Below are 144,179 nucleotides of genomic sequence, written 5' to 3' on the forward strand. Positions count from 1 at the left end.
GTGGGGCGGGGGGCGCAGACCGGACCTCTGAGACCCACTCAGGTCCGGGCGAGGGGGAACGGGATTTCGTTTCAGCCGTTTTCTCCCAGCGTGTCCTGCTGGGTAGCTTCCTGCGCAGCAGAGGCACGGAGACCCAGCTTTCCCAGGCCCCGCGCCTACCCTAGTCCAATCTGTACCCTCCCCTGGCGTTTGCGCTGGCCTTCCTTTTCCCCCCTTGGAGTGAATGGGGGTCCTACCTGATGAGGAAAAAAGAAAAAAAAGGAGAAAAGAACGGTTTTTCTTTCCTCAGGGATGGAACACCACATTATTTTGACGAGATCAGATTGTGCACCTGAACGGCGTGTCTGGACATCCCGTCACATCGTTACAAGTCGTGTAAAATTGAATTTCTTTTTATTCAGATGGAAACTTTATTTATTTTAACTCTAATCTTATTTGCATCTATTATCTGTATTCACCAAGGCTCTCTCCCACAACAAAAATGCAGATGAAGTAAATCTTACATAAATCCCGCCCATTTGTGTAATTGGTATACTAAGTGTTTATTTTAAGTGAGAATAATTTAGCTACAAATTTTCTTAAGGAATAACATTCTTAACACATTAAAAAAACTGAAAACTCTGATTTGCTTTTTATGTTTGACAGTCGCTCTTGATTCCCTTAAGGAGCTTGGCGAGTGCGGCTCGCTGGCGCCATCTAGAGCTCCCGGCCGGGAAGGCCGCGCTGTCCTCCTCGCTCGCGGCTATTTGAGCGGGCAGACCGGCGTTTGCCGCCAGCTGCAACCACCCAGCGGAGCAAGAAAAGAAAAGCGAGTTTTTGTGTTGGAGGATGGGGTGAGGGTGCGGGTGGGGGAAGAGGAGAGCCCCGCAACTGGGGGAGGGGGGGGCACTGCTTAGCAATGGCCGGTTCACTGCTCCTAGAGAAGGAGGTCATTTCTGAAACATGTTAACTGAAAATCCAAACAAAGTAAACAAAATAACGAACGTCCTGCTTGGCCCTAGTCTTTGAATTGTTGCATTTAATATCCCTTTCAAGGCAACATCAGGGTCTTCCGACTCGGAGCTGAGCACGCTGGGTGCAGTCAGTGGCGACTTGGAGCCCGGGATGGGGACCGGGCGTGGGCACAGGCCCCCGTGCTCTCTGCCCAATGACCCCAGATCCGAGGGCTCTCGGTCCACGAGGCCCGCGCGCTCTATGCGGGCCTACCGGAACCAAGCTGATTAAACCAGGCAACCAGACCGTCCCACGTCCCCAGATCCCCCTTTGCAGGGAGGGAAGCGAGGGACTTACAAGCTTTCACCAGTCTGGGGCCGCGATGGCCCACTGAGCCTCCTGCCTCCTGGCGTCCTCCAGGCAGCGGTCCCGACTGAGCCGAGCGCGGGGGGCCTGCTGGGCAGACCCGGGCCCTAGGGGCGCGCAGGTCCAGCAGCCCCGAAACCCCTCGTCCCAGCCCCTCCCGAAGGGTCCTCGCTTCCTGCGGGCGCAAACTGACCCCCTTTGTTCCCACCTTTTCCCTTTGAAACTAAAATCTAAAATCTGATAACAGCCGGGGGCGTTGACCAATTTTCTCTCCTCTCTGAGCATCGCCCTCCCCCCGCCGCCCCTTCCCCTCCTCTTCCTAGTCCACTACCCCACCCCCCGTCTTCAGACGTTGTGCGTGGCTGCTGCTTCTTTCCTGCTCCCCCTCCCCACCACCCCGCGCGCTTATTGTATTTTAATCGCGAAAAGCTACACCTCCAAGTCTCGCGCCCGAGGCGGCCGAGGCTCCGTGGACTGCAGCAGCCCCGGGCTCCCCTATCTCACGCCCAGGAAACGCCAGCGTTTCCGAGAACTCACAGCCACCTTAGCAGCGGATAACTCGGCTGCATTTGTATTTGCTGTTTTAATACAAACCCCGCCGCACTGCCTATTTCAACGATGTGCTAATTACTACTTGGATAGCAGGGCGCAAAGTCCTTGTCCATTTCTCAGTACAAAGTAGGTTGCTAGAAAATTTGAAATTGCCTTTCAGCCTAAAGCTGCCTTACCTGAATGTCATAATTACAGTAATTATGTACATCCAAATTACATGCTAATTAAATTAGAATCAAATCGTTCTAAATCGAAATCAAATGAGGTAGTGAAGAATTAATCAATGACAACATAAATAGAGAGCTTCCTTCAGAGATATTTATTGTAACGATCCAAGGAGGAATTTGATCTGAAAAAGTCACCTGTTTATTTACTTTCAAATTGGTAATCAGTTATTATCCCTTCTCCATAATTTTTTACCGTTCAGTGTTATTTACCCCCCACCCTTTCTAGACTCAAGAGTTTATAGAAAATATGTACGAGGTAAATACTTACAGACATGCCTTCCCTATAGGTTACTGATATAAATATATACAGTGTGTTTGCAACTCCAGTTAAAGGGAAGGTTTCAGAATGTCCGTGGGTCCTGTTCCAGGGCCTGTTCTCAGGGATCCAGGAAAGAGAAGAACCCAAGTTTTTAGGTTTTCCAACACCCTTGCACTTTTTCTTTGGAAATTCATAACAGAGATTTTGCATTGTTTTGCAAACATCTATTTCGGGATAATTCATATGTAAAAGAAATGCAAAGTGATAGGTAGGGCGTCTCCCCCAGTCCGTCTTCTGCTTGCAGATTGCTGGCGAGAGGTGACGCCTTCCCTCTTGCTCCAGGAGCGAGATTAGCAGAGGCGTCCTAACGCGCCCTCTTCACCTGTGGAGCCCGAGCGACGCGAGAAATTCGCTCGATTCCCTGACTACCAAAGGCGCGTCCGCCCTGCGACCTGCGTGGAAGAAACGCGCCGGAGGCCAAGCGAGCTTAGGCGGGGGCTGGCAGGCCAGAGCGCGCGGCGGGCCGGGTGCGGTCCCCTGGGCGCAGCGCCTGTGGCCCGCGGCCCGGGTGGCCCGGGAATTTCTTCTGGGTCAGGCCACCGGCGTGGGGCGTGAGGGAACCGTTGCTGCGAGCTAAACCCTTACACGTTGCGGGTGGGGAATCCAGCGGCTGCCTTGCGCGTGGGGCGCATCTTTTAGAAGAATGCGCCCCTGGTTCTCAACCTTTCCATTTGGATTTGAGGTGTGTTCAGGTTTCCAACCTCGGTCTAGAAGGAAAGCAACGTCGTTCGAAGGGGTGGCACTGCCTCGGGGGATGGGATCACGCTAGCACCCACTGCAGCCCCTTTCTGGCTTCCTTTGGGTTCAGGGCGAGGCCCTTAGGAGCTCCGCTTTGGCCAGCGACCGAGCCCCTAGACCTCCACTTCTGCCCACCCCCTTGGGCCAAAGAGACTGGCTCACGGGCCGTTTGGGCCAGAATGTGTGTGTGTCTTTCCTTTACAGTAATGGCAGCTCCTGCGTTTCATCGGGCAGCTGGCTTCATTACTGCTGATACATTCTGAGGGTGGTGGTAAGTGTGGCATGGAGGGAGGAGGAAGAGAGAAGGCGATGAGTACCTGTTTCCTTTCTGTCAGCAGGACCAGGTCTTAGGGATCTCATCCGGAGAGCTCTCAGCTGTCATCGGATTTCCCAAATCTTAGAGTTGCAGATTGCTGGCGAGAGGTGACATTTACCTTTTTTTTTGGTCATCTTATTTGTTCCTCACAACTCTTTAAAAGGATTTCTCCTTTTTGACCCAATAAACAGTCTCAAGGCCTACAGTTAGTGCATACCTTTATCTCTTTTCAAGAAGTGGTAACTACCAAAGTTTCCTTTTCAGAAAACCTGAGATTTCTAAATATCCTTCAGCTACCGAAGTTGAAATGCAGCTTTCTTCCTGATCTTAGGCACAGGGTGCGGAGGATGCACCCTCCAACAGCTTCTGGGCCTAGTGGTCATTTGGTAAGGAGGTGAGTGAAATGGCTCAGGTGGATTTTGGAAATATTTGAGCGTCAATGCTAAAGCATGTTAAATGTCCGGTGATTAAAACCGGAAAACGCTGTGCTCCCAGCAGCGTGGACTGATCTGATTCACTATCAGCTAGCGGTCTCACGGAAGCACAGCAAGATACGTCTCTCCAAGCCTGTCAGATAAAAAAGCTTTTTTCAGATTAAAACTGTATGATTCAAAACAAGATCTCCATTTCCCATTGCAAGGTAAGCCGACCTGCCACTTTGCTGCAGCAAACTCTGCTTATTTTGGCACATTTATTAAACGAAATTATGACTAACCACATAACATTCAGATAAGTAAACAAGTCCTAACCTAGTAACCTGATCCATCCTGGCCATTTGTAAATCAACAGCACCTCCTACAGGAATTAATTTGCTAGTATTAAATTATGTTAAGTGTAAGGCCAGGGAAAAGGGGAGTGCCCCCCAAAATGTCTCCTGAGTCTGTCGGTGTGTTTCCAGGCCCCTGGACAAATGAGTGTTACCAGGCACCCCCATATTTCTTAAAAGAATTTTTCTGTTGAAAAGTAAGAATGATAAACATCATCAGACTTTTCCTGTGGTTCTTCTTTAAAAATGTCACTGTTGAGGACTCTTGTTCTTGAATATTCATTATATTTGAAGGATTCCTTTTTGGTTTATAGTATTAGGCGGCGCTCTACACATACAAGTAGACATCCTTTTTTAAAAAAAATGTATATTTTTATTGATTTCAGAGAGGGAGATAGAAACATCAATAATGAGAATCATTGATCGGCTGCCTCCTGCACACCCCCTACTGGAGATTGAGCCCGCAACCTGGGCACATGCCCCCGACAGGAATCGAACCTGGGACCCTTCAGTCTGCAGGCCGACGCTCTATCCATTGAGCCAAACCGGCCAGGGCAAGTAGACGTCCTTTTAATTATGAGTTTTATCTCTGGTTTGACCTTATATTTCAAAAGCAAAAGTAGAATTAGATGTCTAACATTTTTCTAGAAATCACTTTCAAATCCTTTTATCCATATCAAGAGTATGCAGAAAAGGCAAGCCTCTTCCAAGCTCTTACCTTATATGTGTAATGCCTTCCTCCTTCAGTTTTTAAGTTTGCAAGGTTGATATGCTAGCCCCTTGGGGCTGTCTAGCACCTTTGGGTGACCAAGGCTAAAAGCCAAACAGTAAATCAGTATCTTCCATAAGTACATGGCAGTTTTTCTCACCATTGGATGGATAAGTTGGTAAATCAGTTTATATTCTTCAGTCTAACAATGAAGGATAATTAAACCAGAGATTAAAAAAAATCCCTACAGCCACATCAAATTAAAAGAGGACTACACTTTCGTGAAAGTCAAATGAAAAAAGTGTAAAAAAATAATGTATTTCTTTAATTTCCTTTAAATTACAGCATGCGTTTCAACATTTCTCTTCATGAACACTGTATTTCCCTTCAGAAATCCTTTAAGGCAGTAGATATTGACATTATAAAGATTAATGTCATAGATTTTGCATAGATTTTGACATTATAAAGTATAAAAAGGCATAAGATAGAAAATAATTAGTGCAACACTAATGAATTCAAGATGCAAATTAGCAGTCTTTATCCATTACAAATGCATGCTTTCTTTTTTTAAATGAAGGAAAAGTATCTTTTAGGTGCATTGTAAATTATTAAAGGACAACTTTAAAAGGAATTCAAGTTCTTCCCCACCAATTCTCTGAAAAATCTAAATAATCAGACTGTTTCTTATACCTTTAGTTAGTTGCTTCTAAATCAGAGGACATTTGTGTGTGATATACAAGACAGACATATATAACAGACTACAAGGAGTGGTTTCATTTACCTCTTCTTCCAAACTTATTTACTTCTTATAGAATTACAAAATTATGGCTGCCAACCCTCAAAACCATCTAATCAATATCTGTATTATATTACATAACATGTTTAAAAAATGTGGAACCCTGATAAAAATACTTGTGTCCAGGATGTATAGTATATCTTTTTTAGAATTGCATGTTACATCATTTTTATTACTTTTTTCCTATAGTTTCTCATTACCAGGTCATTTGAAACACAAGGGAAAAGTTTAAATAAACCTTTTATACCTATAGTCATAAAATATAGCTGAAGAATTTACATTGGTCCATTTGTGACATTACATAAATACTTAACCTTTAGAAGTGAATTCTAATAGCTAAAAGCCAGTAGTAGAAAGACCACTCGTGGTAGGTAGAATAATGGTCCCTTAAAGATATATACATCCTAATCCCTGGAACTTGAGAAGATGTTAGGTTAAGTGGCAAAGGGGAATTAAGGTTGCAAATTGATTTTTAAAATAGGACAATTCTCCTGGTAGACTCATTATAATCACAAGGGTCCATAAAAGAGAAGAGGGATGAAGAATGTCAAAGTGTCAGAGTGATTAGATGTGACGCTCGACTTGCCTTTGTTAGCTTTGAAGATGGAAGAAGGGACCAGGAGCCAAGGAATGCCTCTGGAATAGGCAGCAAACAGGTTTTCTTTCCAGTAGGGCCTCCAGAAAGAACCAACCCTGCTTTTATGTTACTCCAGTGAAACCCATTTTAGACTTCTCATCTCCAGAACTGTAGAATATTTTTGTATTGTTTTAAGTTTGAGGTAATTTGTTAGGGCAGCATAGAAAATTAATATATTATCCAAATGTAAATAGTGTACTCTGGAGAACAAAACACATGAGGGAGTTTAAAAGTTTTAAAGAAATATTGATCAACCCAATATTTAATTCATACTAGTGAATTTCAATAATGTTTACAACTTGCTTCTAGTACATTTAAATTAAAAAAATTAAATTATACCCATTCAATTGTACTGTCATTCTTTTAATGATATTTCAGAACAAAGACAATGTCACAGAGTTGTGTTTTTAATCTGGTATAGAGGGCACAAGAAATACTTATCAACAGAAAATATTTTTTCAGCTCCAAAATAGATTACTTACAAATATTTGCAAAGTTCATTCTTATGAGATTTATGTAGCTTTGTTCTTGATATGACAGTTTACAGAGATTGAAAACTAAAATAGAGCTTTTTTATTAGAAAGACAATAGTACATATTAGCCCTTGCTAAAAGTATTTGATAAGTAGAGATATTTTTATTCCCAGTTGTCACATGCAGTCTCTATTCTCTCTACTTCTTCATTCTGTGTCACTCTAGTATGCTTATCTCCCGAGTTTTCTCTGTGCATTTTTCCTCCTCTGTATATATCTGTGCCGTGGCTTCTGGTATGATTTCTTCTATTCCGCTCTTTACTGGGACTTTGCTAAGACCGTTTTCTTATTTTCCTTTGCTTTTCACTACTATGACTTCTGCTCTGGCTTCTCCTGCTCCTCTCATCTCTGCTCCGGCTTCTCCTGCTCCTCTCATCTCTGCTCCGGCTTCTCCTGCTCCTCTCATCTCTGCTCCGGCTTCTCCTGCTCCTCTCATCTCTGCTCCGGCTTCTCCTGCTCCTCTCATCTCTGCTCCGGCTTCTCCTGCTCCTCTCATCTCTGCTCCGGCTTCTCCTGCTCCTCTCATCTCTGCTCCGGCTTCTCCTGCTCCTCTCATCTCTGCTCCGGCTTCTCCTGCTCCTCTCATTTCTTTCAGAGCCTCTCTTCTCTGGGCTGTGATTATGGCTTCTGGACTTTTTGTCAAAATTAGAATGATTCCATTTGCTCGTTTCCCTAGAACTCTCCTGTTTTAAAGATCTAGGCTCTTCCTTAGCTTTCTCCTTACTACAATGATTGCTAGAAAGTTCTCCATAAAGTTTTCTCTTCTTAGACTTGTCCTTTTCTCCTATGTCATTGTTTTTATTTCTTGAACATTTGTTTTTCTTTCTTTTCTTCTTTTGTATTTTTTTTTCTTTGTTGTCACTCTCACTGCTGCTTTCTGAAGTCTCACTAGAGGAGGAGGAGGAAGAAGAGGAAGAAGAAGAAGAAGAAGAGGAAGAGGAAGAGGATGAAGAGGAGGAGGAGGAGGAAGATTTGTGTTTATGTTTTTTGTGTTTATTTCTACTCTTCTGAAGCTTTTTCTTTTTTCTATCTTTTTTCTTTTTCTTTTTTTTCTTCTCAAGTCGATCCAATTTCCTGTTATTGGAAAAAAAAGTAAGAGACTAAAAATAGTCCTTTTATTGACAAACAAAATTTTGCATAGATAATATACTTTCTTAGAAGCTACTAAGAGAGGTATTCAAATATAAACACATACTTTATTAAATGACAAATTATTTTCTCCCTCTTAAATTATTCAAGTCAGATACATATTAAATATAAATAAAAAATTAAATGCATTAAGATAATTCTCTATTAAAAAAATCCCTATTGAATCAGAATTTGAAATGATATAGCACTCTAAATAAATGGTTATCCTGACCTAAAGGTTTGTAACATTCATTAATTGGACCTACTACAAACTCAAATATATAAATATAATCAAGAAAAGTAATTTTATGTATATACTATTTTAAATTATGGGAATATTAATCAACATTACATTATCAAGACTCAAGGGTATATTCTCCATCTCCAGAAATTCTGAATAATAATAATACACTTTACATTTTTTATACTGTGTTTTGGTTATATAAAACAAAATAATCACATACTGGTTTTCAACAATGTTTAGATTTATAAGTAACTAGAATAATTCTATTAAGGCATTCTGAATTTCTAAAGAGTACTTCACATTCTCAGAAGGGTAACTTGTTTATATATGTTTAAGTTACTCTGGAATAAAAACGTCTTTCACTGGGTTTTGTCTAGCCATTCTCAAAACCTCACATCATGAGCTCCCTCTATTGGACTCAACAGACATTTCTTGGATTTCTGAATCCAAAGGTAGTATGTTTAACAAGATTCATATTTACCTTAAATTTAAGCATTTGTCAGCATTCTTCATAAAATCTTACAAAATATAACAGAGCAATACATGGCTCAGAATATTTTCTAAGAATGAACTGCAAAGATATATACAAATCTACTATACCAAGTAAATCCTACAAATAAATCTATTTTCAAATTAAATATTCTGAAAAGTGCTGTTTTTTTGTGTGTGGTGTAATCTGGGTATATAATCTTAGATTCATTTTCATATTACTGAAAGACAAAACTGTATTACTACAGCTGAAGAATAAACCATTAAATAAATGTGATACATTGGTTTAAGTACCTTCATGAGCTCTTAGGATCAGAGTTGAATATGACACTAAGATGGAACACACAAAAAATGTTATAGAATTCATTAAACGTATATTTTTTCATTACCTGAGAAGTTTCTGTTTTTGTTTGGTTGTTAGTGACTTTAAAAATTCGACTTCTGGATCTTCTTCACCCTCACTTGCAACATATTCCTGAGGCAACAAAGATCATTACATTGCTAGATTATAAGACAAGTTAGTTATCAGACAGGAAAGAAAATATTTATAAATAAGAAATTTTGTATTAGAGACATACTGTAGATGAATGTGACATTCTGAAATGTAAAGTGTGTGTGTGTGTGTGTGTGTGTGTGTGTGTGTGTGTGTGTGGAGGGAATGTCAATTAAGGAGTATCATTACACACTAAGAGGGGAAGATGACAGCTTTGCCAGCACTAACAAACTTTAATCAGGAAGAGTATGACAGAGAAACAGAGAAAATGTTTCTGTCTCTTGAGTTTGAATTTAAATACTTGAGGGTTTAAATGTTTTATTTTAAATTTAATGAAATATTAAAACCAAGAAGATCATTAACTTTTGGGGAAGAGGAAAACGTCCACAATTTTAGCCTTTATAATTTCAACAGTACATTATCAAATATATGATTAGCAAATTCATATAAAATGTATCAAATAGTACAAATATATGACTATATAGGTTATATGAATAATCCCTAGTAATGTTTGAAAAGTAATGTGCCTCTTTGCAGAGCAGCACAAGTTTACGCCAGTGGGAGTGTGGGTTTTAGTCTTAGCTCTGTCTCAGAACAGCCACATGACCTCAGGGAAATCACTTAACTTCCCTGGGCTCCAGTTTCCTCATTAAATAAAATAAATGGTTTGCATTAGGGTATCTACAATGCTTTACACTCCACCATTTCCTGGATCTATGTACTGTTTATAAAATATTTCCTATACTTTTTAGGATTTTCTTTTATACATTTCTTCCCACTGGTTCTGTTTATGTCACTTCAGTGGTAAGTCAGTAAGAAGGAAAAGTAGCCACCTCCTCACCAGTTCAGTTCGATATTCCATCCACATGAACCCAGGGGAGCAGTTTCATTTATTAAAACATAGGTTTAAAAACAATTTCTCATTTAAGTTAAAATAATAAAGAAGCAAAATCAAAATACATTTAGGCACTTTCTTTGCTCTATCTTGCTTTCCTATGGGTATATGCATATTGGAAAACATTAAGTAGCAATTCACAAGCAATCACATTTAGATTTTTAGGCATTTTCAGCTTACTGATAAAAAGATCATTACCTGTGATGGATCATTTGCGGTCAAGTTTCTCCCCAGTACATTTCGTTTCAGTGCAAACCCACTGTTTCTCATCTCCGCTATTAGCTCCGAGGGGTGCATCGATGGTCCTGTTCACAAAAATCACAGTTTGAATGTATCATTTATATTTCTCTACCTTTTTCGGACTCCACAGTAGGAATGCAGTTGAAGCTTTGTTAAGTAAAATCACAGCTAAATCAACTCAATAATCTTCTGCTGAGCAAATAATCAGATATGATTTTCTAAAACAGCAGTCTGGAGATTCAGAATAGAAAATAATTGCATTTTTCTTTACGTGCTAGGGGATTCTCTTCTTGTGTAACTTTGTCATATTGAAAAAGATACATTTAGATGTTATCTGCTTGGCAGTTTCCAGTATGAAATAAAAGCAAAATGATAAAAGATGGCTATTGAACTTATAATAGTTATTATTTTAGTAAGAACTCAATTTAAAAAAGACACTTAAAGGCACACGAGCAATTTATTATTCTAGTTTCCAATTCCTAATTCCTCACCCTTATTTATCAGCTATCAATACTGAGTACAATGTCATGTGGTTGCTAATTATCAACAAAACACACACGCACACGCTATCGATATGGTTTCTATAAGTACTTCAGTTAATCTTGTGTGTGTGTGTGTGTGTGTATACATACCTCCAGAGTTTGAAATTTCTAGTTATTAGTGTCATGTTGATGAAAAGCAATTTCAGGCTGGCTATAGGTTTGTGTTATATTTTTCACAAGCTGCTATTTCCACATTTGCAAAATCCCAAACTGAAAAGTGAGCTGTTTTTTTGGTCACATAATATATACTAAAAATAAGTAACGTAGAATCCTATATAATAAAACCCTAATATGCAAATCGACTGAATGGCAGACCGACCAGTCGCTATGATGCGCACTGACTACCAGGGGGCAGACGCTCAACGCATGAGCTGCCCCCTGGTGGTCAGTGCGCTCCCACAGGGGGAGTGCTGCTCAGCCAGAAGCCAGGCTCATGGCTGGTGAGTGCAGCGGCGGTGGTGGGAGCTTCTCCTGCCTCTGCAGCAGCGCTAAGGACCCCTCGGGGGATGTCCGACTAATGCAGGGAGCCTAAGCTGGCAGGTGGACATCCCCTGAGGGGTCCCGGACTGCAAGAGGGTGCAGGCTGGGCTGAGGAACCCCCCCCCCCTCAAGTGCATGAATGTCGTGAACTGGGCCTCTAGTGAAGATATAATTAAAAATTGTGAGCCCTTCCCTCAAACATTATTAGGTAGAACAGACTCTTTCCTCTTTCTTTTGTATATTCCACTTTCATTTTGTTTTCCCTGCAGGTAGCAAATAATGACGACAGTTTATGGAAGCTATTAACATTTCTGAATAAATCATCTAGACTGGCTTAAATGAACTACACTGGGTGATGTGTCTGGAATATAAGGAAGAGTAAGACAATTCCTGCCAATAAGAAATTCATAAGGGAGGTGAGGGATAAACATTCAGAAACTTATTCTCCAGTTCGATTAAGAACTTCATTTTTTTCTTTATTGTTAACTGTTCACCTATATGTTACCATAGAAAAACAAAAGGCAACACAATTCAAATCTGTTCACTTCTCAGTAGCATCTTTGGTAAAAGTTTGGTCAGAGAGTTCAGGTGTAGGTTAATATCTTTTACTTGGACTTTATGGGCTTTTATTACTTTAGTCATGTTACCAAAAACAACGGAAAGTTGGCTTTAGATACTCGGCAGAAAATAGGAAAAAAAAATGCCTATTATTGGAGAATGGGAAGTTAATAATATGATGCTTTAACTTATTGGGAAAAAAATCCTTACTTAGTTGAAAACAAAACAAACCAAAACATCATAAAGCAGCATCTTATTTCATTAATATTAATATTTTAAAACAATGTAGGATTTTATCTTTTTTCTTTTATACAAGATATTTAATTTCTATGGATTACTTTAATAACCCTTTAATTAATTATTCAATTTGGTTGATAATACTGATAATAAAACCTTAAGTAAAAGTTGAATTTTTTTAAAAAATATATATTTTATTGATTTTTTACAGAGAGGAAGGAAGAGGGATAGAGAGCTAGAAACATCGATGCGAGAGAAACATCGACCAGCTGCCTCCTGCACACCCGCTACCGGGGATGTGCCCGCAACCAATGTACATGCCCTTGACCGGAATCGAACCTGGGACCTTTCAGTCCACAGACTGATGCTCTATCCACTGAGCCAAACCGATTTTGGCTAAAAGTTGAATTTTCATATTAATACTGGTTGCTGCCAAATGGCATAAAAGTGCTAATATAATTAATAGCTTTAAATTAATGTTCACTTTGGTGGCTTTTCCAATTTTACATGAAGAAACAATTTTATAACGTAGAAAATGTCTTTTCTGAAGTGTCAAAACTACACTTCATTGTCAACTGTTTCAGATACCAAATGAATTCAGGAAACAAACATGCTAAGAATTAGGATAGAAATCACTCCAGTAAAGGGCTAAAGAACATGGCCATTATGAGAGGTTACTCATTTCACCAAAAGATGGGTGACTTTAATAAAATGTTTTAGAAAACATGCTGTTTTTACATTTTCAATGACTTCAAGAAAATGATCTCTTTCTGCAGTCTGACAGAGTATACACATTATGAGAAACATTCCTCTTCCAGCATTTATATTTCTCAACTGAACTTTGTGTAGACATATGCTTAGCATACATTTCCACATTGTAAGATTCTAATACACTGCTTAGTGAAATACCTGATAAATACTTCTCAATAAATAGGAACAATTATTAAAATTACTAGTGCCCTAGTGCATGGATTCATGCACATTGAAAGGAAATTAGAAGGTGGCTGGCGGGGTGGGACTGGGCGAGATGGGCCGGACATGCCCTGGAGCCAACCTCCCATGGTTCCTCTGCGGCTGGCTGCACCTGGGGTGGCGCCGCAGCTTGAAAGGCGTGTGCAGAGTGGGGTCCCTCTGGCAGGTGGAGTCCCTTGGCCTGGCCTGTGGGGATCAGGCCGAAACCGGCTCTCCGATATTCCCTGAGGAGTCCCGGATTGCGAGAGGGCGTTTCTTGGGTGATGCACCCTAGAATTGGGCTCCCTCCTCTCTGGTTCCAGGGTGCGTCACCTGAGAACCGCCGCTGCTCGGCAGCTCCTGCATTGAGCATTTGCCTCCTGGTGGTCAGTGTGTGTCATAGTTACCAGTCGGAGCGTCTGCCCCCTGGTGGTCCTTGTGCATCATGCTATTGGTCGGATGGTCGCTTAGCCTTTTATATGGATAGAATATTGAAAAAAAGATTTTATAAATATGTTCAAATGCAAAATCACTACTTTTAAAAAGATTTCTAATTGATTTTTAGAGAGACAAAGGGAGAGGGAGAAAGAGAAACATCCAATGTAAGAGCAAAACACTGACTGGCTGCCTCCTGCATAACCCCTTAACCCCAATCAGGGATAGAGCCTGCAACCCAGGCATGTACCCTGACTAGGAATCAAATCGACAACCTTTCAGTGCACAGGATGACACCCAACCAACTGACCTACACCAAGCAGAGCCAAAAATCACTACTTCAGAATAATTCTAGGTAATCCAGAAAAAGGGCACTTATTTTTAAATGTGGACTTGTGAGAGCTCCTCTCTAGATTTTCTAAGCCAAGATGAGTTAAGCCTCCATAGCATGAAAACCAATGTTTCAACTTACAAAACCAGGTCCACTGGAAAAACTATTTTCAACATTAATTAATTTTGCAAACTGTCTTTGTTGTGATATGGGTAAGCATTAAAGTACTGATTGTGACTATGGTTTTTAGTTCTAATTAGACCCAGACTATTTCCACTAAAAGTATAGCATGAAGTCAGTGTCTCAGGGGAAAAAAATTCCCAGAAGGTGAATTTTGTTGTACAAAATTATGTTTGTAAAGGGTTTAATCTATTAATTGAAAGCGTTAATTTTTTTTATAGAATGAAGCAAAAGCAATGGAAGGTTAAGAATGTTCTGTAGTAAAATGAGTATATTATCAGAGAATAATATGGGAAGTTCTGGTCATTAGGCCATACCACTGACTTCACAATTAGAGGACAGCAATCCCAGGTTATTCCCACAAATGGCACAGGCGGAAGGAACACTAATGCTAAAGGCAAAGACACTCTGTTTCACTGCTAGCACTAAGACAGGTGTGTCTTCCATTTAAAGTTCATCATTCCTTTCAAATACAGAATTACTTCCTACAATTTTATGGTATTCAGTAGGAGAAGAGAGGATACCGAGTTGTGCATTAGGTAAGGCTGTATTAGAAATGCTTTTTCCTCCTTCACCCAAATTTAAAACATTAATTTAATTTACAGGATGGCACTCTTTGCTGAAACTAAATCTATATATATAAAACCCTAATATGCAAATAGAATGAATGGCAGAACAACTGAACAACCAGTCGCTATGACATGTGCTGACCACCAGGGGGCGCACACATGGAACATGGTGGGTGTCAGCAGCAGGCAGCAGAGCGCGTAACATGGCAGGCATTGGCCGTGTGGGATGGTAGAGCAGGTGTATGGGGGCACCAGACCAAGGTGGGGTGCCGATCCCTGTCATTGGGGTGAGCCTCTGGTGGTTACTGAAAATTCTTTGCTCCCACGCTGTGGTCCTGCTGGGAGCTCACACCTGCTGCCAGTGCTGACCCCACTCATACCACTGCCAGTGCTGAAGCCACCGCTCGCAACTGCTGCCGGCACCATCAGCGGGTGCAAGTGGAGGTTGCCGGCCCCGATTGCCCTTCAGGGCTTCTCCACCTCCCCCTGCTCCTGAGTGGCGACTGGGGCCGGCAGCCGCCTCTCGCACCTGCTGCCGGTGGCCAGCGCCAGTCCCGATTGCTCGGTGCCATCAGCAGGTGCAAGCGGTGGCTGCCGGCCCCAATCTCCCTCTGCTCCTGAGGAGTGATAGGGGCAGCAGCTGCACTCACACCCGCTGCTGGTGTTGGGCCCAATCACTCTGCGCCATCAGCGGGTGTGAGCAGGGCCGGCACTGTCAGTGCGTGGGAGCGGCAGCGGTGGGAGCAGGGCTGCCGGCAGACAGGGGACTGGGAGCTGTGGTGGGAGGGGCCGGGCAGGGGCCCAGAGGATGGGCTAAGACCTGCCCCTGTGCCCATCGCAGCCTCACAGCCCACAGTTCCATTCAAGGTGCACGAATTTGTGCACTGGGCCCCTAGTTCTCAAAATAAATATAGGGTGTCCTAAAAATGTATACACACTTTGAATGATTATTAATTCCAATAGTTTAAATCTGAAAAGAAAGAAACATCAGTTGAGTTATCAGAAAAAAGTGTGTATACATTTTTTGGGAACACCCTGTATAGTTTTATTTACTGCTACAGCGGTAAACAACTTTTTCCCTTCTCATTGTGTGAGTGTGTATTATGGAAAATTTCCAATCTAGAGAGAATAATGTAACAAACCTTATGTATTCATCAAACAGCTTCAACAATTATCAATATTATGCCACTCTTGTTTTATCTATTAACTCCAAGTTTCTTTGTTTCTTTTTTGATAGAGTATTTTAAATAAATCTCAGATATATAAATCACTAACAAATAATAACTTTCTTAAAAATAAAACCCCAATACTTTTATTACACCTATTGATACAGTTTTAAGACACCATCTAATATCCAGTCAATATTCAGATTTCCCTGGTAGTCTCAAAAGTATGTTTATAATTGTTTGTCCAGATTAGAATCCAAACAAGGTCCACACATTGCATTTGTTTTATATATCTCTTAAGTCTCCCTCTTTTTTTTACTGATGTATAACTGATACATACCTTAAGTCTCTTTTAATCTAAAACAAATTTAGCAACCTATCTTCCATTACCACTATTCACTTGTTGCAGAAACTCAGTCATCTGTCCTGTAGAATTTCACACATTCTGAACAATGACATAATTTAATATGTTCTTCTAGCCCTTGTATTTCCTATACATTTTTAGTTAGATCTAGAGACTTATTATTAAACTAGAGGCCGGTTGCACGACGATTTGTGCAATAGGCCTTCCTTCCCCTGGCTGCGGGCACCGGTTTTCCCCTGGCACCCGGGACCCAGGCCTTCACTCTGGCCGCAGCAGAGAAGCCAAGCCTCTTTAGTCTTCAGTCGTCTTCAGTCTTCAGTCTTTGCTCAGGCCGGAGCCTTCAGTCTTCGCTCCACACCTGCGTATGCAAATTAACCCGACATCTTTGTTGGGTCAATTTGCATACTCACTCCTGATTGGCTGGTGAGTGTCACGGAGATATGGTCAATTTGCATATTTCTCCTTTATTAGTGTAGACCAGAGGCCCAGTGCACGAAATTCGTGCATTGGAGGGGGGTGTCCCTCAGCCCAGCCTGCACCCTCTCCAATCTGAGACCCCTCGGGGGATGTCCGACTGCCGATTTAGGCCCGATCCGCGCAGGATCAGGCCTAAACCGGCAGTCGAACATCCCTCTCACAATCCGGGACTGCTGGCTCCCAACTGCTCGTCTGCCTGCCTGCCTGACTGCCCCTAACCACTTCTGCTTGCCAGCCTGATCGTCCCATAACCGCTCCCCTGCCGGCCTGATCGACGCCTAACTGCTCCCCTGCCAGCCTGATCGCCCCCAACTGCCCTCCCCTGCTGGCTTGATCGCCCCCAACTGCCCTCCCTTGCTGGCACAATCACCCACAACTGCCCTCTCCTGCCAGCCCAATCGCCCACAACTGCCTTCCCCTGCCACGACCTGCCTCCTTCGCTGGGCCCCACCTCTGCTGTGCACGCGGCCATCTTGTGACGACATCACACATGAGGGCACGAGGACCACCTAGGCTTTTATTAGTATAGATTATTTTGGTACATTATAACACATATTTTGGGGTAGTACATGAAGTCTTACGAAGTATGAATTCAAGAAATGATACCTGAAAACACACACATTTCTGGCTCTTGAACTAGACCAGTGGTCGGCAAACTGCGGCTCGCGAGCCACATGCGGCTCTTTGGCCCCTTGTGTGTGGCTCTTCCACAAAATATCTGTGATTGAAATGTACAGTGCGATGGAAACTTTGTGGCCCATGCGCAGAAGTCGGTTTTCGGCTCTCAAAAGAAATTTCAATCGTTGTACTGTTGATATTTGGCTAATGAGTTTGCCGACCACTGAATTAGACTAAGGAAAACAGGTTGAGACTTCAACCTGGTGTGTTCCTGCTCTCACCATGTACCTACTATAGTCATAGCCATAGCGGTATATTCCTAAAAATATGTGTGTTTTAAAAGAACCCCCTCAACATTATAACAAATAAAATATATTATGATTCTCATTTCCATGAAAGTACCACCTTCTTTTCTAAAGTTAAACTGACTGTATCTAGTGAAAAAGCCACTCCTTGTAACTAAATGTAAAAAGGCCATGTTAGAGGCACTAGTTCTAGTACGTGATCAAGCAAGAGATCTGTGTCTAGTGGGAATTAGCAAGAATTATCTTACACTTATATTTAATTCCTAATATTACCTAACCTTTCTGCTTTTAAGAAAGCTTATAGAAAGTTTTCTTTAAAAAGAATAAAAGGGGGGCACAGTAGGAACATGTAGCACAAGTCCCAGGGGAAAAGTGAACAAAGCTATTAATAAAGTGTGTGGGTGATTTTTATTTATATAGATGAGAATGTTTTATGTATGATTTTCTAAAGGTTATGCAAGAACCAATTGTACTGAATTGTAATAACACTATTCCATACTGGGAATTTTCCTGACACACTGCCAGTTCATCTTAGTGGAGGCTGGAAACAATAGGATTTCTTATTGCCCTTATCCCAAGTTCATACTGAAGACAGCTAATTTGATCTCTATTAAAACATACAATATAGCCGAAACCGGTTTGGCTCAGTGGATAGAGCGTCGGCCTGCGGACTCAAGGGTCCCAGGTTCGATTCCGGTCGAGGGCATGTACCTTGGTTGCGGGCACATCCCCAGTAGGGGGTGTGCAAGAGGCAGCTGATCGATGTTTCTCCCTCATCAATGTTTCTAACTCTCTATCCCTCTCTCTTCCTCTCTGTAAAAAATAAATACAATATATTTAAAAAAAAACACATACAATATAAAGGGAAAATGAAACATTTCATTTAATCTATGCATCTGAAAAATATACAAAACTAAGGAAAGATAAAACTGCCCTTATTGTATGCTGACAGAAAACACTGTTTACTAGTATTAAGAATAATCTTGCTTTACAGAATCAATATAGTTAAAGACACATGACATATTTGGTTATGTCTTCAAACTTACATTTTCAACTTAATGAAATGTGAACATTTTAGTGATGATACATCCAGCTATAATAAAGTAAATTCCTAATCCTAAAGGACCAAGAAAAATCATTTGTCATATGGTGACAGAGGGACACTAGACTTTGGGTGGTGAGCCCACAATGTAATATACTAGTACAGATGATGTATTATAGAATTTACACCTAAAACTAATATAATGTTATCAACCAATGTCACCCCAATAAACTTAATAAAAAGTGATTTATGTTGTGATGACTATGAAGTATTAGAAGTTAGCACTATGTTTTAAGAATTTTTTAAAAATGTTTTTATTGATTTTTAGAGAGAGAGAGAAACATCAATGAGAGAGCAATATCAACATCAATCGGCTACTTCCTGCATACCCCCTACTGGGAATCAAGCCCGAAACCTGGGTATGTGCCCTGACCAGGAATCTAACCAGCTACCTTGGTCCATGGGACAATACTCAACCAACTGAGCCACTTTGGCTGTGATAAGCTTATAATCTTTTGGGGGAAAATTAGCTTATATGAAAGAACAGGAAAAATATAAATTGTAGTCCTAGCTGGTTTGGATCAGTGGATAGAGTGTTGGCCCACGGACAGAAGGGTTGGGGGTTCAATTCCAGTTAAGAGTATGTACCTCGGTTGCAGGCTTGATCCCTGGCCTGGTCGGGGTGCATGCAGGAGACAACCAATCGATGTGTCTCTCTCACATTGAGGTTTCTCTCTGTCTCTCTTCCTCCCTCCCACTCTCTCTAAAAATCAAAGGAAAAATATCCTCAAGTAAGGATTAACACACACACACACACACACACACACACACACACACACACTATATATATTATAAATTTTTGTTATAAGATTCTAGGGGAGGCCAGGTGCACGAATTTGTGCATCCGTGGGGTCCCTTGGCCTGGCCTGCGGTATTGGGCTGAAACCGGCTCTCCGACATCCCCCGAGGGGTTCTGGATTGTGAGAGGGCGCATGCCAGGCCGAGAGACCCCACCGATGCAAGATTGGGGCCGGGGAGGGACACGGGAAGTTGGCCAGCCAGGGAGGGCTTGTGGGAAGGCTCCAGGGCGTGTCTGGCCAATGTCACTCAGCCTCGATCAGTCGGACCCCAGCAGCAAGCTAACCTACCAGTCAGAGCGTCTCCTCCCTGGTGGTCAGTGCACATCATAATGAGCGGTTGAGTGGTCTTAGCATATCATTAGCATATTACACTTTGATTGGTTGAACCGACGACCAGACACTTAGCATATTAGGCTTTTATTATATAGGATATTCAGAAAGGATGATAGTGATATTTAGAATAGCTAGCAAAGCTTTTTTATTCAGTCACTCACTAAACTATTACTTACTAAGCATGTAGACTGTGCAAGGCACTGGGAATACAAAGATACAGTCTCTCTTTCAAAAAAGCTTATAGGAAAGAACTAGAAACTGAATTTGATTTTCAAACTCTCATAGGTTTTAGGAAAAGGTAAAAAGTAGTGCATTCTTCAACATGAACATGATGAAGGTTTATGTTAACTTCATTAGTTTGATTAGAATAGAATTAATATTTACTAGGTAGACTACATTTCATTCATTCTTCTTTTCCTAGGTAATCACTAGCTAATTTTCTTTACTTGAAGCTGGCAGACTTTGAGTAGATGGAATGATGCTAATAAGAAGTCACTTAAGAGAGTTATGACTGTGATCTGAGAATCAGAATACTTCCTTTGAGATTGAGGGAGGTATAGCCTCTACTAGTCTCACATATGCCTTTAATACAGAGCAGTCATTTACTGATAGAACAGCACTGTAATTAATTTGTTAATGTCAATAGAATTTCAAGGCATAGCCACTCTAACAACAAATTTAATCACTGAATTATAATAGTGCTTATAAATAGTTCGAAATGACTAAACCATTGGTAATCAGTTAAAATAAAATAGGCAAAATATAATGTACTAATAAAGAGCATAATTTTGACCTTTAAAGCCCTATGACTTAATAAGGTTTCTGAATAATCTCTTTAATAGGTCAAAATTTCTTTTCAGTTAATTAGCTTCTTCATACATTAAAGAAAATTTGGATCCTGACTGATCAACTACATGTTATAAAAGACAGAAATGGTGCTTAACTTGGCTTTGTTACTGTGAAGTCAATCCTTTATTAATTTTCATATCTGCTTATTTTAGGAATTTAGCTTTAATAAGATTCTGATAACACAAATACTTTTTCTACAGTAAAATGACATTGGAGGATTTTTTAAAAATTCTATCATCAGATACAGGCCTTTCTAGTAGCTCTGCTGGTAGGATTCAACTTCTTCAAGAAGTTGCCTAAGGTAAATCCATTAACAGATTCAGGGGGACTTGCCAGAGGGCAACTGAGTTTACCATCTTTCTTTCTACAGAAAACCCCTCCAGCGTGCTCCTTTGTGTCTTGCTAGCAAAGCTTATGATCAGACAATTATTTTGTTAAATTTCCCAAACATGTTCTCAAGTAACAAAAATGCCTTCAACATGAAAGGTTGATGAAAAGATAGAGGAGCAGCATGTGGGAGCTCTATTGCAGAATATTTCTATCAATTCTATAGCTTAGTGTAAAATTCTAGAAAAATTAAATCAAGGGTTAGGGAAAATTATAAAAGGAAAAGAACACTGACATGCAAGCAAATCTTTGCAACAAGTGTAAAATAATACTTTGCTCAATTTAAGCTATTTATTCATTTTCATACTGTTTAAACATACTAAAAGTTATGATGTAAACAAGACCGGATAGAGACACTTGAAACATTAAGCACCTATGATCACTTTGGCCATTTGTGGAGTTACTGAATCTCACACTGAGGCATTATAAAGAAAAAGAAAAATTGCCGTGGCCAGGCGGCTCAGTTGGTTAGAGTGTTGTCCTGTGCACTAAAAGGTGGTGGGTTCAATTCCCAGTCAGGACATATACTCAGGCTACAGGTTCTATCCCTGGTCGAGGTACACATGGGAAATGGGAAGCAACTGATGGATGTTTCTCTCTCACATTGATGTTCTTTCTCTCTCTCTCCCCCTTTCCTTTCTCTCTCTCTAAAAAAAAAAAAAGAATCCTCAGGTGAAGATTTAAAAAAAAAAGGAATGCTGTCAAGAATATCTGGTGACATCATTTGGAATTTCAAATTTACTTTAAAAAAATACGAAGTTCTCCATATTACCATATTGAGACAGTTCCAAATATTTTTATAATTATAGCTAAATTAAAAAAAACAAACACCAAAACACAGCAAAGTAACTTTACATATAAAGTAACTTAAGCGTGAAAAACCACAAGTCAAATAATTAGTACAAAGTGAAACTAATGTTAACAAATTTGGACTTAATGTTTATTCACTTTTATGCTGCTTTTATAACTTTTGGTTTTCAGTCAATATATAGAAAGTTTGAAAAGTTCTCCCATCCTCACAATAAGAAAAAAGCTGAAAATACTGAAAATCAACAAATCTTCTTAAGTCTATCACAGAATTAAGGTCACAGGGCAAATTACTATCCCCAAAATAGGAGAGACAGGTGACAGAGAATCAGTTTACTAGAACCAGAAATCACCAATGGAGCCAGCAAATGGTAGGGTTACTTAAAGGCCTTTGTGAGTTTTATTTCCATGAGTCCATCAGGTTCTCATTATGAACATCAAAGAACAATCCCCTGACACTTCTCTTCCAATAGTGCGAAGGGAAAAGGAACCATTTTGAGTATGCCCAGAGCATTGTGTTGTCCAGAACAAATGCTTACCCTTAAAGAAAGCTATTTCATTACAGCCTAACCTACACAGGGGGAAAAAAAGCGGAGAAATGAGGGGGGGAAACTGAGGAGCACTTGTGAAGTTTACAACCCAGGGGCACAGGCTCACAAAAGAGTGAGACCCAGGCCTGGCTGGTGTGGTTCAGTTGGTTGGAGCGGCATCTCGTACACTGAAAGGTGGAGGGTTGTATTCCTAGTCAGGGCATATACTCAAGTTGCTGGTTCGATCCCTGATCGGGGCATGTACAGGAGGCAGCAGATTGATGTTTCTCTTGCTCTCTTTCAAAATCAGTAAGTTTATTTTTCTTATTGCCTGGGTTGTGAGGTCAATACCCAGTAGAGAGCGTGTAGGAGGCAGCCAATCACTGATTCTCTCTCATCATTGATGTTTCTATCTCTCTCTCCCTCTCCTTCCTCAGTCTGAAATCAATAAATAACAATAATAAAAAAAAACCATTAAAATTTATTACACATGCTCCTCTCCCCTCAAAACCCCACTTGCTTTGTTGAAAATCCCATTGCAGATTAAAAAATGTTTAATTTCAATATACGTTATAAACATGAGAGACAAATGGTAACAACCTATGATAAGAATAAGGGCCATAGAGTATAAATAAAAGCCAGTGGGCAGGCCATTTAATTATATTGTAATATAAAAATATTTCATAAAAATTCAGCCTCCACTGAAGCCTGCAAGTTTTACATATAATTTGGAGGTACTATCTAGAAAGGATGAAAACTTATAAAGTTAAGATGATCTTATCAGTAGAAAAGATATTGTAAACCAGCTTAGCCAAAAGAAGCATTTTGATTGCCTAATTTAACTTTGTAAAGGAGAAGTAAATCTTATAGCTGGTCTCCGTAAACCTCACAGCTGGAACAGTCTAACAGCACCTTGCAGTTTCCAGTGATCAAAGTAAGTTACTTTATATACTAAACTAAGAATTTCATAATAGAAATAATGCAACACTGGGGGGTACAGCTATCATGAAATAATTACACTCCTGGGAGATTACAGGCACAAGGCTACATACCCCAGGGGTGTGATTATCCCAGGATAACCACATCCACTGAAATTGCCTTATTGCAAAAATAATCTCTATTCACTGGTGAGACATTATTCAATAGGTGATTTTTTTAAATGAAAAGGTTTTTTAGCTTGAATCAGCAAGTGGATTAGGAAATTGGGCAGTTTGTTTTTCATTGCATTCAAATTCAGAATACAATATCATTATTCTTTGCTTTCCTATTTGATACAGTTTCGATTTTGTTTTTGAGAAACCTTTAAGAGTTTCTATTAGTAGCCGAAACCGGTTTGGCTCAGTGGATAGAGCATCGGCCTGCGGACTCAAGGGTCCCAGGTTCGATTCCGGTCAAGGGCATGTATCTTGATTGCGGGCACATCCCCAGTGGGGGGTGTGCAAGAGGCAGCTGATCGATGTTTCTCATTGATGTTTCTAACTCTCTATCCCTCTCTCTTCCTCTCTGTAAAAAAATCAATAAAATATATTTAAAAAAAAAAAAAATAAGAGTTTCTATTAGTGTTAGTTAAGTGGTCCTGCTAAATTCAGGTCAAATTTTAAAGGTATTAACTGAACAATACAATTTTAAATAATTTACTTCTATGTATAATTTTTAATTCTTCTAAAACAATAGTCACTTAAAAATTATAAACGTAAAATCACTGTTAACATTTTGGGCAATCTCCTTCCAGGCATTTTTCTAAAAGTATCTGTGCATTTTTCTAAAAGTATCTGTTTATATGCTTACCTAAAGATTTAAAAAGAAACATGAATGGAATCCATATAACTACTTAGTTGTTTTTTGTTTTTTGGTTTTTTTTTTGCTAATCCTCACCCAAGGATATATTTCCATTGATTTTTTTTTTTTAGGGAGAATGGAAGAGAGAGGGAAAGACAGAAACATTCATGTGAGAGAAACACATCAATTGGTTGCCTCCAGCACGTGCCCCAAGCTGGGGAGGAGCCCGCAACCAAGGTACATGCCCTTGACTGGAATCGAACCTGGGACCCTTCGGTCCACAGGCCAACACTCTATCCACTGAACCAAATTGGCTAAGGCAGTGGTCGGCAAACTGAGCCACATGTGGCTTGTGAGCCGCGGTTTGCCGCTCTGTTGACTAATGAGTTTGCCGACCACTGGGCTAGGGCACTACAGGTTACGTCGGAGATCTGTTCCTACGGTGCGACAAAAGGCGATTTTTGCCGTAAGTCGGAACCCACCTACATAAGCACCTACGTCACTCACATGGAGCACATACACAGCAGTAATGAAGTGAAACAGTAAAAAAATCTAAAAGAAAGGTAACAATTCCTGATCTTTACTTGTGGCAAATAAATAATAAAAAACATAAAGCACATTATGTACATACGTCGAAATGACGGAACTTTTTTTTTATAAATACTGTAAATGGGAGATGGCAACGTAACCACGAAACGACGTATGTCGAGTCTGACGTAACCCGAGGACAGCCTGTACTTTGTTTTATGACCTGCTTTTTTCTTTGACCAAATGTTATAAACAATATCCATTATCATTAAGCAGTCTTCATAACATTTTTAATGGCTGCATAGTATACTATTCCATTAATAGCCCACAATTATTCACTTAATATCCCTTTATTAGGTATTTAGGTTCTCTCTCTTACTATTGGACATAATACTTTATAACAAAATCTTTGGACATATCCACAATTATTCTTTTAGGATAACTTTATGACTGTGTAATATTAGTAAACATAATTTAAAAAAATAAACAAACAAAGGCACTATTTATCAAATCTTCAATTGTTCTTACATACAACTGAAGCTGATGGCTCTCAACCTTGATGGTACATCAGAAATATATGATATATCATCTTATGTGGTCTCATAGATGGTAAAAATTACTGATTTATTTTTATCATAATTTTATCATAGAGTTTAGTGCTTTGAGATATTCTTAGATATTTACCAACATTTGTTCTCACACTTACACCCCACAGAGTGGTTAAGCAGTTTGTTTAAAGTTACATGGCTACTAAGCAGCAGAGCAGAGGATCCAAATCAGGCATTTACTAGCCCCATCGCTCCATAGCCTGTGCTCTTCACCAATTAGTACACTGCCTCTCTGAACGTATGGGTCCCTCTGTGTGGAGGGCTGTTCCTTCTGCCTAAGATGCCAAATGCTCTTCTGTCAGATCTTGCATAGCTGCATCTTTCCTGTCACTTAGAGATCGCAGTTTAACATCACTTCCTCAGCGGAGCCCTTCCTCACCACTTAATCCAAAGTTACTCCCCATTCAGTTCTTATCACAGTATCCAATTTAATTTTACCATAGAACTTATAAATACTTAATATCCAGAAAGGCTGCTCCAATTTATCAATAGTGGATTGAAATGTTAATTTTACCACACTTGCTCCAACACTGGGTGTAAAGTTCTTTTAAGTTTTTACCAAATTTGATGGGCAAAAAGATAATATTACTTTATTTTCATTTCTTTGGTTATTATTATTTTTTGTTAATCCTCACCCGAGGATATTTTTTTCCCCATTGATTTTTAGAGAGTGCAAGGGAGGGGGAGAGACAGAGAAAGAAACATCGATGTGAAAGAGACACATTGATTGGTTGCCTCCCGCACACACACACCATCAGGGCTGGAGATGGAGCCTGCAACTGAGGTACGCATCCTTGACCAGAATCAAATCCAGGATCCTGCAGTCTGTGGGCCGACGCTCTAGCCACTGAGCAAAACCAGCTAGGGCCATTTATTTGGTTATTAATACTGTTGAAAATGTTGTCATAGCTTTAATGGCTATTTGAACCCCTCCTTTTGTAAACCATCAATATTTATGTCCTTTGAGTTTGTTCATCTTTTGACTTGAAGGAACATTTTATATATTAGGGATATTAATACTAGTACATTAATATTAGTATTTCAATAAAGGTAATACTTTTCACTCAAGGGTGGTTACATGTGTTAAAACTTGACAGGAGCAAAATACTTGAGCATTTTCTACTTCATTCACTTTATTCTGAGAAAGTTCATTTGACTGAAGAATAGTTCTACAGTAAAACCCCACAAGTGGGGTCCAAAAACTTTGATTGCATAAAATGAATGATTGAGTTATTGTAAAGTTAATAAGCATAAATTCATGGCTGAAGAAGAGCCAATCTAGCTTCATTATATCTGAATTCACTGTTTTCAATACTCTTAAAAATAGGATAATTAAATACCACAAGTTCTTTTGCTTGTGGTTAACAGACTTTCTAATATAGACTCAAGAGAAAGCAGGTCTAATCGATTACTAAACAAAGGGCTAAGTCTGGAGTGTATCCTACTCATTCTCTCAGAAGCAGGATCAAAGATGAGGCCAAGGAACAAAGACAGCTACTATCACTGACCTCCCCTATCCGACACAGGAAACATGCAATTGTAAGGGCACCACAAGGTTGGAGTGAAGGAAAAGATGAGAAAGATGCAACCCCTTCCAGAAAACAGAATATACCTTTTATATATAACAGCAGGTCCCTTTGACTGAAATTAGTGGTCAGAAATATGTGAGCCAATGGTTCTTCATATATGACCTACTCCACCCCATATTTCTTTGGGGCTTTATTTCTTTTTCTTTTTTTGTTAATCCTCAACAGAGAATATCTTTTCAATTGATTTCATTTTTTTTTTTTTTTAAGAGAGTGGAAGGGAGGGGGAGAGATAGGGAGAGAGAAACATCAATGTGAGAGAGACAGAATGATTGGTTGTCCTCCACATGCTCCCTGATTGAGCCTGCAACTGAGGTGCGTGACCTTGACTGGAACTGACCCCTCAACCCTTCAAACCAGCTATGGCAGGGCTTTATTTCTTTTGAGATCTCTCACCCTTCTTTCACCAATTGGGTGTGTGGAGGCAGGGGAGCAAGGAGCATCAGTATGTGGGCTTTAAGATACCTGCATTGTGGCATCCGTGGGGTTTTCTTTTTGTCAGAGGTTCTCAGATCAAGGTCTGTATCAGCATTCTCTCACCACTGAGCAAATAGTTTTCCTTTACTTAAAATGTGGCTTCTATCTTTTGTAGAATAATAAGGATTTTAAAAATCCCTCAATTATAATATTGTATCTGTGTACTTCCTTTACCCATCTTACATCCATAACACCATTAAAGAAATAGCATCAAACTTCATACTGGGTCACATTTCTAAACTCCCAATACGAGAACTGGCATCTTGAATCCTAAAGCCTGCATTTGGCTTGCTGGAAGGAAGCAGGATCTCTAGCTATAGAACAGAGGCTGAAGGTCATATGCTGATTGAGGGTGAACCCTGGGCTCTGAGGTGACAGTGGAAGCCACAGGGAGTATAAACAGGTGCATCAGAGGCCTAGATGAGCTGAGGACGGGGCTTCATGCCCAGAGCATTTGCTTCAATAGAACCACTCTGCCTTTATCTGTTCTATATACTGGGTTTCATATAAGGTATCTTTTTAAAAAAAATGCTGAATACTTCTTGAGTAAGGATACTATCAAATCCTTACTTTAAAATGAAGAGTTGAAGCTCATAAAAGTGAAATGACTTATGTAATGTTATAGGGTTAAGCAAGTTAATTTCTATTATAATTTATTATGAGTTATGGTTGGATTAGTGTGGCTTTCTCAATAATATCCTAACAAGGCACTGATAAATTTAAGTTAAAACTCCTGTTTTAATATCCTTTTATAAAAGAAATCCAAATAACACAAAACAACTTAGACTAATCTTTCTTAAGTAGACAACAATATACAGAAAGGCAAATAAAATTTTTAAGTAAAAACTAATTTTAACATAATTAACAGTTTTTTTGTTTGTTTTTAAATATATTTTTATTGATTTCAAGAGAGGGAGAGGGAGAAAGATAGAAACATCAATGATGAGAGAGAATCATTGATCGACTGCTTCCTGCATGCCCCACATTGGGTATTGAGTCTGCAACCTGGGCATGTGCCCTTGACCAGAATTGAACCTGGGACCCTTCAGCCTGCAGGCTGATGCTCTATCCACTGAGCCAAACTGGCTAGAGCTAAACTCAGTTTTGATTTTATCTCTGAACTAAGAGGTAACTGCTGAGGCTTCTAGACCAATCTACTTTTATAATTCAGGAGGACATAAATATAGAAATAACCATTTCTTCCTGCTATATTTAAGTTACTAACCTGGTAAACTATGTTTAATGTCTTTCACAGGGGCCCTTGGCTAGGAACATTAAATTTAATTCTAATATACTGCCTTTCAAATTCAGAACACATGATCAGAGTTTCCCATCATATTTTGGGATTGTGCCTTAGTCCAAAAAGCCCAACCCAACCCAACCCAACCCAAAGATAAAATGTTATTTTATCTTTTCTTATTTGTCCTTGGTATACATTCTAAAACAAACAAATAAATCATGCCTAGTGCTTACCTGAGCCATCAGTGGGAACTGAACTTGCATTGATTCCAGAAAGACCAAACAAAGGACATTCTCGATCTGTGTTGACATGACCCCATTTGTGACATTTAATGCACCTCACATTTCGAACCTGAGAAATAGTGAACATTATTTTGGTTATTAAAATATTAAGAACCTAACCAACATTTGGCTCCCTACTCCTTGGTAGGCCTCTAGTTTAATATAAATACTAAAATCTTTTACTATAAATTCTGCCTAAAAACTAAGCTAAATTCTTTTTCTTTTTGACTCTTATTTCATGGCAATAAAACAATGTCATCCTAAAAGAATGGTAAAATTCCAAAAAATAATTATGTCATGGCTTAATTTTAAATTCTCAAATTTTGAGCTAATTCTCCAAATTTTAACAGATTTTAAATTAAATTGTTCTAATTTTTAAAAGATTTTCAGAGAAAGAGATTTCATAACTATATTTTATAATCCTATCTAATAAATAAAAGAGTAATATGCAAATTGACCATCACTCCAACACACAAGATGGCTGCCCCCATGTGGACACAAGATGGCCACCACAAGATGGCCAGCAGGGGAGGGCAGTTGGAAGGGACCAGGCCTGCAAGGGAGGGCAGTTGTGGGCGATCAGGCCAGCAGGGGAGGGCAGTTGGGAGGGACTTGGCCTGCAAGGGAGGGCAGTTGGAGGTGATCAAGCCTGCAGAGGAGGGCAGTTAGGGGTGACCAGGCCTGCAGGGGAGGGCAGTTAGGGGCAAACAGGCTGGCAGGGAAGTAATTAGGCATCAATCAGGCTGGCAGGTGAGTGGTTAGGGGGTGATCAGGCTGGCAGGCAGGCAGAGCGGTTAGGGGCAATCAGGAAGGCAGGCAGGCGAGCAGTTGGGAGCCAGCAGTCCTGGATTGTGAGAGGGATGTCCGACTGCCCGTTTAGGCCCAATCCCGGTAGGGGCAGCGCCAAGGATGTCTGACTGCTAGCTTAGGCTGGCTCCCTGCAGGGAGTGGGCTTAAGCCGTCAGTCAAACATCCCCCAAGGGCTCCTGGACTGCAAGAGGGCACAGGCCGGGCTGAAGTAGGATCGGGCCTAAACGGGCAGTCAGACATCCCTTGAGGGGTCCCAGATTGGAGAGGGTGCAGGCTGGGCTGAGGGACACACACCCCCGTGCACGAATTTTGTGCACCGGGCCTCTAGTCCTATATAAAAGGCTAATATGCAAATCGACCAAATGGCAGAACGATTGGTTGCTATGATGCGCACTGACCACCAGGGGGCAGATGATCAACGCAGGAGTTGCCCCCTGGTGGTCAGTGTGTCCCCACAGGGGGAGTGCTGCTCAGTCAGAAGCCGCTCATGGCTGGCGAGCACAGCGGCGGTGGCTGGAGCCTCTTCCGCCTCCAGGGCAGCACTAAGGATGTCTGACTGCTAGCTTAGGCCGGCTCCCTGCAGGGAGTGGGCTTAAGCCGTCAGTCAAACATCCCCCAAGGGCTCCTGGACTGTGCGAGGGCACAGGCCAGGCTGAGGGACCCCCCCGAGTGCACAAATTTTGTGCACCAGGCCTCTAGTTTAATATAAATACTAAAATCTTTTACTATAAATTCTGCCTAAAAACTAAGCTAAATTCTTTTTCTTTTTGACTCTTATTTCATGGCAATAAAACAATGTCATCCTAAAAGAATGGTAAAATTCCAAAAAATAATTATGTCATGGCTTAATTTTAAATTCTCAAATTTTGAGCTAATTCTCCAAATTCCTTGAAAACTGCAGAGACCACTGTCATTATAAGCCTCACTATAAAACTTTGATTTCTATCTTTCATCAATCTATTACATTTAATGCTTTCTCCTCTAGACCTTCTATTTTCTGATACAAATGGAAACCATAGAGCTCCTTTTCAGTTTAAATACCTTTTGGACCACAACATGAAGTATTTATTAAATAAAAATTATTCTTACAGAGTAAAATGTATGTCACTTGCCTGAATACCAAAGGGCTGATCTCGGATGTTCATGTCATCTTTGGCATATCTATTAAGTAGAGAAAAATGTGCAAAAACAACATTAAGAATAATTTAATAAACAGCAGTTATTCTGAAAAAATTTTATAGTTCTAAATATATTACAAAATGTAATATATTTTATATAGAACTATAAAATCTATTTAGTATTTCCAAACGCCACTTAAAGTGTCCAGTCTAATTTAAAAAGAAAAAGTAAAACAAAATAAAACTAAAGTCTATAATCAGGCAAATTAATTGTATAAGACAAATCACTGAAAATACTTTTTCATATTAGATGCCTTTAGTGAATGAAAAAAAGCACCCAAGATGGGATATCAGATAAATTTAATGATATGTATTTTATCTTAAAAGAAAACTAGTTCTTACTTTTCTCGTGGCGCTCCTTTCTGCCATTCAAATTTGTATTCAGTCTCTCCTTCTGTTTCTTCTTTCTAAAAACATTCATTAAAAAGTCTTTCAATTTTTCATAAAATTATAATCTACTGCAAGTAAATTCAAGCATAGTAAATAGTACTTTACCTCTTTATTTTCTTGATTGCATATCAAAAATATGGGGGGAAAAGGTAGATCAAGTTAAAAACTTCATAAAAGTCTATCATATACTATACTATGATATGATATTTAATTGTAACATGTAAGAATTTATTGGTTTGACATTTTTCTTCTTTCACAAGATAAAATTCAAATCACTAAAGGATAAAAAACAATATTAAGTAAGAGATCATATTTAATAGGCATGTAATCTCAATATTTAAACTTTAATGTTTTTCATTGACAGTGAATATTATGCTTTCTATTTACAAGTACATTAGTAAGAAGGGCTAAAGATATATACATAAATTATAAAAGAATAAACAAACTTCTGCTGATGTTAAGATTTTTTTCCTCCCCAAAGGACCAGTCATGAAATATAACTAGATTATAGACAAATATTTTTAGTATTTATTCTATTGATTACAGCATTTATATAGTAGCCATTTTAAAAGATAAAGAGCAACTTTCATAACAGTTCTCAAACTTTTAGTTGCAAACATATCAAAGACTTAAAAAAAAAGAAATGAGGTGAGTACCTTTTTTAGCTCCTGGTGGGGCCTCGTACATGAAATTAAGGCCATTCTTTACACGTTCATCTCCCATAAGCAATCTGAATAAAAATAAGACATAAGGGTTAACAATTTTATGTAGGAGGAAAAAATTACAGAATAACTGTCCCTCAACCTCTAAAATTCTAAGGGAATTAAGGTATTGCTGTTATAGTTTCAAAACTTTACTCCATTCATTAGATGAAATCTGAAATATCTATGAGTCTATACTGATAAAAATAAATGAATAAATAAATGAGAGAAAGGGAAAAGGAATTCAAATTAAAAAATATAGCAGGCTCTAACTGGTTTGGCTCAGTAGATAGAGCATTGGCCTGTGGACTGAAGGGTCTCAGGTTGGAATCCAGTCAAGGGCACATGCCCGGGTTGCGGCCTCGATCCTCAGTAAGGGGCATGCAGGAGGCAGCTGATCAATGATTCTCATCTTTGATATTTCTCTCTCTCCCTCCCTCTCCCTTTCCCTCTGAAATAAATTAAAAATATATTAAAAATATATAGAGAGGGAATAAAAGAAATAGAAAATCACCGTTAGAAAACCACAGTAATAATTGATGTGGGTGAGATCCACCAATGAATGCTAAAACTAGTGGGCAAAAGTTCTAAGAAAAACAGGATATTTGCATAGCTTCAAATATTTATTAAGTACCAAGGAAAAAAAGTAATTGTTTTTTAAAGATAAAGAATAACCACACTATGATCTGCTGTAAACCTACTTTTCCACCCATACTCTTTTTATTGGTCTAACTCAATTATTGACTGTTTCCTGAACATCCTTTCTGCTTTCTCATTAATAAGCTTTTAATGAAATATTTCTGTGAGAGGTGTCAGTAGTTTGAGTGTTAAACTTTTATTGTTCTTCTAAGCTTTGCCTAAGTTGGAACTTGATCATAGGCTATATATACTAGTACTCACATCAGTATATTTTATGTGAATTATGGGTAAGTGGCCATCTACAAATATAAGAGTAAAATAGTTCAGAGGAAATAGAATCCTATCATTAAGACATGCAATTCGGGGGGTGGGATGGAAATGGGGGGACGAGGACAAATATGTGATACCTTAATCAATATAGAAATTAAAAAAAAAAAAAGACATGCAATTCAAAAAGGCTAACTTAATATATGATTCAGTAAGGGGTCATTTTCATGCAATTGATTATTCAAAAATCACCAGCATAGCCCTGGCTGGGTGGTTCAGCAGGTTGGAGCATCATCCTATACACCAAAAGGTTGCAGGTTCGATCCCTGGTTGGAGCACATATGGGAGGCAACCGAACCATGTTTCTGTCACATCGATGTGTCTCTCTCTCTCCCCTCTACTTTCTCTCTCTCTAAAAATCAATAAAAATATATCCTTGGGTAAGGATTTTAAAAAATAATAATAAAATTTAAAAAATAAATAAAATCACCAGTATAATGGAATTTCTTACCTATTATCATACGATTCTTGTTCTTTAAGATATTGTTGCATTAATTCTTCTTGTTTCTTCTTATCATATGATATTTTTTGTTCTGCCATCCATACCTAAATTAATAAAGTAAAAAATTTAAAATAGGACATTTGCTTTTCTTTTATAATAAAATATCAAATGCTATTGTGTATAGTTTACAACATAATCTACTTTGGTCATAAAGACACCATTACAAAATAACAGCTGAAAAGTCTGATTTGTGTCTTTGAGCAAATCCTTAAATACAACCATCTAAAAGAACTAAAATTTCAAGCAAAAATGTCACACTTGAGAACTACTCTGAGCACCTGAAACAACAGCTTTTTTGCACTCAGTCCCTGTGTTATTTCAGAGAGAATATCCATCTCTCTACATGTAATATGTCTAGACTAGGAAACACACAGGTACAACCACGCGGGTCAAACAATGCCCAAGGGGTGCCACTGACACCTCAAGAGAGGAAAAATGGAGGACAAAGAAGAGGAAAAAAAGAAAATTAAATGAAATGAAAGATAGTTGTAGAATAAAGGGAAGAAGCAAGAAGAGGAAACAAAGAGATCAGAGAGGTGTGCCAGATGTCTCAAAGGCACCAACAGCACAGGCTGACTCTGTCCCTATGGGAAATCCTCAAAACCATAAGTGGTGAAGGTAAAAAGCGCACACAGCTTATGCAAGGATATTTAATCATGTTACTTCCTGAGCCTAAAAGGTACCAATGCCTTCCTCTCATCTTTAGAATAAAGGACAAAGTATTTGACAACCATTCAATAAAAACAAGTCAAACTTTTTCTCCAACATGCTAATTTTAAGAAGGTAAATTTGAGGACAAATACTTACTTAGATAAAATTATAATTAACTGTGGGTGAGGGCAGATGAGTATGGGGAGGAGGATGTAGGACAAGACTGCCATTATTCAATTTCAAAAGCAAAAAAAAAAGGCAGTTATTAGTATTTTAGTAGTGCTGAGATAGGAAAGTACTATGAGGACACAGCTTGAGATGTGAACAAGAAAGGTTAATCCTATCCTATATAAGGCTAACATGCAAATAGACCCAATGGCGGAACAACTGATCAACTGGTCACTGTAACATGCGCTGACCACTAGGGGGCGTGCGCAGAACATGGTGATGGGATGGTGGAGCAGGTGAGTGGGGGCGCTAGACCAAGGAGGGGCGCTGTCCGCTGTCATTGGGGTGAGCCTCTGGTGGTTACTGAAAATTCTTTGCTCTAGTGTGCCGCAGTCCTACCTGGTGCTCGCACCTGCTGCCAGTGCCAGAGCTGCGGCTTGCACCGGCTGCTGGTGCCCCGCACCAGTCCCGATTGTTCGGTGCCATCAGCGGGTGCGAGCAGCAACTGCCAGCCCTGATTGCCCCTGAGGGCTTTTCTAGCTCCCACCCCCTCCCTACTCCTGAGGGGTGATTGGGGCAGCAGCCGCTGCTTGCACCCACTGCTGGCGCAGGCCCCAATCTCTCTGCATCGGCAGCAGGTGTGAGCGGGGCTGGTGCCGTCAGCGCATGGGAGTGGCTGCAGCGGGAGCGGGGCTGCCAGCAGAGAGGGGACTGGGGCCGCGGCAGGAGGGGCTGGGCGGGGGTATGGAGGATGGGCCGAGATCCACCCCTGTGCCCACTGCAGCCTCGCAGCCCACAGTTTCTTTCAAGGTGCACGAATTCGTGCACTGGGCCCCTAGCATGGAGATAAAAGCAAAAAACCAAAATGAAAGTTATAGTAGAAGAAAAACCTACAGTTAGGATAGGCAGTGAAAGGTACATGTTTGTGCCCTAGCTGGTTTGGTTCAGTCAGCCTGTGGACTGAAAGGTCCCAGGCTCGATTCCAGTCAAGGGCACATGCCCGGGTTGCGGTCTCGCGGGCTCGATCCCCAGTAGGGGGTGTGCAGGAGGCAGCGGATCAATGACTCTCTCTCATCATTGATGTTTCTATCTCTCCCTCTTCCTTCCTCTCTGAAATCAATAAAAATATATATATTTTTAAAAAGGTACATGTTTGGAATTTTCACTGTAGCTCAAAATACAAACAGTTGCAACAGAGAAATGCCCGACAGAATAACATATTAATAACAGTCTAATGAAAAACATATCACTTCTGACAGAATAACTACCATTTATTTGCTTTAGATTTCATAAAGTTATTTTACTTGTCTCAATTGCTCAAGAGCTTAAATACATATTGAGTATTCATTATGGACTGGAATAAAAAGTAATAAAGCACATTCTTATCTTCAAAATGCTCAGAATCTAATAGAAAATCATACTAACTTTTCTGTAATTTTAAGCTCTGTATAATAAAAAAGAAAATACATGAATTATATAAATAAATAATAACAATAAAGTTTGATATTTGGACAACAGATATATGTACAAGATAACAAAACAGAACAATACAGTGATTAACATTAGGGACCAGGAAAGAAGGCTGGTATAATGGAATACTTTACAGCTACTTTTGGTTTTAAAAAGTTATTTTTTTAAATTAAATCACGGGTAGCCATTTCTTGTATATCTATATTCTTCCAAAGATGTTCTAATGCACATATACACAAAAGGATATATAGGGTAGTGCAAAAGTGGGTTTACAGTTGTGAGTACACAAAACAGAGTTTATTCTTATTATTTAATTATTGTATTACTAGAGGCCCAGTGCACGAAATTCATGCACAGGTAGGGTCCCTAGCGGCTGCTGGCTGCTGGCCAGGGCTTCCCTTCCCCAGCTGCTGGCTGCCAGCCAGGGCCTTCCTTCATTTCACGCCACCCCCTGGTGGTTAGTTCATGTCATAGCAAGTGATTGAACTCCAGGTCGGTCGAATTTCCGAGGGGACACTTTGCATGTTAGGCTTATATATATACTAGTAGCCCGTTTGCACGAAGATTCGTGCAATAGACCTTCATTCACCTGGCTGCCTGCACCAGTTTTCTGCCGGCACCGGGGACCCAGGCCTTGGCTGTGGCCACCGCCTTCTACCTTCTTTCAGGGTCCCGGTGCCGGCAGAAAACTGGTGCAGGTGAAAACTGCACCCTAGCGTCCCTGCGATCGGAGCACGTACCCGGCTGGCGCCCAAGGCCCGGAAAGCCCCGGGTGGCTTCCCGGGCCTTGGGCCCCGCCGCACCCCAGCGTCCCTGCGACCCGATCGCAGGAGCAAGCCGACCCCCCAGGTCGGCTTGCTCCTGCAATCGGAGCACGCACCCGGCTGGCACCCAAGGCCCGAAAAGCCCCGGGCGGCTTCCTGGGCCTTGGGCTCCGCCCGCACCCCAGTGTCCCTGCGACCCGATCGCAGGAGCGGGTTCGGCTGGCTCCTGTGATCCGAGCAGGTGCTTCCCTGCAATGGTTTCCTGGTGGGCGTGGCTGGTGGGCGTGGCTTGGCTGATGGGCGTGGCTTGGGCATAGCGAAGGTGCGGTCAATTTGCATATTTGTCTATTATAAGGTAAGATATAGATTTTCCATACGAACAACTATAAATCTACTTTTGCCCCCGCTCTGTGTATATAAAACAAACATACATACATACTCCTTTTTTAAAAAATCCTCACCCAAGGATGTTTATTGATTTTAGAAAAAGGGGAAGGGAGGGAGAAAGGCGGAGAAACATTGAAGTGAGAGAAACATTAATCCGTTGCCTCTGAATGTACCCCTACCGGGAGCTGAACCTGCAACCTAGGCATGTGCCCTACTAGGGAATCAAAACCACAACCTTTCAGTGTACGGGACGCCACTCCAACCAACTGAGCCAACCAGCTAGGGCCACACATTTTTTTCTCCCTCTTTTCATAAATGGTAACATATATTGCATACACACATTCATATACACAAAGAGAATATGTATAAAATAAAATTCTATACCATGGAGATCATTCAACATTAGTTAATAAAAAGCCTTTTTGTATTTGGGGGAGGGAGGCAGAGAGCCGAACATCATTCTATTATGGGGCTATAGCATCATTTATTGAACCAATCTCCTGCTGTACTAATGAGCATTTTAAAAATTTCCAATCTTTTGCTATTAAAAACTCTGTTGCAATAAATAACCCTGTACACAAGCCACTTCATACATGTTAAACAGGTTTTTAAAGAGGATCAGAATTTTGCCAAGGAAAAAACAGGGTAAGATCTTACTGGCAGAGGAAATAACTCACAGACCCAAAGGTATAAAACTGGAATTAAGTATTTTGATGTTACTGGAATATAAAATCTGAAGTGGGAGAATGGCAATTGGGGACAAAGAAGGAAAAATAAACTGGACCCAGAATACTTGGTCTTAATTCTGTAGTATTTTAATAAGGAGTGGGACAAGATCAGATTTTTGCTTTAAAAAGACTTTTCTATGGAAACAACCCAAGTATTCATAAACTGATGAATGGACAAATAAAATGTGCCATATCCACACAATCGAATATTCAGGAATAAAAAGAAATGCAGTATTGATACATTCTAGAACATGGATAAACTTTGAAAACATTATGCTAAGCGAAAAAGGCAGTATTTCACAAAAGACTACATATTTCATGACTTATATGAAATGCCCAGAATAGGCAAATCCATAGAAATAGAAAGCAGATTTGTGGTTGCCTATGGCTGGAGAAGAGGGAGGGTTAAGGAGAAATGGGGATGAACTGCTAACAGATATGGGTTTTGAGGGGATGGGTGATAGAAATATTTTAAAATTGTTTGTGGTAATGATTCATAAATTTATAAATATACTAAAAACCACTGAACTGGGTACTTTAAATGGGTGATTTTATGGCATGTTAATTATATCTCAGTAAAGCTGTGAAGTAAAATAGTTATTCTGATGACTATGTAGAGAACAGATTTGAAAGGAGTCAAGACTGGAGGCAGAAAAATCAGTTAGGGCCGAGACCGGTTTGGCTCAGTGGATAGAGCGTCGGCCTGTGGACTCAAGGGTCCCAGGTTCGATTCCGGTCAAGGGCATGTACCTTGGTTGTGGGCACATCCCCAGCAGGGGGTGTGCAAGAGGCAGCTGATCGATGTTTCTCTGTCATCGATGTTTCTAACTCTCTATCCCTCTCTCTTCCTCTCTGTAAAAACTCAATAAAAATATATTTAAAAAAAAAAATCAGTTAGGAAACATAACAGTCCAGGTGAAAGATAATGAGAGTCTAAGCTAAGATACAGGCAGTAGTGACAAAGAGGGGAGAAGGATTGAAGAGATATTTGGGAGGTAAGACCAATAGAATTTATTTGCTGACTAGGTAAAGGGAAAGGGATGAATCTTGAATTCCTGGCTTGGATGACTGGCTGAAGGATTGTTACTACCTATATTTCCTATTCATTTGAGATAGGAAGTATAAAAAAGAAGAGTAGATTTTGGATGAAAGGTAAGTTCCATTTCAGATATGTTGAGTTTGAGATGCCTGTAAAATATCTAGGTGAAATTGTTAAGTATATAGTTGTTTTGAGGTGCCTCGAGCTAGGGGAGAGCCCCGGGGCTGTAGATTTGAGAGTCATGAGTGAAGAGGGGGTAGTTACTAGTAAAATACGAATTTCGATGTGACTGCTTGGGAGAGCATATAGAGTAAGCAAGGCATAGGCCAAGAATGCAACTCTGTATTTGGGAGCAGCCTAAGAATATGTGTAGGGAAAATTAATATTTTATTGAGCACTCCTTCTAGATGATGGGCACACACAGTGTACATTGTTTCAAAGCCTTTCTCTAAACCATCTTATTTAATCCTCATACCAATTTTACAAGTCAAAGCAATTGATAATGATCATTCCTAATTTATAGATTAGGAGAATGGAATGAGGGAACTACTAGTATTTTGTGCAAGGTATCAGAGCTAAAGTGACTGTGCTGGAATAACTAGAATCTAGGTCTGATTCCAATGCCCACCAGGCGTCCTCAAACTTTGGCCCCCGGGCCACATGCGGGTGTTTTTGCCGTTTTTTTTTTTTTTTTTACTTCAAAATAAGATATGTGCAGTGTGCTTAGGAATTTGTTCATAGTTTTTTTTTTTTTAAACTATAGTCCGGCCCTCCAACGGTCTGAGGGACAGTGAACTGGCCCCCCTGTTTAAAAAGTTTGAGGACCCCTGGCCCAGACTCTCTTTACTGCTCGTAGACATGTAATTGATTACTAAAAAGCCAAACTTCAACGAGGTCATCAGAGTGATAACACATTATCGGGTAGGATAAAGAGAGGAAGCCAGGGTCTGACTTTACTTCCATGTTAAGATCTACCTTATCTTAAATAGTAAGTTTTCTTTGTACAGTTTAGCAGCGCTCCGAAACCGCGATCCTGGGATTCGAAAAGGCAAATCCAGAATCTCCCGACGGAAGGAATGAGGAACTCTATTATCAGCCTTCAGATCTCATGAATTTACATTCTTGCTGACAGAGCAGACCAGGACGCCTAAACTCGGGGGCCAGCTTTGTCAACAAGTTTCTCAGCGGGGGTGAAGGGGCAAGAACACGAGAGCTTCAGGCCTGGAGAAGAGGCGACTGTCCCAGGGATCCAAGAGACACCACCACTCCCACTTCCAATACCCCCTGGGAACCCAGTCCAAGGGCTAGCACCCTCCCGGGCTCCCCTTACTCACTTTCTTGATATTGGATTTGGAGGCGGGATGAAAGTCCTTCTTGCACATGAAATTGGCGAAGGATTTCCCCATCTTGGAGGCTGAGCTGGAGAAAGCAGCCGCTCGGTCTGAGAGCAACGTAAACAAACTCTGCCGCCTAACCGGAACTGCGCTTCCCTTCGCACGGGGCACTTCCGGGGTCAAAGGTGACGGCTTCCGGCAACTAATGCCTCTCCCCGACACTGAACGCTCCCTCCCCTTTTCACATTGCCCGGAGGCCAGGTGAGGGGCGTGCAGGGTGGAGGAGCCTACGTAGAATAGAAGTGGGAAACGGGGCGGCGGGAAGGATGGCTGGGTGGGATCCTGGGCCGCTGGGGGCCCCGGGCACAGCTGCGCCGCCTCAGTTTCTACGCCCGCGAAGGGGCGCGGAGTGCGCCCTGTGCGGCGGTTCCGCTGCGAGACGTGTTTGACGTTCGAGCTCTTGACCCTGGGAACTCTGACGCGTGTTAAACTTTTTTTGCACCGATTTTCTCATCTGTGTTATGGGAATAGTAATTCTCACAACATGCAGCCCGTTTGTGAGGAGGTTTCTGAAAGCAGTTGGTGAACGAAAGCCTATGACATAGGGTGTCACCGCTACCCGAGCGAGGACTGTTCCGTTGCCGGGGTGCCGAAAGAGGTTCAATAAACATTTGTTGAATGGTAATTACACACGAGGTGTTAGTAAGCCTCGACGGCTGCCCCTCGCAATGGGCTGGGTGCCTTCCTAACGAGGCTGTCTGTTTCCTTAGCTTCCCGTACCCCCCCGTCAGCTCAGATCGCCTAGCGCGGCTTCCTGGCCTGGAAACTACAGGGTTTTGAGTGGGCGTTTTCTTTGTACAGTTCAGCAGCGCTCCGAAACCGCGATCCTGGGATTCGAAAAGGCAAATCCAGAATCTCCCGACGGAAGGAATGAGGAACTCTATTATCAGCCTTCAGATCTCATGAATTTACATTCTTGCTGACAGAGCAGACCAGGACGCCTAAACTTATTAGATTTTAAATCTAAAATTATTAGATTTAAATGTGTTTTTTTTTAAGATGCCTGCATAAAGCTATTTTATGATTTGGACATTACACAGTAAAGGAAAGAAGGAAACTAGAAAACAATGTGTTCATTTTGGAAGCAAAGTAAAAAGTATGAGACAAGTATTCTGCTATAGGGGAGCCCCCAACCAACTTCTCTTGAGGGGGGGCGGGATGTGTGTGTGTGTGTGTGTGATGCCTTCTGTGAGAAATGTACAAGTGAAAACAACAGCGTTCATTTGAGTGTCTTCTACGTTGTATGCACTGTGCAAAACACTTGACACGTAGTCTTACTCATTTCTCACGATAGCCCTATGATGTATTTACCAATAAGGCAGGAGGCCTGAGAGAAATAAACTGCTTTGGAACATGAAGGCCACCAAGGAATAAAGGTAGAAATACACACAAAAAAGAACAGAAGCAATTGTGACCTCTCTCTTCCCATCACTGAGGAAAAGAGAAAAACTCAGGAGTTTCAGGCTGAAGTTTTTTCTTATTTGAATCGTTTTATCTTCTTTTTAATGAAACATTTATTAGATTTAAATTTTTTTTTAAGATGCCTGCATAAAGCTATTTTATGATTTGGACATTACACAGTAAAGGAAAGAAGGAAACTAGAAAACAATGTGTTCATTTTGGAAGCAAAGTAAAAAGTATGAGACAAGTATTCTGCTAAAATTTAGGATTTTAAGATTTTTCCGAATTGCAAATGAAGAAATAATCTTGATATTAAATTCTACAACGAGGGTCTACAAGTTATGGACGTGAACTTCCTCCTGGAAATATCAACAATTTGAAAATTTTTTGTGTGTTTGTCTGATTCAGCGAGTCTGTTTCAAAATGTCAGTCTTATCAGTATTTTAATCTGTGTATATTCTTCAACTCAAAGGAGACCCTTCCTCCTTCCTTTGAGGAAATAGTGGGTACACAATACTGAGACTTTTCTATAATTTCTGATGATGAGAATACAAAAATTAATAAGACATGCTCTATCGATGTTTCTCTCTCATCGATGTTTCTCTCTATCCCTCTCTCTTCCTCTCTGTGAAAAATCAATAAAATATATTAAAAAAAAATAAGACATGCTCTCAGCCCCCCAGGATCTCATAGTCCAATAAAGAAACTCATATATGTACTATAGTAAAATAAGGTCTTTACAACAGTAGAACTAGGGATTCCCAAATATGGAAATAGTCAAAGATGACTCAGGGAAGACTTCAGGAGTAAAAGATTTTAGAGGGTAAATCTGACTGATAGATTAGAAGAAGGTACTTGTCATTGCCATTTTCTTATTGATTCTTGTACTACAAGATTCATTCCCAAGTCATTTTCTTAACTGATTTTTGAACTACAGTACATGAAGTTTAAAACTTCAATGAACAGCTTTTATTAGATATGGCAATAGTATCCCTTGGTCATTAAGTAAAACTTTCTGTTTTGCATATACTTAAAAACGCTTTTCTCTCTTTATTTTGAATCTTCTATATGATTTTCAGTTTAAAAAAATGGAACCTTGTTCCTGTGACACTTTTGTGGCATTGCCTCCAGCAACAGTTGAAAATAGGATTATTTTTGGAAAAAATTCAGATAGACTCTGTGATGAAGTACAAGAGGTAGTTTATTTTCCTGCTGCAGTTCACGATAACCTGAGAGGACATCTTAAGGTAGGTGAAATACATATTTTGTTAGCAATATGTTTCTGTAAAAATATCATAAACAGTATTTTTCTATCATAAGCTAGCTATTTGGCAGATACTGTAGAAGTTAAAAATTCAAGAATTGAAATTTGAAAAATAATTTGAATCAAAAGTAGACTGCTGGTCTTTTATTTTGTGATTTGGAGGAAGCTGAAAAAACAATAATAATAATTATTAATTTTATTTGAATGCTTACTATATGTAAACCTGTTAAATAGGGCAGGGATTTAAAACCTGTTGGCTGGTGTGGCTCAGTTGGTTGACCTTTCATCCTGTATACTGAAAAGTCACCAGATTGATTCTCTGTCAGGGCACATACCTAGGTTGTGGGTTCAATCCCCTGGCCAGGGTGCATGCAGGAGGCAACCAATCAATGTTTCTCTTTCACATCTCTCTCTGTCTCCCTCTCCCTTCATCTCTCTCTAAAATCAAAATTTTAAAAAAATGCTTAAAATCCTGCTGTCAAGCTTAGGATTTAGTAGAGGAATCGGATGTGTATGCTGTAGCTAACCCCATTATAAGGTATGATGGTCTAGATATAAAATATAAGAGCAGCAATCTGTGACAGCAGTGGAGAAAGAACAATTAATTCAGTCTAGGGATGAAGGAAGGCTTCACTAGGAGTTGGGGTTTCAGCTGGAGTTTGATGGCCAACAAGGATTCTGACTGGTGAAGAATAGGAAAAGTCATTCAGATTCTGGAATAACAGTTTTATTACCTGGAAATAAAATTTTTATTGGCCCAGTGATAACACTAGCAACATGAATTTTGTGTAGTCATTTGGTAGAATACACATTAATTAAAGGGTTCTTTAAAAATTTTAATTAAAAAATCTATTCAGCATGGAACTTTAAAAGTTTTACATTGTGCTTTAATTGTTATCATTTTTTAGAGTTCATTGATATTCTAATACTAAAATATATGAAATGGTAGATGTATTCTGTATACTAGGCCAGTTTTTCTTTTGCTATGACTATTTATTAATTTTGGGTTCGTTTCCACTTTTGTCTCTTCATATTTAAGCCTAGCCTATCCTGTAAACTAGTGGTTCTCATTCTTTTCACTGCTGTGGACATAGTAGATGGGTGGACTTCTATGGCAATACCCTGTGTATAAGGGCTACCATACGGGACTTACATCACTAACCAAGAAAGACTGTACATTAAGATTGAAAACTGCTTCCTTAAGCTTCAAATCACATACATCCTCCTAAACAAAATATTTAAAGTTTTCACAATTAGAAACTATCTCTCTCCTGAGCTCCTGTAGCTCCTCATCTTCATTTTTCTTTATGGCCCCCTATATTTTGTTATACCTTAGTTAATGTACACGTCTTAGTTTCTTGAAAGCAAAATCTGTAACTGATGCATTTCTTAGCAGAGTGCATTATAATAGAAGATGCTCAGCAAGTATTTGTGTGTTGTTTTTTTTTAAATACATTTTTATTGATTTCAGAGAAGAAGGGAGAGGGAGAGAGATAGAAACATCAATGATGAGAGAGAATCATTGATCGGCTGCCTAGGCATTGACCCTGCACCCAGGATGTGCCCTTGACCAGAATTAAACCTGGGACCCTTTGGTCCACAGGCCGATGCTGTATTCACTGAGCCAAACTGGCTAGGGCTCAGCAAGTATTTGAATGAATAAGTGCTTCAGGGTCAATTCTGAATATGTTTTATGGGTAATGCCATATTAGTTCCAATTTAGTTTTCCAATTTAGTTATACTTCATTTATCTCATGGTTGTATTTTCTGGTTGATTTTTAAGATCCTGGACTTGGACAACTTATATTTTTTTGGTTTAATGGTTGTTGCTATGACTTTCTTTACAGTGTACTTACATAGAAATTGATCAGGTCCCTGAAACATATGCTGTTGTTCTCAGTCGCCCAGCTTGGTTGTGGGGTGCAGAAATGGGAGCCAATGAACATGGAGTTTGCATTGGGAATGAAGCTGTTTGGGGAAGAGAAGAAGTTTGTGATGAAGAGGCGCTACTGGGCATGGACCTTGTCAGGTTATTTTTCTGTTGTATTTTTTGAACTATAGAACTTGTCTAAAATTTAAATTTTGGTGTAACTCTTACATATTTTGTTTTCCTATTTTTTTCTTTTGTTTGGACTTTGATACTTTTAGTGTGTGCCAAAATGCTTTAAAGTACTAGCATGTAGTGTAAAGACCCTCAAATACCATTAATTGGGAGAGGCTAAGAATTGATAATCATGATTCATTGGAAGTACCTAACATATTTTACCAGACCATAACTAATTCTCACAGTAACTTCAGATAAGATACCTGAAGATCAGAGATCAAGTAACTTGCCAATAAATTACCAACTTGGAATTTGAACATTGATCTGTTTGACTCCAAAATCATTGTTTTCAATTCCAAACTGACTTCAGGAGGAATAGTTTTGAAGTTAGATTTCAGTTTATCTGTTAACTTGAAGTAATTTTTATTTGAATACAACCACAAAATCTCATGTGCATAAAATTATTTAAGCAAAACAATGGAAATTTATTTTAACCTGAGAACTTTAATATTTTTATTTTAGACTTGGCCTTGAAAGAGCTGATACAGCTGAAAAAGCTCTCAATGTCATTGTTGATTTATTAGAAAAATACGGCCAGGGTGGAAATTGTTCAGAGGATGGTATGGCATTTAGCTATCACAACAGTTTCCTGATAGCTGATAGGAAGGAAGCCTGGATTCTGGAGACTGCAGGGAAGTACTGGGCAGCAGAAAAAGTACAAGGTATGGATAACTTTTCCTCATTTGTTTTACAATTAATAAATACTCCCTTAATTGCAGAAGTTGCATGTAATTGTCTTTCAAGATTTATAATTCAGTGCAATGAAGGGTTGAACTACAGGAGAAATGAAACAATTTTAAAGAACACACAATGAAAGAGCACTACAAAGAGCTTTCTTGAAGGGAAGAAAACAGTGATGTTATTCTTTTCATAGATATACTATAAATTTTAAATAACCTCTATATATTTTCTGTACAGTAGCTCTTGGCTGTTTTATAATGTTTTCTACTTTTTAATAATCTCTTACCATTTCTTTCTCTTTTAACATTGGGCTGAATTCCAAAATTTCATAATGTGTGGGTATGAAGGTGAAAAAGGGGAGTGGTAGTAGGGTGGGCATGGATGTCTGTGGGCTAGTGGTTAGAAAGAATATGTTGATACAATAGTAAAGCATTATCATAGTAAAAGAACACAATTTAATTGTCTTAGAATGCTTTTCTTTGTTTTCCATGGTTTCTTTATGAACATATATTTCTCTCATTATTCAAGTGAGAAAATCCAGATAGATGAATTACTCAAGGCAGTGAATGAAAAACTTAGAATTTAAATCTTTCCATCCTGACTCTCCGTTCAGTGTTCTTTCATTAGAGTACAGTCTGTGCTCAAGTGTGATCACATACTTCTTGTGCACTTATGTCCTGGATCTCATGGTTTTACAAGGGAGATAAGATACACATGTGAAAATATTAAATGGTATATGAATGATACAAACACATAGATATTGTAAACATTTAGAGTAAGTAAAAGTCACTGTGAGCCAGAGGAGTTCAGAAAGGCTTTATGAAGGTAGCCTCAAGCTTTGGAGGATATGGATGTTATTTTTCACAAAAGATCATTGCCGGTTCTTTTATATTTTACACATATGTTTACTAATACAAAAGTAAAAAAACAGTACTTATAATTGAATTTAGACTATTTTTTTATTGTAATAACTAGTGGCCTGATTGTACCATTAAGCACTTTTTATTTTATTAAATGTGCCACTTGCAAGAGAGAAATGAATAAATATTCTTTTGAAAAATATAGGTCCAGCAAGCCATCCAATGTGAACATTATCATTGGGTTTGATTATCCAGCTCTAAAATAACTTTGCCCACTGGTTTCTCTTCCTTACTAAATGATCCCAAGAACTAAAGAGTTAAATTAGGGAATTAGATATTAGATGGAAAACTCTTCTGTATTTGTTCTGTCGTGACTTAAGTCTAGTTTTTGTGGAGAGAATATCTCAAGTATGACTGCATTAGAGTTATTTAATTGATTTCTACTTGGCAGACTGTAATTATAAATCTGTCTAAAACACTATCAATTTTCATTTATCATGATACATTTCATTCATTATGATCTCTTTAGCACAGGCTTTTATTATTTCTTCTATTTTGTGTTTTAGTTGAACATTTTGTTTAACTTAGTGCCATGATATTTTTGGAAGACTTATATATTTCTGTGCTAAACTTATTTATGACTATTTTTAAAAAACTAATTAATACTAAAGTATATAAAAAAGTCTCAAAAGCCAACAGTAAAAAAAACAAAAAACAATCCAGTTAGAAAAATGGGCAAAAGACATGAAGAGACATTTCATCTAAAGGGATATACAGATGTCAAAAAAGAACATGGGGGAAAAAAAGCACATGAAATGATGTTCAATAACATTATCCATTAGGAAAGGGAAACTAAAATCACAATGATATATCACTATACCCCTGTCAGAATGACTAAAATAAAAAATGACACCACCAAATGCTGGTAAGAATGTGGAGACTGGATCACTGATACATTGCTAGTAAGAATGTACAGCTACTCTGGATAACAGTTTGGAAGTTTAAAAAAATCTAAACATGAAACTATCATAAAACCTAGCAATTGAAATATTGTGCATTTGTCACAGAGAAATAATAACTTACATTCACACAAGAACCTGTATATGAATATTTATAGCAGCTTTTTCTATGATAGCCCCAAACAGATGTCCTTTAACTTGTGAATGGCTAAATAAACTGTAATATGTACATACTATAGAATACTACTCAGCAATAAAAAGGAACGAACTGTTGATACATGTAATAACCTGTATGAATCTTTAGAGAATTATCCTATATAATGAAAGGATAATATGCAAATTGACCCTAACGGCCTCTCCCACCTTCTCGGCAGCGCTAAGGATGTCTGACTGTGGCTTAGACCCGATCCCCCTGGGGAGCGGGCCTAAGCCGGCAGGTAGACATCACCCAAAGGGTCCCAGACTGCGAAAGGGCGCAGGCTGGGCTGAGGGACCCCCCCAAGTGCACGAATTTTCATGCACCGAGCCTCTAGTACTGAATAAAACCAAAAGGTTATATACTATAGGATTCTATTTATATAACACTAGAGGCCTGATGCACAAAATTCATGCAAGGGGTTTGGCCCTGGCAGCTGCGGCTTCGGTCTGGAAGGTCATCCGGAAGGTCATTCAGCTGTCCGGTCTAATTAGCATATTATGCTTTTATTATTATAGATTATTATAGATTCTTACATGACAGTTGTAGAAATGGACAACAAACTAGTGGTTGCCTGGGGTTAATGAGATGCTGGGGATGGTAGACAAGTGAGTGTGGCTATAAAAGGGCAACTTGAGTGATCCTTTTGGTGATGAAAATATTCTACATCTTGACTTGATCAGTACCAGTATTTTGGTTGTAATATTATACAAAAAGTTACATTGTGGGGAACTGGGCAAAGTATACACAGGATCTGTCTGTTGTGACTATTGCATGTGAATCTGTATCTCAAAATAAAAAGTTTAATTTAAAAAGCAATTTATTTTTTTGAATATGTAAAAGATGCATATGGTATAAATTTTGAAGACTATATTTACATTTAAATCGTGATTGTGATTCATAATGTACAGAAAGCTACATTACATTAAATATCGCTTTTTTTTCTCCCTTCACCTCTTCTTCTTTGAAAAAAGAGGGAGTTCGTAATATTTCTAATCAGCTTTCTATAACGACCAAGATTGATCGGGAACACCCAGACATGAGAAACTATGCTAAGCAGAAAGGTTGGTGGGATGGTAAAAAGGAGTTTGATTTTGCAGCAACATATTCTTATATTGACACAACCAAGATGACAATTTCACCAGGCAGATACTGTGAAGGCTACAAACTTCTGAATAAACACAAAGGTAATTTTATCATTTAAATAATATGAAAATGAAAAATTATATTTTTGTGTAGGTATAGTATGGGTATAATAAAATATTTTTTGAGGAATTATTCTTAGTAAAGATGTAATTTTATTAAACTAAAAACATTGTGATGTTATAAGCTATTTTTTAAGATGAGTGAAGCATTGTTTATAGTAGGTCCTCGGGTTACGTCAGAGATCCGCTCTTATGGCGCAATGTAACGGCGATTTTCACGTAAGTTGGAACCCACCCACATAAGCACCTACGTCACTCACATGGAGCACATAGAAAGCAGTTATGAAGTGAAACAGTAAAAAAAATTTGAAAGATAACAATTCCTGACCTTTACTTGTGGTAAATAAATAATTAAAAACATAAAGCACATATGTACATATGTCGAAATGACAGAACTTTTTTTTTTTTTTATAAATAAATGGGAAATGGCCATGTAACCAAAAAACAATGTGTCGAGTCCGATGTAACCCGAGGACTTCCTGTATAGCTAAGTTCAAACATAAGAAGAGGAAATCACTAGGTACCAAAAATGAGGGGAGAACCCATTATGTTAGCAAGATTTGACATGTCTTATTCCCATACAGCACTCTTCCTCTCTGTGTCAAAGGTGGGGATTCTGGACCAGGTATAAGCCTTAGAGGCTAGTTTTAGCATCTATGAAAATGTAGGTGTGTAAGTGAAAGACCCATTTGGAGAGCAGGAACTGGACTCCCTACCAAAATTATAGTATGAAAAATGCTACTCTGCTCCCTACCCAGAGTTCTAGCCTGGAATTGTGCTGTCTGCTGTCTCAGAGTTTGGGTCAACAAGTCTCTTGTGAGAGATTGAACGCTGAGCTACATACATTTTTGTAGGCACAGCAGGGGCTACCTGTGCTATCCTGAGAAACAAACACTGGTTTGGAAGCAGTAAACCACACAGGATTCCAGCATACCTATATCTCTATACTCTATGAGAATATTTGATATGACAAATATTTAGTTTTTTACTCAGATTTTCCATCCAAATAGTAAACCTGCTATAATGAATCTGTATGTAGCTGCCATTGAAAACATTTAAGCTTCATGGGCATTTAGATGAATGGTTGTAATTTCTATATTTACTATGGATAATTTCTGTTGATGTGTCCTGAAGTTAACTGATATATTCATCTGCATTATCTAACCTGCTGTTAATCTCATGTGGTGACATTTTCATTTCAGATATTGTAGTTTTCATCTCTACATGTTTTATTTGGTTCTTTTTATATATCTCCCATTACTTTATTCATTATCTTCGTTTTTTTTTGAAATCTTTGAACATATTCAGCATATTTATAGTAGCTGTTTTAGCATCTTGGTCTGCAAACTCCATTATCTCTGTAATTTATGGGTCTGTTTCTGTTTTTGTTTTTCTGGTTTTGGGTCACATTTTCCTGCTTATTTATATATTGAATTTTTTAAAAATACTCTTTATTGATTTTTATCTTTATTGATTTTTAGAGAGAGAAGAAGGGAGAGGGAGAGAGAGAAACATTGATGCAAGAGCAAAATCTTGATCTGTTACTTCCTGCATGCCCCCTACCGGGGATTGAACCTGCAACCTGGGCATGTGCCCTGACTGGGAATCGAACCCCAAACCTTTCCATGCCTGGGATGAAACCCAACCTATTGAGTGATATCAACCAGGACAGAAATAAGTCTTGATTTAGCAGACAGTTTGTTTGTTCTCAACCTGCTAACTTTATCCCCTAGTCGGCAGCTCAAATTTCAGTTCAGTTCTTTTATTTTTAGCTGATCTGCCCTACACAGATCAGATGAGATGTGGGCAGAGTTTTTTACACAGAATTCTGTGGTTCCTCTCTTTAACTTTCACCTTTATGGTATTCCCCCTTCACTTCCTAGGGCCTGTGGCTGACTTCTGGTTCTTCAGGCCAGAAAGACTGTTTTCTATGGCTACCTGCCCAGTATTGCACAGCATTGACTGTGGGCTAAAGCTGTAACAGAAAAGGGAAACACCCTGTGCATTACCTCATGTTCCAAATGTCACCTCCCCTCCAGAATATTTCTGCTTTTGTTTGCTCTGAAGAGCCTTTGGGTAGTTGTTTTTCTGCATTTTATTCTGAGTGTATAGTTATTTGAGGGAGGGCTGGTCTGGTGGGAGCTTACTCAGCCAAATTAGAGCAGAACTCTTTCCCATGCCATTTAATATTCTATGGCATTCTTTTACTTGTAAAAATAAATATATGCACATGATTAAAAATTCAGAGGTACATAAGAGTATGCAGTGAAGTCTCTGCCTCCTACCCTGTCCCTAGATATCAGTTCTTTTCCCAGAGGCAATTCCGTATTATTCTTCCAGAGATGATGTATGCTTAATGAAACAAATATGTTTATGCATTCTTTTCCCTCTCAGTTTTTTTACAGACACAGTAGCATGCCACACACTTTTATGCACATCACTTTTCTTTAGCAACATATAATGTAGCTTTTTCTATTTTAATACATACAGAACTTTGGTTTTTAGACAGATGTACAGTATTCTATTATTTTGATATGTTGTTTATTTCCATATGGTTGCATTTTAACCATTATATAGTAAAGATTGATTTATAAATCATACTTTAGTTAAACAAAAGTTCCTGTTATTTAGGTTGTTTTCACTTTTCAATCCTGGAAATTTATAGCTTACACTAGTGGCACGGTGCACGAAATTTGTGTACATTAAAAGGGAATTAATTAGAGGAAATATTTTAGTATTGCTATTTGCCCTTTCTCTATAATAGAAGTCAGAGATGAAAGAAAATTAGTAAAATGTATATGAAAATCTTCCTCCTGTCAGAGTCTGGGCGCACCATGGGAACCAGAGTCAAGTATCCGCCCACCCATGTGCGCCTTGAAATTGCGCGAGACCCAGACCCAGACCCAGACCTGGCTGGTCCCACCCCCATTGGGCTAGATCCACACCCATCCGGCCCCACCCCTGTCAAGCCCCGCGGGGTGGGGGACACGGCCTCAGGTTGCCTGGCCTGACACCAGGCCAAGGGGCATGGCCTCAGGTCCCCTGACAAGCCCTGCCAGGTGGGGGGCGCAGCCTCAGGACCCCCGGCCCGGCACCGGGGTGGGGTGCGCGGCCTGTGGTCCCCCAGCCCAGGGCAGGGGGCACGCCTTGAGGTCCCCATCAAGCCCCGCCGGACGAGGGGGGGCGCGGCCTCATGTCCCCCGGCCTGGCACCAGGGTGCGGTGCACGGCCTCAGGTCCCCTGTCAAGCCCTGCCGGGCAGGGGGTGTGGCCTCAGGTCCCCCATCAAGCCCTGCTGGGCAAGGGGTGTGCCCTGAGGTCCCCTGTCAAGCCCTGCTGGGCGGAGGGCGCGGCCTCAGGTCCCATGGCTTGGCGCTGGGCGTGGGGTGCGGTCTCAGGTTCCCTGGCCCGGTGCTGGGGCGGGGGGCATGGCCTGAGGTCCCCGTCAAGCTCCGCTGGGCAGGAGGTGCGGCCTGAGGTCCCCTGCAAGCCCCACCAGGTGGGGGGCACAGCCTCAGGTCCCTGCTGATTGCTCGTTAAGGCTTGTTATGGGAACTCAGCCTCAGCTGTGGGCGCAGCCATCTTGTGTTATGGGATCTCTGCCTCTGCTGTGGGCGCAGTCATCTTGTTATGGCATGACGGTCAATTTGCATATTCCCTCTTTATTAGATAGGATATAATGCCTCACATCCATAATAATTATTATTTTTTTAAATATATTTTACTGATTTTTTACAGAGAGGAAGGGAGAGGGATAGAGAGCTAGAAACATCGATGAGAGAGAAACATCGATCAGACGCCTCCTGCACACCCTCCACAGGGGATGTGCCCGCAACCAAGGTACATGCCCTTGACCGGCATCGAACCTGGGACCCTTCAGTCCACAGGCCGACGCTCTATCCACTGAGCCAAACCGGTTTCGGCCATAATTATTTTTGTAGAATAACTTTCTAGAAGTAGAATGTAGGGTCAGAGCATTTGCATGTTTTAAGGCTTTCAAAACACATTGACCACTAGAAAAGTTCAATCAATTTAAATTTTCACTAGCAATATTTAAATGTCCATTTTCTAATATACTTAATAATATAAAATATTATTTTGCTCAACCTTGATAATTTTGTAGGAAGAAATGGCATGCTATTGTTTAAATATATATTTCTCTTTTTTAAAAAACACATTTTATTGATACTAGAGAAGAAAGAAGAGGGAGAGAGAGATAGAAACATCAATGATGAGAGAGAACCATTGATTGGCTGTCTCCTGCACGACCCCTACTGGGGATTAAGCCCGTAACCCAGGCATGTGCCCTTGACGGGAATTGAATCTGGGACCTTTCAGTCCGCAGGCCAATGCTCTATCGAGCCAAATCAGCTAGGGCTATATTTCTCTTTTTAGCATGATTCGACGTATGCTTATTGAAACTTAGTAATTTTTAAATAAATTGCCTGTTTATCCTATGTAATAAAAGGCTAATATGCAAAACAACTGGTCACTATGATGCGCACTGGCCACCAGGGGACAGACACTCAACGTAGGAGCTGCCCTCTGGTGGGAGCGCCACTCAGCCAGAAGCCGGGCTCATGGCTGGCGAGCGCAGCGGTGGTGGCGGGAGCCTCGCCTGCCTCTGTGGCAGTCGGACATCCCCCAAGGGCTCCCAGACTGCAAGAGGGTGCAGGCCGGGCTGAGGAACCCCCAAGTGCATGAATTTAATGCACTGGGCCTCTAGTCTCTATATATATAAAAGCCTAAGCGACTGTTAGGACCAGACACCCAGACTACTGGCCAGTAGCTGTGATGCACACTGACCACCAGGGGGCAGACGCTCAACGCAGGAGCTGCCCCCTGGTGGTCAGTGCACTCTCACAGCCAACCTCCCTCGGTTCCTCCCCTTGGCAAGTTGCCCTGATCGGCCCTGATTGTCAGCCAGGCTGAGGGACCCACCCATGCATGAATTCGTGCACTGGGCCTCTAGTTAATACACATTTTCCAATTTTTATATTCTGTTACTACTGACTCTTAAAAAATAATTTCAATAATTCCTTTGTCCCTTTCTTACCTAATAATTCCAGAAAAATAACTTTTATTTAAGAAGATTACTGGGTGGCAGATAACAGCTAAAAGAGTTATTTCACTAATGAGAAAATGTGATATATCCTCCTTCACTTGAAGGATAAACCAGTTCTATAAATCAATCAGAAAGCAACTACTCAGAGATAGACCAGTTAATGATTGATAGTTGCTTTCCAGAAATTCATTAAACAAATTAATGATATGTTAGTTATTTGGTGTGACAGAAAAAAAATTTGTGACAGAATATTTTCAGAATGCTTTAACATAACTATTTTTAAAGTATTTAATATCTTACTTATATTTTAATTTCCAGAAGAATGTCTTATCATTTGAAAAGTTTTCTATAAAGTTTCTAAATGTTAGCTTATCATTTTATAAGTAAGTTATATTAACTATCTTTTTCTCATGTGGATAGCTGTGTAGAAAATGCTAAAATATGTTATTCTAATTCTAATTTTAAATTTATTATTGTAAAAGTAGAGACAGGCATAGCAGTTGCAGCAACACCTACTTACATTTGTTAAAAACATACCAAGGGCTAGACATTGTGCTAAGCAAATATATTATCATCTTTAAGCAACTGTGTGAAGTAGGTATTATTGCCATTTTACAAATTATGAAACTGTGATCTTCATTTATCTCCCTATGAAACTTTAAAAAAATGGACTCTTTCTTGTTCTTATATTCCTCTTAGCACCTAGTCTTGCACTAGTATGTTGTGTGTACTTGATGTCTTGATTAAATTTTCAAAGGATTTAATTAAATTATAATTTGTAGATTGTTTAACAAAGATTACTGTTGTGTACTTTTTTGGCAATAAACTGAAATCCTTAGGACATAAAATTAGCAGGACTTTTTTAAAAAATGAAGAACCACACATTTTTAAAGTGGAGAGGAAAATGTCAAGCATCCTAAGGTTTATGGTAATTAAACAAAAGGAAGAAAAAATAGAAACAATTACAAATTAATTAGTTACTGCATCATAATAATTGATTCTGTTTTACTTAACTATAAAATAACTGAATAATATATTTGAAATGCATATATGATGATAGTAATAGATGCATCAGACACGAAACTTATTTTTTCCTCCCAAGTTTGAATTTCAGTTCAGCTTTTTGTGCTTTGCCAAAAGAATAAATGTCTCTCCAGTACTTTTATAGAAAATTGTCTACTTGTACATTATGGTTAATTTTTTCCTATGATTTTTCTAGATGGAAGAGCTTACCTCTCTTCTTTCCAACTGTCCCTGACTGATAGCTATTAACTGTGCTGCATGTATATCCAAATTGTATCTATATTCACTCATGTATTTTAAATAACTAGTTTAAATTGCAGTGAAATTGTACCCTGTGTTTTGCATTCATTTGAGTGAACCCTGCCACTGAAGCCTCAATACTTATTCAATGCTTGCTAGTGAATTACTTATAGCTATCCTACTCAAGTGAGATCATGTAAATCCTCCTTTCATTTTGAGAATTGTAGGTTTTGAATACAGAAAACATTTTCATAATACCTATATTATGACAGTGTTATGGTTCTGACACTGTTTTCATTAAAACTTGCCACTTAAGGAATTTAGATTTGAATCATTTTAAAATCTCCCTAGGTGCAGCAGCTATGTGTCTGCTAGGTGTGGATGATAGGCTTTTGCTTTATTGTTTAGTTTTAATATTAAGGCTTGTTTTTATATCCACCTTTTTTCCTCCTGCATTTTTTTCAAATTTAACAGAAATATATTGCTCCTATAACAAGTTATTTGTAAATTACTTTTCTTGAATTTGAAATCATTTCTGTACTCTGGAGAAACTGAAAATTTTCTATTATAAAATAGTTGGCCCTGGCTTATGTGGCTCAATTGGTTGGAGCATCATTCCCTACACTAGAAGGTAGTGGGTTAGATTCCTGGTAAGGGCACATACCCAGGTAGAGGGTTCAATCCCAGTAAGGGTGTGTGTGGGAGGCAATGGATGTTTCTCACATCCATGTTTCTCTCTCTCTCCCTTTCTCTGAGATCAATAAAAAACAAATAAACATCATACATTAGGTTTATCAGACACAGACTTTCAAATTGGTATGTTTTATATGTTTAAGAAAATTAGATAAAAAGGAGGAGAATTACATCAGAGTACTGGAATCTATAAAAGAGAACAAAATGGAAATAATCTTATATAATAAAAGCCTAATATGCAAATCAACTGAACGGCGGAATGACTGGTCGTTATGACATGCACTGACCACCAGGGGGCAGACACTCAACACAGGAGCTGCCCCCAGCCCACAGACCCCAGGCCAGCCAAGGCGGGGGCCCGCCAATCACCCCACCAGTCGCCCCACAGAGGGAGGCAACCAGTGGCAGCAGCAGGGGGTGGGGCCAGCGAACAGGTGGCACCAGGCTGGCCAAGGCAGGTTCCAGAGGGGGGCCCCCAATCACCCTGCCAGTCACCCCACAGATCAGCCCTGATCTCCGGCCAGGCCTAGGGACCATACCCATGCACGAATTTCATGCACCTAGCCTCTAGTAGAATTATAAAGTAATAACTGAAATGAAGAACTAAATAGATTGGCTTAACAACAAATTAGACATAATAGAAGAAAAAAAAATAGTGAACTGGAAGATTAGTAGAAAATAACTTAATGAAAACAGAGATATAAAAGTTTAGAAAATATAGACAAAGGTGTGAGAGGCATATGGGACTCTGTGAATAGGTTTCCCATATGTGTAGTTGAAGTCACAGAAGGAAAAGTGAGAGGGAATATGGAGGGGCAAAAGCAATATTTTAAAAGATACTGGCTAAGAGTTTCCTCAAACTATTTGTTTATCTAGAGCAGTGGTTCTCAACCTTTTTAATGCCGCGACCCTTTAATACAGTTCCTCATGTTGTGGTGACCCCCAACCATAAAATTATTTTCGTTGCTACTTCATAACTGTAATTTTGTTACTGTTATGAATCGTAATGTAAATATCTGTGTTTTCCGATGGTCTTAGGCGACCCTGCTAGCGAATTTCGTGCACTGGGCCTCGTGTGTGTGTGTGTGTGTGTGTGTGTGTGTGTGTATAGTAGTCTGAATAGGAATGTATGTGTGTGTGTGTATGTGTGTATGTGTATATATATATATATATATATATATATATATATATATATATATATACTGTTGTGTACTTTTTTGGCAATAAATATATATACATACACACACACACACACACACACACACACACACATACATTCCTATTCAGACTAAAATTCACACTTTCCTATAACAGTACTAATTCCCACAGGTTGAGAACCGCTAGCAGGGTCACCTAAGACCATCGGAAAACACAGATATTTACATTAGGATTCATAACAGTAGCAAAATTACAGTTATGAAGTAGCAACAAAAATAATTTTATGGTTGGGGGTCACCACAACATGAGGAACTGTATTAAAGGGTCACGGCATTAAAAAGGTTGAGAACCACTGATCTAGAGGATTGTCAATTTTATTGATCTCTTCAAAGAACCAGATTTCTGTTTTATTGATTTTTCTCTATTTCTGCTTTTAATTTCATTGATTTGTGCTTTTATTTTTATTATTTCCTTCCTTATGCTTGCTTTGGGCTTATTTTGCTCTTTTTCTAGTTTATTAAGGTGAAGCTTAGATTACTGATTTCCACATTGGCTTTTAAGTTTCTCTCTGGATATCTATACTAATAAAAGGGTAATATGCAAATTGGTCACGACGCCCTCACAGTAACAACCGAACAGCAGCCTGGGTGGGGCGACAAGGCCAGCAGAGGAGTTAGTGAGGAACGACCAAATGACTGACCAGCAGGTTGCATGGGGCGACCAGGTGGGCAGGGCGGGTTAGCGAGGGATGACCGAACGACTCACCAGCAGGCTGTGTGGGGCGACCAGGCCAGCAGGGGGGCAGTGAGGGGTGACCAGACCAGCAGAGGGGGGTAGTGAGGGGCAACTAGACCAGCAGGGGGGGCAGTTGGGGGTGACCAGGCCGGCAGGGGGGCAGTTAGGGGTGATCAGGCTGGCAGGCAGAGGCAGTTAGGGGTGATCAGGCTGACCAGGGGGGGCAGTTAGGGGCAATCAGGCAGGCAGACAGCTGAGTAGTTAGGAGCCAGCAGTCCTGGATTGTGAGAGGGATGTCTCACTGCCGGTTTCGGCCCGATCCCTGGGATCGGGCCAAAACCGGCAGTCGGACATCCCCCGAGGGGTCCCGGATTAGAGAGGGTACAGGCTGGGCTGAGGGGACCCCCTCCCCCTGTGCACAAATTTTGTGCACCGGGTCTCTAGTGTGTGTGTGTGTGTGTGTGTGTGTGTGTGTGTATCCATTCCTATTCAGACTATAATTCACACTTTCCTATAACAGTATTAATTTCAGGCACAAGAAATTATTACAGAAAAAATAATTTATTTTGTAAAGAACATCTTGAATACTAGTATTGGAAACTAAGCACACTATTTTCTTAATAGTTGGTTTTCTGAATAGATTGACTCAGATAATATTGATAGCGTCAGTTCATTGCTAACTAAATACACCTTAAAATATTTTTTAAGGTCAATGAGATTGAATTTAATTTTGCATTCATTTTTTCTTCTTAGGCAGTTACATAGATTTTTTACCTGCTATAATGGTTTGAGACTATATTTTAGATTTAAAAAATATCTTTCTTGCAACAGTGGAATGAGTCTAATCTAACAGTTATGATACAAGGTTTGTTTTATAGTCAATCTCTTAATTTATACCTAGACCAATATCTCCTTGTGTATATATTATCAGTATAGAAAGCATTTTATATTTGCAGGATACCAACCTACAAATTTATGCATATTTGATGATTTTCAAAATTATTTTCTTAGGAAACATAACTTTTGAAACAATGATGGAAATTCTCCGAGATAAACCAAGTGGCATTAATATGGAAGGAGAATTCCTGACCACTGCAAGCATGGTTTCTATTTTACCTCAAGATTCCAACTTTCCTTGCATTCACTTCTTCACTGGGACTCCTGATCCTGAGAGGTAAAGTCACAAAATACTAAAACCAGCAAGGGGTCATGGGGTAGGGTAGAATCTTTAGTCTGTTGATGATTTTGTCAGGCTTTTTTTTTTTTTTACACAAATACAAAAATAATTTTTGGGTGCATTTCAGTTCAAGTTTTCGTCTGCCATTTCCATATGTGCATGAATGCCATAACTGTCCTCATTTTTGTTGGAAAAAATGTTAATAGTTTCTTGTATGCAGTCATCCCTACATCCTCTTTCCCCAAGTATATTTAACATTGTCAAGAAAAGAAAGTAGAAAGGTTTTCTTATGCAGATTTCAGTATTATAATATTAGATGATTAAGAGTTAATAAAAAAAGTAAATGATGTAGTGTGCTGGATTTAGATGGTTCCTTATGAACTCGTATCTAGAAAATATATTCATGTAAAACTTAAAATATCAACAGTTCAAGTTGAGTAGGATTTGTATAGACTCTTGATTTAAGTCATTAGTATCTCTCACAAAACTTAATACAAATTACATTTAGAAATGATCTTATATTCACGATCTTTCAGTGTTATAGTCTTTCATATTATTAAAGACTAGAGGCGAGGAGGCACCCCGCGGGGGGCCGGGACTCGCGCCTGACCCGTGTAGCACCAGCCGCTGCATTGTGTCTGCTGGGGTGGGGGCAGACGCTCCTGTGTGTTGTGTCTCCGCTCTGGCCCGCCCCCAGCCCCAGCTTCCCAGTGGTTGCTGAGGCTGGGGGTGGCACGCAGTCCCCTCCCGCCCATCTTGCGCGCGCAGCTCCTCCTGAACAGTCGTGATGCAGCCTCCTCCTGAGCGGTTGTGATGCCCGGCTAATTAGCATATTTCCTGTTTATATATATATAGATATTTTCAAGAAAAATCTGTGAATCCCTTATTAATACTGCTGCTAATTTTCATCCAAAATCTTAATCCTCAATCTGTAACTTTGAGAATTGTTCTTACCCTCTGATGAACTATAATTTTACTTGACACTGCTTACATGCTAGGCATTTTGTTAAATTCATGGGAATACAAGGCTAAATAAACCTCGGTCCCCTGCCCTAAAGGAGATCCCAGTATACCAGGGAAGACAGCATGGCTGCAACTCGTATGACGGGAACTCATTAGTATGTAACAAGTTAATAGAAACATCTAACTAGAGGGAACCTTACAAGATTTAGAATAATGATGAATATTTAAAAATTCCCCATGTGACAATTTAATAAAATACTTTTTCTTCTAGATCTGTTTTTAAGCCTTTCATATTTGTGCCAAATATTTCACAACTACTGGACACCAGTTCACCAACATTTGAAGTTGAAGACCCAGTTAAAAAGAAGCCACATTTTAAGACTAAACCTGACAGAAGACACCCACTCTACCAAGAGCATCAACAGGCATTGAAAATAATAGATAACAAGGAGGTATGATTAGATTATGTTCTATGTTTATCATTACAAGTAGTTTAAAATATGAATCAACCCATATTTTGTCTTTAAAAAAATATTTTTATTGATTTCAGAGAGGAAGGGAGAGGGAGAGAGAGAAAACACCAATGATGAGAATTGTTGATTGGCTGCCTCCTGCATGCCCCCCACTGGGGATTGAGCCCGCAACCCGGGCATGTGCCCTGACCAGCTATTCAAACCATGACCTCCTGGTCCATGGGTCGACGCTCAGCCACGGAGCCACATCAGCTGGGCAATCAATTCATATTTTGAATTTTAGTTTTCTTTCCCTCCTTCATATACAAACATGTTTAAAAATAGTTTATATGCTTTGACTGTGATAGAGCTCTATTATTTTGTATCTTTGGTTAAAAATAATGATTAAGAATATGTTGTGAATCTTTTAGAGAGATGTAGGATATTAAGCATAATATCAATAGCTACTTGTTATTGAGCACTATTATACACCAAGCACCATAGTACTATTACATGGAATATTTCATTTAACCTTTACAGCCTCTTTGTGAGGTAGGTACTATTATTATCTCCATTTTACTGATAAGGAATCTAAGACTTCAAGAGAGTTTAAGTAGCTTGCTTATTATATACTTCACACCCAAAATTACAAAGCTACTGGAGGGCAGTTAACCTAGACTCTTATATAATGTTCTTAAGCATACAGATTCAGATTAATTTTAATTGAAAGTGCTTTAAGAACTCATTGACTTAAAATAATAATAATTAATTGGAGCTTTTATAAAATAATAAATGCTTATTATTTTAAAATGTAAGCATTATAGAAGACTATAGAAGATTAAAATATCACTAGAATCTTCAGAAATAAGCATATGTATTTTTTGGGGGTAGATAGACAGATGGATAGATTAATAATTTTATATCCATACCTCTTCTGCCCTCTTCTCTCTCTTCCTCAGAGATTAAAAAAAAAAAAAAAAAAAGATTAGAAGGAAATGGAAGGGCTACGGAAAGGCTTTTAACAGATTCCCTGCTATGAAGGAAAAGATTGGCCATTTTATACATTTTTCTCACCTGTTTCCACCAACTCCTCATTTTTATTGCCTATAATTCCTATAATTGCCTATAATTTATCAAGGTATATGTATTTATATTCTATCTACATTAAATGAATTAAATGCTTTTTCCTTTTATTTTGTCTGTAGCATATTTGCAGAGTTGCCATGCCTCTCCCTGCCATCCCCACCTTGCTTATGCTTAAAGCAGAGACCTCCTATTTGCTTTATCTGGGCCCAGTTTGTTTTCACTTCTGACCTACAGTGTAAACACTTTTTGGTAGCCTGGTGGCAAGGAGTGAAAGGCAAGCATTTTGTTCTAGGAGTCCACTGTGTGCTAACTAGGGCCTAGTCCACTGGGCCAGAGGTGTCATCCACTCCCTGGGCCTCGTTTACGGTCTAGACTCAACACAACAGTGTGAAATATGATGAGTCCTCTGGTTTTTCTTGCCTCTGCTCCAGTTCCTCAGTGATATGTTTCAAGAGTGTCTGCTCTGGAGGGATTTCCCCTCACTCATCCTCCCCAGCAGCCTCCTCATTGCCCAAATCGCTTTTGCTAGTTTTCTAGAGTTGTCAGCTTCCTTTCCCCTCAATACTGCTCTGGGAGGTGAGTTTTGTAGACTTACTAAATGGTTGTTAAACTAAATTAAATTGCTGATTGATATTTTCCCAAGTAATACCGAAATAAAATTTTAAAAGCTGTTGCTATTTTAGGCTTTATTTAATGGGCATGAAATAGTGATTGACAAAAAAAGTAATGGAAAGACAATAGAATTTGAGGCTAGAAGTGACAAAGAGTTGGGTTCTAGTCCTGGCTTTACAAATAACTACTTCTGTGTCTTAGGGAAAGTCAATCCTACTTGCAGTTTTAATTTACATTTGTTGACTACTAATGAGGTTGACATTTTCCTCATATGTTTATTGGCCATTAATATTTCCTCTTAAAAGACTTGCCTATCCTTTTCCTTGGTTTATTTTTCAATTGATTCTTGGTTGTTTTGTCTTCTGCCTCAAAGAGGCAAACTATGTGAATAGTAAGTCTTCGTTACATTTCAAATTTTTAATCTCAACTTGTTTATTTGACTTCTTTACAGACAAAATTTTTAAATTTAGTCAATTATACTTGTTAGTCTTTTCCTTTAAAGCATCTTGATTTCATGCTTCAAAAGGCCTGCATTACCTCAAGATAACTGTAACTTCTGTATTTTCTTCCAGTAGGTATATATGTTTGAAAAAATATTTAGTTTTTTAATTCATCTGGAATTTAATTTTGCATATGCTATAAAATAGATTCTAACTTTGTTTTCCAAAGAGGTAACCAATTATTCCAAAACAATTTATAGGCAAAATGTATTTTTTCTTCACTGATATGAAATGAAATTTCTTCAGAAGACAATTGTATACAATGTTAAGGTTAAGTATCTTTATTTTGTGCTGTTTTGCCCCATAATGGTTCAAATTTTAAAAATTATGCTCACTTTATAGTAATTTTCTTATATTTTAGTTGCTCCTTCCCTTGAACATTACTATGCTATTTCCTTTGTTTATTCTGATAATATTATTTTTAAATATAGAAGATCCAAGTTCATAAAAATATCTCAGCCTCAATTTTCAGCAGCATTCCCATACATAATTAATACCAGATTTTCAACAGTTCCGTTATTTGTCTTTTAGGTTTCTTGCTTATAGACTAATCCTACATAATTATTCTTGTTTTTTCCACTAAAAATAACTAACAATTTGGGGTTAATAAAATAACTCGACCTTTAGAACAATGATTTTCTCTGAAATAATTTTATTTCTTCTATATCTAAAAAATAGGAGGAAGGGAACCAAACAAGAAGTAGAAACCAGAATGAACAAACCTTGCCTATAGGGTTGGTTAGAATTTGGTGAGACTTGTGTGTGTTCATTTATTGTTATTCTTAATTGTTCAGGAAAAAGCCAAAACAATGTTGGAGAACATGAGAAAACTGGAGAAAGAACTATTCAAAGAGATGGAATCAATCCTTCAAAACAAGCATCTTGATGTGGATAAAATTGTTAATCTTTTTCCTCAGTGTGCAAAAGATGAAATTCAAATTTATAAGTTAAATATTAATTCTTAATGATCATCTAAATGGTCAACAATCTTCCTCAAAGTCAGAATCAATCACCGTGGTAAATGACATGAACCTAGTGTGAGCAGATATGATTATTCTTTAATATCATTCAAGTGATAGCTTGGCTATTAAAACTGCATATAATTGCTGAAATATCAAGAAAGAAAATAACATTGAAATTAGACACATATATTATGGGATAGCCAGTTGTTACATCAGGTACTGACCCATGTTGTTTTTTTTGTAGCTGCAATAACTTTTTACAAATAACATATTCAATTCTGCATAAGGCATGAAACATTAAAATAATTCATGGATTTAAGTTTATTATAATTATGTATTGTCCTCAATTACAAGAAAGAATTTTTTTCTTCAATAATGAAAAATATTGTGAAGTTTTGTGTGCTTTAGGCAAATGTTAACCAGCTCTAACAAAGTGTTCCAGATTTACACATTAAGTCTTATTATAGTGTACTAGAGGCCCAGTGCACTGGGGAGGAGGGTGGTCCCTCAGCCCAGCCTGCGCCCTCTTGCAGTCCGGGACCCCTAGGGGGATGTCTGCCCACCGGCTTAGGCCCACTCCCTGCGAGTGGGCCTAAACCAGCAGTCGGACATCCCTCTCACAGTCCGGGAGCCCTCGCTCCTTACTGCCCGCCTGCTCACTGCTCCTTACTGCTCTTCTCGCTGCTCCTTAGCGCTGCTGCAGAGTCAGGAGAGGCTCCCGCCACCGCCGCTGCACTCACTAGCTGTGAGCCTGGCTTCTAGCTGAGTGGCGCTCCCCCTGTGGGAGCGCACTGACCACCAGGGGGCAGCTCCTGCGTTGAGCATCTGCCCCCCAGTGGTCAGTGTGCATCATAGTGACCGATCTTCCTGCCGTAATGGTCGCTTAGGTTTTTATTATATAGATTCATTCTGAAAATGTACTTTTATTAAACTCAAATATGCTCTTTGTCAAGACTTGGATGACCAGTGAGCCTTTAGCTATAATTTTGTAGCATTTTTTTGACCCTACCCCTTTGTAGGATTTCATGTTAATATTTTAGAAGAGTTTGTGTGGGAGATTAGGAAATGGGATAGGAAATACCATTTCTGTGTCTCAAATTTCCCTCATCCTTTACATCTTTTACTCTGTGAAAACAAAAATAGGAAGGAGATAGTAAGAATGAAATAGAATTATTAGTGTATTATGAACATTTTAATGTATGATATATTGTGGACATTATAAATGAGTAATAATCTCTGCCCAAAGTTTATAAAACCTTGTTAAAATTACATTGATGACAATTCTTGGGGGGAAGAGGGTGTGGAGGGTGTGGGAAGAGATTGGACAAAAATCTTACACGTATGGACGAGGACAGTAGGGGGGCTAAGGGCATGGAGTGGGGTGGGAACTGGGTGGAGGGGAGCTATGGGGAGAAAAAGAGGAACATCTATAATAATCTGAACAATAAAGATTTATTTTTAAAAATTACATTGAGATTACCAAGGGTCAAAGTTGTAAATATCTATAATAATAAAAGCATAATATGCTAATTAGACCAGATGTCCTTCCGACAACTTTCTGGACGAAGCCGGGGTTGCGAGGGAAGCCCGGGTCCTGGGTGCCTGCTGGTGGCCTGAGGGAAGCCCGGGTCCTGGAGGGAAGCCCGGGTGTCAGAGGGAAGCCAGTGCTGGCAGCCGGGGGAAGGAAGGCCTACTCTTGCATGAATTTCGTGCATCGGGCCTCTAGTAAACAATAGAAAAACCCAACTCAAAATAACATTATATATTTATTGGTTTCTAGAAATGTCCATTTTAGGATTTTGATTATATCATCATATTTATTAGTCACTATCATTGCAACGAGGATTGTTACTAAAGTAGTGGACCATTATATATAAAGAGTACCCAGGAAATTATTTTTTAAAAGTTCTCTCATAAAAACCACAATCTGCCTGATATTGCTCTTGTTTAATACAAGGCTGCCATTAAAAAAAGAAATGATAGCTATCTCAGGCTCTCAGTTAATTCTGTTTGCCTTAAGTGTGATTCAGTGATAGATTCTCCCTAAATCATGAAGACCATTGGCCAAACCTCATGTATTTCCTCCCTTTCTCTATTTTAAAAAAAATATATTTTATTGATTTTTTACAGAGAGGAAGGGAGAGGGAGAGAGAGTTAGAAACATCGATGTGAGAGAAACATCAATCAGCTGCCTCCTGCACACCCCCTACTGGAGATGTGCCCGCAACCAAGGTTCATGCCTTTGACCGGAATCGAACCTGGGACCCTTGAGTCCGCAGGCTGACGCTCCATCCACTGAGCCAAACCGGTCAGGGCCCTTTCTCTTTTTTAGTATATGAGGAACTAAGGGTAAGCAGTACATTGATTTATTCAGGGACACATACTTTAATCTTATTTCTCTAAGGCTAGCACATTTTCACTTTATCTTTTGACACCACCTGCGACTAAACTAGCACCATCTCTAACCTGGACAACTGCAGTTAACTTAATTCTTTATCTCCATCCACAAGAATCACTGCAGCCAAAGGGATCTGTTAAAATGATAAATTTAATCATGAATTTCCCTCCTAAAACTAAAGAAAACACAAACCCCACGATCTTATTTTTTAGAGCAGTTTTAGGTTTAGAGCAAAAGTACAGAGTTCCTATATCCTCCTGTCCCATTATGACCAACCACCCCACTGTCCCACAACAGAATAGTAGGATTGTTATAATTGATGAACTTACATTAACACATCATTATCACCCAAATCCATAGTTTACATTAGGGTTCAGTTATTGTACTTTCTATGGGCTTGGACAAATGTGTAATGACATGTATCCACAATTATAGTATCATACAGAGCAGTTTCACTGCTCTAAATATCCTCTGTGCTACACCTATTCATGCCTCCCTCCCCTTAACCCCTGGCAACCACAGGTCTTCCTGTCTCCAGTTTTGCTTTTTCCAGACTATCATATAGTTAGAATCATACAGCATCTTTGCCACGCCTACCACTCTTTTTTTTTTTTTTAATCTTTACCTGAGGACATGCTTAGAAAGAGGAAGAGAGAGAGAAAAAAAGAAATATTGAGTGAGAGAGAAACATTGATTGGTTTCCTTCCATACATGCCCCAACTAGGGAATGAACCCAAAACTCAGACATGTGCCCTGACTGGGAATTGAACTGGCAACCTTTCAGTGCATAGGACGATGATGCTCAAACAACAACCAACTAAGCAACTCTGGCCAGCTGCCTACCAGTCTTGATGTGGCTTCTTTTTGAAATCCTTAGTTGAAGGACTTCAGCTAGATTTCAGGTGGTTTTGAATGATGGTTGTTTTGTAGTTTAGTTGCAGTTCTGATGTGGTTGTGGGAGGATTCTAGTATTGCATTTACCTAAGCCACCACCCTGACTGGAAGCCACTGTTGTTTTTTTAAAATTTCTGCTATGCTGCTTTTTCAATTACTTGAATATGCCCAGTTTCTATATCATGTCTGTACTCTCTGCTTCCACATTCATTTCATTTGCTCCTTTTTATGTAAGTAGTTCTTTTTATCCTTTAGAGTTTCACTGAAACATGGTTTTCTCAGGGAAGTTTTCCCCACTCCACACCAGGTCAGGTTTCTTGTTATATGTACTCAGAGCCACATTGATCCTGATCATAAATGTTATGTATTTAACATCTGTCTCCCACAGTAAAATAGAAGCTTTATGAGGATAGGAACCCTATTTTTTCCCATAGTTGTATGTTCAGTGTTCAATATTCTGTCTGCACAAGCTCAATAAATATTTTGTTAAATGAACATTCAAGTATTGATGGAAATTTATACAGTCCTCTTCTCTATCTGTAAAGTTAAGAAAATTAGGTGGACAATCAATCTGTACAACTTGGTAGTCTTTGATAAGTCTCAGGTCAACCTGTTGCCTTTTTCCATATTCAAAATGGGAATAAGAACTCCCCAGATAAAGACACGGATTATTATAAAGTTATGTAAATTAATTTATAAAACAATTTAGGACACTTTCACTCAATAAATCCAGTGTGGTACTTATATGGGTAATTAATGCTTTGTAGTATATTTTAGAAAACTTAAGATTTTCTTAAATTTCATGTGTTTCTTAAAAATAAAATATGTAGTAGCTAAAATTTAGCTTTTTGTTTGGGGTCAACCCTTAAATGATGTTTATTATTTATAATTATGTGATAAATCAAGGAAATAATCTAATAAACCAAGTATTTTAGAGAAAGCTCATTTGATCTTTGATGAAAACCTTAATTTATATATTAATCTTCAATAAAATTTTTTCCCCTAGAAATAATTATGCAGTCTAGAATTTTGTAAAATTATTGCCTACTTATAAAACTTGCCAAAAACAGGTACTACAGAGTGAATGTTTTCTCTTTTTAATTACTTCCGGCTTTTATCATACCACATGTAGAAATTTGTCATCCTATCTTTTCCTGAAGAATGGTGATAACATTTCTGATCCTGAACTGTGTTTCTAACCATCATTCATCACTTGACTATCTATGTTCAGTGGTCTAAAGTAATATAGTATTTTCCATAATATGAGATATGAAGAGACAAAACCTAAGAGCTATATTCTGCTGCATAGGAAACATGTTAAATAATAATTTTACATTTTTCTTTGGAAACTTACTGACCATTAATCGCTATTCTGAAAATGCCAAGTACACTTGACCTTATTCTAAAAATATTGAAATTTAAGTACAAGCTAGTCATGGAATTACTCACTGAGAACAAAGAAAAGAACAATTGATCATGTTGAAGATTAGCATACAAGTGGTAGATTTTAGTCAAAATTGTATCATAATTTTTCCAGCTGTGACCCTGCATGTTAAAAATTATGAAATATGTGAGTCAATAAAAAGAGTTTACTGAGTGCATAATTGAGCAAGGCCTGTGCACAGATCCCACAGGGTCACGAAGAATGGAACAATCTCAGGAGACCCATTTAAGAAAACATCAAAAACATAGAAAATACCTCTATGATGGCTTCTGCATTATTCAGATTACTCAAAGAAAAGATGTTGGTAGTACAAGTTGAAATAGGTATTTTTATTGAGAAACTTGCTTTGTCAGTGAGAGAGTAAAAGTTACAAACATTTTAATTTAATAAAATTAACATATTCTTAATCCTAAAAACATATCTTAAAAGCCTTCTTTTTCTGAACCTGCAAATCATTTTGACCCAGGGTTTTTTGTTTTTGTTTTTTTGTTTTCTTTTAATGTCTCTCATGGAAAAAGATGCTGCTGATTCTGCTCGTGCAAATAACAGAACATGTGTAGTATGACTTGTTCACAAACACAACTAATTTTCCACTTGAGTTTGAGTTGCCTGCATGCATGTGAGTTAGTATCTCTTGCTGTAGCTATAAAAGTCTCCTGGCACAACAGTGAGGTTTTATGCTATCTCCTGAGCAGTCTGAGAGTTACACTGTGGTCATATTTTTTTATAAAAGTTCTGCAGCAAGACAATTCTGCTGAAAAATATCCTCATTCCCTAATCATAACTTAAAATTGCTATAGGTTAATATTACACACTAATGTATTTACAGGCATATCTTGTTTTACTGAGTTTTGCTTTATTGTACTTCACAGATACTGCATTTTTTACAAATTGAAGGTAAGAGTCTCCACCAGCAAAAAGGTTACAACTCGCTGAAGGCTCAGATGATGATTAGCATTTTATAGCAATAAAGTATATTTAATTAAGGTGTCTGCATTGTTTCTCAGACATAATGCTATTGCACACTTAACAGACTACAGTATAGGGTAAACATAACTTTTATATGCATTGGGAAACAAGACATTTGTGTGACTCACTTTACTTCAATATTTTCTTTATTGTGGTGGTCTGAAACCAAATCTACACTATCTCCAAGGTATGCCTGTACTTGCTAAATACATTAGGCTTCCATGCAGGTTTAAAAAAAGTACTTATTAAATGACTTAACCCTATAAATTATTTTCTAAATGATTTTTACATATGAGACACTGAAAGTATGAGATAAATAAATATTTAAAACGTTTTAAATAAGTTAAACCAAAACTGACACCTAGTAAGTGGAGGTTCAAAGGTCATGTGCATAGATTTCTTTTTAATTTACTGAAGGAACATAAAGCTTATCTGAGGGCAACACTTAGTAATCTTCAAATTTATTGATTTTTATACATGGACACAAGAAAGACTAAATTCTAAATGTAAAAGTAGGATGTTAGGCTTAGAATTTCAAAATCTTGGCTTGAAGTACATAGTTTTATTCTTCTTTTTAATTACAAGGAATAAGGTAACAGGGTTATCCTTCCACACTGTGATGCTTTGTGCAAATGGTATAAATGATACATCACATAGCAATAATTTTTTGATAAAATTTAAACAAATCTCAAATTATTATTTTTAGCATAAAAGTTAAAGATGAAACTATACTTCTGTTGATGGATTTTGTAGATGATAAGATTTATGGAAGTTCTTATTGCTCTTCTAATGGCACAGTTAGTATTATGGATAGAAAAACAAGAAAAGATGAACCTTAAAAAATAGTGTTTCCAGTTTTAATGAGTACTATTTGTCAAGGAAATGGAGAAAATATAATAAGAAGGCCTCTTATTAGAAGCAGTAAATCCTTTTTTAGGAGGTACTATCAATACGTGCAAAGTTGTCATAATTTAAGGTCCATTTTCTACTAGCAATATACCTGCCAAATTTGGCAATTGAAAGGAATAGTAAATTGGATATTGATTTTGAAATTAGAGCAAACAGCTGTAGGAAGCAATGTTTTAAAATGTTGGCGTAATTAGTTTTAAATAATTATTTAACAATTAGTTATTATATTCATTCAGAATTTTAAATTTTTCCTAAAGTCAGTTTCCTGTGTGCTTTACATACACATAAAATCACAGAATGGTAGCATGGGGTGGGAACACACCATATTTTACAGAAGAGGCACCTGAGGGTCAGAGAACAGACCTGGGGCTAGATACAACTTCATGTGGGCTTCTCTCCTTCATAACTTAGGTCTTAGGGGATAGGGATGAAGGCTCAATTTCTTTATATCTTTCCTGCTGGGTTGTGGTTGCATTAATAGCAGGAGGACTCTGTTCAGGGCTCTTTTGAAGAAATCTGTAAAACAAGTACTCATCCCGAAATTCATAGTCATTGGTGATATGTTGGATGACTCCTCCTTGCACCAGTCTGTCTCCATATAGAACAGCTTCACCACGGTCAGAGGCGAGGCCAACTTCAATCAGCCAGTTCACCAGGTCACAGCCACAGAAGGTCCCAGCCGAAGTCTTTGCACCACACCTGTATGTCAAAGGAATGATTCACCCATATGGTCTGTAAACTTGGTATCAGCACTGCGTGATAGAAGACAAGCAAGGAAAAATGGGAGGAGACAGGGAAAGACAGCATGATAGTTAAAACTGTGGCAGGAATGACCTCTTCTGAGTATAAAGGGTTTAACTCACCTAACCCTAGAAAGACCCACTGGAGAAAAAATGCCAATAATGCCTGTGAAAATGGAAATGCTTAAACCAAAAAGTCCACTCAGATAACATAAATTCATCTACAAATAAATATTCTTTTTATAGTAGATAGCCTTTTATGATCAGATACATTCTGCAGACAGCTGAATATTATATATTTAGTAAGTTATACTCATAAGTAATTTACCTCAGAAACATTAAATAATATTTTACAAGCTCCTTAAGAAGGACAATTTAAACTACTCAAATCAAACTTTGTATTTTCTGCTTATCACACTGCCCATGAATAGCCTTTCTTCTTGCCCTCAGCAGCCAAGACAGATTTACTGATATGTCAGCAACTTGCTGCATTAGGAAGCAAGGGAAGGATAAGTGAGATTGGTCTTGTTACAAATCTAAGATTTTTAAAATGTCCTTCCTAATGCAAATGTGGGGTGCCTCAAGTAAAAAATAAACAAGGGAAAAAAATGTAAAAAAACCAACCAAATGAATTCTGTACATTTTCATACAATGTGCAATAGATAATATGAATCTGTTCAGAAGAATCAGTCAAGCTGTAAAACCCAAAGTGCTTGGGAAACAGTGGATGAAAATCAAGATGAAATGACTGGGGCACTTATATGCATACTAGAGGCCCAGTGCATGAATTCATGCACAGGTGGCATACCTTCACCTGGCCGGCGATCGGGGCCCATCGGGGCTGATTGGGGCCAGCCGGGGGGAGGGACCACGGGAGGCTGTCCACTGATCAGGGCTGGCCGGCCGGGGGTAGGGACCACAGGAGGTTGGCCAGCTGTGGGAGGTTGGCTGTGGGAGCACACTGACCACCAGGGGCCAGCTCCTGCATTGAGCATCTGCCCCCTGGTGGTCAGTGCGCCATCATAGCGACCAGTAGTTCGGTTGTTCAGTCGACTTGTTGAAACGGTCGCTTAGGCTTTTATATATATAGATATGCATAGCCCATGGACACAGACAATAGCATGGTGAAGGCCTGGGAGGGGTGGGTGCAGGGTGGAGGGGGTCAATGGGAAAAAAAGGGGACATCTGTAATACTTTCACCAATAAACAAATTTTAAAAAAGAAAATCAAGATGAAATAAGGAATAGGTGACAAAAATCTTAAAACATTTAACCACAAATGAATATACATTAGATTTTAATATAAAAATTAGAAAAGAGGCTAATATACATGAAAAATTTTCTCAAGTACATAAAATCACGATATGTTGACATCAGTATTTTACTTATTAATATCTTAATTTATGCTTTGCAACCAAAACATCACTTTCAACAGAAGCCTCAATATTAGAACCTTAGTCTGAGCCTTCATCTTGCATGCTGACTTTTAATTTATAGCCCAACACCTTCTATCCAACACCAAGGGAATAATTTTTGCTTCCTGATGACTGATCAGGCAGCTAAAGCACAGCTCACGGAATTGCAGAGACAGAGAATGTGCCTCTGTGCGGCTGTAGGGCAGTGCACTGCCAGCGAAGCCCCATTCTGCGGCCCGGGACCAAGGCAGCTGGCAGTCCTGCAAATGGCAAGAGCTATGCTTCCTGATTGTGGGCAATCACAGGGGCCTGGTGGAGCTAACGGGGAGTTCCCTTTTAAAAATTTAAATAGTAGTTTTAAAAAATAATTGTGTTTGGCTCGTAAGGGTGAGAAGCTAACTTTTCTTCATAGTTTACCATTTCCATAGATTTTGTCACCTAACTTGGAACAATCCAGAGACCCAGCCTCTATTTTACAAATGAGGAACACTAAGGTTTGGAGAATTGAACTTGCCCAGTGTCACACAGCTAAAAAGTGGCATACCCAGGAATTGAGTTCTAGTATTAGTCCCCTATTTTGTGCCCACCCAGTGAGTCCCCATTCCACTAGCTATATCAGGTTGCCTTCTGGTTATTATGAAATATAGTGGCATAATAATATGTAAATAAATCATCCTAAATGGTAACTTTCAAATTTTCAGTTATAGACATAAAAGTATTTGGTTTTCTGGTTTATTTTTATCTCTTTTTACAATAACTAAAAATATTGGTAACATTTGTTTTTTTATTTCCTACTGCATACTCCATATCTTGAGAATCAGAAGAATAAATATGATACCTTAGACTAAAGGTTAGGACTTGAGGTGAAAAATAAGCAGCAGAATTAAAATTTTTCAGTGAATTTTCAGTTTAAGTTTATTAAAAGCAAGCACTAAAAGGAAATATTCATGTTCTCCATCACACCAGCCACATTTAAATAGCCACAGTAGCTTAGTGGCTATACGACTGGAAAGATTAGATGACGGTTAAGAGTGTTTTTCTGTCCTCCACACACTAATTTAAACTGTGATGCAAATGCTAAAAAATATTTTACATGCTGTGAAAGAAAATTCTGAAATAAGATGAGAATGAAAATTTTTTAGTCTAGTTCTTTTTGGAGGGATATATTTGTACTTCTAATTTTTCTGTGAAACTAAAACTGCTTTTTAAAGAGTAAAGCATTTTTATTTTTCAATTAAAGTTTACCTCAATATTATTTTATATTAATTTCAGGTGTACAGTATAGTGGTTAGACAGGCGTACACTTTACAAAGTGATTGCCCTGATATTTCAATACCCACCTGGCACCATACATAGTTATTAAAATACTAGAGGCCCAGTGCAGAGATTAGTGCACCAGTGGAATCCCTTGGCCTGGCCTGTGGGGATCTGGCCAAAACCAGCTCTCAGACATCCTCCCTGGGGCCCTGGATTGCAAGAGGGCACAGGCTAAGCCAAGGGACCCCATCGGTGCATGATCAGGGCCAGGGAGGGACTGTGGGAGGGCTCCAGGGCATGTCCAGCCCATCTCGCCCAGTCCCCAGCAGCTGGACCCCAGCAGCAAGCTAACCTACTGATCAGAGAATCTGCCCCCTGTGTCAGTGTGTGTCATAGTGACTGGTTGAACAGTCGCAGGAACAGTCGGACACTTAGCATATTAGGCTTTTTATATATATAGACTAGAGGCCTGGTGCACGAAATTTGTGCACAGGAGGGTGTCCCTCAGCTCGGCCTGCACCCTCTCCAATCTGGGACCACTCAGGGGATGTCCACCTGCCATTTTAGGCCTGGGCCTAAACAGGCAGTCGGACATCCCTCTCACAATCTGGGACTGCTGGCTCCTAACCGCTTCTGCCTGCCAGCCCGATTGCCCCCTAACTACTCCCCTGCCGGTCCGATTGATGCTTAACTGCTCCCCTGCCAGCCCAGTCGCCCCCAACTGCCGTCCCCTGCTGACCCGATCGCCCCCAACTGCCCTCCCCTGCCACTCCGATCGCCCCCAACTGCCCTCCCCTGCTGGCCTGATCTCGCCCCCAACTGCCCTCCCCTGCAGGCCTGGTTGCTCCCAACTGCCTTTCCCTGCCGTCCAGATCGCCCACAACTGCCCTCCCCTGCCAGCCATCTTGTGGCGGCCATCTTGTGATGACGTGAGTGCATCACGTGAGGGCGGGAGGATCATCTAGGCTTTTATTAGTATAGATTACTGAATATATTCCCTAGGCCAGCAGTTGCCAACCGGTGGTCCACGGACCACTGGTGGCCCGTGAGGTCTGAAAGGTTGGCGACCGCTGCCCTAGGCTGTACTTTACATCCCTGTGACTATTTTGTAACCACCAATTGTACTTCATACTCCCTTCACCCTTTTTACCCAGTCCCCCAATTCCCCTTCCCTCTGGCAACCATCAGTCTTTTCTCTATATCTATGAGACTATTTATATTTTGTTTGCTTATTTATTTTGCTCTTTAGGTCCCACATATAATTGAAATCATACGGTATTTATCTTTCTCTGTTTGACATATTTCACCCTCTATGTCTAACCATGCTGTTGTAAATGTTACATTTTCATTTTTTTATGGTGAGTAATATTCCATTGTACATATGTACCACCACTTTTTTACCCACTCATTTATTGATGGGCACTTGAGTTGCTTCCATATCTTGGCTACTGTAAATAACAAGCAGCAGAATTGATTAAGAGAAGAAATTTCACTTCATTTTCTTCACAATATCATTAGTAATATGAAATAACTAGAGCTGGGGAATACAAAATCACTTCTAAATCCAATGTATCTCAAAGTTTTGTGAAAGACACTAATAGTCAATATGAAGTGAATGTTAATATTCAAGTACATTTTGGTTCCTTCTTAAGTTTTCCCATTTTATATGGAAATTGGAAGTTATCTGACATTTAAAATTATAAAAATCAAAGTGATAATGGCTCTTATAGTATGCTGTTTCTTAAACTATAAAATGACCCATACTATTTTAACTTTTGCATGTATATATGATATTAAAAAGAACAATCATGTAGTCACAACTGCATTACAAACCAAAATTATCACCTAAAATATAATTATCAGGAACTTATACTAACCTTCTTTCTTTGACTATGTTCTGGATACAGAGGTCACGGTGGTAATGGATAAATTGTTGACAGGTCATTTTTATTTCCTCAGGAACAGGAGAATCCCTGTTTCCTGCTGTTTCTTTATTGTTCCATAGAAATTCAAGTCTGAAAACCAAAATCGAAGGAGACTGTTTTTAAGGAAAGAAAAGCACTGAGAGAGAACCCGTCCTGCTTATTACCCCATCAACATGGCTGTTTCAAAGCTGTCATTTACTAAAGCTGTCATCTGCAACACCAAGGCGTCATTAGTGTCTGAAGCAGAAACATACTTAGCTTGCATTCAGTTTCCTATTCAAAGTAGGCTGGGGTGGGAGTAAGGTGGGGTGCAGTGGGGTAGTTTATTAAATTGTTCTGGACATTTTATAAAATAACCTCCAGACATGTTTGACCCATTTCAGTTTCTACCATAAATGAAGTTTCTTATTCTACATCCTACTGTTTGAAATGCAAAAATAAATTACAGAGATCAATTATTTTATTTAATCATTTTCCAATTTCAGTACCCAAAAGGCACATAATAAAATCTGGAGTTCAGAATAATTCTGTTTCTGCCAGCGCAGACAATTTTTTTGCCCCAGACCATTTTTTAAAAATGTTACTTCACTTTTTAAAAAATATATATATTTTTATTGATTCCAGAGAAGAAGGGAGAGGGATAGAAACATCAATTATGAGAGAGAATCATTGATCTGCCGCCTCCTGCATGCCCCCTACTGGAGATTGAGCCTGAAACCCGGGTATGTGCCATGACCTCCTGGTTCATAGGTGGATGCTCAACCACTGACCCACACGGGCTTGGCTCTGTTGACTGATTTAGTTAACATTATGAAGCTGCTAACTAAGTTCAGTGACTTTTCTATTATGCTTTTCCTCTCCCATGACAGGATTATGACAGACCCTGGCAACTATATCTTAATGATGATATTAATGATGATGAAAAAGAAGGAGAAGTAAGAAATAACAGTTAACATTTACTGGGCACTTTTTATATCATTATTAGTAGAAACTCCATTAACACTTACAGTTTCTACTAATTTTGACTTTGAAAACAAATGAAGTACAAGACTTTAAAACCCCCTCCCCCACCATTTCTCCCACCCACAAGTTGGAGTATTCTCACTTCATTTTTTTCTTCTTCTTCTTCTTCTTCTTTTTTTTAATCCTCGCCTGAGGATATTTTTCCATTGATTTTTAGGGAGAGTGGAAGAGAGGGAAAGACAGAGAGAAACATCCATGTGAGAGAAACACATCGATTGGTTGCCTCTGGCATGCAACCTGACCAGGGCCTAGGCTGGGGAGCGCCTGCAACTATGATATGCGCCCTTAATTGGAATCGAGCCTGGGACCCTTCGGTCCGTAGGCTGATGCTCTATCCACTAAGCCAAACTGGCTAGGGCTCCCTTCATTATTTTTCATAAAGAAATTTCCAGTCTGAATTCAAAGCAACTCTTCACCAAGCTATGAAAACTCAAACATTTAGAATGAAAACTTGAGTTTTCTACAAATTGTCAATCTGATAGAGAAATTCTGTGGTCAAAGGAGAAAGACAATCCAATATAGACCTTTGGGGGCACATCACCTATTATTCCATTTCTAAATAAATTTTCAAATTTGATTTTACTTTATGTAGTTAATGGCACAGATAGAAACCAGCATCCATTATTTCTGATTAAAATGCAAATTGCAATGTTGGATTGGGGAGGGCAGTTGGATTGATAATAGTTTTCTTCTAATATCTTCTGTGCAATTATTCACAACAAATATGTGAATCAACAGATAACCTTTCTGTGGTGGTTGTTGACGCTTTCTGTGGTCTCCCAGCAGTTCGTTACTAAAGACTTAAAAATATCAGTATCTTAATAGGCGGCTTTGTCATCACCTTCATGTCAGGGTAGGTAGGTAGATATTAATAAAGGAAGGGAGCAAAGGGAATCAGACATTAAGAAGCCTAACCACCCGGGGAGCTGAATCGGACACTGACCCTGCTTCACCGGGAAGCTGCAGCATTCATAGGCTTCCCGGGCACCGCTGCATCAGGACCCAATCCCTGAAGGGGCAGTGTGGGTCATTATAGGTCACTTCCAGAGATCATTATAGGTCACTTCCAGAGAAGGAATAGAAACAGCAGGAGAAATTCCTCTGCTGGGCGCATGCCCAGTCAAAGCCAAGATGGTGCAGGGGAAGATGCTTCTACTAGGAGGCATGGGCAGTAAGAGCCAAGCCTGGGGAAAGGATTGGATTGGATAAGGGACACAGAACCCTGGAAGGTCTAGGACATGGATTTCTTAGGGGGAGGAACCAGCAGAAGCCCATGAAAGATTAGGAAGTTGATTGATTAGTTTGAAAAAGCACCTAGTCCTTACCAAGCCCAAGGTAATAGAATCAGCTTAACAAAGTTCTCCCTCTGTAACACGGGCTCCCCCCCTTTGTTCCCGCCACTTCTTTCCATAGCAGCCATGTGGCCCTAGAAGCCACCTGGGGTCCGGCACACCCCATGGGCTCCAAGTGTGAGCCTGTGTATGGCAATGCAGCGCCAGCTGGAGGACAGCCAGGAACAGAAGCTAAGCTAGCCGGATGATGACGGAGGCTGAACTGGACTAAGCTTTCATATGGACTGAACCAAATTACAGGATTTCTGGGCACTGTCTTTGTTCTGTGCTTGTTGAAGACAAGGCTGGACTTGGTTCACAGCAGGACGGAACTGCCCCGGGACAGTCCTTTGATTTTCTTTCTACAATAAACCTCACCACTAAACCTTATCCTCCCATACGTGGGTCCCTGGAATGCTTTCCTTGCGACTCCATGAAAGGGCCTCATTTCCTCCAGCAACATCTACAGATATACATTTTTTTTCCCAAATAAATTTACCTTCTTTTGAAAGGTCGAATGATTAAATGTTTGTCCAATCCAAAGATGCCAAAGGAAATAAATCCCTATGGAAGAAAAAAAATTAGATTTTATGAATAGAACAATAACATTTCAAGACAGAGAAATTATGGAAGCCACCAAATTTAGTGCTTGGGGAAAGCAAATGTGTATGATTAAAGCAACATTTTTAATAGAATGCACAGGAAGACCTTCTAAAATTTAGTGCCTGGAGTCAAGTATGATATTTGGCTGCCTCTGCCCATCATCTGTCCTACTAATCATGATGGGTGATATAAACCAGTGCGGAGCAACCATACGTGTGTGCTGGCTTACTGAAGAAAATGAAAACATTTAGGGCTTTATATCTTTGTTTTTCCCTTTTAAAAAAGAAAAAATATTTCACATTGTACTTAAGTATTTCCTTATTAATTTTCTATTAAGACTTCAGAAATTACAGAATTTAAAAATGCTGTAGTATCTGAATATAATGCAGCAACTGAATAAAACTTATGTGAAATGAAACTGGCTAGCTGGTACTTAGTGAAAGGGCTTGAAAGGAGGTGAGGCAAACTGGCAACAGATATGAGCCACGATCAGGATGATGAGGGAGACAGGAAGTTGGGAGCTGCTATTTGTCAGGCACAATGGGGTAAGGATTTAAGTGCGGGTGGGTGGGAGTTGGGATGGAGAATGCAATATATTACATGAGGACCTACCTTTCTTCACCCAGAACTATAAATAACCACAAGGGAATGATCTGACTACAACACTCAATACATCCCCAAGAGAAAAATGGGATGTGGGAGTGCAGGGTGTGTGTGGGGGAAGGTTGTGGTATCTCTCTTACTCCTTTGAAGCACTTGAGCCATAGCTGTGGGGGCAGGATTTCAAACGCAACATTCTGGCATTTGTGTCTGTTTGTGAAGCTTTCCCAGTCCCAGTCCTGGGATGGCTCAGCTTGGAGTGGGCTTTAAAAAGGCAAAATGCTGAGTGAGGCTATGATTTTTCCACCTCGTATTTTATAGTTCTTGAGTACAAAATCTGATCTTAGTATCCCAAAGAAAGGGGGGCATCAAGTAGCCCTTGAGATGCTCATGTCTGTCTGTAATAAATTGCTTGAGGTCACTTGTCTACCTAGACATGGCCATTTATGCTGCCACAATAATGGCAAAACAAACTCGAAATATTTCAAAAAAATTAATGTTATGGAAAAACTTGCAGGGATATCTACCGATAAATGTTAATTAATTCACATGGCCAATTCTTTTAGATTTCATAGGAAAACCCAATAATTTTAAATAGCACTTTTTATCACCTGATACTCAATCGGGGGACTAATATTCTCTAATTAAAAAGTAAGTGATTGACTACAGAATCAAATTTTGAAATTTGCACATAAAAGACATTTTTCCAATATGCAAAATGTCATTTATCCTTAAATATTCATTTCAATAGTGACATAAGGACAATAGCACCATTGTATTAGTTCTTCATAGAATTTTAGTTTCTAATTTTTAAACTAGGATGATAATGTCTACCTTGCAAGTATTGTGAATATTTAAATGGGATAGTTAATATAAAATGCTTACCAATGGTAGTATATTATATCCTGACAAGGAATGGTAACTACTATCTATACCTGGCCAATTATACACCAATTTATAATTTTTAGAAAAGATTTAAGTACCTATTCAATAAATATCAAAATGTAAGTGAAATAATGTAAACCAATTTAAGTGGCTAAACTAAAGGCTCAGAGAAGGTAAGTCATTTTCCCAAAGTGACTTATTAAGACCACAACGAAGTTTAAAAAGTGCTTGGAACATCTTGTTGTTGCTTACATTATCATTCTTTATCTCAAAACCAAAGCAAAAAAAACAACGATTTGGTATTTCTGACTATAACACTCAGTGTGCATTGTGATGACTTTAACCAATATAATAATCCATCTCTACTAGAGACAGGCAGCAGCTGTCAGCTGTCATGTATACCAGCAGCTGGCAAACAAACGAAACCCTTTTGATTTAAAAGAAAAGCACATCCGTCCTGCCACCCCCAATCACCCCATCCAGACAAACAAAAACCTCTCAAAGTTCTCAGTAAATAAATACCTGGCCAAAGTTAAACACAGCACAGAAAAACTGTAACTCAACATACAGTCTTCCAGGCTCTTGGTTGAATAGCCACCATAAACAACTAGAAAGATTCTGTAAAGGAAGGAGAAAATAGTATTTTTAAATGAAATAAGCTAATCATTTCTCTCTATCCAAAACACAGAACAATAACTTACCTACTACTTAATAATTAGGGAGAAAAAGACTAAAGGGAAAAACATGTAGAGAATATAGAGGCTTTGTCTTTCAAACAAGAAGTTTCAACCTCTCCTCTTGACAGATGTCACTCAAACAGCATCTATTCTGATCAGATTTGAAGCAAAAAGACACGAGCCACAATACAGAGCTTACATAATATATCAGGACTGCCGACTAGGCTAAGACAGGACTGATTGATCAAATTTGAAGCAAAAAGACATGAGCCACAATACAGAGCTTACATAATATATCAGGACTGCCAACTAGCCTAAGACAGAACTGATTTTAAAATTAGTTCTACACAATGAAAACAATCACATCACTAAGCAACAATTCTTGGCAGCATTTCTTTTTGATTTTTGTTCTTAAACAGCAATTAAAATGGTGCTGGCTGGTATCATTCTGTGTAACGAGCATCCCAGTTTGAAAAGGGTAGGAGGGTCCCTCATAAGTTATATGGTCCATTTTCTACTTTTAGGCAAGTTACATTTGAACCATCTAAAATAATTATATAAAAACAACAGACAATTCACAAAAGAGGACATAAAGGCAATTATAAAAACCATTTAGTAGTAAAAAAATGCATTAAAAAACAAAGTGCTATATTTTACCTATAAAATTATCTAGTTAAAATGTTTATAATAATCAATGTTGGTGAGGATACTTTACAAACCTATACTATTCCTTTGGAAAACAACTTAGTAAAATGCACCCAAAGGCAAAGAAATATTTATACTATTTTATCCAAGTTTCCCAACTTGGAGAATCTATCATAAGGAAATAAACTGCATGGAAATGTTTATTAGAGCATTTTTAAAAACTAGGAAGGCTCTGTAAGGAATTGGTTAATTATAATGTACCTCCTCTGTGGTTTACTAAGGAGCCATTAAAAGTAATGGTTATGAACAACTATGCAGCAACGTGCAAATGCTTGACATAGTGACAAAGCAGAATATAAATCTGTATATATGATTAGAAAAATGTATTAAAAAATAGAAGACAGTAGTATGATGGATATTTTTCTTCTTTTCTCTATTTTGTAAGTATCTATTATGTGAAGTGGTTATGTTATTTTCATAACTTAAAAATTATTTTTTAAAGTTTATTTATCTGAGGAATATCTTCTGAGAGACCACCCGGGCGTTTATCCACTGAGGTCAGTTAAGGAGTACACTAGGAAAAAGCGGCCCTGCACACATCATGAAGATACCTCGTCTTACCAAATTCTAGGTTCAGAGTATAGAATGAGTAAGTGGTTCTAAGCAAAATAAGCTATGGGACATTTAGGCAACGCAGTAATGTGAATTATTCATTCCTCTTTCCCCCAAAAAACATTTAGCTCAAGGTTTTGGATTCAGATGGCCTAGCTGCCACTCCCCTGGGAAGTAGTAACTGTTTTTCCCAGACGCCTTAATAAAACCTTTGCCAAACATGTAAAGAAATGGCCCCAAAACAAAATCAGAAGAAACATTTACAGCAAATAGGCCAATAATGAGAAGTAAACACAGCAACACATGTCGAGTCAGTTGCTGGTCTCCACTCTGTAGATACTGCTCTTCTTCCTGGACTAATATGCAGCTCTGGGAGTTACAGCGACTCTCACAATGATCATCTATAAAACAGTAAGTACAACAATTTGTAATCAGAGCTTTTTATTTGAATGCATTTTAAATTCATAATGACTTCCTAAGCAAAACACCACATATGCACATTCAGCTCTGAACCAGTATATTATTTTAGATGAAATCTGAGGAAGGCTCCTTCATGTTGTTTCAAGAGTTCTACTTGTAGGGTGTTTTTATTTGAAAAAATACCCAGACATAAACATGAGTAGTATGCAATGGTTCCCTTCTACACTATTCAACAATGTAATATATATATATTTAAGTCTAAATTAATAATTCAAGTTTCACCTGTAATAAACGTACATATTGGTCACAAATACCCTATTTTGATAACTGTAAAACAAGTTTACTACTACCACTTAGCTTTCATTAAAGAGTTTAAAACTTATCAAATAAAATAAAGGAACCAAATAAAAAATATCATATATTTTATTCACATATAGAACCAAATCAAGTCACAGGCATGACTCTAAAATAGAGGTGAGGGGCCTTTCCCAAGAACCTTTTTTTCCCCTTCCTCAGTTTCACTATACTAGTATATGGCATCAAAATCAGGGGAGAACATTTTTACAAAACATATGTCTAACATACAGTCTTGTTTCAGAAAGTTAGTGACTAAAACACACAGTTTTATGGCTCTTACCCTCAAGCTAATAATAAAAACTTTACTTCCTAAAGACAATGTATAGAAAAAGCCATATGTTCCCAGAGATTTAAACATGATCTAGCATAATAGCTAATGGCATGGGGAAAGTTTACAATGTTGCTAAGTAAAAAGAAAGTAGGCTGCCAAACTATCTCTTTGGTATTACCCTATTTTAATAAAAATTACTGGTGTCTATCTTCATGTAGGAAAATTCTACAGTATATATAATAACCTGGACTTAAAATATTATGTACAAATATTATAAAAATGGATTTTAAAAAGTTCAATAATTTCATCTGCCTTTCTTATACATTGCAATATTTATTTTGCCTTTGTGCTATGCCAGTGTTTGTGGTTGAGAAATTAATTATATTATAAAACTCTAAAATTTCTCATTCGTCCATGGTCCATGGTTTTATTTCTTTTAGACTTTATTTTAGGCTTAGAAATGATACTAAATTGTGTGAGCAGACAAAGCCAATTTATGATGGCTCCATTCTATGTAATTTTCACAAAATATCAGAGAATTGAAGAAGTCCCTTTTGTTTTTAAAAAAAATCAGCATTATTAATGAAGAAAATGACAAATAAGCAAAGCATAAGATTTTTGGAGAAAAAAGGCTGTTAAATAAAAGTACATGTTGAATTTGTCAATGGGCTTTACTATTAGGTATATTGTATAAGAAGAAAAAAATGAGGAAACCTTGGGAATTCTCAGGTCAAGAAACATTAGCTTTAGAAAAGAAGTACAAAAAAAACCCCCAAAACTGAAAGTTTAATAAAATGTCAAAAGGGACTTCCTAAGAGAAAGTCAGTGAAGGTCCAACATCCGACATATTTTTACTTCTTTCTATGAAAATGCAAATTCCACTATTTAAGATTCATTTATAGTCAACAAATGACAGCCAAATATAAACCCTGCCTGAATAATAACTACTTTTGCTACTATTATGTTTAATGAGCATTTACTTTATATACACTCACTGTGCTAAGTTATTTGCATACATTATCTATATAATAAAAGCCTAAGCGACTGTTACGGTGGAACGACCAGAATGACCGGTCTCTCTGATGCACACTGACCACCAGGGGGCAGACACTCAACACAGGAGCTGCCCCCTGGTGGCCAGTGCGCTCCCACAGGGGGAGCGCTGCTCAGCCAGAAGCTGGGCTCATGGCTGGCGAGTGCAGTGGTGGTGGCGGGAGCCTCTCCCACCTCCGTGGCAGCGCTAAGGAGCAGTGAGCCGAGCATTAAGGAGCAGCGAGCAGGCAGGCGGTAAGGAGCGAGGGGTCCTAAACTAGCAGGCGGACATCCCCTGAGGGGTCCTGGTCTGTGAGAAAGTGCAGGCCAGGCTGAGGGACCACCTCCTCCAGTGCACAAATTTCATGCACCAGGCCTCTAGTCTATATATATAAAAGCCTAAGCGACGGTTACGATGGAACAACCGGTTGCTATGGCACATACTGACCACCAGGGGGCAGACGCTCAATGCAGGAGCTGCCCTCAGCCCACAGGCCCCTATCACTGATGGGGCCTGCAGGCCAACCTCCTGGTTCTTCCCCCCTGCCGGCAGGGCCTGCTGGGGCTGGGCCCCTGAGCTGGGTTGGGGAACCGGGGGTGAATGGCGGCAGATGCGGGTGGTGAGGAAAGGAGGAGGGGGTAAGCGGGGAGTCATGGAACCACATGGTGGCAGCATGCAGGTGGTGAGGGAAGGAGGAGGTGGGGAGGTGAGGAGATGGGGAGGCAGGGAACCTAATCAGCCTTGATTGCCAGCCAGGCCTAGGGACCCCACCCTTGCACGAATTTCATGCACTGGGCCTCTAGTTTCTTATACTCCTCACATTTGTGATATAAAAACATAATGCCTGCTGGGCTGGTGTTGCTCAGTGGTTGAGTGTCGACTCATGAACCAGAAAGTCATCGTTCAATTCCCAGTCAAAGCACATGCCTGGGTTGTGGCTCGATCCCCAGTAGGGGTGTGCAAGAGGCAGCTGATCAATGATTCTCTCTCATCATTGATGTTTCTAATTCCCTCTTCCATCCTCTCTCTGAAATCAATAAAAATATATAAAAAATTTTTAAAAAACCCAACATAATGCAATATGGTTGACTTATGCTTCATTATAAAGAAGACTTTTTACTGTTTCCCTTTAAACTTTGATTATAAATTAATATTAGAGGCCCAGTGCACGAAATTTGTGCATGGGGGGAGGGGTCCCTCAGTCCAGCCTGCACCCTCTCCAACCTGGGACCCCTTGGGGGATGTCTGACATCCCTCTCGCAATCCGGGACCGCTGGCTCCTAACCACTTGCCTGCCTACTGGCTTGATTGACACCCAACCGCTCCCCTGTAGGCCTGATGGCCCCCAACTGTCCTCCCTTGCTGGCCTAATGGCCCCTAACTGCCCTTCTCTGCCGGCCTCATGGCTCCCAAATGCCCTCCCCAGCCAGCCTCATGGCCCCCAACTGCTCTCCCCTGCTGGCCTGATTGCCCCTAACCTCCTCTGCCTTGGCCCTCACCACCGTGGCTTTGTCCGGAAGGAAGTCGGATGGTAGGAAGATGTCTGGTCTCCTGGTCTAATTAGCATATTACCCTTTTATTAGTATAGATAACCAACTAAAAGTGTACTGTAACTTCACATAAGTGTGTTATAAACAATTGTTTTAAATAATTTGAAATCCAGACCACAAATGTGATTCAGTCTCTTAGTCTATATGCCAAAGGTTATTATTTTTAAAGATTTCTCTTTTTATGAGAAAGGGTATATTTTAAGTATATGAATTCAAAATGTAATTAAGCACTAATTAATTAGTTCTGGCCCTGGGGAAAGGGAGAGGAGGAAGTCTCAGCTTCTAAGACAAGAAAAGAAGGCCAAAAAAATAATGGTGTTTAGGTTACACTTCTTGGATTAAATTTATTGGAAAAATTGATGTGTGTGTGTGTGTGTGTGTGTGTGTGTGTGTGTATGTGTCTAATACTACCTATTACTACATCATAAAAACTTTATTTTAAACTGAGTATTCTATCTATGCATGATGATCCTATTAGCACTTTCCTCCATCTTATTTGAGAACACATTCTTTTTTTAATTTTTATTGATTGATTGATTGATTGAGAAAGAGAGAGAAAAAGAGAGACATCAATTTGTTGTTCCACTTATTTATGCATTCATTGGTTGATTCTTGTATGTGCCCTGACCAGGGATCAACCTGCAATTTTGGTGTATTAACACGACACTAAACAACTGAGCTACCCGGCCAGGGCTGAGAACACATATTCTTAAACAGTGTAGCTTTTATAGGCCCATCCTCATAACCCAGGGATACTCACTTTTCTCAGAGGAAGGCGTCGTAGGTCCACTAGAGCTTATGTTTGTTACTGGCTCTGTGGATGAGCAGCATAATTCACCATTTCCCATGGAGCAGGAGCAGCACCCTATATAGATCAAATAACATGTGAGGACAGAGTCCAATCACAACAGAAATGGACAACTTCAAGAGATGCCAAAGAAAACCGAAAATCAATCAAACAAAAAACCCAAACAAACAAATCCATTTATACACACACACACATTTCTCATGCAGTCTCATTGGAAACGTTGTCACAAGGTATCTATAAAAAAGAATTCAAATGTACTTATTCAGAAAAGTTAACACGTAGAGAGGCAGACAGAGGATCAGCTCCCTTAAACATTGTCTTCTCACTGTGTGACACAAGGAAAAATGTTTTTATCCATGCTGTTCCATTAGTTTCCACTGTGCTTTGGGAACTCAGAGAATTTGAACACTTTCCTAAAACACAGCTTTTATTTCATCACTCAACTCATCAAAAACAGGTCCTAATGCTCTATTGCTTATGGTAGTTCATTCAAATTCCTCTGTCTGAATTTGTTTTTGTTGTTGTTGTTTGTTTTTTTAAAATATATTTTACTGATTTTTTACAGAGAGGAAGGGAGAGGGATAGAGAGTTAGAAACATCAATGAGAGAGAAACATCGATCAGCTGCCTCCTGCACAACCCTTACTGGGGATGTGCCCACAACCAAGGTACATGCCTTTGACCGGAATTGAACCAGGGACCCTTCAGTCCGCAGGCCGACGCTCTATTCACTGAGCCAAACAGGTTAGGGCCTCTGTCTGAATTTGGAAGCTCTCTTTGGCTTGACCCTTCTCTGTCTGTCTAACCCCTCCCACCATTCAGCAAAGGCCCTTCTCTTCTTTCAGAACAAGTCTTCAGTGGCATCCACAAACCCCATGCTTATTTGGGGTCTCCAGGCCTAGTATGACAGGGACTTACCACTTTTGTTAATTCATCTAAACACTCTCCTCCTTTAGGTTTAGTTCAAAACTCACTGCTTTCAAGAACATGTCTCCTACTAATTTAGAAGATGTAGTAAAAACAATTATAATTTTTTCAATAAAATACTGCTAAAAATCTCTTGCTGGTTTACAGGTAGATTGGTTTACAGAAATCACACAGAGCCATCTTCTACAGAAATGTAAGTTTTCCTCTATTTAGTCACAGAAGTCACACACACACACACACACATACACACACACACACACACGCACACACACACACACACAGATTATGGCCACCAAGAAAATTACTATGACAGTTTTTGCCTTCAAACATAACTTGGATATATACTAGTAAGTAGACCACTAGCCTTCTCTTTTATTAACTGAACCTTTGATTTCATATTGCCAACTCCGGACATGCTATTAACCCTGTGTTAGTCAGGTCTCCTTTAGCCTTTTATTGATAGTGCTTGCCTGATACAAGTTGTTACATTAACAAATATAGATGCTTAGTTTCCTAAAAAGGGTCTTCCTTAAGTTGTTACTTTTCTCTAAAACTTTCAGGTCCAAGGAAGTTTTAGGATTTAACAAAAAGATTGCCCTCACAAAAGATTTATAAACAAGAATCTAATGAACTTGCAAGCTCTTTCTATTATCAACTATCATTCAAGTTCCTTATCTGACAAATACCTGTGATATTGAAGGTAGCTCAAGGAAGTGCCCTTAAACAAAACATGTAGGACACATGCTACCCAGGCATGTAAGAGTTTCTTTATACTTAAGGATCATACTTGTTTCTGGGATAGAACTTGTAAAAGGCTCGGGTTCGTTTATTGGCACTGGACTCTCCTCAAAAGCAGTGTTCCCAGGCTCTGCTGCTGTGTGGTTCTGAGACTGGTTGAAATCTTCGTAGCTGCCTTGGGTGGTGCGGTTCATACACATGAGTGATATGCTGGCTATCACAATGCTGCAGAACAGGGTGACCGATGTGGTGATCATCTGCCAAAGAGACATTAAGCCACTTTTCACAATTCTCCCTTCAGAATCTTAGTCAAATAGGTTAAGGGTACTTTTTTGGTGGAAAATGCAATAGCTCCATAGCCACAAATGCTCTATAACAATGGTTCTTAAAAAAGAAGAGTGTGGAAGAGATGTAAGTTACTTGTAGAAAAATTAGAGTTTGCTTGTAATCATATAAGATTTCTAGATACTTCTTTCACTGTACATCAATGCCATTGGTTTCTTCCACAAGTAAATTAAATAATTGTTTGCAGCCCTTCAAAGTTTTTGCTCGCTTTATTACATAGTTTAAGCATACTTCAAATAGAGACTCTGTTATAGTAATAATACCAAAAATAAATAATTATAGCTAATATTTACTGAGTATTAGCTATATGGCAATACTAGTCTAAGTCCTTTATGTGTATAATCTTATTTATTCTCACAATAACCCAATAAAATTAAAAATTACAAAACAAAATGTAAGAAATCCAAATTATTTGAGGAGGTTTCTAAAACACATATCTATGGGCCCTACCCCCTGGAGAATTTCTGATTCAGCAGGTTCCACAAGTCTCCTTCTCTAGCTTTTCAAGCACATTTTCTCTCAGATAGTTTTTGTTCTGAAATTTATATTTACTACAGGATTGAAAATCAAGAATTTGGCTTTTATTATTATTGCTAACTCATTAAATGGCTTTAAATTAATCACTCTTTCCTCCAGTAGAGGAAACATAATTAAACTTAATTCGTGCCGAAACCGGTTTGGCTCGGTGGATAGAGCGTCAGCCTGCAGACTGAAAGGTCCCAGGTTCGATTCCGGTCAAGGGCATGTACCTTGGTTGTGGGCACATTCCCAGTAGGGGGTGTGCAGGAGGCAGCTGATCGATGTTTCTCTCTCATCGATGTTTCTAACTCTCTATCCCTCTCCCTTCCTCTCTGTGGAAAATCAATAAAATATATTAAAAAAAATAAAAATAAAAAATAAACTTAATTCGTAAGTGTGTTTAAGAAGACTCAGTAAGTTTCAAACATCTGAAATCCTCAGCTAAAAACAAACTTAGACCCGTAAAACCTTTACCACAGTTTGAGACATGCCTTTAAAAAGTGATGTAGGGTCACCAGTGTGATATGTGGTAAGTTGGAATAGAGTTTCAGAATTAATTTTAATGTACTAGTAAGTATAGAAAAACACATTAACAAGCTCAAGAGAGATGTTCTCAAGAACAGAACTTTCAATACATTCTTCTCACCTGTTCTTTTCCATAAAAGAAGGCTGAGTCAATGCTATCTCCATTATGTTTTCCAGTGATCAAAAGAACACCAACAATGATAGCAGGAATTCTGGAATAACAAGGGTTTAGAGAGAAAAGATAATGAATAGTAACTACTGACAAGAAGAAAATTCTGACATGTTCTAAATTAAGTTACAGCAGACAGAGAGATACAGAACTGTTAGTCAATGAATGGCTGGGGGCCAACTAACAAAAGACAGCGCACATTCTGTGTATCTGTTGGAACTTCGGATTGATTCCTAGGGGGCTACTTCCACAGGTTAGTTTTTAGCCAAGCACCATCAAACTCCAGGAGTCTGCTGTTTTGTTCACACGTGGCCTTTCTGGACTGCTGCCCGCAGCCAATCCACAGGAGCGGACGTTTCTATTTGTGGACTCTGTGCCTATCCCAGAGCTGGCCCACTTCCTTTTCTCCCACCCCTTTGCTAACATAAATTCTTTCAACACCTTACATCTTTCTTCTCCCTTTCCCTTACCTAATATATAAAAACACTTGCAAACAACGGACATGTTGTCTTTCCTACCTAGCCATGCAGCTGCTAGTTTAGAATCCATGCCCCAAGACCGGTCTTCTCTTTTGCTAGCAATGGCCTACTAAACCCTTTCTTTCAGCCCTGGAAGTCAAATTTTATTGTTTAACACTGTATATATAGGAACACGTAAACAAACAGAAAACTACCAACTTACCCCCAGCCACATATTATGATGATTCCAACAGGAAATGGTACCATCTCTTTCTTTTTCAAAAGAAACAAAGAAATTGCTAGGAGGCCTAAGAACAAGAAATAAAGGTTGAAAGATACATAACTACTCTTGATGTTGTTCAGACTTCATGGAATTTTATTTAACTAAGCTCATTTCAGGAGCAGTCTGTAGGTTTTGCCCTCGAATTTACTTCTAAGTAAGTGCTATCCCCAATATTTTGAAGCAGGTTTTTTTAATTCAAAATCATTTGAGTTTTCCCTCCTACATAGTGTTTTTACTCAAACCTCCTTGTTTTATACATGAGGATTTTTTTTAAAAAGTCCCAAATCATCTTATTCTTTTGACTGATGTGTTTGGAGTCTAAGTATATTTAGAAAATGGAGGTTATTTTTAAGTGGCTATGGAACAATTCTAATAATAAAAACATCCCCATTCTATTGGTGCTAAGAAAGAGCCAGTAATTCTTACAGTTTGTTTGTTTTTTTTTAAATGCTCCAAATCTATATGATGGACCTTAAAACAAATAGAATATGAACTTAATACAAAAACAAATGTTTTAAAGTTCTTCAACTCTCCTTATACCACATACCCAATTATTTATACATGTAATGTCTTTTTAAACAAATTCTACATGTTCTAGAATCTTAGAACTATAAGGTTGGGACCACTGTTTTAAATTAACACCTTCATTTTACAGATATAGAAACAAGGTTTTGCCCAAGCCATACAGCCAGCAGAGGGCAGAGCAGGACTGGGAACCCAGCCACCCGATGTGAGGCAAGTCCAACTCTATCAGTGTTTCTAAAACTCAGATCAATTGGCCCTGATGGTTCCTAAGACACATTTGTCAGGATCTAGAAATATCTGGGAAATTGTAAGTCCTTTTGGTATCTCTTAAATGACAATCACCCAAATGCCCATCTTATAACTAAAGTTCAGTCTTATGATTTCAGAGATTACTTTTGGTTTTATATTGTTTGAGCCAAATGAAGGCTAAATGATATCACAACACATGGTACAAACGAAGGTTCTGTGGCCGTTTGAAGAGAGAAAAGCAATGAGAAAACAAGATCATAAACCCACACATGGAAATAAAGGCAGGTCAAACTAAAAAAATAAACAAAACAAAAAAAAACCCTAACCAGAGAAGTGAGTTCCATTTTACATTTCTTTTTCTTTTCTTCCCCTCCCCCCACCCATTTTACATTTCAAACTTTGATTCAGATTAGGAAAACAAGACCCTTTGTCATGTTGATAAATGTTGCTAATTAGAATTACCGAGTTTATAGTTTTGTTTGAATCTCATCTGTGAATTCGCTTTGGTTTTAAAGTTGTATATTAGCTGTATAGAAGGAATTCATACCTAGATTTAAGGTTGTACAGATTAAGTAACCCTGTGCTAGAAATAATGTAAATAAACACCAAGGTCCTTGAGAATTGTTTTTTCTTTAAAAGGGACCACACATTACCCAAGTTCAAGAGATACTGTAATATCACTGCTCTTCCCTAAATACATTTGTAAACTCTTAGTTTCAGGTTTTCAAAGGGGCAAGTAACCAATCACAAAAGTGTGCCAACTGTGTTATAATACTGATGTTCATTAAAGTTCTGATGTTCATTATTTCTTCCTTGTGAAAAGACTGATACAGGAACAGGTGCAATCTAGTCCTGGCTACATCACTGACAAAGCTGAATCAGCTAAACTCTTTGGGTCTTATTTCCCCAATTTGCAAAAGGAAAAATTCAAAGCAGACCATTGTTTCCAAAAGTGTAGAGACAAGAGGTGGCACAGGGTGAAATTTTTTTTGACTAGTTATGTGTTTATTTTAACACGTGCTTCAAAAAATTTTAGCTATTACATGAAACCTGGGTTTTACTAATATAAGGCTCAATTTATTAAAGTAAAAAAAGTGAATCAACTTTAAGGAAAAAATAAGGACATGTGATATGCAGATATGGCAAAAATCATGAGGAGGTATGCAAATGAGAGAAATTAAAGATGGCTGAATGGGATGATTTAAAATGATACATTAGGTCTAAAATCTGTTATGTCAAAATATTCTCAAGGTTAAAGGGCCCCTTCATCAGGGTCATGGAATCCAGAACAACATATTGGGATAGATTTTGGTATGCATGTTTGCAGTGTTTCAGGGAGACTTGTGGCTTTTTGATACATTGATTTATTTGCTGCTTTCCTATTGTTATTATAAATTTAGCCTCAATAAATTCAAGTATTAGAGATCAAGTTGGTTTATCTGTATTTGGAAATAAAATCCTTAAGCTGTTTTAACTTGACATCTCATGAAGTCTCTTATGCTAAACAAGGTGCACTTGCTTTTAAAAAGCTCGAACCCTGTCTTTGCACTGAATTTTTACATTGTTGCTTCACTTAAAAAGGCTGTTGACTTAGATTAGGCCCCACTTTTGATCTTGAAGGCATGAAATCAAAGGCCAGTTTCTCACAGCCACTTCCTGACACCTGCCTCCTAACAGTGGCTATCACCAGCCCTACCATTCTACAATTTCCTTTTATGTGCCATTTCACAGGTTCACATTTGTGGTATGAATACAAAGCAGCCAGATATAATGTTTCACAAACATACCAGAATGCATCCAAATAAATATTATACTTCAAAAGAGCAATGTGTTGAACCTTTTGAATATCCTTTTTGGAGCCCATTGAAATGAGAAATAGTCTTTCTTACTGGGTACTCTTCTATTTCCATACCCTTTTACTCCTTACTTTTCTTGTTCTCATATTACTATTTTCCTCTCTATCCTATGTAATAAAGAGGGAATATGCAAATTGACCATCACAAAGATGGTGGCGCCCATAGCCACAAGATGGCGGCGCCCAGTCCCCTCAGCCCCACCGGAGTCCCCCATTCCTTTCAGCCCCACCAGGGGGGTGGGCTGGCAGGTGCATGGTGCAGCCAGACCCGCCCTCAGCCCCCCAGCTGCCCAGGGCCAGCCTGAGGCACAGGCAAGCCTCGGATGTCGGCTGCCCAGTCAACGCCCAAGGTGCAGGCAAGTCTTGGATGGCGGCTACCCAGCCGCCCAGGACTGTCCAAAGCTAAGGTAACCAGGGCCAGCCGAGGCTTGCGCTGCCGGCAGTGGCAGCAGCAGAGGTGTGATGGGGGTGTCGCCTTCCCCTGATCGCCGGGTCGCCTCCCGCCCCTGAGGGCTCCTAGACTGTGAGAGGAGGCAGGCCGGGTTGAGGGACCCCCCTCCAGTGCATGAATTTTCAAGCACCAGGCCTCTAGTTCAATAATATAGTTCTATTTGTTGAGTGTCTACCATGTACCAGGCATAAATACCCATATTTTATTTAATTCTCAAAATAACTCTGTAAGGTGTGATGACCCAATCTTACAGATGAGGAAATGGAGACTGCAAAAGTGAAGCCATTTGCTTAAGGTAGAGCCAGAATTTTTCATTCAGTTCAGCTGGACCTAATAGTGAACTCTGGGACACACCTTTCATGCCTCAGACCTCTCTGCCCCATTCCCTACTTTCTCCAGTGCCTGCCCTTTTGGTGTCTCCAAAGGAGAGCTGTGATGACTGTGGCCTAGAGCCAAAGACCCTGAGGAAAAGGACCACGTGAGAGGAAACTACCCAAACCCAGGCAGAAATTGAGTACATCGGGAAACAGGACTCAGCTTTGTAGACTGCCTCCCTCAGTAACTGCCTGAGAGAATGCCTTAATCTTGTCCTAGGAGACTTCAAATAGATCACTAGTTGAGGGCTTCTAGTGATGGAGAGGGGGTCAGACCTAAATTTCCATTCATGATCCAACTTACCTGTCCATAGGTAGGTGCTATAGAGGGAGCTGTACAATAGAACAAACACCAGAATTTGTCCAACAAAATTTTTTTCTTTAACAAAATTCCATATTATCATTCCAGCACAGACAATAGACTGAAGAACAAAATATGTAAAGAAACAGTCAGTCATATTCATGAGTCACAGCAAATATAATTATTCAGTTTAAATTATTGCTGAATAATTATCAACTATTGCATACTATTATACTAAACTTCAAGTTTTATGGTAAAAAAACCCTTCTTATACAGAGTCTTTAACAATGTACATATTCAATTAAAACAGATGACAACATTCTAAATACTAACCTTATATTTAGTAATCATTTACATAAAAAATGCTAAACTTCTTTCCATTATAACTTGAGACATGCAAAGACTTAACTAGAAAAATAAGACTGTGTGTGAGAGTTCAATTTTTAATGATTCAATTGCTTCTATTAAAAATGCAAAATTATAATCAAATGCTATTATTAACCTTAACTTTATATAGTTCAAGACCTATTGCAATATTTAATAAATTAGGCATAAATTAATTGTAATCAAATTATAATTTATTGCACTTGGTAAAAAACATTTTTTACTTTATAAGTGAAAAAATACAGAGAAGTAATTTTCAATGAGAAAACCATAGTTCTAAATATCTATAGGTTTACTAACCTGAGCGATGAGTAAATTAGTTGTAAGCATATGAGGAAGCTGTTTATATTTCTTACTCAAAAGAAGAATAGCTAGAGACCAGATCTTAAAGACAAAAGGTTCAAAAGTTATTCAGGTTTCTTAATCTTGATAATTACTTATAGAATTCATTGATTAGGCTCTTTAAAGAATCCACTTTATCCTGGTTCAGGAAGAAATTCCAATATCTTATTTACTTTAATCTGCCTAGTTCCCAAAAGGTATTAAGATAAATTACTATATCCAAAGTAAAAAAAAAAAAAACCATGGAAAGATACTATGCTAAATTAATTGTACAGAAAATAACAGGGTCTTTAGGAATTAATGCCTTGACCAGGGCCATGTTCTACCTCCCCCTACCTTTGGTGGCTGGTGTGGGACACAGGTTCATAGGCAACTATTCAGGAAAAGAGCTTTAGAGGGAGATGCAGCTACAATGCACTAAGTTCTCCCTTTTAGATTCTATCATGTTGATATCATGCAGTATCTAAATTCCAGGCTATCTTCAAACAATACACATTGCCTACCTTATGGTTAATTGTCTTGCATTCCTTATATTGAAAAGGATTGGGTTTCTATTCTACCTACACAGTGGCCAGCCAAGTATGCTTGCTGATTTTTCTTTTTGCTCCCCTCATTGTCAATTAAAACTTATATTGTCTTTCTCCCCAAACTGCCCTTACCAATGGGCATAGATTTTAAGAATATGTAACAAAAGTAAAATTTCCTAAAATTACATTTATCATGCATTTTTTGTTGCCAATATACATATTTATTCCCCCTCCTTTCTTTTAACACTGAAAGTTCTTTTATTTTTTTTTAGCCAACATACTGCTTGAATTCAACAGGCCACTTTATTCAGAAAATACTCTAGTTGTCAAATGTTTAAGTATTTAACTTGAGCTAGATATATCCAAAAAGTTTCATGAACATTAAATGGGTGGTTAGATGTGATCCCGAGGATCCCACAACTCCATGATTCTACAACAGCAAGTATATGTATAGTGACTCACTATGTACAGAATGCTTTTCACATATATTGTCTCTTGTGATCCTTAACCCAAGGCAATAGGTAAAATTATTATGTCTACTTTGTAGCTGAGAAAAGTGAAGCTTAGAGATGGTAAGGTAACTCCACAGAGATGTACAACTAGTTTGTGATAAGGCCAGAGTCAAATCCATGTCTGACTAAATCTTAGGCCTTGTCTGCTATACAACTCTAACTCCAGTTAGAAAGACAAATATCAGAAGGCTGATATTATATTTTATGGGTAGGCTTTAGAGTTCTCTGTTGCCCACGAAATTAGATTTTTAAATCCCCAACTTTCTCTTACCAAGCTATTTGCAAACTCATTCTGTGGTTCATTTTTCATTGAACCGTACTTACCAAGGAAACCAGGCTAATAATACTTATATCAAAACTAACATTCTGGATGGCATATGCCAATGGCTTAGGGTCCATTGAGGGAAAGGTCAACAACCAGGCAGAAATGTACATGATTGGCGCAGATACAAATGTGCTTATTACCATCCCTGAGGTTATCTGCAAAAATAAAATCAAATTGAGGAAAGGGTCACAGTTGCATTTAAACAATTACCTTAAACTTTAAATAGACACAGCACACTAAGGCATCCTATCTAATAAAGAGGGAATATGCTAATTGACCCTCACGCCATCGCAAAGATGGCAGCACCCACATCCAATAAGGAGGGAATATGTTAATTGACTGCCCCACCCTCTAAGATGGTGGCACCCACAGCCAATAAGGAGGGAATATGATAATTGACTGCCACACCCTCAAGCATGGCGGTGCCCACAGCCACAAGATGGCGGCACGCAGTCCCCTCAGCCCCACCGGATGGCAGGCGTGTGGCAAGGCCTTTCTGTGCCTGTCTCCAGAGTCCCCCAGTCCCCTTAGCCCCCCAGCCACCCAGGGCCAGCCTGAGACACAGGCAAGTCTCAGATGGCGGCTGCCCAAGGCTCAGGTAACCAGGGCTGGCTGAGGCTTGCGCTGCCAGCAGTGGTAGCAGCAGAGGTGTGATGGGGCGTCGCCTTCCCCTGATTGCCGGGTCGCCTCCCACCCCTGAGCGCTCCCAGACTGTGAGAGGGGGCAGGCTGGGCTGAGGGACCCCCCTCCAGTGCATGAATTTTCATGCACCGGGCCTCTAGTTCTCAGTAAAAAGACATTACAGAATTCAACATGTTATCTAATACCATACTCCCCCTTTCTGAGAGTTCTTTAAAGAAAACACAGATAAGTTCCCTTAGCTCCTTTCCAATCTATGCTCAACTTATATTTGCACATAACAAATAATAGACATTCCACAGCTGATGGTTATCTTCTAGGTTCTAGGAAGTAAACCATATTAATGATCTAATTAAACTTATGACCAGTTTCCTTATGTACTGTTTCATAAAATACTAGTATATGCAATAAATACAATTCAAAAAGAGAAAATTGCAAACATTTTACAGATTAAAATGAAACTGATCTTTGTTAAACAACTTAGTACCTTCATGTTATATTTCAAAGACATTTACTCTAGCCCTACCAGGGTAGCTCAGTTGGTTGGAGTGTCGTCCTATACACCAAAAGGTTGCAGGTTCAATCCCCGGTTGGGGCATGTATGGGAGGTAACTAATTGATGTTTCTCTCTCACATCAATATTTCTCTCTACCCCCCTTCCTCTCTTTCTAAAATCAAAATAAAAACATCCTCAAGTGAGGATAAAAAACAAAAACATTTACTCTAATGCTGTAGAAAACATCTACAATATGCTTAGACACTGATAACAATTTGGTGTTAATTGATTTTAGCTATTTACTGCAGTTGATTATGTGATGTTTTGCATCTGTTGATTTATCAATGCATGAAATAGATTTTTTCCCTCAAAATTTCAAAAGTTATCCTTCCATAAATAACCTTTAGGCTTAAGTATAAGTAAAGCAATTAAATACTTGAAAATAGAAAAGACTAATGAAAAACATCCTGGCTGATTAAATAACTACTGTTACATGATGCCCTCTTATATACCATGAAATAACTTATAGATATCAAATTCTCATAAAAATGCTGACTTCTGTGTTTTGAAAATTCATTTTCTACTAACCATACAAACAAACTTAGAAAGTAGTATATACATACAATCTCTACTTCCATGTTGAACTGTGTTGCAAAGATAGCCACTCCTGGTGCTACAGGAAAGACACCATACAAAAATGCATAATTCGATAAACTTGTATGGTTTACTACACTGTCGCCCTTGTCCAAGACTTCCACCATTTCTCTGCACAGAAGTGGCAGCACCAGGCTGAAGAAACAAGAAATGCATCATAACTTGATATCCAAGCATGCTGGTCCCCAGGTGGTAAATTGTTCCAGTAAGGTTGGCATTAGGTTATTCTTCTCCTTCCCAGAATACATGCATGCACATATTCTCTGCATGCCTACCTGTGGACGTTTTGTTGGAAGAATCAAGAACTCAACTTAGAGCCATTTTAAGTGTAACAATATTCTAGAAATATTGGGAGGAAAACAATCAGACTTTTTTGCTCTACAGTACTTTTCTTGCAAAAAGTTTGTAAAAGTTGTAATAGCTGTTGTTTCTTGTTTCTTCTATTAGTTCAATGAAATGTTAAAATATTTACAGTCTGAGTAAACTTTTAAAAAGAAAATTACCAAACTCCTTTTTGAAAAACAATAAAGCTGATCTTTATTATGATTAGGGGTTTAAATGGTTCAGGTAATGATAACAATGCTGCTCAATTAGGTTCTCAAAACCACTAGAAAAATAGGTATCTTACAATGAGCTCTTCATCTTTGGAGAGACAAAAAGGTGTAGCAAAGGAACTGAAACAAGTGGAAATAGAGCAGAAAATTAGTGAAATCCAGACCCGGTGGAGTAAATTATTAAACAGATCCTTCAGGATTCCATAAAAAAAGCACTATCAATAGTAGCTGAGCTAATAGAGCTTTTCCTTAAAAAGAACAAGGTTGATGATATTGTCACAGCAGCACCTAGAAAGATGCACTAGGATGGAGTAAAGAACTACTCTTCTGTGTATTTTTCAATAAAAAAAAATAGATGAAAATATTAAATTGGGATTCAAAGACCCAGAAAAAAGATGTTAAAAATGAGAATATTTAAATTCTACTTATAAGTTGATAATACTATTACTGTTAGAACCATATTTAGTACTGTAACAATACTAACTAATACTTTATTTTTGAGGAGCATAATACCACCATAAATAATATTCAGAATTTACATTCATTTGTATTATATTGAAAATATAGAAACTATTTTATATTCCACTGGTCTCATAAATTTAACTTAATACAAGAGCTGAACTCAATAGTTAAGAATGCCCCAAGCACCTTGGGATAATCTTGCAGTAAAATCGATGTCTTCTACACCATGAAGTATGACTCCATGGCTAAGGAGCTAAGTAAGTTGTAGAAGTATTAATTAAGGTTTTGATAACTTTTTATTTGACAGGCTAGGGTCAGATGGTTGATACTAATCATACATATTGACTTACTTATATTCAGAAATTTCAACCACCCTCAGAATTACAGAATACTTTCCTCAAATTGATAAAAACAGTTGATATTCAAAATTATTGTTCTCATCACAACTAAGATTTTAACAGATTTAGAAAACTCAGAAATCCTGCAAAATTCCTTATAAAATATTACCCAAGTGGGACATTAGGAGATATTAAATAAAATTACATAAAAGCTGAAGAAAAACCAATGATCTTTATCCTCTAACAGTAAAATGGAAAGGATAACCTACATGGGATAAGGAAATGATTTTGCACAATACACAAACATCACATTTTCCTTTAAATCACAATTATTCATGAGGCGGGATTATTATTATCAAACTATTTGAAGGAGAGAATAGTTGCAAACACATCCCAATGAAGTGACTAAATAAGACTTTCACAAAATATAATCCCCAACTTACAGTTTAGCAGTAATGAGAAGAGTTAGTACAACAAATGCTGACTTCTTCAGTTTCCTTATTTTTCCTACCATTGTAAGACCAAGATAGAATAGAGCTGATCCAGAAAAAGAATTTGCAAGTCCATCAAGAAAATTTTCCATATATTCAGGCACCTTTTGATCAAGAATAAAATTAAAGGCAATGCCAATGAAGACCATAAATACTATTGGGTTCTGTATTACTCGCAGAAGTCCAAGTCCCACAATTTTTACTTTGCTTTGAGAAGCATTTTGACTGTCTTTCCACTTCTGGATTTCACAGAAGATGAACCCTATAGGGTTTAGCATCATAAGAGATATTGGTGCCACCAAATAAATGTACTGGAGATATTCTGGGTATGTAGTTTGATATAAAGCTTCAACTGTAAAACAAGAATTAAAATAGATTTTAAAATGATTGCCACAGAAACATATGAATAAGTTATGTCTACAATGTTATCTATAATTATAGCATATTATAAATTAAATCTAAATAATGCAGAACAACCGCATTAGCCTTATTTTGTAAAAAGAACATTTTAGTAGGAATGTTGAAAAAAAGGAAAACATACTGTTAAATAACATTTAGCTTATAAAATAATAATCAACTTTTACAAGTTATTTTTAGTAATACCCACTAAATTCTACTAAGTAGAGGCTTAGACTAGTCACAATAAAATGGAAGAATTGTAGAATTTTTAAAAGAAACAATTCAAAGTAAAATTGTTATAACAAGATGTTTAAGTAATAATAGCAACAAGGCAGTTGGCTGTTGGTTCCCTTGAGAGAGAAGTTCTACTAGAGTGATGAGGCAGAAGTCAGGGTGCAGAGGATTGAGGAGCAAGAGGCAGACAACAAATTAAAAAATGGACACTGAAGTGCTTAAGTCCAAGCTATGCAGGAGAAGATGGGAAGATGGGAAATGGTTTACAGAAAAGAAACTGGAGAACCTACAAAGTCTAAGAATTAGATGCAGTTGGAAGTTTGGGAGTTCAGAGTAAGTCAGAGAGTGAGCTATTGAGTTTAATCTTTCCCAGATGAGTAGGTCCAGGATAACCTAGGATGGCCATGTTAGTTGGTGGCTGAAATGGAGAAGAGAAAAACATCACTGGAGATGAGGAGGTCAAGCAACTAAGAGGACAGAGAAATTAATGGGTAGTTCACATGGATGTCAAGTCAAACAAGATAATGGCAAAACTTGGGGGCAGAGAAGATAACAGTGAGCCAGATATTCAAGTCTTCAATGAATGAGAAGGAATGACTAGAATGAGATCAGCAGACGATAGCAAGGAGGCTGAGCATGAACCTCAAAGAGGCAATTTTTACAAAAGAGCAAGAAATAATGGCCTTGCAGTGGTAGAAGGTGGCTATGAGGATGTCAGCCCTATCTACCATTGCTCATGTAAGTATGCAGGTGATGAGAAAATGGGCAGCCCCCATTTGAGAGGAATGAAAGGGAATGCATGGCTTTAGGGAAGACCAGTGAAGATGCTGAAGAATTAGGGATGGAAAGGTGGATAAGAAATGTTTGAGAGGGGATTACAGTGGAGTCATATAATGCACATTTAACACAAATTCAACTACTCTCTCTAAGGAAGACAAAAGCTTTTCTTTTCTTTCTTTCTTTCTTTTTTTTTTTTTATAAAGCAGGTCCCCAAATGCAAATGAATTACTTCACTTGCTGTTCACTGAAGAACAACAATGCTAGAGGAAAAAAAAATCAGGATGTGTTAGACTTAGGAGAAATGGTACAATATATACAAAGTATGTGTGCTATATTTTGTAGGTGATTTAAGGGATTTTTCAAGGGTTTGACTGTACATGAACCTAACCACTGCATAAATTAAGTCTCCTTGGAAGTGGTACGTGGGTTGGATCAGACTTTTTGCAGTTTCTTGGTAGAAGTGGGGGTTGGTGACCTGGTCATGGGTTGATCAGGGCAACTTAGAGACTTAAAGTAAGCAACCTGGTCTCTAGGCAGATTTTTGGCAATGAGTTCTGAAATTATTCAAACTACTATATAAAGGCTGATGCATAAATGATTTGAGGTTAAGAAAGATAAAAGAACCGCCACAATCACTCACCAGGAGAAAGGCAATCATGTGAAAAAATGTAAAAGATTAGCTTTCTCAATTTACATTAAGATAAAGTGACACTGGTAGGAAAATATATTAGTTTACTTAAGTTCAGTTAATGTCATTCACATGTCCTGTTAAAGTTATGCAACTAGATTATATAACCTGTAGAAGTTCACCTTGTTCTCATTAGCTAAAGACGACTTTTTATAAGATTCAATTCCCTTCCTTTTAGTTAAGTACATACAGAGGTCTATAATACCTCTGAAATGAAGCAGTGGTTAAACAAAACATATTTGATTACAGAAAATTTCACAAATTCTTTCCAATTTCCAAACCAGATGTACTAGCTCTACAACTCTTAGTGGTTTTCTTTTATGTTTCATAAGGTTTTATCTTTTAAGGAAGAAATGCAGCACCTGCTCCCGGCAGGGTGGCTCGGTTGGTTGGAGTGTTATATGGTACACCAAAAGGTTTCAGGTTCAATCCCAGTCAGGGCACATATCTAGGTTGTGTATACAGTCCCTGGTCCGGGTGCATACGGGAGGCAACAAATGATGTTTCTCTCTCTCTCTCTCTCTCTCTCTCTCTCTTTTTCTCTTTCCCTCCCCAGCCCTCCCTTCCCTCTAAAATCAATTTTTAAAAAACCATTCTCAGGTGAGGATTTAAAAAAAAAAGCAGCACTTTTAATAACTATTTCTAGGTAGCTAACTTTTTCTAATTAGATATTCTAAGAGAAAGGCATCCATACCTGCCCACCACTCAATTTTAAAAATAGAAAGTGTATTTTGGAAAAGCCTGGTGTTTTCAATCTGAGCACAAGAATTTTCCCAAGTGGCCAAGATAAAATACATAAACTTTGACAACTTATAACCCACAAAGCCCCTTAAGTTAATGCTTTTTTCCAGAATTTACTTTCCTGGCACACTAGCATTTAATCACCATCATATAATAGACTTCAAATTGTTTTAAAGAGCAATACAAATGTGAACAACCGTCTATTATTTATGGCTAGCCAATCACCAAGTACTTTCTCCTTTTTCAGATTTTGTCTTTTCTCCTCTTTTAAAAAAAAATATATTTTATTGATTTTTTACAGAGGAAGAGAGAGGGACAGAGAGTTAGAAACATCGATCAGCTGCCTCCTGCACAACCCCCACTGGGAATGTGCCCGCAACCAAGGTACATGCCCTTGACCAGAATTGAACCTGGGACCCTTGAGTACACAGGCCGACGCTCTATCCACTGAGCCAAACCGGTTTCGGTGTCTTTTCTCCTCTTGATACCACTGGTCAAAAATTTCAAAACTGGATTACTTAATGTGTTTCCAACTAATATCCTTTTGATTTTTCTTGGCCACCCCTTCATCCATTTTATTCACTGCTGACAATATCATCTAAATCTTGATTTTCGAAAAAATAAGATTTTCCCACAGCTCTCACTGCACACAAGAACAGCTATAAAACCTTTCTTTTGACATTCACAGTCCAGTCTCCTCAACTGGCCCCTTATTTACCAGCTCATCTCTCTGGGAATACTTAGCTATTCCTTAGTGCAAAGCCACCATCAACCAGTTTATATCATAGTTATACCAGACAAATACCAGGTTTATGACTAGTTCTACATGCTGACCATCATCCCCCAACTTCTTAAAATCTCCCCTCTCTCATCTAACTCTTGCCTATTGTTTCAGACCTGTCTCAGGTACTGCTTCTTCCACCAAGTCTGCAATCTATATCATGGATATCCTCTTCTCTGGGTGACTCTGGTAACTTGTGTCATATTAGTGCCACCTCAACTCATTCTAAGTTCCTTGGAGGCATCATTTTATAGCCCCCAGGTCCCAGCACAGTACTGAGCAAACCTGAAAATAGTCGCTGAATGGAATTAACACATCAACGAATGTCAAAGGTTTCAGAGCAGAAATGTATTTTTTTAACACACAATAATTTACATCTAATTGTTGTTCATTAACCTGTTTTCTTTTTATATCCAAATTTTCTTCCTTTTTCATATTCTGAATATTTATAAAACAGGTCATTATTGGGGTATTTCCAGTTAGTTGGACAGGTATTTGAAGGCAAAAGAAGTACAGTCTAGCGGGACAGCAAAAAATCGGGAATAAGTAAATACTTGTTAAATTACTAAAAGATTATGGTTAAACATGGGAAATTTCAGTCCACTTCTGCCATTCATTTGCATAATTACTTAACCTTATGTCTTTATAAATTAGTTAGTGCTATTCTTTTGCTATCAATCTGAAGATGATTTTTCAAATCTGAAAAAATATATATATGAAAGCAGTGACCCATACTAGCAAATTAGATTTATAATCATTATATCAACTATTAATCTCTAATTATTAATTAGAAATAAGGCTCTTGGGGGTGGGGAGAAACCCACTATGAGGAATTATTATATAGCTTTGAAGAACTAAGAGACAAATTTAGCCACCCAATGTGGCTCCTATTTTAATTCTGGCAGATTTTCAATCTCTAGCAAATACCACAAAGACCCAGATAAAATCATTCTATTATTTAATGGCATATAGTTAAATGCTTCATTTCCTTTTTGTTTATAGCTCAAACACTAGAGCATAATTATGATTAGTCAGGATACTTATCTATCAACATTGTTTAAAGAATAAATTATAGGATTTAACTATGCCCTCTTAGTATCTTTTAATGACCAAGGCAAGAAATGATTCTGATTTGCTGTAATCAACATTTCACCTTGGTTTCCTCTCACACTCATATTTCTTTAAGTACCTTTGAGAAGAACTGTTTTTAAGCCCTGGCCAGTCTGGTTCAATTGGTTGGAGCATTGTCCCGTACACCAAAAGGTGGTGTGTCCAATTCCTGGTCAGGGCAACCCAGATTGTGTGGGAGGCTGATCCATGTTTGTCGCATACACTGATGTGTCTCCCCCTACCTCTCTCTAAAATCAGTTGGGGAAAAACACACATTGTTCTTAAGAAACAGACAGCTTTAGTGTGTAGTTTTCTGTCACTTAAGTATAGATAAATCATTTTAATGTAGTTTCATAGACCGTTATAATTGTCATAGTATAGAGAAAAAGGAAACATGACTGTCCTTTTCCTTTATTCATTATCTGCCTTCTCCTTGTCACCTGTAAACTGGATTGATGTTATGAAACAAATGCAGTCTTAAAAAGGGTATGTCTTATAAGCTATGACGTTTATCTGTGAACAAGCGAGTGGAAATTCCTGCGAGAGGCCACATAGTGAACTGAAAAGGTCTTCTCTCTAGAGACACGATCTTTTCTGTTCACAATGAACGAGGCCAGAAGGCAGATGAGCATGGACAGCAACAGTAAATCACCTCATTGGAGCAGACGCATGGCCCTGCAGTTCGTACCACACCTTCCAATCTGCAGATATATGAAAAAGCACTTCTGTCTATACTATTCGATTCTGGTAAAGGTATTGTTTACCACCTAATGTTACAAAAGCTCTTACATTATTTGTGATTTAAAATATTAAAAAAACACACACAAGTACTACAACTCAAAATCTATAACCGTGCCGAAACCGGTTTGGCTCAGTGGATAGAGCGTCGACCTGCGGACTCAAGGGTCCCAGGTTCGATTCCGGTCAAGGGCATGTACCTTGGTTGCGGGCACATCCCCAGTAGGGGGTGTGCAAGAGGCAGCTGATCGATGTTTCTCTCTCATCAATGTTTCTAACTCTCTATCCCTCTCTCTTCCTCTCTGTAAAAAATCAATAAAATATATTAAAAAAAAAAATCTATAACCGTAATCATTGTGGAAATTGAGTTCTCACACTGCTGGGAACATGATTATTACCAGATTCATTGATTTAATGTGGGACACAAGAAAAGTAGTGATGAATATGGTAGACTACAGTTTTTAGTTGGAGATTCTGCCTCAATATGAAAATGAACAGATTTATTTAATAGGCCTTTTCCACTACTACTCATTTTGTGAAATATTTTTAGATTAATGCAAAGATAATAAAATGTTGATTCTCTGTGAAAGTTATATATTACAAGGGCTAGTTGGGTCTTCTGAAGATTAAATGGGCATGTTACACAACTGTGTGGCATAGAGAATGTCCAGGATTTAGAACCAGAAAACCTAGGTTTGGGTCTCAGGCACCTGTAAGCTATCTGACCTGGGATAAGGCAAATAAACCTCTGTAAGCCTGTCTCCTTACTTAAAAATGAGGATAATAATATCTGCCCCACCTCAAATGAGATAAGTAAATAAGAAAGAACTCTATAAAATTATAAATGTTAGTTCTATTTAGTTATGGGCTTACTAATCTATGAGAACATGAAACTATACACTTACAGTTTATGTCTAAATTAAGATACAGCAATATTTATTAAATATTTAGCACTATTGTACTGAGCCACTTCTCAGGCCCTTATACCATACATACCTTGACAAATTTACATTATTAATGCAGCTCTAAAGAGAAACTTCTTGCTTTTATTTCCAAAGTCTTTATTTTAATGCTTGGTTCATTCTTAATTTTAAATTTCAATAACCTTAAAGGAACACCTATCTAGTTTCTGACTATTTACAGCTCAGTTATATAAGAGCCTAGTTTTTCCTCTCATAAACCTCCTGCTTTACTCATGGTTATTTAATTTTACAGTATACCTCTGTTTCTAGTAAAAGAGATGGAGGAGGGTCAAAGGAGGAGAAAGATGAAAAGTATAGTCCACCAAAATCCTTTTGGTGCCAGTAATGAGATAATCTGGGGGTGGGGGCAGGTTAAAAGTACATGATAAGAAATTTGAAAGTTAATGGTAGATTTCAATTGTCCATTTTGTTAAGATTTTTATAGTCTCTGTTCAGAAGCTACATCATCAGAAAGGCCTTTACTGACCCCCTACCTCAAGTAGCACCTTCTCATTCCTATCCCTCTATAATACTATTTTACTTATTTTTATGGCCCTTGTCATAACTTTAATTTTAATTTTCCATTAAAATGTACAAGAATGTTGTTCACAGGTGTATTCCAGCAGCTAGCACAGTCACTGGTTCATAACAGGTCCCTATGGATGAACAAATGAATGAATGACTAGATCTGTAATATTCAGGTCCTCACATTATAATACATGATCAAAGCACAACCTAAACTTTAATTTAAAAATAAAAATATAAACAAGTAGTTACTAAATGTACATTTTCTTTTTTTTAAATGGCAGTTTTTGCACTTTATTTTAAATATATATATTTTTTTATTTCAGAGAGGAAGGGGAGGTAGAGAGAGATAGAAGCACCAATGATGAGAGAATCATTGATTGGCTGCCTGCTGCACGCCCCCTACCGGGGATTGAGCCCACAACCCGAGCATGTGCCCTTGACCGGAATCGAACCCGGGACCCTTCAGTCTGCAGGCCGACACTCTATCCACTGAGCCAAAACTGCTAGGGCAAAATGTACATTTTCTTAGTGGCAGAGTATTCCGGAAAAAAAAAAAAAAAGATGTTTCAAGATATCTCAACATCCCAAACTGGTATGTTTATTGTTTCATCAGGAAAACATACACACATAGAAACATAAAATTAGATTGCTTAAAGAGTTAGAAAGATGAAGAAGGAAAATTTGGAAAGGTGAAAAAACCCTCACTGTTTTTGTTCTTAAACAAAAAAATAACTTTAACTAAAGTACATTGACATTTTGAAGAACACCTAAAAAATGAGCTTTAATGTAAAATAATATATATTCTAGATGGTAAGAAAAATAAGGGATGAAAAAAGTCACTCATAAAATTCCACTGCTAACATTTAGTAATGACTTTTTATACAGACATATACCTATCTCTTTTACATAATTTAAATCAGAATCTGATCTCTTCTGGAAATTATACTTCTTTCAGATATGATTATTGAGAAGAAAAAGAATACTATTAGGAAGAAAATTCACAAAGTTTATTTGGATATGACCATTTGTTTTAGGTAGACCTTTCAAGAACTCAAACTCTGAAGTTAAGGAAAAATATAATTCATCCTAATTTAAGATATAGCTAAGAAAAAAGTACAAAATATTTCTTAGATATAAGAGCATCTATCACTAACAAATGCTTAAATTAAAAGGGTTACATTCTGGTACCTTCTAAAACACTTGAATTTTTTAGAAACTTGAAAAATATAAAATAACTTACCTATAGGATATCCCAATGCAAAGTCATTACTTTGTGTAGCAAAAATAGGAAATAGTCCAGCTTTGCTAAATCGACTACTAGGACTGGCAACTAATAAGGTTAATACACATACAGTGAAAAATACAGAAGCTTTGGCAATTAAGATGCTATATAGGAAAGACCAATCCACATTGGAAAAATTAAGTACAACCATATTTTTGAATAATAAAGCTGGAAGTGCAAATCTGGAGACAAAATTTCCCAGTCCTTTGGCCTGTGTTGATGTTATGACATTGGTCCTTCCTGCTATATAACCACAAAAGACTATACCAAAGCATTCTAGTAAGGCTGGAAAAAGCCTTGTTATTGACATTGAAGATGAGTCATTAGTGGAATTAAATCCATGCATTACTGTTGAGGACAAAGTCGTGGTCATATTGACTGCAATGGTTAAGTTCTTGGCAGGTAAATCAGAAAAAGAATTCATTTTCTTTCACCCTCCAACTCCAACCAGATCTCTGGAAAGAAGGAAGAAAGATTCAGTGTGACAATCAGTAGGAAGAATTCTAATTGAAAGGATACATTGGCAAACCTAGACTTATTAAATGGCCAAATAAATAACACATACTTTTCTTCAACTACCATCAGAGAAAAATGCAAGTTAATAAAAGGGCGGCGGGGGTAGGGGGAGTGTTTCCTCACTAACAGTAACCTCTTTACTTTCAAAGGTGGGTCAGTGCGAAATATTTATGTTGCTGTCCTATATTCAATATCAGACCTGAGTGATACAGCTGCAGTGGTGCCCCAGGTCCTTTCCAGTGGTCCACCCTTGAGCTCCACCTACTGATTAAGAGCATGGAGCTCACAAAGTCTCTGCTGAATATTCACCTGCATTCAACTTCTCCAGAAATTTCAGAAATTCTCAGGGTTACGTCAAGGAGACACACTAGACAGAAGGGGCCTTTCCAGGCTGTGGCCATACTTGACTACAGGATAGGAAGAAGGGTATAGCAGAGTATCACTTATCAACTGTACCAGTAACATATTTTAGGTATCACTTTCATCATCTGTATAATAGTACCCACCTAATAGAAACTTGATATTATTCAAGTAACTTCCTTACAATCACATCTGGAACAAAGTAATCCTTTAACCAAAGTTAAATATAATTTTGGTAGCATATTAAGAGAATGAAACAAAAAATGATGGCATTCCACCAACCTACTCTTAGTTCCTTTTATACCAGCCACACATTGGCCTTCTTGAAAGTCCCAGTCCCTTTGTGCTACATGGACTTTGCACATGCAGTTAACTCTAAAATGTTCTCTTCTCTACCCACCCACCACTCCCTACATACTAACACCTACTCATCCTCTAAATCATATAGTCCAGGAGTTGCTTCTATCAGGTAGCAACTCTAACGCCACAGCCAGGCCACGATTCTTTCTCAAATATAATCATGTTCCTTACCTTTAGGCCACTTTTCTCATTTTATAATTATACTATGCATTAGAGTGGCCATTTGTTTTATGTCTATCTCCTTTGGTAGACTTTAAGCGCTACAGAAACAGAGTCTGTGCATGTTTTTGCTTATTGTTATGTTCCTACCACCTAAAATAGTGCATGGCACACAAGAGACTCCATATGTGTATATTTACTTCATTTTTTAGTGAATCAATGTTCTCTTTTAGGAACTATCTAGTTCATGGACAGAAATCTCTCTCTTTCCTTTTTTCTTGGATGATATTCTAAGTTTTTCACTATAGTAATAGGCCCAAGACCACACAATGTGTTCTAAAATGTTCTAAAGCTGTTCATTAAATGTTAAAGAACACAAATGTGTTGTAAAATGTTCTAAAGATGTTCAAAAAATGCTACAGCAAGGAATGCTAATGTTATAACCAGACTCCTCTCTGCTGCCAGGGACACATGAGCATGAAGTTTAGACAACTGCAACTAATCAGCTCTTACTAGTAATTTGAAATTAACATTGCAACAACTGCCAATTTATAAGTAATTATTCTGGGTTAATCATCTAAAGTGACCTTATATAAGGTAGAAAGTAGAAAAGCTCATTTCCAAAATGTACAGGTTAAGTTCTCAAACACCTACATCACATTAAAAAGACCCTGGTGGCAGGCCAGAGACCAGCAATAACTGATACTCAGTGGTGTGAACGAGATAATTTTCTCTGTGCTACCCTGGTATAAACAGAACCATTTAAAAACTTACATTTAATCTGGATCAGGACAAGTATTTTTCTACCGGGATTAGACAGGAGTGGTCAATATACACAAAACCTACAATATTCACATACCTGAAGTTTAGCAAGTCAGCGTCCAATTATATACTGGGAAAGCTACTGGTTGGTACAGGTACCCATAGTTGAAGTAGGAGCTGGTAAACAATTAAGCAAAGGTGTTAAACTTTTGGAGCCATTAAAAGTCAGTGCTAAAAAATAAGGTGATAGCCCAAACTGGTTTGGCTCAGTGGATAGAGCATCAGCCTTCGGACTCAAGGGTTCCAGGTTCGATTCCGGTCAAGGGCATGTACCTTAGTTGCGGGCACATCCCCAGTAGGGAGTGTGCAGGAGGAAGCTGATTGATGTTTCTAACTCTCTATCCCTCTCCCTTCCTCTCTGTAAAAAAATCAATAATATATATATATTTATTTTTTAAAAAGAATAAGGTGATAAAGTAGCCCAGTCTTCTGTTATTTTTTTCCAAGTTCCCAATATGTATTTCTTTGCCTGGAGTATTAATAACTGATACTGCTCACTAACCCTTATTTGTACATTATCAATGCATTTCAATAGTTTTTAAACCAATAGTTTTAACTAAACTAACAGTTTTTCAGTGAAAAGAGTCAAAAAGACATGAACCCAATTTTGGACCTTATCTCTTATCAACTTTTTGGACAAGTTACCTAGCCTCTCAGAAGCTTAGCTTCTTAAACTATAAAATTAGAGTAAAAATCTCCTTAGAAGAATATTGTGAGGATTGGAGATTTTATACTAAGCTTATCATAGTTTATCACAAAGTAGGACCTCAAGAAATGGTATCTTTGACCCAGCGATCCCACTCCTGGGAATATATCCTAAGAATCCTGAAACAACAATCAGAAAGAATATACACACCCCTATGTTCATAGCAGTGTTATTTATAATAGCCAATATTTGAAACCAGTCCAAGTGCCCATCAGTAGAGAAGTGGGTATAAATACTGTGGTATATTTACACAATGATTACTATGCGGCTATAAAAAAGAAGGAACTCTTACCTTTTGCGACAGCATGGATGGACCTGGAGATTATTATGCTCAGTGAAATAAACCATACAGAGAAAGATAAATACCATATGATCTCACTTATATGTGGGATCTAATGAACAAAATAAACTAACGAACAAAATAGAACCAGGGTCATGGATACATGGAACAGACTGACAGAGTTCAGAAGTAAGGGAAATGTGTGTGTGTGGGGGGGTGTTGTATGAAAGAAGGTGGATATTAGCCAAAGAACACATATGCATAGCCCATGGAGACAGATAACAGTGTGGTGAAGGCTAGGGGAGGGGAAGGGGGAGGGGGGCTGGGCGAAGGTGGGTCAAGGGGGTGGGGGGATGGAGGACATCTGTAATAGTGCCAATACATTTTACAAAATGGTAGCAATTGCTATTAGGAGCTGTAGTCCTAATAATAATAAGAATAATAACAAATTAAATATTGGTATACTGTATTATCCTATTCCAGTTCTTCAAACAATATTTGGAATTAAAGATCCTTCAACTAAAATAGAGGAACAGGATGGGTCATAATTTTATCCGTTTTTATTTTATACCAAACAATTAAGAGGAGTTCAATTTAATTTAGTTTGATCTTAAATAGTTGTTAGCAGGAAAGGGAGAGCTCTTCATTTTTCTCAAGGTGATGGTCAAATAGTTGTAGTGATGTCCAGGTTTAACTCTCAGTTAGTTGAAAATTAAGAGAAAAACTGAAAAGTAATTTTTCCCTGAGGTTTCTTTCAATGTTCCTCAACATTATAAAAGGAATACCTGCTAGTTGAGGGGAAATCAAAATAACTAAAAAGGACTCACAAAGTTTTATCTTATTTTAATTCCCCCCACCCGCCCCCATGGGAGGAAAATGTGCTTTCTAAAGCATTCTTTTAAAATAAACAGGAACCACAGTAATGGGAGTTTTTTGAAAAAGTTACATCCAGTTTTTTTCATCTCATTTAAACAAAGCTTATTGTGTAACAAACACACTGACCGGTCAGTGAAAGGGGCAGCGGCGGACAAATGCTACATACAAACCACTTCAGGCTACCGCACACACCTGGTATTTTGTTTAGATAACACCAGAAAACCACTGACATTTTAGTTGATATTAAGTAAAAGTCGGGAAGAGGGTTTCCTGATTCATTTCAAAGAGGAAGCTTTACACGCCCAGGCTGTCCCCCAACCCCCTTTATCCCATGGAAAAGCATCACAGTGTGGTACTATCAAAGCACTCTCCAACAGCCAGTCACACCACCCACCGCTTGTTGGGGGCCCAATGCCCTTCCCGGAGACCCGGCGTGGGGAGCACCGAGCACCGCGCTTCCCTGTAGACTTTGGCCCTCCCAGACAAGGGTGTGGAGAGTCGCTAACCAGACAGGCCGCCAGAAAGCAGCTACCACCCGATGCCCGCCGGGCAGCAGGAGGAGGGGAAAGGCAGCGAGGGTCTGCGGCTGGGATAACAAGTTGGCCCTTCAGTTCCCCCTGGGCATGGGCGTCACAAGGTCCCAGTAACTGACAGGCTCTGAAAGGGGGTGAGGGAGAACATTTGGGGCAACTCTCCAAGAAGGTCCCAGGAGGGCAGACACGGAGGGCGCCCCTTGGGGTAAAGGGAAGAATCCGAGAATGACAGGGTGGAACGAGGGGCCCCTCGAGCTAGGGGATGGCAATGCTGTCACCAGATGGGACAAGCAAGCCGCCCCTTCCCCTACGTAAGCCTCCCCGGGGGGCTCCCCACGTCCTAAAGGCGGGCGCTGCGGGGCAGAGGCGGGCGCGCACAGGCAGTGGGCTTCGGGCCTGGGAGCCGAAGGCCGGGCGCTGCCCACCTTACTCAGACCCAGGGGGCGGGGGCACCGGGGGCCCCATCTCACCTGCTACGTCTGCAGCCCCGGGGCCGCGAGGAGAAGGGAGTCGGTGCTCGCGGGGGCCGAGCAGGGAGGAAATCACCATCATCTCCTAACAGCGCCCCTCGCCGAGAGCTGCGGGCGGCCGGCTGCAGGAGCTCAGTCACGTTCCACGAAAGTGAGGTACAGAGAAGCGGTGGCGGGGTCAGCTCCGCCCGGGCCGGCCCTGCGGCCCCGCCCCGCCTGCAGGCCCCGCCCCCTCCGGGCCCCACCCCGCTCACAGGCCCCGCCCTTCGCCGCGAGCCTCCCAGCCTCCCAGCCTCCGGGCCCACCCTCAAGCTCCGCCCCTGCCTCCGGGACGCGGAGGCACTAGACTCAGGAGGCGGGACTTCCGGCCGCCCGGCTCCCGCAAGATGGCGGCCGCCGCGGGTAATCCTTGTCTCGTGTTTTCCTAAACTCAGCTTCAGAGGCCTTTAGCTTTTCCCTCTAACCCCAGCGTCGTGTGGTCCGCCAGTTCCTCTCTTTGTTAACCTTAGCCATATTTGTAGCACCGAGGTTAAACGCGAGGATTTAAATAAGAATCAGACCTGGTTCAGAATCCTCTTTCCCAAGGCGGTGTGGCCTTGACTTGGCTAAATCAGAGATTTCAGTGTCTGTGAAGCTTTAGCCCTGTGCTTAATTTAGAAGAAGCTCCCAGTCCCTGTCTGCTTGTGTTTGTATTTTGAGGGGAACAACATGCATGCCCCCGTGGTCTGCCGAGAGGAAACTGGCTGTATTTTGGTGGAAAACTTCCAGAGCTGCTGGAAACGAAGGGGTCCCAACTACGGCAGATCCTCCAGTAGCACCTTTTCTTTCACGTGGTTTGTTATGAAATGTTGATGAAGTTCCAAGAATTTAACTCTTGTTTATATTAATTCGCCCATGGTAAAATTGGTTTCGTTATATGTTGTTTCCTTGCAGTTCCAAGAACCTATCCATAACGTTAGGTGAAGACTTAACTGTATAGAACTCCACTTTGAAACCAGAAGGAATCCTGTATTTGAGTTAGTCATTTGGAAGGAAAATTATTTCAAACTTAAAAATATTTATAACCTGATCCCATTTAATATCTCCACCAGCGTCTGTCCTTTGTAAAGCCTCTAGTTTGCGTTGCATCTTGTAAGTTTCTTGTCTTGCAACTTCAGTGTCTTCCTAGCATCTTGGTGGTTTTAGTGTAAAGATGCAAGAATATAACTTGAACAAGTAAGCGAAGTGTTGACTGAAGTGTTGTGGGCAGTGGGAAGGACACCAGGTGTTAGACCTGTGGCATCTGACCAAACCTTGGTTCAGCAGCCTAGGTACTTGAGTTCTGGCTAGGAAAGAATTCAGAGCCAAGGCTCAAACTATAAGTGATCGGCAAACTGCGGCTCGCGAGCCACATGCGGCTCTTTGGCCCCTTGAGTGTGGCTCTTCCACAAAATACCACGGCCTGGGCGAGTCTATTTTGAAGAAGTGGCGTTAGGAGAAGTTTAAGTTTAAAAAATTTGGCTCTCGAAAGAAATTTCAATCGTTGTACTGTTGATATTTGGCTCTGTTGACTGATGAGTTTGCCGATCACTGCCATAAGAGAACATTTATTTATAAAATCACAGAGGTAGGAGAAGTAATTCATAGAAGAAATGGGCTTAGGAAACAAGTAATAGAGGCAAAGGAAGGGGGCCCTCGGAGCTTGGGAGTGAGGAAGGTAATGGTAAGTGCCTGGGGGAACCAGAAAGGCATGGGGTGCTCCCCAAAGGGAGAGCAACTGGGTCCATCCTAAGGGTTTTAAGGGTGAAGTTTTTAGGGGAGGTCCCAGGGGAAGATTCAATAGAATATTCAGCAGTTTTCCAGGTGTGTCCTTTCAGAGTTGTGGTTCCTATTGATAGATTGGCTGGCACCAGGACAGGGGGTCCTTATTCAATGCAGCTGGTCCTGAGGTCAGCCATGGCATTGCTTGTCTGGTTTTGCGGCTTTTCTGGCCTGGAGCTGAAATACAACTGAAGCCTAGATGTTATTTCTAGGGATGAAAGGTCAGGGGGTCCAAACTGCATGACCAGTACTATGCTAGGGGAGGAAAGGTCACCCTAGGGCGGCACCCAGGGCTTTTCAAACTGGTGACCTTCTGTATCTGGTCCATCATCCTTGCTCTGCTCCTGTCTGTCTAACTATTATAAAAGGATCTGAAAACTAAGCAGGAAAAAAATGGTCAGAAACTGAAACTAGAAAAGTTATGCATTCTGCTCCTGTTCTCACTTCACCTTTGTTTCCAATTGTTAGAAAGAAAACCAGAGGCCAAAAATGAAGTCACTTATGCTGGGCCACAATCACTAAACTGGGGCTAATACTTAACATAATCACAGTTTCAGCTTCTAATTTTTAAAAAATAATTATGAATGTAATAAATAATTATAAAATACAGGATGGGGCAAAAGTAGGCTTACAGTTATTCATATGAAAAATAATACAATAATTAAAAATATTACAAGAATAAACTCTGTTTGATGTACTCACAACTGTAAATATTTTTGCTCCACCTCTAGTCACGTAAATTAGAAAGGAATGAAGTAAAAATCAACACCTATTGATAACATTTTACTATATAATTTTTTCTATGTATGTAAGACTATTTAAGAAAAATAACATCACACAATAGGCATGATTTTTCTACACATGACTTTTAGCAACATCCTGTATAATAAATGCCTAATACACTCAGTGTCTGGTTGTCTGGTCGTCCATTCAACCAATCAAAGTGTAATATGCTAATGATATGCTAAGTCTGCTCAACTGCTCGCTATGATGTGCACTGACCACCAGGGGACAGATGCTCTGACTGGTAGGTTAGCTTGCTGCTGGGGTCTGGTCGATCAGGACTGAGCAAGACGGGCTGGACATGCCCTAGAGCCCTCCCGTGGTACAACCTCCCACGTCCCTCCCTGGCCCCAATCATGCACCAGTGGAGTCCCTCGGCCTGGCCTGCACCCTCTCGCAATCCAGGCTGATGACCCCCTGCCCCCCAAGTGCATGAATTTCATGCACTGGGCCTCTAGTTTTTCATTAATAATATATAATTAACTTTTATCCATAAATATGGGTCTATATCATAATTTTAATACTGACCCTATTGAAATTTGAGGATAATCTTCTTTGAAAAAGTAGGAACTCTAAGCCATTCATAAAGTCTTAATAAAAGATGAGTAAATAAGAGGAAGATGAAATAGTACAAATGATTAGAGTGATTTAAAAGGTGTTATTTGACTATGTCTAGGGCTTGCTTTCTCAGTACATGTACTTAAATTGAATAGGTCTAATATGATTTCGAGTTTCTTTAAAATTATTTAATTTCTTTAAACTCCCATCTCCTTCTCAATAGCACCAATTTCTCTTTAGGAGTCCATAAAGCTTCAGAGAAGTTGACTTCACTCTGCCTTCAGAGGTGACACAACCTAGGTATCCAGTACATTTTGTCCCTTTGGACTCCAAGATTGAGTCAGAGTGGGCATTGGCTCTAAAGCAGTTTGATACAATGACTGTTAGGATTTTTGCTGAGAATGCTGAGGTTCTCTGTCCTGTTAGACAAGAGGAAGATGCTGGACCATGAGAGGAACCAGTCTTAGAATGATGCAGACACACAAGAAGGCATGGCAGAGAGAAGTAAATATATGGACCCTTGATGACAAATTGAGTTGTAGAATCAAGTTGCACCTGAAGCCAGTCAGCCTGTGGACTTCTCATTCATGTGAGCCAATTCATTTTTAAAAATTTTTTTTTTTTCTTTTTGTGCCTTGCTTTTTATTTTTCTTTATTGATTAAGGTATTACATATGTGTCCTTATCCCTCCCATTACCCCCCCCCCACACACACACACACACTCATGCCCTCACTCGCCTGGTGTCTGTGTCCATTGGTTAGGCTTATATGCATGCATACAAGTCCTTTGGTTGATCTCTCCCCCTTACCTCCACCCTCCCCTACCTTCCCTCTGAGGTTTGATGGTCTGATTGATGCTTCTCTGTCTCTGGATCTGTTTTTGTTCATCAGTTTATGTTGTTCATTATATTCCACAAATGAGTGAGATCATGTGATATTTATCTTTTTCTGACTGGCTTATTTCGCTTAGCATAATGCTCTCCAGTTCCATCCATGCTGTTGCAAATGGTAAGAATTCCTTCTTTTTTACAACAGCATAGTATTCCATTGTGTAGATGTACCACAGTACTTTAATCCACTCATCTGCTGATGGTTACTGAGGCTGTTTCCAAATCTTAGCTATGGTAAATTGTGCTGCTATGAACATAGGGGTGCATATATCCTTTCTGATTGGTGTTTCTGTTTTCTTGGGATATATTCCTAGAAGTGGGATCACTAGGTCAAATGGGAGTTCCATTTTTAGTTTTTTGAGGAAACTTCATACTATTCTCCACAGTGGCTGCATCAGTCTGCATTCCCACCAGCGGTGCACAAGGGTTCCTTTTTCTCCGCATCCTTGTCATTTGTTGATTTGTTGATGATAGCTATTCTGACACGTGTGAGATGGTACCGCATTGTCATTTTGATTTGCATCTCTCGGATGATTAGTAATATAAAAAGCTTCTGTATAGCAAAAGAAACCATCAACAAAATAACAAGAAAGCCCACTGCATGGGAGAACTTATTTGCCAATGTTATCACCGATAAGGGTTTAATCTCTAACATTTATAGGGAACTCATACAACTTAACAAAAGGAAGATAAACAACCCAACCAAAAAATGGGCAACGGACCTAAATAGATATTTTTTGAAAGAGTACATAAGGAAGGCCCTTAAGAGACACATGAAAACATGCTCAAAGTCACTAATCATTTGAGAGATACAAATCAAAATGACAATGCAGTACCATCTCATACCTGTCAGAGTGGCTATCATCAACAAAGCCAATCCATTTTTTAAAAAACTTTTATGAGTTTATTTGAGTCAAACTGACAGTTGCTGGGAAGTAAAATCTCAACAGATTGAGAAAATGCTCCAGAGGTTTTTGCAGCTTATTTTATACCTTAGAATAAAAGGAAGAGACTAAGGAGGGTTACATGAAATCCGTTGGTGGGAGATTAAGGGGGTGGGAGTATAGGAAGGGGGGAATCTCTGGGATTGGATAAAAAAATAAACTGAGGGACACATCCTTCTTTTACATTGGTGGGTATAGGATAGTTAATAATTAGCATTTACAGCACATAGATGACATGTGAGAAATAAGATAGTAATGAAGGCTTCTGTGCTCTGGTGCTATGGTTGTGCCTTGAGGGATCTGGAAAAAGAGATTATTCTGATATTTCAAAGGTATGTTATATTCGATGCAAAAAGACACTAGATAGTCTCAGTTAAGATAAAGATTGACCATTGTTAATACCTTAAGCGCCCAGTCAGTCACTGGTGAGTGACACTGTACTTTCCGTCCGGAAGACAAAACAGGCTGGGCGCTTAACGTGTTAAGAAGGTTGCAGGCCTACGACTTGACTACCACCATAACTTGCTTTTAGTTAGGAACTTTTATGTTCAGACCATCCTATGTGGTTACGTTCAGTCTCTGAGTTTGTAAGGCCAGCCATGCAGGCCTCCTCTGAGCTTGTCAGGTTCAGTATGTGGCCTCTTTTTTGTGCACACTTTCCCCTTTTGCTCATCTTCAGATGCGTTGATGACCAACCTCTTGGTTGGATAATGTGGTCCCATGTTGCTAGGAAAGCTCATTCTTAGGAAGTCTTAGTGTCAGCGTTTTTCTTGCTGATATGGTGGAGCCTCAGGAATGGGCAAGATGGTAAACTTGGATGGAAGTTAAGGCCGAATTTTTGTTAAATGGGAAAGGCAGGTAAATGAGAGGCAGTCAGGACTTACGGGCCTTCATTAAGAAAAAAACACTCTGGATCATTTCTAACCTGCAAGCTATCATGATCCCAATTTTGCTATCTCACTTTTATATGTTTTGCATCCAGCATAACATTTACTTATAGTGTGAGGACACAACATACACACCTCTTCCGTTTTTACAATCTGATAACTGAGCGGGATTCCCAGTTACTGGTGGTGGTATTATTATTATTATTATTATTATTATCATCATTATTTTAATATGGCCCTTTTGCTTCCCATTGAAAGCACTCAAGTATCATTCCTTGTTAATCTGATTTCTGCTAGTTGTACAATTGGAAACTGTAACTTTAAGGTTAAATTGAGCCAATCAACTATCTTCATTGTTTAAACAAGTTTTTTTTAAAATATATATATTTTTATTATTGATAGCATTACAGAAATCTCCCATTTCCCCCTCCTTTATTCCCCTCTTCCCAGCCCCTATGCCCCTGCCTTCCCACTCCAGGTCTTCCCTACCCTATTGCCCATGTCCAAGGGCTATGCATATCTCTATATATAAAACCCTAATATGAAAATAGACTGAATGGTAGAACAACCAAACAACCGGTCACTATGACATGCGCTGACCACCAGAGGGCACACGCGGAACATGGCAGGCATCAGCAGCAGGCGGCAGAGCGCGGAACATGATGGGCATTGGCCGCGGTGGGATGGTGGAGCAGGTGAGCCGGGGCACCAGACCAAGGCGGCGCACTGGTCGCTGTCATTGGGGCAAGCCGCTGGTGGTTACTGAAAATTCTTAGCTCCCATATGCCACAGTCCTGCCCGGCACTCACACCTGCTGCCAGCATCCGGTGCCAGTCCTGATTGCTCGGTGCTGTCAGCGGGTGTGAGCGGTGGCTGCTGGCCCCAATCGCCCCTTAGGGCTTCTCCACCTCCCCCTGCTCCCGAGGGGCAATCGGGGCCAGCAGCTACTTCTTGCACCCGCTGTCGGCGATTGCCCCGCTTGCACCCGCTGCCGATGCCAGAGCCGCTTCTTGCACCCACTGCCAGCATCAGCCCCGCTCACACCCACTGCTGGCGCCGGCCCCAATCGCTCCGCGCTGCCAGTGGGTGCGAGTGGGGCCAGCGCTGTCAGCGCATGGGAGCGGTGGTGGCGGGAGTGGGGCTGCCAGCAGGTGAGGGACCAGGGGGCCGTGGTGGGAGGGGCCGCGTGGGGGCACAGAGGATGGGCCAAGACCCGTCTCTGTGCCCACTGCAGCCTCGCAGCCCACAGTTCCTTTCAAGGTGCACGAATTTGTGCACTGGGCCCCTAGTAAGTATATAAGTTCTTCGGTTTATCTCTTCTCGTCTCCCCACATTGAGGTATGTCAGTCTGTTCCATGCCTCTATGCTTCGGGTCTTATTTTGTTCATTAGATTCCACAGGTAAGTGAGATCATGTGATATTTGTCTTTCTCAGATTGGCTTATTTCACTTGCATAATATTTTCCAGGTCCATCCATGCTGTCCCAAAGGGTAAGAGTTCTCTATTTTTCACAGCTGCAGAGTGTTCCACAGTATAAATGTCCCACAGCTTTTTTATCCATTGATATACTGATGGGCACTTGGGCTGTTTCCAAATCTTAGCTGTTGTGAATAACGCTGCCATGAACATAGGGGTGCATATATTCTTTCTGATTGGTGTTTTGAGGTTTTTAGGATTGGTATTCCTAGAAGTGGGATCACTGGTTCAAACAGACGTTCCATTTTTAATTTTTTTAGGAAACTCCATACTGTTTTCAACAGTGGCTGCACCAATCTGCATTCCCACCAGCAGTGAACTAGTGTTCCCTTTTCTCCACATCCTCACCAGCACTTGTTAGTTGATTTTTGGATGATAGCCATTCTGACAAGTGTGAGGTAATATCTCATTGTGGTTTTAATTTGCATTTATCTGATGATTAGTGACATTGAAATTTTTTTCATATGTCTCTTGGCCATTTGTATGTCCTCTTTGGAGAAATGTCTATTCAGGTCTCCTGCCCATTTTTAAATTGGATTGTTTGTCTTCCTTTTGTTGAGTTGTATGAGTATTTTATATTAACTTTTGGATATTAACTCCTTATCACATGTATCATTGGCAAATATGTTCTCCCATATAGCAGGTTCCCTTTTCATTTTGGTGGTGGTTTCTTTTGCTGTGCAGAAGCTTTTTACTTTGATGTAGTCCCATTTGTTTATTTTCTCCTTACTTTCCTTTGCCCAAGGAGATGTATCTCTAAACATATTGCTACAAGAGATGTTTGAGATTTTGCTGCCTATGTTCTCCTCTAAGATTTATATAGTTTCATGCCTTACATTTAAGTCTTTTATCCATATTAAGTTTATTCTGTGTATGGTGTTAGTTGGTGGTCTAGTTTCATCTTTTTGCATGTGTCTGTCCAGTTTTCCCAAGTACCACTTATTGAAGACACTGTCTTTACTCCATTGTATGTTCTGCAATCCTTTGTCAAGTATTTATTGGCTGTAATGGTGTGGGCCAATTTCTGTGCCAGTACTTATGAAGTTAAGCAGAATTATAAATAAAATGCCAAAGATTAAGGACAAAGAGAGAATCTTAAACGCAGCAAGAAAAAAGCAGTTATCTATAAGGGAGCTCTCATAAGACTGTCAGCTGATTTCTCAACAGAAACTTTGCAGGCCAGAAAGGAGTGGCATGAAATATTCAAAGTGATGAAAAGCAAGGACCTACAACCAAGACAGTCTACCCAGCAAAGCTTTCATTATAATCAGAGAACAGAAAAAGAGATTCCCAGACAAGAAAAGCTAAAGGAGCTCATCACTACCAAACCAGTATTATAATAAATATTAAAGGGTCTTCTTTAAGAAGAAGAAAAAAGGATAAAAATATGAATAATAAAATGACAACAATTACTTTAAATGCAAGTAAATTAAATGTTCTGATCAAAAGACATGTGGATGCTGAATGGATAACAAAATGAACCCTTAGATATGCTGTCTATAAGAGACTCACTTCAGATCAAAAGACACACACAGACTGAAAGTAAAGGGATGGAAAAAGATATTTTATGAAAATGGAAACAAAAACCTGGAGTAGCAATATTTATACCAGACAAAAGAAACTTTATAACAAAGGCTATATAACAAAAGACAAAGAAGGACCCAGCAAATCCACTTCTGGGTCTTTTTCTGAAGAAACTCAAAACATTACATAAAAAAGACATATACATCCATATGTTCATTGCAGCATTATTTGCAATAGCTAATATGGAAGCAACCTAAGTGTCCATCAGTAGATGAATGGATAAAGAAGAAGTGGTACATATGTGCAATGGAATAGTACACAGCCCTGAAAAAGAATGAAATCTTGTCATCTGCAACACCATGGATGGACCTAGAGGGTATTGTGCTGAGTCAAATAAGTCAGACAGAGGAAGACAAATGCCATATGATTTCACTTATATGTGGAATCTAAAACACAAAATAAATGAACAAACAAAACAGAAACAGACTCAAAGATGCAGAAAACATTTTGACAGCTGCCAGATGGGAGGGTGGTTAGGGAACTGGGTGAAAAAGGTGAAGGGATTAACAAGTACAAATTGGTAGTTACATGTAAATATTTCTCTCTTTTCTGCGTCCAGCGTGGCTAGAGTGCGGGTCCAGTTCCTGAGTAGGGGCTGCTGGGGATTGAGAAAAATGAAAGAAATAAACAGACACAGAGATAGAAGGAAAAAGCTGGGACCGGGTGGGACCGCTGCCCTCTTCTGATGGAGAGACAGTGACCCAGAGCCGATGCAGCGTGTTTATTTTATACCCCAAATACCAGGAAGTTATCCTATGTTTCTGGTGCTCGGCTGGATTTGCATAATAAAACTCACTCCCCAGCACCTGGGCTGAAATGAAGGTCCAGCTGACAACACTTCTGCCTTTTGGCAGCATGTGTTTCCAGGGCGTGGCTTTGCTGACCACCCTGGATTCAGCTGACAATTTAAAGAAATGCCCGTGTGCCTTCCCAGGCGCTCTCTACAGTTACAGACTAGTCAAGGAGATGTAAAGTATAGCAAAGGGAATACAGTAAATATTATTATAATAACTGTGTATGGTGTTAGATGGGTACTAGATTTATCGGGGTGATCACTTAGTAAGTTAAATAATGTTAACCACTGGTTTGTATGCTTGAAACTAATATAATATTGTATGTCAACTGTAATTGAAAAATAAAAAATTATTTAAAGTACATAAAAAAGAAGTTAAGCAGAAAAACAATGAAGCCAGAATTAGATTATGAAACTGAAAGTTGAATCGACTTTGATAAAATGGCATGCAGAAAACACACAATAGATAGAAGCATGATGACTTTGGTGGCCCATCCAGTTTGTTTCAGAGTGAATATAACTTGATACTTGTTTCATTTTGACCACATTTTTTTTAAAGGGGTTAGACATCAAGAACATGAAAAACACAAAATAGTCTTGTTTTGGCTAGTAGGTTGTTCACTTAAAAATGTGCTCAGAAACAATTTTATGTAATAGGCAATCTTTAAACAAAGAATCTTATAAATGTGTAGAGCATTTTGTAATTTGAATAATATCTAACATGAAAAACTGTAAGTCTGGCCAACTTTGTAAAATATAAGGAGGAAGTGGAGAAAACCTCAGATTTAATTTTGACTTTGGAGTAAGATTTTAGCTGATTCTAGTTAAAACATGGGTAGAAAACAAAACAAAACATGGGTGGAACTTTTGAGTAAAAAGCTAGCTCCAAAAAAGCTATTAACATTCTCAGCACAACAATTAACCACAGACCTCAGAAGCATTCTTCCAGTTGAGTATGTATTTCAGGAGTTCCAATCTCCTTCCCTCCTTGAACAGGCAGGTACTCTATTGATTTCCATAGTATCTGCAGTACCTGAACAGTGCTTGGCATATAGTAATTAATAAGTATTTGTTGACCTACTAACTCTTGGAATGCCAGCTAAACAAATTTGTGAAGTTTCTATATTTAGAGAGTCACTTAAAATGGAAATACCTGCTCTTTCTTATTCTACTTCTTCAACTATCAACAAAAGTAACTGACCAGAAAATATCAGAATGTTTGACTCTATCTGGCAGCAAAGACACCCACAACAGATTGTTTTTTGTGACTGACAATGGCTGAAACAGAGTAAATCATGGGGGAATCATCATTGCTTGTAACATAGACTAAATATGATAAATAGTGTCCCAATAATTAATTCTATAAATATTTAAATGCTCCTAAAATCCCAAAAGTTATTTAGACTTTCCTGTTACCCTAACTTCCATGCAAGCTTTCTCTGAACCATTCCAAAAAAGTTGAAACAAGAAAGTGAACTTGTACTCTGAACTACAAGACCATTTGTTAGACCAAGTCAGAAAGAGGTCTGGACACTTAAGTTTTGACATGGTTGTTCTTGGAGAATATAATTTTTAAAAATATAGATACCAAGGTCCCAGTCAGACTTACTAAATCAACATCATTGGGATTTGGTCCAAGTTCTGTATTTTTTCCAGATTCTGCAGGTAAATTTTAATGAAATTCCCAGGTAACAGCTGTTCCAGGCAATAAACTAGAAATTATACATCTATTTCAGAGTAGGCGGGAATATTTGCCTTAGAGGAGGGCAGAACATTTTTCATTTTTCTAAAGTCAGTGTTGTATGGGGAGAAATATGTTCTCATTATAGGAAAAAGGACACGTTGAGTCTGGCAACTTCATTCAGAAATTAATTTCAATAGCTATTTTCCTATGAGGACATTCTTCCTCATGTGAAACCTATTTCTTTTTGGTTTGCCCTTTATGGAGAAAAGCAAAACAAAACAAAACTGATCACTGTATTCCTTTCATACACGAGTATATATATACGATACCGTCACTATAGTGCCATTACCAAATCCTAGTCAGAAAGTTCATATTATGGGTGAAACTGGATGAAGTAATTTTCTGGCACATTCAACAAACCAATACAGTTACTATATTGTGGATTATGTAGCAAAACCCCAGTGCAGTCATTTCACCACCTCTTAAAGCTTCCGCTTTTGAGAAACAATAATAATTTCTCTTTCCTCAGAGACATTATTTCCCAAGGAATGACTTAATCTTATCCTTTATAGTTTGTACATTTGGTGTCTTTAAAAAAAAATCATCTTCTGCATCAAGGTCATAATGATATTCACTTATATATTCTTTTAAAGTTAAATGTCTTTTAAAAATGTTATTCTTTGTACCATTTTTCAAATTCTCATGTGTTGTTAGAGCTCCACTCTAGACTCAAAGTGTAGAAAGTTCCTGTCCAACATAGAGAATACTTCTGTAGCTCCTGCTACTGAGTCTAAATAAATAATCCTCAGTGCAGAATAAAATAAGACTGTACAAAGAGGTAAAAATCTATGAAATGTGGTTAAAGAAGATAGCAGAGCAGTATCAGCTAATGGAAATAGAAATTATCTTAAAGTCAATGTATATTTCCTCTAGAGATACTGAAGCAATAAGGCCTTAAGCCTTGAAAAGAATGAGCAAATGCAGGGCATGTGGACTAATGGCTGGTAATCATGTTGTGGGTATGCTTATCGCATGCTTGTCAAATGTCTAGGAGAGATATATTTATCATATGTTTGTCAAATGTCTAGCAGGACCTTTAAGATGCCCTTGAATAAAAGTCATTTTACAGATCAATGTCAGACCTAATAAAAAAACCAACCACCTCAATGAAAGTAATCTTTTGATAAAATTCCTAGATGTCCCATCTCTGAACCCCTGCTCTGGCCTCCCATACCCACCTACTTCCTTAGGTTTTTGGCTCAACTATGGAACTGGGCTCCAGCTGCTCTGCTTTGTGAATGGCTATTATCTACTGTCTTCTGCCTGTCTTGAGGATTGGGTCAGACACCCAGCTTTGCCTACATGTGATTGACTTGGCTCATTTGTACACTCGTATCTAATTATATTTATGGGGCTACCATGTAGGATCCTTAATATCATCTCAAACTGATGAGAATAAATTTCCAGCCATAACTTTCCAACTGTCACCTGGTAAACAATTACTTGTACTTGCAAAGCCAAACCTTAAGAATACTCTCCATATACTTAAATGGTCTAATTGATAATCATCCAAGCAAAGGAGGCATTTCTATCTATATAAAATAATCTATTTTCTAAGGTGTGGTTTCTGTTAAGCCATGTGCCGTGCCAGCACAGCCAAGGGTTCCGCGAACCTGAGGGAGGGCGGCGAAGGATGTAGAAAAGACAGACAAAGAGAATAAGCTGGGTCTAGGGGGATCTCCTGTGCCTGGCTGAGGCCACAGAGAAAAGATCCAGGAGACAAGCTGATGCTTTATTTTGTAGTCAGAGGTAAACAAGGTAGTGGTCACCATAGTTACAATGTTCTTATGAGTTTCACTTGTTTTGGCAGCACTTGCTGCACCTCCCACAGCCCATTAGCTACCCAGGAAGGATCTAGGGAGTGTCATAAGGTTAATTATGCTAAGAGGGCTGTGTCCTCTAAGCTGGGACTTGTTTGTGGCTTTGCCAACAGGTCAGTCCAGGCTTAACCCTGTAGCTGCTCCCTACAAAGCTACCCTGGGCTTCATGAATAGCAGCACCCCTTGTGGAAAGACCTGTTTCTCTCTCACCAAGTAAATCTGACATGTAGTTGGGTGGGCTCAGTGGATGATTCTGGTCTTCACCAGTCACAGCTTTCTCTGCCGTCTCCTATAAGAAGGTTATTGCTGTCACTGTACATTCGTTTTGGGTGGGATGGGTCTCTGGATGTGAGGCAGAACAGATAGGGTTGGTTTAGCAGCCTTGGCTGGCCCTTTCCTTTCTCACTACTTTCTGTTCTTTTCTGCAAGTCTGCCCTCTCAGTAAACAGCCACGACCTGGTATCCTTTCATTTCTGCCACTTCCAAATTTTCTCCACCCTGGATAGACCCAAAATCTGAGGTCTTGTCATCTTAGATTCCCCATAAATCCCCTTCTCTTGTACACTCATTGCCTATGGACTCTCATCTGTGCCATGTAACATTGGTTAGCATTCTAAATGGAAACAGAGTTTGTGCCTGAGGAGCTCTCAGGCCACATAGAGATCTTATCTGTCACCAAAAAGTCCCATACAGCAGCCTAGCTTCAAGAATTGTAAACCTGGAATTCTCTTCCATTTCTTTACAGTCCCAGGTGAGCTATTACCACTCTCAGTGTCCCCTCTGCTGGCAAACCTCAACTCCACCCACCTCTGCATTAGTTTCCCTGTAAGCCTCACAAGGTATTCTAGTCAGCAAACTGATGGAGTAAGAAGGAAAGCTGAAGATTTGGTGGCCAAAGTGCTGAGAGAGCAACTGTGCCCCCAAAGACCACCTGGAGCTCACTGATTTCTGTGCTTCTGAATCTGACTCCTCCCAATCTTGTTCCTGCAGTGGCAGGTATGTGCACAGACTCCAAGGCCAGACTGCATGGATCAGACCCTGCTTGGTATTTACTGAGCTTCCTTGATCTGCAGTTTGGTGCCTGACATTGATTTGGGGAAATTCCTAGTCATTATTTCAAATATTTCTCCTGTTCATTTTTTTCTTTCTTCTCTTTCTGGTATCCCCATTATGCATATGTTACATATTGTAGTTGCTCCACCGTTCTTGGATATTCTGTTCTGTTTTTATTAGTCTTTTTTTCTCTTGGCTTTTCAGTTTGGGAGGTTCCTGTAGAGATATCCTCAAGTGCAGAGATTTTTTTCCAGCTGTGTCTAGTCTTCTAATGAGTCCACCAAAAGCATTCTTCATTTCTGTTACAGTCTTCTCGTTAGCATTTCTTTTTGGTTCTTTCTTAGAATTTCCATCTCTCTGCTTACATTGCCCATCTGTTCTTGAATGCTGTCTACTTTATCCAGTAAAGTCCTTAGCATATTAATGATCGTTGTTTTTAATTCCTGGTCTGATAATTCTAATATCCCTGCCATCCCTGAGTCTGGTTCTGATGCTTGCCTGTCTGTTCCATCTGTGATTTTTGCTTTTTAGTCTATCTTGTAATTCTTTTCTTTTTTGGTAGCGGGGCCTGATGTCCTGGGTAAAAGGAATTGCTGTAAATAGACCTTTATTAATATGTTGGGAAGGGAGTGTTCTATGGTCCTATGATTAGGGTTCAGTCTTTTAGTGTGCCTGTGCCTATGGACTGGGCAGGTATTTTCCTTGCCTAGGCCAATTAGACTCTGATAAAACTCCAACAGGTTAGGCTCTAGTTAATTAGTTTCGCTTGAAGGCAGACCTTGTTAAGAACAGAATGCTGTAGTGTTCCTTTTATGGTTCCTTTTCCCTTCCCCCTGTCAGAAGCATGTGGGGAAGGGAGTGTGTGAATATTTCCAACATTCACTGTGAGAATCTGGTGAATACCTAGGAAGTAAAACTCACAACTGTATTGGGCCTTCAGTGACTTGGTCTCCCTGGAGTTTTTAATTCTCAGAGTAGCCCAGCCTGAGACCCCAGCAATTCTTCAATTATAGTTCGGATTTTCCCTCCCTGGTGCTGATTCCCAGGGAGGTTGCTCATCCAGTAGGGTGTGAGTCTCTGTATTTGTATATTGGTATTTCCAACTTTGGGAGTAGCATTTTGCCCTGTGACCTCACTTCTCTTTCAGATCTAAGAAGAATTGTTGATTTTTCAGTTTGTTCAGCTTTTTACTTGTTAGGATGGAGTAGCAACTTCTAAGCTTCTTACATACCCTATCAGAAACCAGAAGTCTCTTATTTACCTTTTCATCACTGAACTGTGAAAAGACTCAGCAGTTCTGTGTGAATCATTGCTAGGTCTCCTTTTTCCAGCAGTTCTCATCTCTTTCCATGGTTTACGTTATTATTTCATTGAGGCTCCTATAAGTTACATATGTCAGTGGACCACATGTTATGTTGAGAGAATGTTCCTTAGCCAAAAATGTGAAAATATAAATAACTGGAATGGCTTGATCAGTCCTACCCTTTCTAATAAGAGTTTCCCAATCTGTCATCCAGTCACCTTGTCCCTATTCCTTTTGTTTTTTTTTTCAAATCTGACCCCTCTTCCATTCCAAAATATAACCCAAAACTTCTCACTAGTTTATCCTTTTTTTATTTTTTTACAAGTGTTTATTTTTTTCTTTTCACCATACTTACAATTTGGCACACCATTTTACAGACCCTTGATTTTGTGGTGGCCATTTTATTATATATATATTTTAAATACTTGGTTTTTTTTTTTACATCTTTGGTTGCTAGAGTTATATTGTCTGTTGGAATATGATTGGGCTGAAACTTCAAATAAAAGTCTCTTTCATCCTTAACCTTTCTATTCTCGCATGTTGTACATGTATTTCCTTGTGAGTGGGCCCAAACTTCTTACTCCCTGTATTCTTTAAATTTTCCCCCTTAGCCTTTTATTCAATGTGGGGATTCTGGGCATATCAATATACATTAACCTCACATATGAATTCTCTCTTTTCAATGACTTTTCTTCTCACTGCTGTCTTTTGCCTTATCACTTAATGCCTAGTCTTTCTTCTGGTCTAATTCCTTTCAGTGTCTTCCATTTCATAGTATTTTCCTATGACAGTGGAAGACTTTTAATCTTAAGTAACAAAAGAAAATTCAACTCAAACAGATTTAAGCAATGAAAGTGATTTGTTGGCTGATAAAGTCCAGGGTAGGATAGGCTTCAGGCTTGGTTTGATTTAGTAGTTCAACTACTAAGTCAAAGACATGGCTTCTACTTTTCTCTGCTCTCCCTTTAATCTTGTCAGCCTTGTTCCAAACCTGGTTTCTCTCAGAGTGGCAAAACAAATTCAGAAATCCAAGTTTCATATCTGTATATTACCCTGCCCAGAAAGGGAGAGAGTGCCCCTTTTGGTGGCTCTTCCAGAGAAGAAAGTGAATTTCCTGGAAGCCCCAGTAATATAAGGGGTACATTGTATGTTACTGGCCAAAATTAGTCCAGATGCCCTTTCTGAACCAACATCTGTGCCCATAAAATGGCATGCACTATGTGCCTTAGGTGTGGGTTACATGAATCAATTATTGTGACAAGAGGAATGGGATGACCTGATAATTTAGACCAATTTGAGACCACTCCTAGAGCTGGGAGTTCAATTAGCTTCTCCCTGAACATTGGTGTCTGAAAGTCTGGAAAGTATGAGGAAGGAGAATAGGGGAGATGGATGCTAAGTAACTAAGAAATGCCTCCTATCTTTGTACATGGTTACTTCAAAATTTAACAAAACACCATTTTTATTTTATTGCTCTGTTGCTCAATCCAGAGGTTGGCAAACTCATTAGTCAACAGAGCCAAATATTAACAGTACAATGATTGAAATTTCTTTTGAGAACCAAATTTTTTAAACTTAAACTTCTTCTAATGCCATTTCTTCAAAATAGACTCGCCCAGGCCGTGGTATTTTGTGGAAGAGCCACACTCAAGGGGCCAAAGAGCCACATGTGGCTCGCGAGCCGCAGTTTGCCGACCACGGCTCTAGTCCAAGGGTCAAATCTGTCCTGCCACCTGTTTTTATAAAGTTGTATTGAAACACAGCCACAATTATTTAAAAAGTGTGACAGAGACCATATATGACCTGCAAAACCTAAAATATTTATTATTTGGCCCTTTCAGAAAAAGTTTGTTGACCCCTGGCCTACAAGATTAAATCTAAGCTCATCCTGGATTTCAAAGCCTTCTGTCATCTATCCTCACTTCACTGATCTAATTTAGTTAACATTGTTCACTGTATACAAGCTCTCTAATCCAATGAGTTTATTCATCTACCCCCAAATAACACACATTCATTCTCCACTTTTCTCTTGTTCATGCCTTATCCAACCTGAATGCTCTCTTTCAATCTTATGTATCTTTGAAGGCCCATGGTTTTGTTTTTGTTTTGGAAGGAGGTGGCAAAGTTATACTCAGAGACTGATTCTGACTTTGCCAGAAATTAATTTAGTGTAGGTTTGCTGTGGGAATTATAATAATTTCATAAGCTAATAGGACACAGCAGCCGAGCCTCTCTCTCTCCAGGCCTCACCAGAAGCCTGGGGCGGCTGCTGATCAGCCCCGCCTCTCTGATCAGGCCCAGAGATAGGCCCGGAGACACTGACTGGCATAGAAACCGACCAGTCAGAACCAAATCTGGGTGAACTGTGAGGAGCCAATGGCTGCTAGGAGGCAGAGCTTTTGACACTGACTGGCATAGAAACCGACCAATCAGAACCTAATCTGGGTGAACTGCGAAGGCAGAACATAAGGTGGGGGCTGAGGAGGGGTTTTAAGGGCAATAGCTGCTTGGTATAAGGTGTAAGAAAGTGGTTCAATTTTTTAATGATCGGTTTGGCAATATAGTGCATATGACTGGCTATCAGTCCAAATATAGGGATTATGTATTTTTGTCTGCCAAGAGCATCTGTGCCTGCTCAAAAAGGTTCCCCCTCCCATTTAAACAGTCCTATCCTATGTAATCTATACTACTAAAAGGGTAATATGCTAATTAGACCGGGTCAACTGACCATCTTCTGGACATCCAACTTTCTTCCTGACAAAGCCATGGTGATGGGGGCTGAGGCAGAGGCAGTTAGGGGCAATCAGGCCAGCAGGGGAGGGCATTTGGGGGCGAAATCAGGCCAGCAGGGGAGGGCAGTTAGGGGCGATCAGGCCAGCAGGGGAGGGCAGTTAGGGGCAATCAGGCAGGCAGAGGCAGTTAGGGGCGATGAGGCAGGCAGGGGAGAGCAGTTAGGGGCGAGATCAGGTCGGCAGGGGAGGGCAGTTGGGGGTGACGAAGTCAGCAGGGGAGGGCAGATGGGGGCGAGATCAGGCTGGCAAGGGAGAGCAGTTAGGGGTGAGATCAGGCAGGCAGGCAGGTGAGCGGTTAGGAGCCAGTGGACCCAGATTGTGAGAGGGATGTAGGGATCAGGCCTAAACTGGTAGTTGGACATCCTCCAAGGGGTCCCCAATTGGAAAGGGTGCAGACTGGGCTGAAGGAACCCCTCCCATGCACGAATTTCATGCACTGGGCCACTAGTGTGTGTGTGTGTGTGTGTGTGTATGTTTATGTTTATATATTTATTGTCATAGAAATTTTTTTCTTTTATATTTTTCCCCATCATCATAATGGTTTTTCTAGGTTATCCTGAATTTTGATTTTAAATTTTACTTCTCGCTCTTGGTTTGCACCATTTATTGATTGTTCAGGGGTTCTATTCCATAACTAAAGTAAGATTCTGCTTGAATTGGCATTTTTTTGAGATATTATTAGTCTAATAAAAGTTTTTACACTGGTATGACCATGCTCCTAACTCAGTAAGATAAGGTAAGGGAAGAGTATAAAAGGCAGTACCTGGTTGTCTTGGAATATGCACTGGGCTACAAAACACAAGAGTCAGCTAATAGTTCAGGCCCGTCTTCATCCTCCAAGTCAGTGTCATATAGGGGGAGTTGTTTAGGATCCTTGCTGATTCTTGTGGGGATTGAAGTAGAAGTTTCCAAGGTTTCATCAGCTTCCCTCAGTACTCATTTTCCATTGATTGAAGGTTTCCCAGCAAATGATGGTACTGATGGTAAGGGTGAGGTAGAAGTGTTGCTTGGTGAATCCTCAGTTGGAAGAAGTGACTGGGATAATGAGCCATGGAGGAAGTAGAGTATGTCACAGTGGAGTTGTATCTAGACGAGAAAGTGGCATTCCAACTTGGATTGATGGCACACCTGCTATTGCTGCAGCTGTGAGAGAAGTATTCATAGCTTTAATGAGTATGGTATACAACAGTGAGCAGTAAGCAAAATATTATGGCCAGCAGGTAACATGTGTCACTGACCCACCTAAAAATACAGTTGACCCTTGAATAAAGGCTGTTGAACCCCTATGCATTAAAAAATCTGCATATAACTTTTGACTTCCCATAAGCTTAATTACTAATAGCCTACTGATGATCAGAAGGACAAGCACAGTTCAAAGTTGTGTTGTTCAAGGGTCAACTGTATTTATAAGGTTCAAAATGTATAGCGGATTTATGCCTGCAAAATAAAAATAGTGCCCTATAATTTTTTAATTATACCTAGTTGTTGTTCTTGCCACTCAAGGAAATCTATAGCTGTTATGGCCATTATTGTGAATGTTTTTCCAAATCTAATTGCCTTGCATCATGCTAGGGTAAATATTAGGTATCTAATAATGATGCCATGCAAAAAAGTTTCCACTATTAAAACTTTATAGAAGCACCTATTATTTTCTTTAATTTGATGTAACATACTTTTTCCTTCAGTTACCCTGTACATTTTATTAGTGGCAGGTGCTATAATTTTCTCAGTACTGTATGTAGCATTATGTTTTTTAATTAATACTTTTCCTTTTAATTTATTTTTAAAATTTATTTTAAAATTATAGTTGACATATCCTATCTAATAAAAGAGTAATATGCAAGTTGACCATACCTCTGCTACACCCACAAGCCACGCCCACCAGCCAATCAGGAGCAAGTATGCAAATTAACCCAACCAAGATGGCTGCAGCCACGGAGCAAGCAGGAGGCTTGGGTTTCCCTGGCAATGGAGGAAGCCAAGCTTCCTGCACACCCTGGCTGGCCCAGGCCTCCACTCAAGGCTACAAAGTTTTAATTATAGAAGATAAATAAATCCCAACAAAAATGGCTGTGGCCATGGAGTGAGCAGGAGGCTTGGGTTTCCCCGGCGATGGAGGAAGCCAAGTTCCTGGCCTGCCCTGGCCTCCACAGAAGGCTACAAAGTTTCAATTATAGAAGATAAATAAATCCCAGATACCAGGGCTTCTGCTTGGGTTGCCAGGGGACGTGGCTGGCCTGCAAACCACCACAGGCCCCTCGCCCAGGCCGCCCCATGCCCCAAGGGAACCCCACCCTGATCCAGGACATCCTTCAGGGCAAACCAACTGGCCCCCACCCGTGCACCAGGCCTCTATCCTATCTAATAAAAGAGTAATATGCAAATTGACTGTCACTCCAGCACACAAGATGGCTGCCCCATGTGGTCAAAGATGGTTGCCCCCATGTGGACACAAGATGGCCGCCACAAGATGGCCAGCAGGGGAGGGCAGTTGGGAGGGACAAGGCCTGCAAGTGAGGGCAGTTGGGGGCGATCAAGCCTGCAGGGGAGGGCAGTTAGGGTTGACCAGGCTGGCAGAGGAGGGAAGTTGGGGGCGACCAGGCCTGCAGGGGAGGGCAGTTAGGGGCAATCAGGCTGGCAGGGGAGCAGTTAGGCATCAATCAGGCTGGCAGGGGAGTGGTTAGGGGGTGATCAGGCTGGCAGGCAGAAGCGGTTAGGGGCGATCAGGAAGGCAGGCAGGCGAGCAGTTTGGAGCCAGCAGTCCTGGATTGCGAGAGGGATGTCCAACTGCCCATTTAGGCGCGATCTCAGGATCGGGCCTAAACGGGCAGTCGGACATCCCTTGATGTTTCCCAGATTGGAGAGGGTGCAGGCTGGGCTGAGGGACACCCCCCTCCCCCACCCCGTGCATGAATTTCGTGCACCTGGCCTCTAGTTGACTATAAAACTATATAATTCATCTGGCTTTTTAACAGCCCAGATTGGGTGATTACAAGGTAAAATAGTATGCACAATAATTTGTTTCTTTAGGAGTTCCAGAATTTTTTTCCTTTAAAAAAAAAATTTTATTGATTTTTTACAGGGAGGAAGGGAGAGAGAGAGAGAGAGTTAGAAACATCAATGAGAGAGAAACAATCAGCTGCCTCCTGCACACCCCCTTCTGGGGATGTGCCTGCAACCAAGGTACATGCACTTGACCAGAATTGAACCTGGGACCCTTGAGTCTGCAGGCCGATGCTCTATCCACTGAGCCAAACCAGTCAGGGCCAGAATTTTTTCCTTAATTTGAGTATGTCCTGCATCAAAATCGTATTGGAGTATATTTGTTATTTTAGGTGGGACAGGCAATTTAATTGCAGTCCATTTTGCCATATCCAAATTAGTTTTAGGAATTGTTACATCTTTCTTCATTATATGATGTCCTATTCCTCCATTCCAAGAATGTTTTCCTTATTGGGACTTACAAAGCATTTAGCATTGATGTGTGGTTTCTGTCAATTGTTAGGAATCTATGTACCTATGTGCTTGGGCTTAATTTTCCTCCTAATCCTTTGATTAGTCCTATTTTATTTTTAAAATTTTCTAATTTGATAGGATATCCTTATATCATTGTTACTTGGGGCCTTGTATCTAATAACATAGTAGTATACATCGTGTTTTTATTTATAAAAGGGGTTTCTATTGAAATGGCCACTGTAACACATGGATGATTATCTCGGTTTGGGCCAGGAAAATGCTGAGTCCCTATAGGGGACTCCTTGGATTTTCTCTCCTTGGTCTATAAATGGTTTGTCTATTAATGTGGTTAGGTTTTATAAAGGGGTTTTTATTTACAACAAATGGATTATTAAGTCTATTTTCTATAGGGTAGTTCCTCTAAAAGATTGGCTATTTCCTTGTCTCTGCCACTGTAAATAGTTTCTGAGGTTTCTATTTGGGTTTTTGTTTTTATAATTTGGTTGAAAGGGTGGTAGTCTATGGGGGGATGAGGACAAATATGTGATACCTTAATCAATAAAGAAATTTTAAAAAAAAGAAAGGGTGGTAGTCTAAATTGCTTAGGTGGCCGAATGTGCCTTGTAAATTTTGTTCTATATGGTCTATGTTGATTGGGTTTATTTACATTAGGAATAGTCTGTTTTGTCTATATACATTAGTTTTAAAGCTACAGCTTTTATCTCAACCTAGTTCCTCAGCTGTTCTTACCAAGTCAGTGAGATTTCCTGTTGTTCCTGGTGCCTGAAGATACTGTAAATAATGCTGTTCTGTTCTGCAGGGGTGCATTTTTTAAGATGACTTTTTTTTTTTTTAAATCCTCACCTGAAGATATGTTTGTTTTTTTATTTGAGAGAAAGAGAGAAATATCAGTGTCAGAAACATCTGTATTCCTGAAAGGTCTGGATGTCTATGTTAGAAAATTGTGGGCTATTACTGGGCCCAGTTATTGTATTTTAAAAACATACCCTGACCAGGGATCGAACCCGCAACCCTGATATATGCCCTGACCTGGAATTGAACCCACCACCTTTTGGTGCATGGACAATGAACGCCCAACCAACTGAACCACACTGGCCAGGGCAAGATGACTTTTAAAATTTGTTCTGTTGCTTCTGCATATAGTGGTGAGGGTATCTGTCCCTATCATGGTCAATAGTCCTAATTTCACTTTTTTATTAGTAGTTCCCCCTGCTATTTTCCATGGAGATGTTTTAGGGTATAATATCCTAGGTATTATCTTAATTTCCAGGCTGCTGCTACCCAATCACACAAAGATCTTTGTAAGTTAATGTTATATTTTCCACATGCTCTAAGGTGTTGATTAAATTTAGCCTAAGTGGTAATAGGTCTGAGTTGCATATATATATATAATTTTATCTGTCCAATTAAATGCAAAACTTCTGGATATTAGAGTAAGTCTGGAGCAAGAGAAGACACTTAGCTAATATTTACTAGTCCTGTCAAACTCTACCTCACACATATCCAGAATTAGTCCACTTCTCTACACCCCACTATACCACCCTAATCTAGCTTAATACTTTGGTTTCCCAAGTGCCTCCTGCTCTTTCTGGCCCCCTGCAATCTTTCTCCACACACCAATGTTTAATTCAGATGATGTTACTCTCCTACTTAAAATTCTCCACTTCCATGACATATCTTAGATTAGAAGTTGTGATCTGTTTCTGCCTAAATCTCTCCATTCACCCCCCTTCACTTGTCAGTGGTCACTCAGCTCTGGGTTTTCTCAGTTCCCTCTGCCTGAATGTTCTTCCCCCAGGTCACCAATGTCGGCTCCTTCTCCTTGTTCAGGTCTCAGTTCTCTCTTCTTTGCGTGAACACCCAGTCTACACTGTTTCCCCACTTCCTGTATGCCATTCTAGATCACATCATCCAGTTTCACTTCTCAACAGAATATGTCTGTACACCTGTGTAACTGCGTTTCCTCTAAATGCAAGCTCTGTGAGCGTACCCTGTTTGTTCACTGCAGTATTTTCAGCCCCTAGAACAATGCCCAGTGCATAAGACACGTTGAGTAGCTTTTTGTGGAATAAATAACCAAAACCATTTATAGATTTATTTTCTTTTGAAATTAAAAAAGAATTTTTAGCCGAAACCGGTTTGGCTCAGTAGATAGAGCGTCGGTCTGTGGACTGAAGGGTCCCAGGTTCGATTCTGGTCAAGGGCATGTACGTTGGTTGCGGGCACATCCCCGGTGGGGGGTGTGCAGGAGGCAGCTGGTCGATGTTTCTCTCTCATCCATGTTTCTAGCTCTCTATCCCTCTCCCTTCCTCTCTGTAAAAAATCAATAAAATATATTTAAAAAAAATAAAATAAAGAAGATTTTTTTTTCACTCTTTTTTAACTAGCAATCTATTCTTGCTGTAGTGTAGTGACATGGATTGTTTTTGGTGACCAGCAACCACATTCTCCCTCCCCAGGAAAACCCCAATTTCCTGCTGGGCAATTACCTCTCCAATTGTAGGCAGTCTTGGTGGAGATGTAAATTAATACTCCTCATTCCTCTGTAACCGAGGAGCCATATGTGACCCAAGGGAAGACAACTGGATCCTCAGATATTTTATTTTCCAAATTTGTATTTCTTTATATTTTGGCAGCTTTTCAAGATAAAGCATTCACTCCATACTGGATTTCCTATGATTTTAGCACTGGAAACATGTGAAAGCATAGAACACATGAAACAACCTGGGCAGAGGCACACAGGACAGGAAATAAAGGCAGTGCACCTCCACATGATCTCTAAGTTCTTCCTGCTGTGGGGACTCCAGGAGCTGCCCTCGTTCCTGTCTTGTGTCCAGGCCTGGCCTCTAGCGTCCCGTTTATCCCATGAGTTCCTGGCTAGCGTTCTGTTAAAGTCTCCTTTGCTTAGGTTAGCCAGAATCCATTTCTGTTATTTTCAACCAAAGAAGCTCAACTGTTACTCTGAGATCCAAGACTTTTTCAATACTGGCACAGTTTTGCATATTTAGCTCTGAGTTCTGATATGCTGAGTTTACTACTGCATGAGATACTACCTTCAAAATGTCAATTTCATCCAAAAACCTACAGATTAGTGCAATTACAAGACAGCATATTAGCAGTATTATTAATTTATTTATGACCCATCATGTTCCAAAAGGATTTCATTGTGTTAAATTATCCTACAAAGGTACAGCAAAAAACCCCACAAAAAACATTTAAAATAAGAAACGAAAATGAGACAAAGGGAAAATAAAGGTAGAAAAGTAAGATGGAGCCACAAGTGAACCTAATCCATAAAATGGTTATGCCGAAGGCCTAGACAATGGGTAGAGAAAAGATGCAGCAGCGTGAGAGGGTCACAAGCTACGGTTGTTGCCATGGTATTTGGCAACAATATTTTCTACTTGAGATAGACCTTCTCAACCTGCATTTTTGTTAAAAGAGATTGTAATTTCTCTACAGTAAAGATAATTAAGCAACTTGCTACATAGAGGGAACTGCCTAACCAAATAACAGAAAAGACAATACATTTACTTTGAAGTCATTATGTTATCATTTAGGTAAAAAAGTCCTTAGGAAATCTGCTTTAAATTTCTTTTTTGTTGTTGTTAATATTATTTTAAAAACCCACTTTAGGCTATAGTGCTGTATTTTAAATTAATAACTTATTTTGCTTTACACAATAGATGGACTTGGAAAACTACTTTTATAATCTACTAGAGGCCCAGTGCATGAAATTTGTGCATGGGTAGGGTCCCTGGGCCTGGCCAGTGATCAGGGCCGATCTGTGGGGCGACCAGCGGGGCGATAGGTGGACCCCGCTGGCACCCACCTTGGCTGGCCTGGAGCCTGTGAGCTGGGGGCAGCTCCTGCATTGAGCATCTGACCCCTTGTGGTCAGTGCGCGTCATAGTGACCGGTTGTTCCACTGTTTGGTTGATTTGCATATTAGGCTTTTATTATATAGGATTTTTATAAATTGAAATATTTTAAACAGAATAGAGGAACTGGCTATTTAAAAGAACACCTATAGTCAATCCTTTTGCAAATAAAACATTACTTTCTTATTTATTATTTTTAGTGATGTGGAGTTTTCACATATTATAGAAATGCTGGTTCCCCTTTTGCAGTTTTTATAAAGGAAGTAAAGCTCATATTTTAAATGCAACGCTGCATAAAGACATTGCTCATCCTATATAATAAAAGGCTAATAAGCAAATAGAGTGAACGGTGGTGGAACAACCGGAACAACTGAACAACTGAACAATCGGTCGCTATGACGTGCACTGACCACCAGGGGTCGTGTGTGGAACATGGTGGGCGTTGGCCGCGGCGGGATGGTGGAGCAGGTGAGCGGGGGCGCCAGACCAAGGTGGGGTGCTGGTCGCTGTCATCTGGATGAGCCTCTGGTGGTTCCTGAAAATTCTTTGCTCCCTCGCACCATGGTCCCGCCCGGTGCTTGCACCTGCTGCTGGCGCCAGTCCCACTTGCACCTGCTGCGGGCGCTGGAGCCACTGCTCGCACCCACTGCCAGCGCCAGCCCCACTTGCACCTGTAGCAGGCGCCAGAGCCGCTGCTCGCACCCGCTGCTGGTGCCGGTCCCGATCACTTGGTGCCATCAGTGGGTGTGAGCGGTGGCTGCCAGCCCTGATCACCCCTGAGGGCTTCTCCACCTCCCCCTGCTTCTGAGGGACAATGGGGGCAGCAGCCGCCACTCACACCCACTGACAGTGCTGGCCCTGCTCGCACCCACTGCTGGCACTAATCACTCTACACCATCAGTGGGTGCGAGCGGGGCCGGTGCTATCAGCATGTGGGAACAGCAGCAGCGGGAGCGGGCTGCAGGCAGACAGGGGACAGGGGGCTGTGGTGGGAGGGGCCGGGTGGGAGCACGGAGGATGGGCCAAGACCTGCTCCTGTGCCCACCGCAGCCTCGCTACCCACAGTTCCTTTTAAGGTGCACAAATTCGTGCACTGGGCCCCTAGTATATAATCAGATGGTAAACACAATCATAAGATACTGATCTTCATTATTATAATGAAGATTTTCCCTATTTTAATATTTATTACATTTTTTAAATACCATACCTTTTCCAAAAAGGAACTGAGGCAACTATTGAATAAATCACAAGTGCCACCTAGAGCTTTCTTTGAAAATAACATTTTTTATCTTCAGAAACAAGAACAAAACAACGTATACAAGGCTCATAGTCCTAGAGCAGAGCTTGTTTAAATTGCTCTGCTTCCTGTCCTGAGCAGTGGTTAGAGCATTGGCCTGAGCACCAAAGAATCCCAGTCAAGGGCACATACCTGCTTGCAGGTTTGATTCCTGGCCCAGGTCGAGGCCTGTGGGAAGCAATCAATTGATGTGTCTCTTTCACATTGATATTGCTCTCCCTTCCCCTCTCTCCCTCCATTCCACTCTCTCTAAAAATCAATGGAAAAAAATATCCTCCAGTGAGGATTAACTAACTAACTAACTAACTAACTAACTAACTAACTCAGTGGTTGGCAAACTCATTAGTCAACAGAGCCAAATATCAACAGTACAACAATTGAAATTTCTTTTGAGAGCCAAATTTTTTAAATTTAAACTTCTAATGCCACTTCTTCAAAATAGACACACTCAGGCCATGGTATTTTGTGGAAGAGCCACACTCAAGGGGCCAAAGAGCCGCATGTGGCTTGCGAGCCCCAGTTTGCTGACCACTGAACTAACTAACTCTGCTTCCTAAAATAGTCTGTTTATTTTTAATCAAAAAAGGATTTGAAATAAGAATCTAGAATTAACTTTACTTGACTTTGGTCAGATCTCCCATTACTACTTGGTTTTAATACTACATAGATATAGATGGAGTTAAGTAAAGTGTATTAAAGGAAGGAAAAATCAAGGTATTTCACTAAAGAAGTAATAGCAATATTTTCAAAAAGTGTTTTCTTCTAACTCCCAATGGGAGCTGACATCTCACTAAAGCTCTAATTATCAATTATTTATGCCCCAAGTCACTGCTCTTTCCAATTTTCTTATCTTTAAGGCATTGGGACATTGTCACCATCATCATCACAACTACTTCCACCACCCACAGTCCCAGTCACAGCAGAGCTGAGTGGCTATTGTTGTAGGACCTAGTGCTGGTGTCAAGGAAACAAACACAGGCTTTAGTATCTACCATCAAGGAGATCAGTGTGGACTTGGAGAGAACAAAAGGAAGGAGGAAAGAGGAGGAGGAGGAGAAGGAAGAAAAGGGGAAGAATGAGGAGGGAAGGAGGAGGAGGAGGAGGAGGATAGGGAGGAGGAGGGAATGTATGTGTATCATAATGAAACAGCAATAGCAGATGAAAAGCCATCACCATTTTTCCAGTTCACTGACCAGGAAGTATAGAGCCATCCTTGCCCCTTTGTTCAGTCCGGTGCCTGAGTCCTGTAATTCTCTTTTGAAACACCTCTCTGATGTGCTCTCTTTTCCTTTCTATTGTCTGTTTATTCCTTCGCCTCATGTCTGAAAAATTGCAACAGACTGTCCCTTCAGCTTCATGCCTCTTCTCCTGCCAGGCTAACATTACTGAAATGCTGCCTTTAACTTTTCATTTTCTTTCTCAAGAACTAGTTACTGCTCTCGTGCTTATCAGACCATGGGCACAAATCTCTGAGCCTAGCTTTGAAGGTTTTCTGTAATTTACATGGACTTTATCCCTTCAATTTGATGGGCCACTACACTCCAACATCAAATTTTCATTCCTGAAGGGTGGGTCTCTCTATACTTTGAACCAAGGGGCACACTATGCTTTCATTTCCTTTTAAAAATTGTGAAAGATTTCTGGTATTTCTACTTTTTGCAGTTGTGCCATTTGCCTTTATAATTACAATAGTTTCATCTTTTTTTCCAGATATTTCATTATATTAGTTATTCTATCACTTATTCCCATTCCCCTCCTCTACACAATCTCTTTTCCCCGGTACCCTCCCTCCTGAATATCACATTCTTCTCCAATCTCTCATCATGCCCTACAGCAAGTAATATTTGAACTTCCCTTTCTTTCTCTGGGGTTTGTTTCACTGTTTCCTGAGTCACTGGTCTTGCCCTTTCATTTCTCCTTGTTTTACTGCAGACTATTTTCAGGCATCCTCAACAAAATGAGCATGTAGGAGGAGGTAAATGTTTCAAGTCCTTGCATGTCTGATAGGTCTTCATTCCACTCTCACACTTCACTGTGTTTGTCTGGGTATCATAATCCTGTTGCCAAGAAATGTGGTACTTATTTCCTCCTGGTTTAGTACCGGTGTTTGTTGAGGAGAAGTATGTCTGTCTGATGTGAGATGCCATGTCCCACGTGGCTTGGGTACAGGATCTGGAGAAGGACCGTGTGAAAATGATGAGACTAGACAAGAAATATGAATTTGGAAATCATGGGGTTCCAGGCGGAGAGTTCAACTCTAGGGGAAGGACTTCGCTGGTGACCAGGCCCTGCCAACCTTTTATTCAATTTTAGATAGACATATTGTCCTTAGTCAGGCAGGCAATTCCAGTAACAGAAAGACTGTCTTAAAGGTCAGTAAATATTAGTAAAGATTTGCTTTGAGACTATTTGGTCAGGAAATTGCTTGAGCCACCATTGTCTTGACTAAACAATTGGTGCATAGCTTTGGCCCTTGCCAGAGCTCAAGGTCCACCAGCATTCCGGGTTCCTTGTTTACACTTTTCTGATAATGAAGGCAATGGGTATCTTTCAACATCTCCCCCTTTTCGTTTCCTTAATAAATCTTGAAAAGTGAATGCCTTCTGAAGGGTTTGAGTCCTTTTAAGACTCTTCATTCCGCATCTGCAGACTAGAAATAAACATGTGAGAACAAGAATGAGACAAGCAATAGTGGTTATGCTGAGAGGCAAATGTAAAGAGATCCAGTGGAAGGGATTAAATTCTTTCATGTCCTTTTTAAATTGTTGCCAGGCATCTAAGGAATTAGTTTGCAGTAAGCTCCTTTCTGGGCTAACAGTTCTTTGAGTCCCTTTCCAATCATTGTCCAACAGTTTTTTATGGGTTCCCTTCTCAGTTACTGTCCCCTGTGATATGACAGCAATGATATTTCAATTCTGGATGGTGGCAAATGGTGAGCAATGGCAATGCAGGTCCAACCTTCTTTGGCTTGGTCCTGGGCAACCTGCAGTGATACACAGCTGCTGACTGCTAGCATGGCAAGGCATCTTTACCATCCCCCATCTCTGCACTGTTTTTCCTCTGTCTCATTAGTGTGTTGCTTGAGGCCATTGCCATTTGTTGTTGGAGTAGTCTGGTCAGTTCCTCTCTTGGATCCATTGTTGCAGGAATCCACACAGGCTTGGAGGAGTTTTCTGGAAATATATAAGCATATCCTCGACCAAAGGTTAATAAAGGGGTCCTTTCTATAAACTAGACTTGGCATCTTTTCATTTTTCCAAACCATTTTCCTTTGGCTTATTCTGACACCAGTGTATGTCCATGGGTGTCTTGCCATCGGCATTACAAGTGAAAAAATTTAAAGTAATTAAGGCTTGGTGTAGTCTATTTACAGGCGATTTCTCCATAATCCTCCCTTTTTTGTTTTGAATAATATTAAGAGGCTTTTGGAAATCCTGCAGTGTGCTGAATTTTTTAACTTTTTTCAAAATTGCTGGAAATGACAGCTTGTGTCACTGAGTTATTTTAATTGAGTAACAAATTTGTCATTTCTTCCATAGAGATTTTTAGCTAGGGTCTTAACCATTTAATGTCCTTTAATAACTTCTAAAAAGTCATTTAAGGTTTCAAGGCAATTCTTGTTGTATTTCTACTTTTTAAGGCCGAATATATTGACTTTCAATTACAGTTTCTAAATATCTGAAGGGCATTTCCCTTTACTTCCTCCCAGAGTGATCTTTAACCATTTGCACTCGGATGTTGAGTGTGACTCGACACGGTTAGCATTAGAATAAAGGAATTGAGAAAAAAGCAAGTGAGTGCAAAGGGTTAAGCTATATTTAGGGAGTTTCTTTTAAAAGCTTTTTTCTTTCTTTTAAACCGAGCAACAAACTTGGTTGCTTCTTGGATGCTGGCCAATGCTGCTAAGTAAAAGTAACTCTCTTTTTACTTATGATGTTTCATTAATGGTGAGATTTAATGCTTGAACAATAATTTTTAGTTTACTTTGTAAATAGTAGTGGAAGAGATTTAAAAATTTCTCCTTTTTATTAAGCTTAAATTTACTTTTAAACAGCATTCTTTTTGACTAGTGCTCATTTGCATACATAACTTGATAAAGGTGGTGGTCTAGCTAGCCTTTGTTTAAACTTTCCTGAGATTTTTATGACCCTTCTACAACTTTTGCAAATAGTTAACTTTAGAA

At 39.4% G+C, this 144,179-nt stretch overlaps 3 protein-coding genes across 5 annotated transcripts; 1 reads left to right on the plus strand and 2 right to left on the minus strand.

Moving 5' to 3' along the window:
• Window positions 1-6,701: 6,701 nt before the first annotated feature.
• CIR1 (corepressor interacting with RBPJ, CIR1) lies at window positions 6,702-40,138 on the minus strand. Its single transcript, XM_028140934.2, has 10 exons — window positions 39,989-40,138; window positions 33,397-33,491; window positions 31,935-32,008; window positions 31,384-31,394; window positions 31,231-31,295; window positions 30,823-30,871; window positions 28,853-28,970; window positions 10,339-10,445; window positions 9,142-9,227; window positions 6,702-7,965 (listed from the first exon to the last, which is right to left on the minus strand). The coding sequence occupies exons 1-10, from the start codon at window positions 40,058-40,060 to the stop codon at window positions 7,164-7,166; spliced, it is 1,479 nt and encodes a 492-aa protein (XP_027996735.2). The 5' UTR covers window positions 40,061-40,138; the 3' UTR covers window positions 6,702-7,163.
• Window positions 40,139-41,506: 1,368 nt separating this feature from the next.
• SCRN3 (secernin 3) lies at window positions 41,507-69,084 on the plus strand. 3 transcript variants are annotated; one of them, XM_054722801.1, is made up of 8 exons: window positions 41,507-41,685; window positions 42,529-42,696; window positions 44,561-44,742; window positions 45,280-45,479; window positions 48,488-48,700; window positions 58,643-58,805; window positions 60,043-60,223; window positions 68,992-69,084. In XM_054722801.1, exons 2-8 carry the CDS (start codon window positions 42,538-42,540, stop codon window positions 69,082-69,084), a joined length of 1,191 nt encoding a protein of 396 aa, XP_054578776.1. In that variant the 5' UTR covers window positions 41,507-41,685; window positions 42,529-42,537. The 3 variants fall into 3 exon arrangements, with proteins under 3 accessions (XP_054578776.1, XP_054578775.1, XP_027996734.2); XM_054722800.1 differs by lacking the exon at window positions 68,992-69,084 and adding an exon at window positions 63,216-63,689; XM_028140933.2 differs by lacking the exons at window positions 41,507-41,685; window positions 68,992-69,084 and adding an exon at window positions 63,216-63,689 and having other exon boundaries at window positions 42,634-42,696; window positions 44,614-44,742.
• GPR155 (G protein-coupled receptor 155) lies at window positions 68,428-112,986 on the minus strand. The gene is made up of 18 exons (XM_054722799.1): window positions 112,916-112,986; window positions 110,088-110,167; window positions 108,659-108,756; window positions 107,792-108,288; window positions 99,543-99,942; window positions 97,715-97,880; window positions 95,956-96,111; window positions 94,551-94,634; window positions 93,870-93,987; window positions 90,052-90,136; window positions 89,323-89,413; window positions 87,862-88,069; window positions 86,101-86,205; window positions 81,974-82,110; window positions 80,298-80,393; window positions 78,187-78,251; window positions 75,286-75,423; window positions 68,428-70,696 (listed from the first exon to the last, which is right to left on the minus strand). The coding sequence occupies exons 4-18, from the start codon at window positions 108,255-108,257 to the stop codon at window positions 70,405-70,407; spliced, it is 2,607 nt and encodes an 868-aa protein (XP_054578774.1). The 5' UTR covers window positions 108,258-108,288; window positions 108,659-108,756; window positions 110,088-110,167; window positions 112,916-112,986; the 3' UTR covers window positions 68,428-70,404.
• Between the last annotated feature and the right edge of the window lie 31,193 nt (window positions 112,987-144,179).

This window comes from Eptesicus fuscus, chromosome 11 (assembly GCF_027574615.1).
Source record: "Eptesicus fuscus isolate TK198812 chromosome 11, DD_ASM_mEF_20220401, whole genome shotgun sequence".
NCBI classification, from domain to species: domain Eukaryota; kingdom Metazoa; phylum Chordata; class Mammalia; order Chiroptera; family Vespertilionidae; genus Eptesicus; species Eptesicus fuscus.

Bases quoted from the DNA above. Each gene is read 5' to 3' on its own strand.
- CIR1 (XM_028140934.2), bottom strand. From the start codon at position 40,060: ATGGGGAAATCCTTCGCCAATTTCATGTGCAAGAAGGACTTTCATCCC. The intron at 30,872-31,230 runs GTAAGAACTAGT...TCTACTTAATAG, and splicing joins AAAGGAGCGCCACGAGAAAA to ATATGCCAAAGATGACATGA. The intron at 10,446-28,852 runs GTAAGCACTAGG...TTTTGTGAACAG, and splicing joins AGTTCCCACTGATGGCTCAG to GACCATCGATGCACCCCTCG.
- SCRN3 (XM_054722800.1), top strand. From the start codon at position 42,538: ATGGAACCTTGTTCCTGTGACACTTTTGTGGCATTGCCTCCAGCAACA. The intron at 45,480-48,487 runs GTATGGATAACT...CTTTGAAAAAAG, and splicing joins GGCAGCAGAAAAAGTACAAG to AGGGAGTTCGTAATATTTCT. The intron at 60,224-63,215 runs GTATGATTAGAT...TTAATTGTTCAG, and splicing joins AAATAATAGATAACAAGGAG to GAAAAAGCCAAAACAATGTT.
- GPR155 (XM_054722799.1), bottom strand. From the start codon at position 108,257: ATGAATTCTTTTTCTGATTTACCTGCCAAGAACTTAACCATTGCAGTC. The intron at 82,111-86,100 runs GTGAGTATCCCT...ACTGTTTTATAG, and splicing joins GACGCCTTCCTCTGAGAAAA to ATGATCATTGTGAGAGTCGC. The intron at 75,424-78,186 runs GTAAATTTATTT...TTTGGTTTTCAG, and splicing joins ATTCGACCTTTCAAAAGAAG to ACTTGAATTTCTATGGAACA.